The 111,552-nt window shown below is 42.3% G+C and overlaps 4 protein-coding genes across 9 annotated transcripts; 2 read left to right on the top strand and 2 right to left on the bottom strand.

The window, feature by feature from the left end:
• Positions 1-23,746: 23,746 nt before the first annotated feature.
• dhrs7cb (dehydrogenase/reductase (SDR family) member 7Cb) lies at positions 23,747-36,017 on the bottom strand. Of its 2 annotated transcripts, XM_073489014.1 has the most exons (7): positions 35,953-36,017; positions 32,556-32,712; positions 30,885-30,997; positions 26,903-27,113; positions 26,720-26,812; positions 25,023-25,184; positions 23,747-24,239 (listed from the first exon to the last, which is right to left on the bottom strand). In XM_073489014.1, exons 2-7 carry the CDS (start codon positions 32,707-32,709, stop codon positions 24,031-24,033), a joined length of 942 nt encoding a protein of 313 aa, XP_073345115.1. In that variant the 5' UTR covers positions 32,710-32,712; positions 35,953-36,017; the 3' UTR covers positions 23,747-24,030. The 2 variants fall into 2 exon arrangements, with proteins under 2 accessions (XP_073345115.1, XP_073345114.1); XM_073489013.1 differs by lacking the exons at positions 32,556-32,712; positions 35,953-36,017 and having other exon boundaries at positions 30,885-31,629.
• A 142-nt stretch (positions 36,018-36,159) lies between these two features.
• mprip (myosin phosphatase Rho interacting protein) lies at positions 36,160-84,116 on the top strand. Of its 4 annotated transcripts, none has more exons than XM_073489010.1 (24): positions 36,160-36,846; positions 43,878-43,955; positions 45,395-45,460; positions 54,041-54,192; positions 54,274-54,358; positions 54,459-54,630; positions 54,834-55,278; positions 60,745-60,871; positions 61,741-61,845; positions 64,945-65,001; positions 65,303-65,371; positions 65,458-65,547; positions 66,302-66,411; positions 67,129-67,693; positions 68,940-69,077; positions 71,036-71,095; positions 77,021-77,168; positions 77,390-77,507; positions 78,900-79,059; positions 79,166-79,279; positions 79,501-79,587; positions 79,714-79,876; positions 81,016-81,101; positions 83,212-84,116. In XM_073489010.1, the coding sequence occupies exons 1-24, from the start codon at positions 36,724-36,726 to the stop codon at positions 83,281-83,283; spliced, it is 3,390 nt and encodes a 1,129-aa protein (XP_073345111.1). In that variant the 5' UTR covers positions 36,160-36,723; the 3' UTR covers positions 83,284-84,116. The 4 variants fall into 4 exon arrangements, with proteins under 4 accessions (XP_073345111.1, XP_073345110.1, XP_073345113.1 ...); XM_073489009.1 differs by having other exon boundaries at positions 68,916-69,077; XM_073489012.1 differs by lacking the exon at positions 71,036-71,095.
• Positions 84,117-85,923: 1,807 nt separating this feature from the next.
• LOC141015795 (uncharacterized) lies at positions 85,924-97,730 on the top strand. The gene is made up of 6 exons (XM_073489984.1): positions 85,924-86,293; positions 87,394-89,957; positions 91,960-92,053; positions 92,643-92,692; positions 92,808-92,879; positions 94,844-97,730. Exons 2-5 carry the CDS (start codon positions 87,399-87,401, stop codon positions 92,853-92,855), a joined length of 2,751 nt encoding a protein of 916 aa, XP_073346085.1. The 5' UTR covers positions 85,924-86,293; positions 87,394-87,398; the 3' UTR covers positions 92,856-92,879; positions 94,844-97,730.
• Positions 97,731-101,142: 3,412 nt separating this feature from the next.
• On the bottom strand, positions 101,143-105,303 carry bsk146 (brain specific kinase 146). 2 transcript variants are annotated; one of them, XM_073490091.1, is made up of 6 exons: positions 105,093-105,301; positions 104,773-104,975; positions 104,155-104,346; positions 103,692-104,076; positions 103,482-103,580; positions 103,306-103,442 (listed from the first exon to the last, which is right to left on the bottom strand). In XM_073490091.1, the coding sequence occupies exons 1-6, from the start codon at positions 105,262-105,264 to the stop codon at positions 103,306-103,308; spliced, it is 1,188 nt and encodes a 395-aa protein (XP_073346192.1). In that variant the 5' UTR covers positions 105,265-105,301. The 2 variants fall into 2 exon arrangements, with proteins under 2 accessions (XP_073346191.1, XP_073346192.1); XM_073490090.1 differs by having other exon boundaries at positions 101,143-104,076; positions 105,093-105,303.
• Between the last annotated feature and the right edge of the window lie 6,249 nt (positions 105,304-111,552).

Here is a 111,552-nt window from a genome sequence, read left to right as displayed (position 1 = left end):
AGGACTAGCTAGTTGTAGTGGGCAAGCTGGTCAGCATACTAACACATTAGCCATCCAGAACATGCTCGCACTATGTTGAGTCACAATCATGGACCTATAACTAGTGGACACAGCCCTCGAGGCAGAGCCCCGTTCATTCCTATGAAAGTTGCTCAGTGGCGCATGAAGCCAAAAAAGCTTGACTTTCGGCCATGCTCCGGCCAGAGCCCTCCTGCATAGCTTCCGCATTGTGTGGTCCATAGAGCGTGCACACTAGAGACTTCCGCCGACCGAGCTGGCTAACTTCCCGTTTAGCGCCCAGCTAACCTGTTTGAAGATAAAATAATTTAATCGTGTAACTCTTCTAGACTTTCTGGATGTTATTGGACCAAATGGCTCAAATTATGACAGCGAAACGAGTCACTGTCAGGGGTGTTGTGACGCTCAAAAAAATGTATTTGCCATTCTACAGCCCCTTCTTTCACAATGTTAGCTAATGGGAAAAAGTGTTTTTGGGCTGCAGGGCATCACGTGACGCTGTAGTTACACTGTTCGGCCACTACCAAAATTGGCTTCAAACCCCGACCCACTTCCTGAGGGCCTGGTCACAACACCTCTATGAGCTTCTTTCTGTTTCTGCACTGAGCAGTTTAACCTGCCCCAGCATTTTATTCTGCAGATTGTACATTATTCAAAGGTAACATGTAAGAATGTTAGTTATTTAGGACACTCATAAATTGACTGGAATCAGCAACAGAAAATAAAGAAATAGCTGCTTTGATGTTATGATGTCTGTGTATTGTGTTGCAGAGATATCTACCGAAGCCAGCATGCTAACCAGCTAGCCCCGGCCCATCCCGATCCAAAGCTCCACTAATACTCCCCTGGTCCCCAAGCGCCCAGTCCAAAACGCTAGCTGCACGGCTAACTGAGCTAATCAGCTAACAGCAGCTATTGCTAGCAGCAGTAGGCAGTCGCCCGGTTGATTGCTGGTTATGTTTATCTTGAGCATGAATTTCACAGGCGGCCACTTCATACATATTGCACCTTTAATTTGGTAATTAGTTTTATTGACCAGGGGAAAAAGATAAGGCTAATAAGTTCACTGTCAGTTAAAAAGCTTTTAAGCTAGGTTGCTAACTTGAAAATAATTTAAAAGTGTATGCAAATGATGTAACTGCACCACTGACTTCTCTTTGCAAACCATTCCTCCTGTGTGAGGCAGACAGAGGAGGGTTAGATAAAAGTGGATGGTCGGTTCGGAGCTATGACAGCTTGTTCCATATCGGATCCTCAGGCTCTCTCTTCACTGCTGTCAGAGTGGTTTGTTGTTGATCAGCACCACACATTTGTGGGTCAAATAAGTCGATAATAATAATAATACTTATTCTGCACTGTTTTTGAGTCGGTTGCACTGTAACTATCTGGCCAGCACAAGACAACACGTGAAAAGACCTTGAACTGTTTTTGTTGTTGCTAAATGGCCTCAATCCCACTGGCACCCCACAGCTCCTAATTATGCAGTGAAAATAATCCCATCTTGTAAAGAGGTTAAGCATGGAGGACAGCGTTACACATTTTTTCCTTGTGTTGTCTGTGTGTGTGTGTGTGTGTGTGTGTGTGTGTGTGTGTGTGTGTGTGTGTGTTCCCCTGTGAATGCCAGCCATAGGGAGTGTATTCCCACTGAGACAGAGGCCCATCTGACTGAGCTGTGACATATGCTGCTCTCACCTAATAGACCCACACAGAGACACTGTTCACTTGTATCTACAGACACACAGACACATGCAGCCAATGGCACGCTCTGTTGCCTTTATGAAGAGCCATGTACAGTCAGTGACAGACTGTTATTGAGGACATGTTTAGCACTGTTGACTCCGTCTCTATTTCTGCAGTGCAGCCTCACACACAAGATTTTTAAAGATGATCTGCACCTACAATCATGAAACTCAATTTGTACTTTTAACCGAGATTTGAGATTCAGTCAGCGTCTTTCTAGACACAAGTTGGTCTTGACTCCTAAAGTAAATGAATGGGTCCTTCACCAAACTTATTGCCAGTTCAACACATGAACACCAGAGCTGTAGAGTCACACTGCATTGATAGATTTTTAGTCTCTTATTCATTTTTTGTAGGCCACTTGGGGCAGTGGAACAAGCTGTAAACCAACATGGGCATATTATCACCTTATAAAGTTGCTATGGTGAGTGTGTTAGCAAGCCAGCTGACAGAACAACATTAGCATTCATTTAGCCACCTGATCCAAATATTCACTCTGTGGCTCTTTAGCTGCTAAAAGCTCAACTCTCTGCCTCTGACCAGCTAGTTGCTGACTTTGTCTGTCAGCTGTTTAATGCTGAGGAGATGGCATACAGTGGGTCATTCAGAGCTCTCTCACTGAAAGCAGCTACCTGCTGCTAGAAAGCAGTGAGAGCTTAAACAATAAAGATGTGGCCCTAAAACTAAAACTAATGCCGTTTTTCCATCACATCTGCCGGCCTGGCTTTATTCAGTTTGACTCGGTACGGCAGGGGTTTGCATTTCCACCACAACTAGGCTACCTGCTTGAAGGTAATTCAGTTCCAAACACGTTTTGTTTCCTACAGCTTCTTCACAATAAAAGCCCCCTGTTATTTAGTCATTAAAGCTTTTATTATGAAGCAGCATTACAGGAAACATGACTCCTGAAACAGCTGAAAGTGAACACGATGAAACAGTGAAACACAGCAGATGTGTGAAAGTACAAACAGGATGAGGGAAACTAAAGAGATTCAGTTTTAAAAATGTCTTTCTCTCAGGTTTCCAGCACGGACAGAGTCAAGTATCGATTTTAGGGGCAGACAGGTGCCTGTTCCGGGTTGGCTGCAGTCACAAGACGTCACCATGACTCAGGAGCAGGTCCGTCGCCAGTGCAGGGAGGCACAACTCTGTGATGGAAAAGCAAATCTGCGCAGCTCAGTTTGAATCGACGTGGCCAAACAGTATAAGAGCGGAAAGAAGCTGAAACACTTTATAGAGCTGAGAGAACTGCAGTCAGCTGATAATTATCTAAAGCTTCGCCATTGCACATAGTCATCAGACATTATTAATATACAAATATTAATTACAGCATCACATTGTCTAAAAACAACCAGACCTTTGTTCTATGTGTTGTGTCTATGAGGTGTGTACTTACATCATTCCAACTTACAACAACAGTGTTCAAACCAGAGAAATCCGTCATTCCCATTGTTAAATTGTGTTTGTATAACGATGGAGACAAAACCTCCCATGATCCCTCACTAATCCATGAAGTCCTGATACGTCTTTTGTTTTCATTGTTGCTTGGAAGACCCCTAGTGGCAGAAATGTGCCATTCTGTGTCTTTAAGGACTTGAGAATGTAAATGAATTGCAGCAAAAGAATCAAAAACTGCTCTGGTAAACAGTATAATCATGATACTGTTGTTATTAGTCTACAATGGTTGGTAGGTGGCAACAACGTGAACAATGTGTCGGCTACGAGTACATGATTAGTCTTGACAGAGACAAGACAACATTTTGACTTTAACATTAAACATGTCCTGCTTCCAATTAGCCTTGATGAAGCTAAGTCATGTTGATGTACATGTTTTTTTTTCTGCCATGAATAAGCATTTACACTGAACATGTCAGCTATAAAAAAAAAGGTCTATTTTTGAGGATGGGGCCCAAATGCTGCTCTTTGTGCTTCGGTCCTCATAAGGAGGTCCACAGGCTGAAAGTTCTTGGGTTAAGCATCAATAAAACCTCTCAGGTGCTCGGCAGAGAGAATTCAGCTCTTGATATCTTCTGGTCTGTGAGCTCACATCACCTCTGCTCTGCTCTGAAGACTGACTACATTCTGAGCTCCTTGTGGTTACTTCCTTTAGATTTTGTTGAAAACTCTGTAAAACAAACACTGTATGTGAACACTCAAGTCAACCAAGATTATTCCTGTATCCAGCTTTGCCCCTGAGAAATGTTTGCACAGCTAAAATCCCAATCTGCCAGTATTTGCCTTCATCCATGTTGAGTAAATGAGAAAATAATAGGATTTCTAGTCCAAGAATATGCCTTATTATTATACACATCAAACATATATATGTTTTTATTATATGACAATCGTAGTATTAAAATCAAAATTATAATGTTAGTATAATTTTCTGCAGGCTTTGCCTTTCTTTGTTTAAGACACGTGTAAGCAGCTCAGAGCTAGCCCTGCCATTATCTACATACTCTAATACTCCCACAGAGACCAGAGCGGTTTGCCATTATTTCAGCTGAGCAGAGGAGATCCCAGCCAGCAGTCTCCCCATCGATCCCCAAATCCCCCGAGTCCAACACAGCTTCTACCAATGTCCCTGTGGTGACCACTATAGCCAGGCCTCCTTCAGGACTAATAACAATCCCAGATTCATCAAATGCTGATAGAGTAATATCAAGATCCCTGCCCTACAACACCAAACACAGTAACTACATACGTGGTCAACACCGAGTTAAAACCTAAATTTGACTTTGTTTGACTATGACATCAGCAAAAATGTTATGTGTCCCTTAAAATTTTACATGAAAACAACATGAAATATTTGAAATAAGTAGCCTCCAAAACAGAGCTATAAACCACAGAACCTGCAGTCTGGGTCACTAATCTGTTGGCTCCTGAACATGTTGCACAGCTAAAACAAGAGAGCTATATCAAATAAAAGTGTGTGAGAGAGGTACAGCTGGCCTCAGCGTACATTGAATAAAATTGAATTAATGTATTGATTTTTCCCTAGCTGTAACTAAAAAATACCTATTTTGATAAACCAAAATCTTGGTGATTTAGTTTGTTGTTTCAAAAAGCCTGACTGAATGAGGCAAATTATTACTGATGCTACCACTTTTCGTGCAAAACCCACCTAACTCTGCCTCTGACTGGCTGCCTTTGTTGTTTGTTTCCTCTGCACTTGCCTCAAACTGTTCACTCATAGTGTTGGTCTGAGTTTTCTTGCAGTTCTGAGTTTCCCCCGTAAACACAGCGACCTCTTCAGCCTCGAGCTGCTGTTCTCGGGGTCACTCGTCTCCGGAGCAGCTCTTCGCTGGCTGCCTGCTGCTGGTCCACCCTGCCCGCTCTGCTCTGCCTAACAAGCCCAGAGACACTGCGGCTGGGACAACTTAAGAGGTCAAAGTGTTTACCGGAGAAACTACAGCTAACAATCGTTTCTATCAGGTCCCCTGTTGGCCATTTGTTTCACAAACCAACCGCGAGAAAAACACAGACACAACCCATTAACACCAGACAACCACTGACATACAGTTAGGAAATAGCATGCTAGCAAGCTAATAACTGTCTTATCTGTGGTGTGATTAAACAGAAGCCCCATTCACACTGCCCTTTCAGTGCGGGAATCACACGGCGATTCTCCGCATCACCATCTGTGTGAACGTTTCAGATGCGGAGCTAGCTGGCGTCTGTGTGAATGGAAAAGCCGGAGGCGCAGATCAGGCCAACTTATATGAGGAAAAAAGTACAGCAGTTTTACATGGAAAAGCCTCTGTCATCCTGTCTGTCTCACCAACTCTTCGTCACATTTCTGCCTGAAAATGAATAGCGGTGATTATGTGACACGATTCAGAAGCAAAAAACTTTAACTCACGTGTCTTTGTCTCTTTCCACTATTGTGTTGTTGTAGCTACTGTCTCTGGCAACTTGTATTGAAAAGAATCACCGCGGTCAGCCCTCCTGACCAAGACTTCAGTGAACTTTCCCCCAGAAAACAGCATCCCTCCCTACGAGTGAGAGAGTCAGACAGGGTCCACTGTTTACTGATGGTGATTATGTAATTATGTCATTTAGAGTGAAAAACATAACTTTGTCACCTTCCAGGATGCATGGTGGGTCAGGATATCAATCACAACACATTATAACAGCATACATATGATTATAAACAGTCAGTGGGTACATGTTCAGATTAACAGGAGGACACCGGAGGAAACACGTTGAAAAAAACACACGGATCTCAACGTCATGATGCGTACTGTCACGCCTCTTTTGGTTAAGCAGCACCTGTATGTATGAATTGACAAACTGGAGCGACTTCACGCCGGAGCTGCTTGGTTCAGTGTGAACAAACAAAGGCGGAGAAATGGCAAACCTTCACTGTGCCGATAATGCGTGGGCTCTGTGTAAAAAGAGCTAGTAAGTTCATAATGGCCTACTGACCTCCCTCTGATTTTCCAGTGGACTACCAGGGCACCCATGGCTGTGTGGACACAGGAGGACAGCCAGGCCAGGCACTTGGCAGTGGGCACACGTCCCAGCAATCTCCCTCCCTCCTGTTGTGGACTACCAGGGCCACAGAAAAAGATTTTTAAACAGTAATAAAATGCCTTTCAGTTGAACTTCGGCGCTTTTCACGCCTACTCCCGGCGATAAACTTGATGTATAAATTTAGCACACATTACAAAAATCATAGAAGCAAGCCAGTCAGAGGCAGAGTGAGGCGGGTCTTGCAAGAAAAGCAGTGGAATCCATAATAATGCAATGTAGTTGAAATGGTTGAGAGCTCCTTCATTTATGTTCAATGGTAATGATGTTTATTGGGTGATATAATCAGCCTAAAGAGACATAAAATAATGTTACAACTGTTTACCTACATTACCTGTTACACAGTGTTCCAGTCAATCAAAATACACGTTCACACAAAATCATACTGTGACCGTGGTGGTAGGTCAATTTCTGTTAAAAAGTCAATATGTTGCCAGCTGATTGATCTATTTTATGCTCAATAGCATGGGAACACATGTTGAATTGTACCTTTAACCATCTGTAAACATCTTCTCATATCACAAAGAAATCTGCTGAATTACAGTTGAGTGAATGGAAGCACGTGTACACAGCAGAAGCCAGGTTCTTTGGTCCATTATACAGTTGGGTCCCAGTAACTCGTCACAAAGATTATCCAACAGCCCACATGGCCTCCATTCACAAATCCAAAAGAACCCTTCCTGCCTGCAGCAGCAGCGCTGCCCCAGTCGGCCAATCAAATGGCAGAGATCCACTGGCAGAAACACAACGGTTACCAGCCGCTCTTTTCATACTCACTGATCCGAGACCTGTTAGTGGCCACGTTAAAGACACACACAGACATGCTGGACCTTTCAGTGTGTGCATAAAGAAACATGCTGTCAGCCCTGTGCAAGAGAACAAAAGTCTTCTTAACAGACGATTAGGAATCCTGCCTCTACATCCATGCATGCCTTCCCTCTTTATCCCATGTTCCCTGTATTCCCACTCTGATCCCCCTCCATCCATGTCCCCCTCCTCCCTCCTCCATCCATGTCCCCCTCCTCCATCCATGTCCCCCTCTGCACCCCCTGAGCACCTCCTTCAGGCCTGTCTACACTACACAACTGTCAGCTCCAGCTAGGACCAGAGCAGAAGAGTGGGAAAGAGACGTGACACCCAAACAGTTTACACAACGAACCGTGGGGAACATGAAGTGATGTGACTGACTGCAATGCTTCAGGCCTTGCCAAGGCAAAAGATCTGTCTCACATGTGGAGGTTAAGCAGCCTGCAGTGTGTAAATGCTCTATGACAGGCAGTCTGGACTTGTGGGGACTTGTTTTGCCTTTATGTCTCCCCTGGTGACACTGATTTCATGTGCTCCACTCCACAAGGCACATGTTGGCGTACTGGTAGTGGCAGTCTGTTGGTTCAGGTTTGTAATTTTGTTATAGGCCTACACCCAATTTCAGTCAAGCTAAAATTTTAATTCTCCCTTTGTAGAAAATATTTTGGAGGGTACTACAGGACTAGCCACTAGCTCAGTTTGGTTAGGTTTAGGCAACAAAACTAGCGAATAACGTCTAGGAAAACATTGTGGTTTGGCTTAAAATAAGTCACTTCTTCAGTTACAAACACACCTCTGTTACATAAGTAACTTATGTTAACTTCACTATGTTAGTAAGTTAAAAGACTGACACAAAGAGCCTCCTGTCTCCTGAATCAAAGTCCTGTCCTTCCCCGACCTCCTCTATGGACTTTTCACTAGCTGATTTCATAGTTGACCAATACGTCGTTTCTCTGATGAGGACAGGCTGGAGACAAACTTAATGCTTGTAACTTTTGTTAAAAATGGACAAAATAAATGAAAAGAGGGATATCTGTTTCATACATGTGAATGTGATCTTAAAATAATCATGTTGATAAGAGCTAGCAAGTTATACTGCATACAGTACATACATAATACTATTCTTTATTCCCCTTTTTCAATAAGTGTTAGCTATCTATGAGTGGAGGCTAGTTAGCATAGCTTTCTATCATCTCTTCGTTCAGGTTATTTGAACATGGTCAGAGTTTGGCTAACTTGCTTTATAAGTATATTATATTATTATATTATAATAATAATAATAATATCCTGTAACCTCGGTAGTACTGAGTCACACAGAGATGTGCAGCAGACTGAGGCCACTGATGGTGCGAGGCAACAGCTCACAGCACCGGTGTCATAGCTGGCTCAAACCCGATCAGGAGCGAGCTGAGGAGACTGTAAGGCTGCTGGATGTGAAGTGATATAACACACTATTTTAGGGTGACCAGAGGAGAATGGGTGACATTGGGGACAGGAGAGTTGGGGGTGGGGGTGGTCACGTGGACAAGTCAAAACTCAACGCTGACATTAATTATGTTTGTTCAGTCAACTGTCTGTCATTAGGAAGCACAATGACTGTGTTGTATACAACAGGGTTTAAATCATTATCTGTTACATAATATTCTATTCTAGTCTATTTTACCTCTGCCAAGGAGGTTGTGTTTTCACCCGTGTCTGTTGGTTTGTTTGTTTGTTTGTCTGTTCAATGATTTCTATGAAACTTGGATGGAGGACGGGTCTCAGCCCACAAGAGACACCATTAACTTTTTGTGCTGATCCAAGTAAAGGGACAGATCCAGGAACTTTTCCTCACGTTCTTTAACATTGAACTTTATTTTTTTTTTTGTCATTTTGGTTCATTTCTCAGGGAATAATGCATGGATTCTGATTAAACAGATCAGGTGTATCTAGGTAGCTGGTGTTTATGAGTGAGTACAATTTGATGCAGATCCTACATCTGGTGATCTTAGATGATGGTTAAACAGTTATGGGTGGTTTAAAATCTAGAATGAAACAGGGCTGTCCAGTTTGATATTGAATAGAGTCGTTTTGGGAACTGTTGAACCTTGGTGGAGGTATGCTCTCTACTGAGTGCCATTCTAGTATTTTATTCATGTTATCAGTGCATGGTGTGTCAGATCACACCTGCTCTGAGGCTGCCTGCCTGCAGCTCGACTGTACATGGCTTAAAAACACTACACCAGCCATGATTCAATTAAGATGTCTTAGCCCTCAGACAACACCAACAGAACAGCATTTAATATTTTATTAGGCTATAACTAATCAAACTTGGGTTTAGTCTAATTTCAGGACAGGATTCGGGATTAGCGACAACTGCTTCTAATTTGTGAGTGTGCTGGGACATCTGGTCACCCTATGCCCGCTGTATGAGGAGAAATAGATAAAGAAATATATAAATTGCTGAAAAATTAATTAATATGCCATTAAATGCACCAAAAATAAAAAATAAATATTTTTTAATATGTAGGCATTAATACATTCATAAAATTAGAACATTTCAATGGGAAAGTAAATAAATAGTTGAAATAATACAACAGAAATAAAGAGGCATATTAAAGCAGAAATATCTACTTATGTCACATTTTATAAATGCATTAATGACTACATTTACCGCCGCCCACCCAGACAGACATTGCACTGATCAATACTCATCAGTACTGACATCATCAGTCAGTAGCAAAAACATACACAACTAGAGAACACTTATGAAGGTCACTGACATAAATAGAGAGCATGAACACCAAGGAGACTGTACGTGTATTTCTCTGCAAAATATACATTTAATTTCAGTTCAATATAAATAAAGTTGTTCATTGGAGATAAGACTGAAAAACCAGCGGCTCAAGGAGATGATCTACATTGTGTGACAGGGCACTACATATTTAAATTTCAGTGATCGTGTGTGTGCACAAGTATGTTTTCTCTTGGAGCACAGCTTATGTCAGGCATCACTGGTTCATCCAGGGGTCACTCAGATATGATCCTCCAGAAGTTGATAGCTATGCTGAAGCACACACGCAAGCTTCTTCATCATTGTGAGACGAGGCACCGAGAGGCACGCCTTCCCACGTCGATGTTTTTTCCTTTCACAGAAAAATCCAATCAAGTCCTCTGAAAAGCCTCTGCTTCTCCTTGAGCCTTGTTGGGTCAGAATATGGTGGCTCAAGGAGGCCAAGAAGGTGAGGAGCTGAGCCGGGGTCAAGGCATCCAGAGACGGCAGGCTTTAGAAATCCCTGCTCGCTCGGTGCCCCTTCTGTTTCATTAGCCACCCCCTCCCCCCATTATCACCCCCCTCTAATTTAGATGAGGAGCGGGTGTCAGCGTGTGTGTGTCTGTGTGTGTGTGTGTGTGTGTGTCTTTGAGGGTGGGGGATGGTAGTGTTGGGACTGTTTGCTTGTGTGAGTCAGGCAGATTCCAGTGATGCAACTCCTCCTTGTCTTGCTCTGAAATAGCAGCAGAGCTAATGAGCCCACTCTAATTGCACAGTGTCAATATTGTTGCATTTGGATTCCCATAGCTCTCATATAATATGCACAAAGAGGGATGGCTCATCAGAACTCAATATGCTGGAGCTTCACAACTTAGCCAGGGTGCATGAACACTGATATCATGTTGCAGTCTGTCACCGTCTGTATTATTCTGCCATTGTGTTCAAATGCATGTGTCAGATTAAATGTCTGTCCCGGGACAGCTCTGCTTTTGAAGTTGTTGCCATGGTAATGGTCCATTATTTCTATTTATTTGAAGAATTTCATAAATCCAGGAGACAAATCAAAAACAACTTTGTTTTACCCTTTTTTCTGATAAAACTTTTAAAAAAACAAAAAAAAAACACAAAAACCAGTCCCTCCAGGATTTCAGAAGTTTTGCTGCCTAAAATGCCTCATTTCACAGCAAATTGCATTGCATGACACAATGTTATCAGCTCAGCTGAGCAAGTGAAAATTGCAAAAAATAGTTTTTAAATCATAATTACACACACACACTAATATTTTGTTAGGCAAACAGGCAAGCACACCTTTAATTTGTAATTGATACTACACTAACATCAGGCGGAATACAGTGTTCACAGTGTTTCAGTGTTTCACAGTGTTCACAGTGTTCCCAGTGTTCATAGTGTTTCACAGTGTTTTACAGTGTTCGCAGTGTTTCGCAGTGTTCACAGTGTTTCACAGTGTTCACTGTGTTCCCAGTGTTCACAGTGTTTCACAGTGTTCATAGTGTTTCAAAGTGTTTCACAGTGTTTCACAGTGTCCACAGTGTTCCCAGTGTTCATAGTGTTTCACAGTGTTTCACAGTGTTCACAGTGTTTCACAGTGTTCACAGTGTTCCCAGTGTTCCCAGTGTTCATAGTGTTTCAAAGTGTTTCACAGTGTTCGCAGTGTTTCGCAGTGTTCACAGTGTTTCACAGTGTTCACTGTGTTCACAGTGTTCCCAGTGTTCATAGTGTTTCAAAGTGTTTCACAGTGTTCGCAGTGTTTCACAGTGTTCACAGTGTTTCAGTGTTTCACAGTGTTCACAGTGTTCCCAGTGTTCCCAGTGTTCATAGTGTTTCACAGTGTTTTACAGTGTTCGCAGTGTTTCGCAGTGTTCACAGTGTTTCGCAGTGTTCACTGTGTTCCCAGTGTTCACAGTGTTTCACAGTGTTCATAGTGTTTCACAGTGTTCATAGTGTTTTAAAGTGTTTCACAGTGGCCACAGTGTTCACAGTGTTCACAGTATTCAGTGTTCACAGTGTTTCAAAGTGTTTCAAAGTGTTTCAGTGTTTGCAGTGTTTCACAGTGTTTCACAGTGTTCGCAGTGTTTTACAGTGTTCACAGTGTTCCCAGTGTTTCAAAGTGTTTCAAAGTGTTTCACAGTGTTTGCAGTGTTTCACAGTGTTTCACAGTGTTCGCAGTGTTTTACAGTGTTCACAGTATTCCCCAGTGTTCACAGTGTTCACAATGTGCACAGTGTTTCACTGTGTTCACAGTGTTCATAATGTTTTAAGGTGTTTCACATTGTTTCACAGTGTCCACAGTGTTCCAGTGTTCACAGTGTTTAAAAAGTGTTTCACAGTGTCCACAGTGTTCACAGTGTTCACAGTATTCAAAGTGTTTCACAGTGTTCGCAGTGTTTCGCAGTGTTCACAGTGTTTCACAGTGTTCACTGTGTTCCCAGTGTTCACAGTGTTTCACTGTGTTCCCAGTGTTCACAGTGTTTCACAGTGTTCACTGTGTTCCCAGTGTTCAAAGTGTTTCACAGTGTTCGCAGTGTTTCACCGTGTTCACAGTTTTTTACAGTGTTCACAGTGTTCCCAGCATTCCCCAGTGTTCCCAGTGTTTCACAGTGTTCATAGTGTTTTAAAGTGTTTCACAGTGGCCACAGTGTTCACAGTGTTCACAGTATTCAGTGTTCACAGTGTTTCAAAGTGTTTCAAAGTGTTTCACAGTGTTTGCAGTGTTTCACAGTGTTTCACAGTGTTCGCAGTGTTTTACAGTGTTCACAGTGTTCCCAGTGTTTCAAAGTGTTTCAAAGTGTTTCACAGTGTTTGCAGTGTTTCACAGTGTTTCACAGTGTTCGCAGTGTTTTACAGTGTTCACAGTATTCCCCAGTGTTCACAGTGTTCACAATGTGCACAGTGTTTCACTGTGTTCACAGTGTTCATAATGTTTTAAGGTGTTTCACATTGTTTCACAGTGTCCACAGTGTTCCAGTGTCCACAGTGTTTAAAAAGTGTTTCACAGTGTCCACAGTGTTCACAGTGTTCACAGTATTCAAAATGTTTCACAGTGTTCCACAGTGTTTCACAGTGTTCACAGTGTTCCACAGTGTTTCACAGTGTTCCACAGTGTTCACAGTGTTTCACCATGTTCGCAGTGTTTCACAGTGTTCGCAGTGTTTCACAGTGTTCACAGTGTTCATAGTGTTTCAAAGTGTTTCACAGTGTTTCACAGTGTTCACAGTGTTCATAGTGTTTCAAAGTGTTTCGCAGTGTTTCACAGTGTTTCACAGTGTTCACAGTGTTCATAGTGTTTCAAAGTGTTTCGCAGTGTTTCACACTGTTCACAGTGTTCATAGTGTTTCACAGTGTTTCACAGTGTTCCCAGTGTTCACAGTGTTTCAAAGTGTTTCACAGTGTTTCACAGTGTTTGCAGTGTTTGCAGTGTTTCACAGTATTAAGTCTTTCAGTGTTCATAGTGTTTCAAAGTGTTTCACAGTGTTCGCAGTGTTTCACTGTGTTCACAGTGTTTTACAGTGTTCACAGTGTTCCCAGTATTCCCCAGTGTTCCCAGTGTTTCACAGTGTTCCCAGTGTTTCACAGTGTTCACAATGTGCACAGTGTTTCACTGTGTTCAGTGTTCATAGTGTTTTAAAGTGTTTCACAGTGTTTCACAGTGCCCACAGTGTTCCACCGTGTTCCACCGTGTTCACAGTGTTCACAGTATTCAGTGTTCACAGTGTTCACAATGTTCAGTGTTCACAGTGTTTCATAGTGTTCAGTGTTCACAGTGTTTCACAGTGTTCGCAGTGTTTCACTGTGTTCACAGTTTTTTACAGTGTTCCCAGTATTCCCCAGTGTTCCCAGTGTTTCACAGTGTTCATAGTGTTTTAAAGTGTTTCACAGTGGCCACAGTGTTCATAGTGTTCACAGTATTCAGTGTTCACAGTGTTTCAAAGTGTTTCAAAGTGTTTCACAGTGTTTGCAGTGTTTCACAGTGTTTCACAGTGTTCGCAGTGTTCGCAGTGTTTTACAGTGTTCACAGTGTTCACAGTATTCCCCAGTGTTCACAGTGTTTCACAGTGTTCACAATGTGCACAGTGTTTCACTGTGTTCACAGTGTTCATAGTGTTTTAAGGTGTTTCACATTGTTTCACAGTGTCCACAGTGTTCACAGTGTTTAAAAAGTGTTTCACAGTGTTCGCAGTGTTTCACAGTGTTAACAGTGTTCATAGTGTTTCAAAGTGTTTCACAGTGTTCACAGTGTTCATAGTGTTTCAAAGTGTTTCGCAGTGTTTCACAGTGTTTCACAGTGTTCCCAGTGTTCCCAGTGTTCACAGTGTTTCAAAGTGTTTCACAGTGTTTGCAGTGTTCGCAGTGTTTCACAGTATTCAGTCTTTCAGTGGTCATAGTGTTTCAAAGTGTTTCAAAGTGTTTCACAGTGTTTGCAGTGTTTCACTGTGTTCACAGTGTTTTACAGTGTTCACAGTGTTCCCAGTATTCCCCAGTGTTCCCAGTGTTTCACAGTGTTCCCAGTGTTTCACAGTGTTCACAATGTGCACAGTGTTTCACTGTGTTCACAGTGTTCATAGTGTTTTAAAGTGTTTCACAGTGTTTCACAGTGGCCACAGTGTTCCACCGTGTTCCACCGTGTTCACAGTGTTCACAGTATTCAGTGTTCACAGTGTTCACAATGTTCAGTGTTCACAGTGTTTCACAGTGTTCAGTGTTCACAGTGTTTCACAGTGTTCGCAGTGTTCACAGTATTCACAGTGTTTCAGTGTTCGCAGTGTTCACAGTATTCACAGTGTTTCACAGTGTTTGCAGTGTTCACAGTATTCACAGTGTTCACAGTGTTTCACAGTGTTTCGCAGTGTTTCACAGTGTTTCACAGTGTTCACAGTGTTCATAGTGTTTCAAAGTGTTTCGCAGTGTTTCACACTGTTCACAGTGTTCATAGTGTTTCACAGTGTTTCACAGTGTTCCCAGTGTTCACAGTGTTTCAAAGTGTTTCACAGTGTTTCACAGTGTTTGCAGTGTTTGCAGTGTTTCACAGTATTCAGTCTTTCAGTGTTCATAGTGTTTCAAAGTGTTTCACAGTGTTCGCAGTGTTTCACTGTGTTCACAGTGTTTTACAGTGTTCACAGTGTTCCCAGTATTCCCCAGTGTTCCCAGTGTTTTACAGTGTTCCCAGTGTTTCACAGTGTTCACAATGTGCACAGTGTTTCACTGTGTTCACAGTGTTCATAGTGTTTTAAAGTGTTTCACAGTGTTTCACAGTGCCCACAGTGTTCCACCGTGTTCCACCGTGTTCACAGTGTTCACAGTATTCAGTGTTCACAGTGTTCACAATGTTCAGTGTTCTCAGTGTTTCACAGTGTTCAGTGTTCACAGTGTTTCACAGTGTTCGCAGTGTTTCACTGTGTTCACAGTTTTTTACAGTGTTCACAGTGTTCCCAGTATTCCCCAGTGTTCCCAGTGTTTCACAGTGTTCATAGTGTTTTAAAGTGTTTCACAGTGGCCACAGTGTTCACAGTGTTCACAGTATTCAGTGTTCACAGTGTTTCAAAGTGTTTCAAAGTGTTTCACAGTGTTTGCAGTGTTTCACAGTGTTTCACAGTGTTCGCAGTGTTTCACAGTGTTCACAGTGTTCACAGTGTTTCACTGTGTTCACAGTGTTCATAGTGTTTTAAGGTGTTTCACATTGTTTCACAGTGTCCACAGTGTTCCACAGTGTTCACAGTGTTTAAAAAGTGTTTCACAGTGTTCGCAGTGTTTCACAGTGTTCACAGTGTTCATAGTGTTTCAAAGTGTTTCACAGTGTTCACAGTGTTCATAGTGTTTCAAAGTGTTTCGCAGTGTTTCACAGTGTTTCACAGTGTTCCCAGTGTTCCCAGTGTTCACAGTGTTTCAAAGTGTTTCACAGTGTTTGCAGTGTTCGCAGTGTTTCACAGTATTCAGTCTTTCAGTGTTCATAGTGTTTCAAAGTGTTTCAAAGTGTTTCACAGTGTTTGCAGTGTTTCACTGTGTTCACAGTGTTTTACAGTGTTCACAGTGTTCCCAGTATTCCCCAGTGTTCCCAGTGTTTCACAGTGTTCCCAGTGTTTCACAGTGTTCACAATGTGCACAGTGTTTCACTGTGTTCACAGTGTTCATAGTGTTTTAAAGTGTTTCACAGTGTTTCACAGTGGCCACAGTGTTCCACCGTGTTCCACCGTGTTCACAGTGTTCACAGTATTCAGTGTTCACAGTGTTCACAATGTTCAGTGTTCACAGTGTTTCACAGTGTTCAGTGTTCACAGTGTTTCACAGTGTTCGCAGTGTTCACAGTGTTCACAGTATTCACAGTGTTTCACAGTGTTCGCAGTGTTCACAGTATTCACAGTGTTTCACAGTGTTCGCAGTGTTCAGTGTTTACAGTATTCACAGTGTTTCACATTGTTCAGTGTTCACAGTGTTTCACAGTGTTCACAGTGTTTCAGTGTTCGCAGTGTTTCACAGTATTCACAGTGTTTCACAGTGTTCATAGTGTTTCAAAGTGTTTCACAGTGTTCGCAGTGTTTCACAGTGTTCGCAGTGTTTCACTGTGTTCCCAGTGTTTCCCAGTGTTTCCCAGTGTTTCCCAGTGTTCACAATGTGCACAGTGTTTCACAGTGTTCGCAGTGTTTCACTGTGTTCACAGTTTTTTACAGTGTTCACAGTGTTCACAGTATTCCCCAGTGTTCCCAGTATTTCACAGTGTTCATAGTGTTTTAAAGTGTTTCACAGTGTTTCACAGTGGCCACAGTGTTCACAGTGTTCACAGTATTCAGTGTTCACAGTGTTTCACAGTGTTTCACAGTGTTCAGTGTTTCAGTGTTTAGTGTTCACAGTGTTCACAGTGTTTCACAGTGTTCACAGTGTTCGCAGTGTTCGCAGTGTTCAGTGTTCACAGTATTCAGTGTTCACAGTGTTCAGTGTTCACAGTGTTTCACAGTGTTCACAGTGTTTTACAGTGTTCACAGTGTTTCACAATGTTTACAATGTGACTTGGGTATTTACAAGGGCAGCAGTAAAGTCAAGCCGTCAGCCCAGCGCCTGACATTGAACACTGAGTTACCACCCGATACATTGACTGATAATAGGCAGACAATCAATAGCAAGACTGGAGCTTTATTAACACCTGCAGTTAGACCCAGTCAGATCAATAAAACTCTGACAAGTTGAGCTGCTCCTAATGGTCAAAATCAAACTCCAAAAGGAGGCGAGAAGCTCTGCACTTATCAGATGAATCCAATTCTATTTTCAGTATGACAATTTGAGCTTCAGTTCGGCTTTTGTTGCATTTGCACATAAAGGAATTCCGGGCCAACTGTAATGCTTATTCCCTGAAGTTTGGACTGATTTAAATCTCTCTGCGACAGCCGCTGGTAACATAATTATATCCATGGTCCCTCTTGATTTGAGGGTCATGGGAAACATTATAATGCTTTTCGGTCCAAAAGCAAGAAAATTGAAGGATTATGGTAACCAACATTAAAAGTCTCTAATCCGTGACTGGCAGTGCAGTCTTATTCTTTGTGGAGACTGGTGTGTGTCTGTGAGAAAGTGTTGCAAAGAGAAGAGACATGAGAAGCAGTGCATGCTGGGATTTATAAGAGATTAAGGCAAACTTTCCCTTAAAGATTAAATATGTGTAATCTTTAAACCAAACAAGACTGAGGGATTAGGAAGACTTCTATGACTAAAAGAATCCCTTTCTCAAGATGACGCCTGATGCTGAGATTATACCTTGAAAGAATGGTTTAATCCTGCACAGGTCGCTCGCTCAGGCTGACAGGTTAGCTCTATCAAAACTCTTCTTCAGCATGTGGTGGAGGCAACTTATAAAAGCTTTTTCAGGAAGCAACACAGCCGGCTAATATGAGTCTGTCCTCCTTAAAGAGTTTGAATGTTTATTGAATCAGCAGATGTTGCCACATGACTCCATAAACGGATCAATGTTTATTCTTGTTTTATGCCGTCACTTGACCCAATCTCGTTTAGCGTCTTGGAGTTTTCGTTTCTTCGACAACGATTCACGCTCCTGTGGTTTTTCTTGCACAAAATAAGTATGGTCGTCCATCCTTTATCAAATTGTGGTTTTAAACTTCTCTCAATACAAATTTAGCAGGAAACAGCAGCCACTTGCTCTTCTTCTTCTTCGTCTTCCAACCCCATCATTTCTGGTGGCCACGCAAAACGCGAAGGCCCTCACTAGTGCCAGGTTTGTCCATTCTGGACTACTCTTGAAACATGGCGGTGCAGCATGGCGACCTCCGTGGACGGAGATCCGCTCCCTATGTAAATATAAACAGCTCATTCTATGGTAAGAAAAACACAACAACTCTTATTTTTGGGTGATTATACACTAATTAAAACATACTTATGAGGATTATATTCCATTTCTGCTTAGTCTGTTCTGCTAGATGCCACTACATATTACACACTGTCTTTAACTTCAACACACAAAGGGCCAAAATGCGTGTGTGTCCACGCAGTGTCTCCATCACAGCCGATCGAAGACGGAGCTGACAAATGCCCGTGACCACTGCAGAGTCATTTGACGCAGGAATAAATGGACACATTCACATTAGACAAAAGCCAGATGTTGGCAGGTGTCAGTGTGTTTCTTGTCCAGTGTTAAAGGGGTAATGCCATGTTTTTCTACAATACCTATTCAAAGTATTTGCATTCTGTAATAGTCCAGTCTTCATTGTCACCGGTGGAGTTTCCCATAAAGGATTCAAACTGGACGTATGCCAAACAGTCAACATTGGATCACCTTCTTACCTTCTTCACCCATCTTTATAAAAACAGCAGTACTTGCCTTTTTTGCCACCAGCAAAACTATCAATAGCAACTTTTGTATATATACTGTATAAAGGTGCCTATGGACACATCCATCAGGAACAGAGAAACATTCATTTGAATTTGGATAAGTCCAGTATTTAACTCTGTATTTGTGTCCACCAGCTCCTGAAATATCCCACTCTTCAGCTCGATGCCCCACTATGTTCACCAGCTAGCTGCTAACTTTGTCTGTCTGCACAGTAGTGTTCAGTGGGTTCAGCAGAACTTTTTCACTGAAAACAGCAGTTTGATGAGAGTGAACCAACGCATTAAAGTTGTGGCCATAAAACCAAAACAAGCCAAAGATGCTAAAAAGTGCACTGTTGGCTGATAATTTTCTCTGCGTTTCTTGTTAAAAGTGACTACTTTTAATGTCCTTTTCATGCTGGTTTGGGTGAACCCTGATGTTGTAGACTGACGGCTCAGGTCAGCTGTGTTTACAAGAACGATTCATCTGCAAAGAAAGTGAGAACCAACAGAAACATTGAAATGGAAGTTGAAGTTGATTGTTGACAGGAAGAGAAGTGGACAGTGACGGTTTAGTATGGCCCAGATTGGCGTGCTGATTGCTTTTAGTCGTTTTGGACATGTGTGTCTTTACAGTTACATCACAGGGCAGAATACAAACACCCCGAGCAACAACAGATGGACAGAGAGAAGCCTACTGTGAAGACATTACCTTAACACTCACTGGAGCAATAATGTCTGCTATCAACCAATATTTTAAAGTAAGAGCTGGTCCCTCTGGTGGTGTATGTGAAAGCTTAGGGAATCATTACCATGGCCTCTGCATAACCTCCATAAGTCAGGTTAGTGTCAATAACCTGAGCTTTAAAAATTGATAAGGGTGATCACCTCACTCATGGAAAGCCCATTTGTGAGCAGCAGCCGTCCCTGTGAGGTGCTTCTCATATATAAGTCATGGCTCACATTCAGGATGCATCAGTCTGAATATTGCTTCAGGACAATCATCCTCGCCGTGTTTGGGCCTTATCAACATATTGCTCACCAGACAGATGATTGAGAGAAACTATTAGGCTCAGATCATTCTCAGATATTACTGCACACCTCGATGCTTTCTGTTTGATTTACCTTTAAGCAGAAATGAATCTGACAAATTTCATGGCTGATATAATACAACATCTCTCCGGAAAACTCTTGTCAAACCATTATTCACATGTGGGACTGACCTCCAATTGCACGCAATGAAACATACACGATCCGGCGTTGCTGTGTGACATATGTAAATGTGTTAGATCAAAATGCCAATTTGGAGAGTCCAGCTGAGTGCTCTGAAGATCTCCTTCCTGTTTGACATGTGGAAATGTCATCGAGCTGCATTTATTCATGTGAACATTAGAGACACATTCCTGTCCGCCGGCCCCAGAGACAAAAGATGTTGAACTCCCCCGAGGAGAGTGACCTGGAGGACAGGCTCACGCATACCAGCTGGACTTGACGGCAGTAGTGCACACACCCTGCGTGGAGCCACCCCTCTCTATGTACTCCTCATTTACATCACAGTTGTTAAAAAAAATGGCCTTTTGTCCTGTGACATTTAATGTCTGATATAATGTAATATAAATCTAGTAAATGTGTTACTTTATACATCCAGTAATCACCAAATAAAATATCCATCGTGATCAGAGTGAATGCAGTAGCATTGATCCCTCCATGTAATCCTTGCAGGATAATACCAGCCTGTCCTCCGGCCCTGAACTGATGAGAGCAATAAATCTATGAGTGACATGGAAAACGTTGAGGCTGCCCAAAGAAGGGCTTTGTTATACAGAAACATAATTCTATATAATTCTTTGAATTGTTTCTATTTTTCTTTGCAATGCACGAGCAATTATTGCAATGTCACAAGAAAAGTGCCACCAATTCACCACAAATCTGAAAAAATAGCCCAAATTCCCAATTTGATGACTATTAATCAGTTACTGCTTTGTTGACAAATTAGTGTTAGATATAATTCACGTCTCCAAAGAGCAAAGAATAGGACACCATGCCTGACACAAACAACTGATTGTGAAAGGATGTCTGCAAACGCTGATCCCTTCAGTCCGCCAGAGTTATTAATCCCTATGTGTTGCTGCCATCTGGAGGACACACTGAGAAAGACGTTAACAACTGAACTCATGGCTTAACTCTCATGTGCATTCAACAGAAATAATCAGATCAATACATTCAGTCAGAGCCTTGCCTTCTGATGATGTAGAAAATAATGGATATGGATTCAATCAAGTCCACATTCATTTAAAATGGAAGAATTATTGAGATTCTGTATTTGTGCAAAAGTAATAAAACCACAATGAAAAAATGACTCCATTACAAATAAGGCCTGCTCTCAAACAATGTTACACATAAAGTATTATGAGCTAAATATATAAGACTTATTACACATGTTGCATCTGAAGTGCATTTTAATGTTGCAGCTGGTTAGAGTGGACCATTTGTAACAATGGATTTTATTTTATAGGGTGATGCTTGTGATATATGTGAAACTACAATCTGTAATATAACTATATCTGTTAGATGAATGTGGTGCAGTAAAAAGGATGATATTAATTTAAGTATGAAATGTATGGAAGGCCACAACAATTAGAATTTCAGCTGAAGTTATTTAATTCAACTACAATACATATTGAAATGAATTCAAAGATTTGACTTTGAAAACCATCTGTGAGGTTTGAAATCCCCTCTTTGATAGAAAATGTGTTCAGTTCAGCTGAACTTGAATAATTGAAAAGGGTGTAACGTCTGATCCAGTCTGATCAGCCTCGCTGTTCAGCTTTGACTTCTTCATGATACAATTTGGCTGTCTTTTCTTTTTTGTTTTAACTTTTTTAATAAGTAATTTAGTTTAAGATGTGAAAATGACCAACTGACTCTGACCAACTTGAACAGGCTACACTTTTCTTTAAATATTGGATACTTGTATTTAATTTCATGTCTGAATTTAAATGACTGTTATTTAAGAGTGGAATTTAAACCACATTAATCCAGATAGATAAGTGTGAAAATAAAATATTTTGATGCAATCAATCTGGTGGTATTGTACTACACACACAATGTAAACACACTGAGCAGTCTCACAGGCTGAGGAAAGAAGCTGCTCTGTAGTCGGCTGGTATGACACTGAAACAAACTTTACTTTGTTTCACCATCATCACATTTCAGTTATTAATCTTACACAAATACAGACATTAACTCATCGCTATGCATCCTGTGTGTAAAAGAGAAAAACAGTATTAAAAATGTGCCTTTGTTTACTTGCTTCCAAAACCAATGCATGTGCTACAGCCAAATCAACACCTCCACGACAGGATGTGATGGTGCTCATAATGATTTTGTCCACAGGGGCTGCCAGAATCAACACAAAGTCAAAGCTCCTCGTAGCTGCTTTAAGTTTCAACATGAAGTATTCAGATGTGATCACATTTCTCCAGTAGTTGTTCAGTGTCTTATCAAATCAAAATCCTCAGGGGCATAAAATGGAGATACTGACATAAAGTACCTCAAAACTCTACTTAGACATTGTACTTGATTAATGAACTTAGTGCGAGTTACATTCCACCACTGCACATCCCTGCACACAGCCACATTTAAGCAGGTTATATCTTCACTCTTCAAATGTCTGTGCATCAGCTGCATCTACACATTGAACTATACTGTAATATATATATATATATATATATATATATAAATGCCACCTGTCAGAGTGTAGCTGTCCAGGTGGGCCCTTGGGCAAGGTCCTTGATGCTACCAGCCTACCTCAGTTATGCGTGGAGAAAACAGGACAGTCAAACTGGCTCGGACGTCGCCCAGGTCAACATGGTCCACGTCAGGTGTTGGGGAACCAGGACAGCCTGATGAGAAGTGGACTACTGGAACGGGAACAAGACCTACTGGGAGACATTCATGGACTACAGCGGAGAGGCAGCTGTGGCCCCCGTGGTAATAGAAGCACTTGGAGCTACCACCGAGTGTAGAGTGTAAGTGAGGAGCAATAGAAAGCATCCTGACTGGAAACATCACAAACTGGCATGGTTCATCACGGCCCAGGAAGACTGGTACCATCTACAGAGCATCAGCGACATCAGTGAAGTGAGATGTCTGCACAGAGCCCAAAGATACTAAAAGACCACACCCACACCAGTCTGTTGTCTGTTCACCCTGCTGCCTTCTGGGAAAAGATACAGAAGTATCTGCTGCCTTACCACCAGACTACAGAGCAGCAAGAACTGCATGCTTATTGTGCTGGACTTGATTTATTTCCATTGCTCAGGAGGACAACCTAATTCAGTCTACAAGAGAACTACGACCTGGGAGAAGATTTATTTTCCAGCAAGACAATGACCCGGAGCATACAGTGAAAGCTACACAGAAATGGTTTAAAGACAACAAGGTGAATGTTCTGGAGTGGCCGAGTCAAAGCCCAGACCTCAATCCAATAGAGAATCTGTGGCTGGACTTGAAAAGGGCTGTTCACGCCTGATCCCCGTGCAACCTCACAGAGCCTGAGCAGTTTTGCAAAGAAGAATGGAGTAAAATTGCAGCGTCCAGATGTGCAAGTCTGATTGAGGCCTATCCACACAGACTCAGTGCTGTGACTGAGGCCAATCACAGCACTACTAAATACTGACTTGAAGGGGGTGAATACTTATGCAATTACTTATTTTACATCATATATTTTGAATTAATTGACATTACTTTGGAGAAGTCACTTTGACATTAAAGAGGTTTCTTTTTGTGTAAATTCTAAAAAAAAAAAATAAGCCAAATTATATTCACCATGACTCCAGTTATAAAAGCACTAAAATAGGAAAACATCCAAAGGGGTGAACACTTTTTATAGGCACTTTATGCTGTATATATACTGTATATATACTGTATTACTGCATATATACTGTATTACTGCATATATACTGTATGACTGTATATATACTGTATTACTGTATATATGGTGCATTACCTCAGTCTGTAAATCTGATCACGTGAAGTGAAAGAACTTACAGTGCACACACGGCAGGATGCAAGATAAATGTTTATTACATTATTTGATTTGTAACTATTTCATCTTCTCTCAGAAATAGTCTGAAACACAGGCTTTCATTTCATGAAGTCTTCAGGATTATAACTTAAATTCAATTAGCATAAACTAATGAAGAACCTGAGGCACCCCCCCACCCCCATCCTGAGGTCTGGGTCCTTGCCCAGTTGGTGATCCAGCCTTTTGTCAAGTGCATACTTTTCCGAACAGTCCATGCTTTATTTGCCGCCTGTGTCTGACTCCATCCTGTACTTCAGACTCGCTCCTACTGCATCTGCTCAGCCAGGACTGAGTCCTTCACTCCAGCGCCCAGCACAGCAAAGAGGAAGGAGGGGATGAGGGAGCGGAGGTACAGGGCCACTCTGGGGATGGGGTGGGCCAGCATGACCTCCGTCCTCTTCCTGTTCACCGTTTGCAAAATCTCATCGGCCAGGACTGAGGGCCGCACACCATGGGTCATCTGCTTGGCGATAACTGTGGAAGAACACGTACATTTAGTATCTGTTACTTCTGAGCAACTATTCTCCCTACTCCAAAAACTGAAAAATACATCATCAGCTAAGAAACATGTCCCATCAACACACACCGCTGTATAATGATTTATCATATATCACATGCATCACCAAATGGCCGACCGCGGTCTGGGCACAGACCAAGTTCGGTTCTATCCGGACCCGTGACCAATTTGTGATAAATGAAAGAGAAAATTCAATAATCTTCACAGAACATTGTTTTTTTTTCTCTCAGCGGCCTCGACTTCAAACTGCAGACACAGCTAATCCAGTTAATAAAGCCATCGTTTGCCGTTAGCATCACTCAAATGAGCCAATCAAATTGACTGTGTACCACAAGAGATGCGTGGGAATGTGGATGGAGGAAAACATGGCTCGCTCGAAAAGAAGGAAAGTTGACAGAGAAAATAGAACTTTTAAAAAAACTTTTTAAAAAACTTTTTAAAATTGAATGGACGGACCAATATATGTTGATTCTTGCCTCATAGGTTGTGAAACTGTGGCGGAATGTTAAGCAGCACCACGAGACCAAACACGGATCATCTGAGGAAATATATCCACAGAAGTCTGAGCTGAGAGGTGTTTTATTTGATAGACAGAGGGCTACTGGACGCAATTTAGACATTATTAGGTTTGGACCTTTGCTGGGAGGAAATTTTACTAACTGGACCTCTTTGAATTTTAAATGGAGACCTCTGATATATCACATCCTGTCAGTCACTTCCATACCAGCTGTAGTACTCACATGCAGACAGGGAGTTTGGTTTAGGGCCGGCCTCCTCCACAGGCGGCGGCTCGGAGGCGTTGATGAAGGTATGACTGATGGTGCTCACAACTATCCCATACTCCTCCACTTCAGCCCGCAGGCAGTCAAAGAAGGCCTGTGCTGCGTGCTTAGAGGCAGCATCTGATACACACACACACACACACACACACACACACACACGCACACACACACACACACACACACACAAAACCACAAAGAGGTGTGACTCAGCTGTACAGAAGTCTCATTCCATACACTGCAGAGGACATACTTTGTTTAATTGTTTTCTGTGATGTCACATGAAGCCTCCCTGTCTGTTCATCACACTACAAGACATGTGACTCTTCAGCAGGTTTGGTAGTATTTCATTTCTGAGTATGTGTAAGTGCTAAAAGGAACAGCGAGCGTCATTTTCTTAAAATAAAACAACTTACTTATGAGCAGCTCCAGCTTGAGATTTGATTCATTACAGGACGTTTACATGTCCACGTTGTTTTACCATCAACTAAACATCGAGGGACACTGTAACATTCTGATACGTCATACATTTTTTTAAATATACTGTACGTGGTATTTGACTTTATTAATAGTCGACCACATCGGACATCAAGCTTTTGTGAGGTGTGTTTTGACCTTGGTCATAGTAAGCTCACCATGAGGTTTGATTTGGCCCGCCAGATGTTTCCAGTGAAAAGAAAAGTCAAGTTCATTTAAGATAATTGTATAATTAAAGTGGTCTTTAAATATGCAGGATCTGTAATTATTAATTGTTTTGATACTATACAACAGGTGTTTGCTTGTGGCCCATGGTCCACCATTAAAGGGGCTCTGTGGAACTCCTGTGTTGTGCTGGAAGCCGGTGGTTAGTTCACGTTAGCGGACTCCATTTCTAAGCTAATGTTAGCTACTCTTGCTGTCAGTGGAGAGAGAGGAGCTGAGACGAGGCACTCGAGAACGTGCATAAAGTCACATCCTTTGACTGAAGTTCTTCACAGAGAAATCCACATTAAATAACTTCAACACATCGTCCACAGACTTGTATAGACAACAGAGAGACAGGAGGTTCTCATTTTTCACATGTGACCTACAGAAAGTGATTCATACATGTTATTTATTACACATTGTTACATAGAGCCCCTTTACATTTTAGTTTTGGCCCTGCAAGGAAAGAAGTTTGGGCATTCCTGGTTTATTTACACACTCATTATAATGCAATACAATCCAACAGCACCATAAACTACCTCCTTTAAAATTATCATAAAGTTGAATCCACACCTCTCTAAAACAGTTATAACCTTCATGGACTGTGGTGTTAGACTGCATTAGTTTGAGCTCGGTGTACCTAATAAACAGGCTATCAGGAGATGATGATGTGATAATCCACTTCAACGATTGTCAGTGTGTGTAATGTCCACACAAAACTAATTTAAAATACAATGCATTACAGATGGAGTGACTCGCTAGATATACCTCGACTTTACTACTTATCTCATGCAAAGATATAAATACTGTAAAATAAAAGTAATTCTACTTCAGTACAATTTTTGGCTACTCTACCCACCTCTAATGGCAAGATTTCACGGGGGAGAGTACGAGAATATCTTTTTTATGATTTAGTTGAACAAACTCTTTAAATTTGGTTGAGAAAAGCTCAGAAACTTTTGTTGGCAACTTACATGAACTTCTGAATGGGACAGCCAGTCTTCCCTGGATGCTGTTGACCAGCACAATGTGCCCTGATCTTCTTGAAATCATTGTTGGAAGAACACCTGCCATAAAAAACCCACTGAGAATCAGCATCATACAGATAGTATGAACAGCATGTTTGTTGGAGAATTACTCAGGAGCGTCTGGCCCACCTTTGGCCAGAGTGCTGGGGCCGAAGTAGTTGATGTCCATGATGTTTCTGTCCACTTCCAGGGAGACACTCTGCACCGGGGCCTTCAGCTTCATGCTGCTGTTACAGATCAACACATCCACACAGCCGTAACACTCCACCACCTCAGCCACCACCTCCTCCATGCTGGGCATATCACTGAAGTCCACGATCACCAGCTTTGGGGCAAACGTCTAGAGACACAGGACTGTATTACTTCACTGCCTTACTGTGTGGACCACATGTTGCATCAGTGTGACTGGTTCGTGATGCTAAGCTAAGCTAATCACCTGTTGGCTAGCTTCATATTCAGCATACAGACATGTGAGTGGTTTTGATCTATTGAAGTAATTTTTTCCTAAATGTCAAACAAGCCCTTTATAGAAAGAGGAAGAAGAACGTGTGGAATAAAACAGGCTCTGCTGGATCAATGTTAATCATCTGATTGATCTGAGCGTAATGTTAGACCAGTGGACTGCTTTTCAAAACCTGGCACCTACATTAGCCACAATGCAACTCAGCCACTGAGTAACATCACTGCAGTCAGTTTATCAGATGACATGCAGCTTCGTCTGGAGCCACAAAAGGCTTAATACTACTTTGCATATCTAATAGAACTCCCCAACACCTGTAAACACACATTAAAACTGGTGGAGTCACCCTTTAATAAAGAAAAAAAGATGTTTTAACAAGTGATCTAGTCATTGATTTTTTTTTTCCGTTGTTTGAATTGCCTTGGATTATTGTAAATCTCATGTGCGTAGCTATACAATTTTTTTCAGGGTTGAATTTAAATTCCAGCATGAAATATAACCCTATTTTATAACCCCCCCTTCCACACAAGAAGAAGAATCAGATCTAAAAAGCTTAGTTTTTCAATAACAGCACATGTTTTTCCTTTATTTTCAGTAACAAGGTGAGCTGGTGGAGATCATAAATATGCTTCTGCCCACATTAATAACTATACGTAAAACTAAATATGTGGGAAATGAATTTACTCAAGAGCAGCCAGTGTCCTCATTGTCTGCACATTTTATATTGTTGTTTACATTTTGAAACAACCTTCAGATAATGACTTTAATGACATTTTAACCACGTCTCATCCAAAGCTTCATCAGTCCATGTTTACCAGTCACTGTCCAGACACTGACCAACAACTCATGACAACTTCTGGAAGTGTCCTGTTGTATAACATATTGTTGGGGAACAAAGATAGGGCAGGTGTGGTTATTAGCAATTAACAATTACTAATAGTAATTAATAATTAATTAATTAATTAAATCAATAAAACGGGGCACCGTTAACCAGACAGTCTCAAAAGAAGAGTTCACTTTAGATGTAAATATTTGTAAAATATTTAGGATTAAAGGAACAGTGGAGGAAATGAAGCCAAGCACTGACCATCACAACCAGCAGTTACCACAAAGCAGATGCATGAATAATCACAGAAAACTGCTCTGTACAATATGATAGAATGTATTAATGTGAGCAAATCAATAAACAATAATACTTCAATCAACCAACATCTATCATTCAACTACAGCAGCTAAACTATGAAACTAAAACACTGAGACAATTCAAGCAGCATGCGGTGTGTGTGTGTGTGTGTGCGTGCGTGCGTGCGTGCGTGCGTGCGTGTGCATCAGCAAGACGAAGAGGGAGAGAGAGAGAGCCAAGATGGTGGGCGCAGAGAGAGAGTGAGCCAACATGGCCGCCGCTCTTGGAAGATGACGTCACGGAGTGTTCAAGATGGCGGACGTGATCATGTTACACCGAGGGCTGGTCAATGGAGATGACCACTAACAAACAATAGCAGAACAGTGTCTGTGGACCTAACGTGCCTTTAACCACAGTGTGCTTCGGACAGAGTTAGACTCTGATGTTCACTGTAGGCGACCACGACGCACGTGTCTGATGTTATAGTGGGTCGTTTATGATTAGTTTTCAACAAGCCGCTCATGAGACTATGTGTGTGTGTTTACCCGAACGTATGTGTGTGTGTGTGTGTGTGTGTGTGTGTGTGTGTGTGTATGTGTATGTGTGGGTAAGTGGAGAGAGAGAGAGAGAGAGAGAAAGAGAGCTAACGCTGGGAGCACAGCAAGGAGGGAGAGACAGCTGTGGAGACACTATACTCGCCTTCGTATCACTCAGCTGCCGGTGAATGAACTCAGGCTCCAATCACCTTCGGCTGATCCTTGATGGGAACGCGGCTTATTGTACACTCACAGGGTGGCAAAGCTAACACTTTAGCTCAACAGGGTGGAGAGGCCCAGATCAGCTCGTGATGAGCACAAGACAAGCGAGCAAGCACAAAGTTTTAGAGTGTAAAACTAACAGCAAGAAGGACTCAGGGTGGTGCCCCGTTTTATCATCAATTTAATCAGAAGATTGAGGGTTCAAGTCCCTTCATGGTTGCCATTTATGTGGCGGTACTGGCAGTAAAAAGCTTGGGCCGGCCCAACCTACATAAAAATATAAACAAAAAACATGGAAATCTAGAGGGGATGCCCGATGTCAGCTACTTGGGACAATAACCCAATAAACAATTGCCTCTTCAGGGATAATCAAAAAATGCCTCTTCAGGGGATAATAAACAAATGTGGTCCTACAAGCCCCAGTGAAATAAAATGTTAAAGCTGAAGGTGTATAGGAGCTTGGGTTTCAAGGGGTTCAAGAATGAACAGTTTCCCTCATTAGAATGACGTGGGGCAGCCAAGAAAACACGATAGGGCCTAAACAGACCAGAGTTTCTGGCTGGCAGTCTAATGGGAGGAGGTTCTCAGTGAGTCAGGGACAGATTCAGATTCACAAAAGGGCGTCTTCACACCATGATTGGCTGGGAGGGGAACGCCCCAAGCTGCTTCCACTCTTCAATCAGGAGTCAGTCTCACCCTGCACACAGGTGATCTGAATCCCCTGCAGTCAGTCCAGAGGGATTTAAAAAATCAGCTCAAAACAAAGAAAGATAGCAAGTCTTAAACAATGGGACTGCTACAAACTTATCATTTTATTATTAATATTAATAATTACTATTAGTAATTATTAATTTCTAATAACCATACCTGCCCTTCCCCAACAATAACAGCATCACATGTTACATTGAGAAGTTCTGTGGTCTGACAAACGATACATAAGTATCTGCTGCCTAACCAGCAGACAACCGAGCAGCTTCACTCCTCAGACTGTGAGACTCCTGAACTCATCATCAACACTGCACCATTACAAAATAGTTTATTTCTTTTGTTGCATGAAGGGACTACAACTCATGCTTTGTTGCACAAACCTGTAGAATGACAATTAAATGACCTTTGAACTTAGAGATGCTGCAGTGGGAACAACAAAGGTAAGTAAGCTACACAATCTATGTAATCAGTGTCTCAACAGCTGAGACATCAATGGTCATTAGTTCTTTTGTTTGCTAATTTCATGATATTGTCATCTATTTATGTGGTCTACACATATAAACACACCTGCTCTGGCCTGTGTGCAGAAGATCTACAGAGGACGGGGAACTGTCAGAGAGGATATCCTGTTATTGTGTCGACCAGAGGAGGAAGTGGTGATCTGGGATGTGGTGACGAGCAGAGGACTGTGATAAAAACAAGGACAGAACCTGATGTTCTCCTGCTTCAACTTCAACCCACCATGTCATGTCAGTGTCATGGGCTCATTCTTAGTGGCTATTTGAGGGATTTTTGTGTTAGGTTAAGGCCTTTGCTCCATCTCTATACTGCTTAAGTTTCCAGTGTATATTAATAGACATGAGATAGTGGTGTTTACTGGAGCAGCCATAGTGAAAGATTTGTTTCTCAGCTGGGTAGGGTGCCAAAAAGATGACTCAGCACCACAAAGAAGAGTAATGGTTTTAGTTTGGAAGGGTTTACTCAGAGTTTGGCATGTTTATGATGTTTCAATCTGAGGCTAATGCTGGTATGCGCTATTTTTTATTTCTTTAATTTCCTCACCTCTCTGGGGTCAGCGCCATTAGTCAGAGAGTCATACAGAGACTCCAGCTTATCCCAGCTCGTCCCACACAGGATCAGTCTGGCACCGCCCTTATGGAAGAGATGCGCACACTCTGGACAGAGAGAAAAAATCATTGCTATTTGATTTAAAGAAAATTGTTTGACATTTTGTGAAATAAACTGATTTGTTTTCTTGCTGACAGTTAGCTTAGCTAAACATAAAGAGTGAAAACAGCAGTAATTAGCTAGCCTGGCTCTGTCTGGAGATAGAAAAACAACAACCGTGAAATCAAGACTGCTTCCAGCCAACGTATTCCCTCCACTCATCGTCATGTTTGGTTTTGCTTGTGGTTTTGTTTTTTTGCGCTTTTTGTGAAAAGCGGTTTGAGTTACACAAGAAGACTGATGCAACTCCAATGTCTGTAGGCTTACACTAATTATGAAGCTAGAGCCAGGAGGGTGGCAGGAAACAGCTCGCCTGGCTCAGTTCAAAGTTAAAAAGTCTGCCTACTACCAACACCACTGAAGCTCACTAACTAACACACTGTGTCATTTGTTTCATAAAGAGGCCTACAAAAACCAAAGACTGAAAACATTTCTACATTTGGACAGAGCGAGCTGTTTCCTCCCGCACTCTGTCTGTATGCTAAGCTAACAGCCTCCTGCTGTAGCTTCATATTAAGTGTACAGATGTTATTTGGTGTAGACTGAATCACTGTGACGTCACACCAACAACAGCAGTCACTACCGGGCAGACAGCTGGAGTTTCATTTGCATTCATGAGATTGTAAAATTTCAAACTTGTTTATGCTGTTGTCGTTTATAACTGTAATTGTTACATTTGAATAAAAACCTAAATCTGAATTTTTGCTGTACAGTGTACAGTGTAACAGTGACACCCAACCGCTGTTAAACTAACTGCTTTGGGTGAACTGCTGCTGTAATTTTCTTTAGTCTGTGGCCCAACAGGTCGGATAAATTCATCCAAAAATGCATTTTAGATGGATGAGATGTACAAACTTTCACATAGCATCAGTAAAATATCAAATCAAATTGTATGTAAGTGACATGAGGCAGTTATTTTAAAACAAACGTTGTGAGTGGTTCTACAGATCTGATCTTCAGACTCTCTGCAAGTCAGCAAATAAGTCTGTCTGCTAAAATGTCAAACTGTCGCCAGAAACATGGAGCTCAAAGCACCTGAGTGTGTCTCCATTACTCTGAGTCATCATGGCTAACAGACAGACAGACAGACAGGCAGGCAGATAGACAGACATTTAACAGAGTCTGCTTCACAGACATCCTGCTGACAGACAGACAGACAGACAGACAGGCAGGCAGACAGACAGACCAGACAGACAGGCAGACAGACAGACATTCAACAGAGTCTGCTTCACAGACATCCTGCTGACAGACAGACAGACAGGCAGGCAGGCAGGCAGGCAGACAGACAGACAGACAGACAGGCAGGCAGGCAGACAGACAGACCAGACAGATAGGCAGACAGACAGGCAGACAGACAGACATTCAACAGAGTCTGCTTCACAGACATCCTGCTGACAGACAGACAGACAGGCAGGCAGGCAGGCAGGCAGGCAGGCAGAGAAACTAACAAAGAAAGGTGAAAACAAAGTAAAGTTAAATATTTGAAACACAAGTGGGATCATTTACCAGTTCCCACTCCGGACACAGCATCAGTGATCACCACCACTTTGTTTCGCACTAAGGACTTGGACATGAACTGCATGACCTCATTGTAGATGTAATACACCCCTGCTGCCACGACTATGAGCAGGGGCAACACCATCGCCGAGGACAGCGACATGTTCTGTAGAGGAGAGAGCACAGGATGAGTGCAGGGAACAGCTACAGAGACACTGACCTGCATCAGGACAGCCTGCAGTCTCCCATCAGGGTTCAGGTGTCCTCAGGTGGGCTCATTTCTGGTGTAAACTTATACAGTGTCAGGAACAAAGAGTACATCAAATCAAATGAAAATGAACTCATCGCAGTTATCTGAAAGCTAAAACTCAATTCTCTAAATTATTTTCTTTATCTAAACCGCTTCTTCTTGTAATGAATAATGGATGATGGGTTTTATCAGGACTCAACTTATCAGTGTACTTCAGGAAAACACTTAGTGTTCCTACTGTTTTGTAAATTCAGTGTATATCAGCGTGATCTATCACAAGCAATCATGTGAGACAGTAACCTTCTTAAATGTGCTGTGTCTGCCTACACTGGGAGGTGAAATTGGGGTCAAATATAGGGCGATTTTGTATATATTGTATGTTTTGAATTTGTATTTTAGTTTGTCATTTTGGGAAATATGCTTATTTGCTTTCTTGTCGAGACTTAGATGACAAGATCGATACCTCTCTTAGATGTGTCCGGTAAATGTGAAGCTTGAACTAGCTGCCAGTTAGCTTAGCTTAGTACAAAGACTAATGACAGAGGAAAACAGCTAGCCTAGCTCTGTCCACTATTTAACATTTTATGTCTGATTTGTGATATCTAACTAAACTATTAAACACACTGTATCTAATCTCCAGACAAACATAATTGTATGTAGGTTATAAGTTGTTTTACGAGAGGTTATGTGCCAGACTTTCTCTTGGCGAGGCACCAGTCTCTCCACCCCCCCTGGCAACTTGTCCCAACCAAGAAATAGCACATAGCCGACCAACCCCCATAAAACCACAACATGTCATATTTATACTTTTTTTTTTTTTATGAATATAACATTTCAATAGTGAGCTTCAGAGGTGTCTATGGATATAGCCAAACAAGCTAGCTGTTTCTCTCTGCTTTCTTTTTGCTAAGCTAACAGGCTGCTGACTCCAGCTTCATATTTACTGTAAAAACATGAGAGTGGCGTTGATCCTCTCATCTAACTCTAAAATCTAACTGGATAGGCGTATTTTCCAAAATGTTAGACTTTTACTTTAAAATGGACAACAGTAACATGCTAAAGCCAGATAAGTGTAAACCAACTGTACCGTCCAAACATCTTGAAAATAGTTTCCAGTATATTGGATTTTTACAGTTTGTGTACCTGTGTGCTTTGACTGAGACAAACTATACTTCCTGTGTTCTAAATGTGTTAATCCCCCTGAGGGAATCATCTGGTGGCCTTGATAACACACTTACCATGTAAAGTGAGTTTGAAGAGAACAGCTAAATATATTCTGGCTCTGCTGCCGCCACTGAATGCCTTTCACTATGTCACCTCCAGGATGTTGTCATAAGATACCCCAAGGGGGGCAACTGGGGAGGCTCACATTTATAAGCAATAGATGACCTTACTTGTCCTGCTTTACTTAAGAAAACACATTGAGATAAGCACTAATCCACATTAAAACTAGCATTTAAGATGACTCCAGAGAGACCCACGTCCCAACTCAGCCCCCTATCTGGGCTGACCCATGACTGGATCCCAGTGGGTTAGTCAGCTCATCTATAGCAACCACACACCAGACACACACACCTGTAATCTGTGTTATTCTTGGTTCACTTACAGCACGAACAGGGAGTTAATCCTTCAGCAGGACTGACTGTTGTTTTTTCCGGGTTTAGTTAGGTAACAGAGGCCCTTCTCCTCCCTCTGTGTCCCTCGTCCATTCACACAGCTCTGGTCCTCTGTCTGTCTCTCTGTCTGTCTGTCCACTGGAATTGCTTATAATAGCCTCTGCTTGAGTCAGCCATTAATACACACACATATGTGGTGAATAGTATCTGAGGCATGTTCCCTTGTTGCCAGCTTGAAGGGATGGTTGACAAGTGAGAGACTCCCTTCCACTTTGTGTCAAGTGTTTCATTGTACTGCTGTTTTAAAGGCAGTCTAATTAGTCCAACTAATGAATTACTTTCCTTGTATTCAAAATTGAATGTAGAAATACCTTGAGAAATTAGAAAGAGAGTATTTTCCTCACTAGATTTATTTGAAATGATTGGATACTTAGTAGAGTTACTGAATACAAATCTAAGGTACTTGTACTTCACTTAGGTATTTAAATTTTATGCTACTTTATGATTGCACTCCAGCACATGTTAGAGGGAAACAATATACTTTTTTCTCCTTTATTTGACAGATGTAGTTAAAAATGAATGTGCATATTAAACTAATGTGAAGTTGTCAAAATGAAATCTACCTCAACTGACTACAACTATAAAAACCTGATTATATATTAATACATCAGTGTTGGTAATACAATGATAAAATATGTTTAATATCGGACTTACAGGGGCTATCTTCCTCCAAATGAGTACTTTTACTTTGAATAGTTTTGGTACATTTTGCTGGCAATACTTTGCATGTTGTGGAAAGTAAATGTACTAATGTACTGCTTTTAAGTAGCTACAATTCTGAGGTACTTCTATTTTGCTTGAGTATTTACATTCTATGCTACTTTATACTCCTACTCGATTACATTTAAATGACAGCTATAGTTACTATTTGCTCATTAATATTTTACATACCAATCACATAATCATCTTATATAACATGATGTATTGTCATAGATTTAAATATCCAATTGTATATAAAATAGTTAGTATAACTCCTCCTTGACCAGCTACAATATTAGCCCATTAATGAATCAAGACACAATATACTAATTCATAAATAATAATGAAACAGTATGAAATCCATGCAGTTTACTTGCAAACTACTTTAGGCACCTTTAAGTCCAGTTGCCTACGATACAGCACTTAGAATAACCAGAACCTGACCTGGATGACTGAGAACCATCATCAACAAACGTTAGGCACATTTAGCTGCCAATAACTCTCCTTCATTAAAAAATGACAACACAGTGTCTGGAGGAGCCGTGTCCTCTCCGTGGGCGGCGACACCGAGTAGTTATCGCGAGACTCCACAGAATTCCAGGAGCCTGTGTGTGTGTGTGTGTGTGTGTGTGTGTGTGTGTGTGTGTGTGTGTGTGTGTGTGTGTGTGTGTGTGTGTGTGTGTGTGTGTGCTCGCTCCCCCTCGCTGCGCTGGGAAAGAAGAAAATAAACGTACTGCTGCTGCTAACAGGCTAGTTATGGAACCAAACCCTAAATACTCACAGTGCTGTTTGTGACTGAAGAAGAGGCGCTTCCCCTGCATGCAGCCTCTCTACCTGGGAGAAAAGCGCAGAGACTCCGTTTTCGGACCGTCTCTTTTTATAAAATAAAAAAGTCAAGTTAATGACGCCAGCCAGGAGAGGATTTCATTAGCTACCCTCTCTGCGAGCTAGCTAACCGGGCTAACCGTAGCCTAGCAAAGGATCACTGGATGAACTTCGCATGGGCTGACTGGGATAGTAGGCTGCTGTCTGACTGCAAGCTTTCTTTCGGGCTGGGCCCTTCACGTTGGAGTCTGTTGTTACCTAATGAACACTATCGCCTCGGAGCTTAGAGGCGACAACAGTGTGCAAATGTTGTTTTTGGGGCGTACGCCATCACGTTATTGATCTGGAAAAGCAACTGGCAAGCTAACAGGATATTAGCCACCTTTCTCGCCACTCCGCTTTGTGGTCGCAGGCCATGGACTGAGAGGCATTCATCACTGACTGAGTGATGAGAGGGCTGGCTTGATGGCAGCTAATTATTTATTGGGAAGCAGCAATTGGATACAACTAAACAGACAAAAGAAGCGTTTGATTTGAAAGCTGTTCAGGAACAATTCAACTCCTGTTTGTTTGTTTTTTTGTTGTTTTGTTTTTTACTTTATAATGCATCGGAGTGCTGGAGCTTTTTCCAAGTTGGGATAGAAGAGACGCACAAGCAAACAGCGGGATCACAACTCCACTGTTGACATAGAAAACCCCCCGAGTGTCTGCAAAGAGCTGAAATATCATGTCGACCGCAAAAGAAAACCCCTGTAGGAAATTCCAGGCGAACTTCTTCAACAAAAGTAAATGTCAGAACTGCTTCAAACCACGAGAGCTGCATCTGCTGACGGACCAGGACCTGACCCAGGTAACCAACGCATGTTAGGAACAATAATGACAATAGTGACACTAGATTACCTTGTGCCTTCAATAGTTCAAGTCTCTTAAATAATTGCCTTTTCATGAACTGTTGTTGCTGCCAAACTGGATAATGATTATTGGCTTGAAAGTAACCAGCTTGTCAAGCTCGTGAGAATGTAGGCTGACAGCTACATCACTGTGGCTTTAAATAAACGCCTGGCTTGCTTTGAAATCCAACATGTTTTACATGTAAAATGTTAAATTTCCACTCGTCTCATGAATTGGATATTAAAGGGGTTTGTAATGAACAGCAGCATATATGTGGTATATTTGATCTTAAAGCAACCTAAGCTACAGCATGTTTACAGCTAAGCTGGAGAGAAGTGAGGGTGCGGGTTGTGTTTATTCTGGCTGGATAAAAACACATTTGTGGTTCCTTCACCTTCTCTTATGCCTGTCTCTTTCCATGTGACCCAACCAGCCTGGTGAAAGTGAATTCCTGTGGATCTATTCTAACTACAATGGCTAGTTTGCCTGCCAGTTTGGTCCCTGTGATTGATTGTGTAACCATCAGCTGTTGTTTACCTGCAGTTGTTTGTTTAGAGTGTGTACCTCAGAGTGTGTACCTCTGGCAGACCAGAGTCTGCTATGTGGAAGCTAATGGGCAGAAAAACTCAGATGAGATGAGTTAAGCTCCATTCAGCTGTGGAGATCATACTCTGAGCATGTTTTCTGGGTTCCTGTATCTCTCTCTCTCAGATCATTAGTTTAGTCTCCGTCGTATCCTGTAATTGATCCCAGACATGAGGCCTAGATGGGCCCATGAGCACAGCTTTAGAGCCAAACAGCAACGTCAGCATCCTCTTCTCCTCTGAGAGTGTGTGGGGGCACACGCTTACTTTCTTTTACAAAAGTGTGTATGTGTATGGCTTGCAGCGCTGAGTGTATTGCAGGTTAAGGGCACAGACACACCAAAAAGACATCCGAGAATTAGTATCCAAGAATTAGTGGTGACGAAGGCCGACTGTTGTGTCGCCTCATGTGTACTGTGTCTTGGTTGAAAAGCTGCATTTGAGCACACCACAAAGACGGCAGATGATGGTCAACTGCGAGAGAAGAAATAGCTCTCATGCCACCAGGTAGTGGTCGTCTGTATTCATTATTCACTAATATAGCACTTCTGAGAATTGAGAATATGTCTGATTGAAAAGTTGCAAATGGCACTGATGAAGTGGCGGAGGCAAATAAAAGGAGAAACTGCATTAAATGGGTGAAATCGCAGACACTACAGCGACAGACTGAAGGGGCTTTCCATTTGTTTTTCCGCTCTCTTCTCGCCAACTGATTCACTTAGCTGGACAGCCAATCAGAGTGATTTCCCTCACCGATGTGCTCCACCGCCAATCCCACTCACTCAGTCAGCTGAAAAGCGTCTGAGAACATCTGACCAGTGCCAGTGGTGCGGGACACACCACAACAACTAGGGCCACAGGCGCTCGTCGACGGCCAACATTGGCGGCCTGGTGTGTCAGAGCCTAACCCTTCAGATGTTTGACTCCTGAGTGAAGATAGACGGCTTATAGTTACATCACTTCCTCTAATCTCCCTGTGACCTGGAGCCGGAACCAGAGAGGCTTACTGCCCTGGCCTTTGGGAATGATACACCATCAGGCCTTGATCATCACTGTTGCCCGAGTCACCCACAGGCTTTTGTAAATGTCTCCAGTGTGTCAGCTATCCAAACAGTTAGCATGGAGCTCAGTTGCACAAGTAGGTTTTGTAATTAGTCTATCTGGACAGTCCTCAAACCACTACGCACCAGCCCATTAGTGGCGTAAAGCTGTGTTACATAACCTAAACAGCGATAAACTTGTGAGTCCAAGCAAGGTGTGGGTTGGGCTTTGTAAAATGTTCCCAGTGTTCAGAAACTGATGCGGACTGACTTAGAGGAGACAAACCCAATAACCCGGTCAAAAGAAAGCTCCTGTAAAGCTGTTAAAACCCCATGAATAGGTGATTTAGCTAAGTGAATTTGAGCCCTAAATTAAATGCAAAGTATTCAGAACTTCAGGGAGCTTAAGAATGCAGCATTGAAACAAATAGCCCACGTGGAAAAGTTATGCAAAGGGAAGAGTGCGTCTGACTGTCGGAAGGACAGTATCCAATATAAACAATCTCTTTGTTCAACACTGCTAGAATAAAAGGTGGGCTGGGGGAGGGGCTGCGGCCGGAGCTCCAGTGCATTCTTTTATTTCAGTCAATGTGCTCCAAAAGGAGTTTTATTTCCCCACGAGTTCCAAGTCTGTAGTCACGGTTTTCACTCGGCTGCATGAATTGTTTGCCCCTGGAGAGGGAAGATGTTCGTCAGGCTCGGTGGGCCCTCCCTGTTGGAGAGAATTGATCATGCTATCCGGGAGAGGTGGTGGGAGGCAGGCCAATGATGGAGGATACAGGCAGGCTAAGATTTAACATGTACGTGGGAGACGAAGAAAGACAGTGATGGGATTTAAGGAGTGGGAGCAGGAGTCGCAGGGAGAGAAAGGAAGTGTGGGGTTGGGAAATCAGAGTAGAGTTTCCCAGAGGCTGCTGCTCAACATCCCACCACGAGTGCTTCTAATGATACACAGTGGAGTCAGACTTTACGCAGCCCATAGCTTTAACACGGACCAAATGTTCCAACGCTGTTACTGACTGCAGGCTGTTCTCAGAGCTGTTTTCATCACTCAAGGACAGACGCCATCACTTCATGCCAGATAGGCTGTAACTCGTATCTGTGGCCCTGCTCCAGCTCAATGCAGTGTTTCTGCAAGGGCCTTGTGTGTGTCGGATCACTGTTGTGATAATGGAGTGAGTTTCACACCCAGCTGTGTTTGTCTTGTCACCCACATCCTGATCAGAGACAACAGCAGCACCCCTGCTACACTGACCCTGCTCTTCTCAGTTACAGGTCCAACCATGACCATGTCCACACCAAGGCTGCATCCATGAGTCTGCTTATTATTTTCATAATTAATTGATTAGTCCATAAAATGTCAAACAAATAGAAAAAAGGTTAATCACAAATTCCCCAGAGCTCAAAGTGATGTCTTCAAATTGTGTTTTTTTTCCCACCAACGGTCCAAAACCTAAAGAAATGAAGACATTACAATCATAACTGACAAAGAAAAGCAGCTTGAATGATGATTAATCAATTATCAGAACAGTCAAATCATTTTCTTCTAATTGACTCACTGACTAAAAAAAGCAGCTCTATATTCAAGACAAATTTGGAAACAAATTGTTTTGTGTCAGTTTTGGCAGTTGCACCACACCAAGAATGGATGAATCTGTAGACACTGGCCTCATATCCTAGCTCAGACAGAGGAAATAGCTTTTTAAAGACACTGACACATTGATGCCAGTGGTTGAGTGCTTCTGTGTAGCAGCAAAGTTATGAGGCCAACTTTCTGTCATCTTTCTCTATGGTCACTCATTTTCTATCTCACTAATGCCAGTCTCACGGTACTGTGTAGTCACTGGTGTTATTATGTTTATACTGTCAAGTGTCGACGCGATTATAGAGCTGATTGAAGGTCTGCCCAGTACCTGTAGCGTCTGTTAGACAGCAGTTATGAGCTGTGATCACAAGTGATAGCTTTGCAATTGTCTCCCAGAAAGATATGTCAACGAGAGCACCTGTGTGTGTGTGTGTGTGTGTGTGTGTGTGTGTGTGTGTGTGTGTGTGTGTGTGTGTGTGTGTGTGTGTGTGTGTGTGTGTGTGTGTGTGTGTGTGTGTGTGCGCGCGCGCGTGCGGGCGGGCGGGCGTGTGTGTGTGTGGGCGTGCATGTGTGTTCATACTGAAATTCAAAACAAGTGATCATGCAGTCTTAAAGCCAAGTGAAGCTAGCCAGCAGTGTGTAAATGTATCGTACATGACCAGGCCCTATCTTTCCTGCTTCTGCTGATTTCCTCGCAGTGTTTTTGCATTCTGTCATTCACTTTGGGTAGCTTTTGCCTTGTTTTTTTGATAGTATGAGACTAATCCGTGCAGTCGCTACATTTACTTAATCTGACTCTCAGGCCTGAACTACACGTATATGGATATTTTTTTAAGCGGATATTTTCGTCCTCGTTTAAAAAAAAAAAACTCTGTCCACACCACCGAAATATCTCTGTCCATATGAAGAGGCAAAACTGAAAACGATCGCCTCTGAAGCCTGCAATGCCATGCCCAGTCGAAAGGTGGCGATTAGCAAAATGTAAAATACCACAGAAGAAGAACGCTATGAGCATGCGCAGTCAAACGGTCCCGAAGAAGCAGTCAAACGGTGGCAGTTAGGGTAAGAAGTTATGGTGAAGAAAACGAAAATAGAATATTTTGTGTGGACCGACGATGAAGTGGAGTTGTTGCAACAACGTTACGTTCATGTGTAGAGCTGAGATGAGACCTAAAAGTGCAAAGCACACATATAGCCCGGTACATGTCGGCCATTGTTGTTGACAACCGTTTTGCTTCAATGCGCATGTGCGAACGGCTTGTTGCTAGGCGCTTGACGTCATTGCGTCAACACCAGCTCCGTTTAACATCGCTACACGGATACACTCAATCGGATATTTTTTTATTTCTCCACTTTTTTATCCGTTTAAAAATATCTCCGTTTATGTGGGTGAAATCGCCGTGTTCGTGTGGTTGAGAGGCCCAATTGGACAGAAAAATGTGCGTTTAGGAATATATCGTATTCGTGTAGTCCAGGCATCAGTGTGTAATGAGACCGACAGTAGCACCACATCTTAGGACGCAGACACACCTAACCAACATCAAACAACTAGCGGTGACGAAGGCTGACTGTTGCGTTGGCCAACGTTTCCTGTCTCTCATCCAAAAAGCTGCACTTGAACACACCGCAAAGACTAGAGACGACAGCCAGCCGTCAAGTCAAACCGAGCTTCGCCGATGTGCTTTTCCATCACTAGTTTTACTGCGCCGAATTGAGCGGCGCCGTGCCGGCAGTGGACCTGCTCCGGAGACGGGTCAACTCATGTCTGTGCAGGAAACCTGAGAGAAAGGCGTTTTTAAAAGTCAGTGTGTTCAGCTCTCAGTATTTTTGTAGCTTCTAACTGAATCTCTTTAGTTTCTCTCGTCCTGTTGAGTTACTGCTTGTGAGAACATAATGTTTCCTATAATGCTTCTTCACAATAAAAGCTTTAATGACTAAATAACGGGGGGCTTTTGTTGTGAAGAAGTTATAGAAAATGAAACCGGAGCCACTTTGTTAGCGGTGATTCTTCGATAGTACTGCAGGAATGGAGACGAGTGCTTCATTGGTTAAAGAAAAATTCCCGGCTGCGCTGAGTCAAACCGAGTAGAGCCAGGCCGGCAGGTGTGATTGAAAAACGGCCTAAGTGTCCATTCCACCAGGTGGCAGTAGTCTGTATTTGTCATTCAAAAAGGGAAACGGGAAGACTCAGGACTGCACATAGACAAATGGTTGTGATGATAAAGCAGCATTTGTCATTTTTACCCCACTGTCGCTTATATTAAACTCTTCTAATCAAGACTATGTCTGATTAAAAGTTACAAATGGCACTGGCAAAAATCAAGAAAACCAACACTAAATGGGTGAAATCATGGATAATATTGCAACAGACTCAAAGGGCTTTCCCTCTATCTCTTTATCTGTTCTCTTTGTGCGCCGATTTCCTTAACTGAACAGCCAATCAGAGTGATTTCTCCACCGATGCAACATGCTCAGTCAGCGGAAACATCCACCGACAAGGGACAACTACTGCCAAAAACAAGGGCCACAGACCCTTGCTGATGACTCTGACATTGGCCGAAGGTCCTTAAATGCACCCTCTTCATTCATTGAGGGGGCTACTGTGTTGTCTTGGCCAATGTGTCAGTACTGAGGGCTCCAATAAACAGCTGATTTTGGCTCAGCTTTATTCAGAAATGCATTTTGTTGTCAAATCAGATACATGCAAGTGCATGCTGTCATACAATACAGTATGTAGCACTGTGCAGTGTAGCTTTGCACTTGTCAAGAAAGTGGAGAGATGAGCTGACTTTCACAGTTCAGCCACATTTGTTTGGATGGGGCCTGAGAGGACAGGCTCTCTGGGGAAGGGGCACTGCAGGGTGTGGACTGCAGGATCAGTGGACAGGAAGTTGGGTCCATTGTGTATTTGTGTTGTATGTGATGTGTTCTTGCTCCTGTTCTTTCTGAAACAGCTGCTCCATGTTTTCTCCCTCTCTCTTTAGACTCTGTACAATTTTTAAAGGTGTCTGTCAGGAAATCTCAACATGAGAGAAGTCGTCTCCTGTCTAATTACCAGATTGACTTGATTTATCTGGGTCACAACATGCTGCATCTCCAAAATAACCTTTTTTAATGGTGTCAGCTCATCAAACCTGCCTTCATAGGTGCGTCCATGCAAGTTCAAACACAGCATGTATAGATTTATGGCAGGCATGCAGTGACATGGAGCAGTAACAGGGCAGTATTAGACTAGCAGACTAATAATCGGATCCTTCCACCTTCCAGCAGAGACATTTCAGGTTAAGTGTGTGGAAGAGGTGGAGGGAGTGAGTGCTGGTATGAGAGCTGTTTGCTAATGGTTTACACTTAAAGCAAAGAGATTGTCAGAGAGCAAAGAGCAGTCGTTTTAAAGAGCCTACCTGCTGCCCAGTGGGTGCAGTCTCTATCTTTGAATGTTTCCATGTATTTTGAACATTTCTCCGTCTTGGGGACTATGGTAATTTGTGGTCAAGGTGAATCGTGTGTGTAGATGTGTTTTGTTTGCTGAGTATGTTGCTGTTTTTTCATACTGGTGGAAACAGGAAAGAGAAGCACTCAGGCATGTCATCAGACAGAGTTGATTACAGCAGAAGGCTGCAAAATGCCTTGTGAGAACAGAGGCAACATCTGGACCCCAAAAGGCTTCTCTCTCATATTTACACCCTCTCTGGCTCCCTCCCTTCCCCCTCACCTCACACTCTCTTCCAGCTTTAATGATTACCTAAATTGCTCTTTTTCTCTCCCCCTCTCTCCTTTACAGGCTAAACCTATTTATGGTGGATGGCTGTGCTTGGCCCCTGAGGGAACTGACTTTGACAATCCAATGCAGAGATCCCGGGTAAGAGCATGCATTATAGGCCTGCATGTTTTTTCACTAAATGGGTGTACACTAAGTTCCCCTTAAGGGAAACTTTGCTGATTTTCAACCAGCTTTGTATAATTACAATGTGACTAGTATACATAAATGAACAATCAACCTTCCCTCCATGTTGGCAGCACCCAGAGCAAAAATCTGCCAGAATCCAGCTGTTGGTGGAACTACTTCCAGTTTTTCCCACAGAATCAGACTTTAATTGTGGCAGTGGCTGTCCAGCTGGGATGCCATAGGGCGTGAGCCGGCTAACTTCCGGTTTAGCACCGAGCTAACTTGAATGGGGATAAAATGTAATCGGGCGGCTCTTTTAGACTCTCCAAATTGTATTGGACTGAATTGCTCAAATTCTGACAGTAAAATTAGTCATTTTGCGGGGGTTGTGCAGCGTTTATTACCATTTTACAGACATGTTTCACAATGTTGCATCACATGACGATGTAATTACACGGCTTGGCCATGACAAAAACTGGCTTCGAGGCCTGGCGCTCTTTGTGGGGGCTTGATTTCGACGATGAGGCCAGCCATCTTCTTTGCAAAGGAAGTTACAGTCAAAACAACTGCGTTAAATAGTCCGCCTCCTCTTCTTCGTTGGTTTTACCACCGGATTAAAAACCACACCTCCATCCACTGTATCGGAGTTTATAACATCATGCTATTCACTGACAGATGCGCTGTCTTGAGTGAGTGAGAACGGGATGCGCGGCTTCAAAAACAGAAAATCAATATGCGGCAGCCAATGTTGATATTGTGGCAGACTGCCACAAATAAATTAATGTGTGGGAAACACTGACTTCTGACTTTCTGTACACCTCCACAGACAGCCCATTCAAGAAGAGGGGCTGCTTACAATCCAAAACTCGAATCAATCTGTCAAACGAGGCAGTGCTTATTAAAAATGAATCTAGATTCTGTTACAGCATTGCCATTTTTTTCACGTAAGAAACATATATTAGTGTAATAGGAGAAATATTGTGAACTGGCGGCAATTGCTTTAAACTGGTTGAGCCAAAACCAAGCACCACCCAATTCACAGTATGTCACCCACCAGCTGGAGTGTTAATTGGTCCGGTGTGGTACAGTGGTTGTTGGAGGTTTTTTCCCTTTAAGCCAAAGGGCATACCACAGCCTTCTCTCTCTTTTTTTCTCTGGTCATATAGCAGCAACTTTAAAATTATCTGCCTCTTTTTATTGCATAGCAAGACAAATCATTCAGCACTGAAATACTCCCTTCATTGATGGAAATTTACTATAGGAAGAATGCTTCTCACCGCCCATTCTGCAATAATTAAAATGATGCTAAACACTAATATTTAATTGTTTTTGGTCTATTGAAAAGGAGCATCTGTCTCATAAATCCACCTACTGTGTCAGACTAATCCAATAACGTGTTTTCCCTCCGACAGAAATGGCAACGGAGATTCTTTGTGCTGTATGAACATGGCTGCCTGCGCTTTGCCCTGGACGAATCGGTGAGTAATGCATCTAGTCCACAGTTCACACATCCACAGTAGCCACATTGTGAAACTGAACCCAAAGCCTGGAAATGCTGTTAGAGCCGTTTCACATCAAGTTGGGTTCAAGAGTTACTTCAAAGTCTTGATACAGTTGAGATCACTGTGAAAAGTGTTTGATTATAGATTTTTTTTTATTTTTTGAAGAATGTGTAGAGACCTTACACCAGAGCATCTGAATCTGAACTGAAGGAGACAAAAATATGTTTTATGAGTAAATGTCTTGAAAGTTTGATCCATTTCCTTCAGATTAATTTTAAAACCTGTATTATTTAGATCCAGGTACCAGATCCAGACTATAAGCTAGTAAGCTTATAGTCTGCTTCTTTCTGCCCCTTGCTGGCACAATGCTACGTTCCTTGGCACATTATGGCCGCAGATTGTAGATCTGTATATAACCTGGAACTGATTGATCGTGTATTACTTTGACTCGTGTCATATGGATCATCTATGGTTGATGTCATTGCCATGTGTCCTGTAGTGTATGCATCACACAAATCATTACCTTTCTTTGGTGCATATTGTGGACAGCTGGTCAAACTCTTTATGGTTTGTTTGTGATACTTATGTCCTTCACATCTGTCAGTGTGACAGAAGTGTGTTTCCAGCTTTAACCTTTTTGTTGTGTGTGGTCATTAAATCAAATCTGACAGGTGTTTGTGTCTGAGATGCAGGATACTAGGAGTCGGGCCCATCTAGTATCTCATCTGGTGTGTGTCACATCTGCTTAGGAATATGATGAGGATACTGTAGGCTTAACTTGAAGGTGCAGCATTAGTCAGCAGTATTGAAAATATGCTACCTCACCACAAATGTCCCCTACGTGTTTAAAGGTTTAAAAGGAGAAAAGGACATACGCAAGGTTTTTTTTAAAGAATAATACAATGGTGCTGCAGAATCAGACTCTGCTCTAGCATTTAACATATGGTAACTGAGACTGATGGCACCATCAGAGCCACATGTGTCAGAGAGATCCCAGCATTGTACAGTGGGTCTGAGAACTAAAGAGAGGCTGGGAAGTCACTGTAAGCCTGTGTTTGTGGTGGTAGTGTGTCGCTAGGGGAATGTGACACGGGTGACCAAACCCATACCGGCTGATCAGGCCGGAGATTAGACTGCTTGTGTGTAAACACTGGGGGCCACACACTACCAGCCAGCCTGCCAGGAACACACACACATTTACTTTTACATGTGTTGTGACTAGGGCTCAAAATTAGCACCAATCACCAGTCAAATGCTGGTTAAATAAGCAAGTGGCTGGTAGATATGCTTCACTCAGCAGCCAAAAAAACAAGTGGATGTTTACAGTCTTGGCTTAGGTTCTTTCAAATGAGCTTGAATTCAGGATAGCAGGGACTATTTCTTTACCAGGTTTTTACATGAAACACTAAGACTCTTTCAGTAGGACTGTTTCTGTAAGTGACAGTGAGGAGAAAAGAGATGAGCTGACTATGTAATATCCCTGCTATGCCTCTGTGAGCCATTTGAAGTCACATTTGGTGGATCTCTTTGTGTTGCCAGTGATGACAATGGGAGGAAACTTGGTTGTGCGAGTGCGCGTTTCCACTGTGTAATGTGTTTCCAGTGACACCCAGGCTGGTGTGCAGTTGTGTTTTCCTCTCATTGTAACAGTGATTCCAAAACTGTCTGCCTCATTGTCCTTTTGGTCTTTTCATGTGCTCCACAAGGCAGGAAAAGTGGGTCAGGGAAATGGCTGCTTTGTGCTCTGGACCCAGAGGATAGGAACTCTCCAAAACCCTGCAGCTGATAACAACACATTAACGGTCTTGATCTCATCGAGCTCATCATTGTTTACCCAATGGCTCGGGCCACCAGCTGAGGGCAGATATGATTTGTTTAAGGTCAGGGTTGAGCTCTGCATTCATATACGCCATTCCTCTCATGTGGCTTTTATTTAGTGGAGAGATTTACAGGAACCACACCCACCCACTCTTTGTCTCATGATTCTTTTGATCACATTATCTCCACAGTACATTATAAGAATGTATTGTTATCTTCAGCTCCATGTTTTAATAGCTGCCATGTCAGGACCCTTCAGCAGGGTTCAAGCTTACGGTCACTGGAGGCTCCTCCTTCGTGTCCATGTTTTGTGCTGACTAAAAGTAAAACAATCCTTTTGAATTTGACTGTGGTCAACAACTGTCTAACATTATCAAGATGTTATAAGAAAGATGCCAGAAGTGGACTGAAATGTTTTTTTCCCCATCCAGAAAGACTAGTACTTGACAAGATTACAGGATCGTATTTACTAATAGCATTTCATCACAGTTTAGTAATGGTTGACGTGGCTAGCTGAAGCAGAGAGAGCTCCAACTCTGAGGTGAGGTGGCCTGATTTCAGCCTTGGTTGATTGAATAATAAAAATAAAATAAAAATCCAGACATTTTTATTTTTATTCTTTTCCCACTTTGAATGTTCTGTGAGGGAGAGATCTGTGTTTCTCTGAAGTGGCTTACAAACATACATGCCCTCATCTTCACCTTAAGGCCTACAGTAAACTTGCACCAGTTGTACCCAGTGACTTTAAAGAGATTGACATTTTTGCTTATTTGCTCTCTTGCCAAGGGAAGATCAGTACCACTCCCATATCTAAAGCCAGCAGCCAAGCTAAGCTAGCTTAGTTTAGCTCAAAGAGAAAGTAAAGTTTGAAATGTTTGCTTACTAAAATGTTGTCTTCTTTTGCTTATTTAATGTAAATTACTTCAGTTAAAACAGCGTTCCAACAGCTGTTGGGATGTAAGACACAGACACAAGCAGGCAGTTACAGCAATGCTGCTACAAAATGACATCTTTAACGAGGACAGAAATAACTTAATGTATTGCATTTAATGCCAAATTTGGGAAGGCTTGAATGATTTATAATTTGTCCTAGCTGTTTTGCAAATCACACAATCTGTAAGGGACTCTGGGGATGCTGTGGTTACTAGTCCAATGCTCATGTAAGATGAGATTTATTTTTGTGAAGGATGAGAAGTTATATTGGATTTTGTTAGCCACAGCCCAAAAGTAATTCAACTTACAAGTTAAGGCAAGAATAAACAGCCTTACACTTAGTTGTAACAGGCGGCATGTTCACTAACATCTGCTACCGACACAGACGGGTTAAGAGAGGCCAAAAACATAATTTGCTGATGTGAGCAATCTGTGGGCGGAAACATGAGATATCTCTTAGATGTAGTGAAGGTGCATCTCTTCAGCTGACAGACAGGTAGAAATTCATGGACTGCTGAGCTTCATCTCTCATCCTCATCCACCTCGGGTGTGTTACAGAATTAACGATACAGACTGTTAGTCCGTGATGGTTTAGCTATAAATATGGTGCGTTCATACATTCGGTCAGAAATGGTTGTTCTAGTTACAGAGCACTCAGAACATCTTCTGTATGGAGCGTATTGTTAGTCGTAATTAAAATACAAAGTCTGAATAGAAATTAAAGGTAAAATAAAACTCAGAATGGGGAACAGTTGAGCTTAAATGGAATTTTGTTCTCAATTAAATCAAGGGGATATAATCGGTAGATCCAGCAATACATAATCTTCTGGCTACAGCTGTCTTAATAATGCTTAAAACCAATAAAACAATAAAGCTGTGAATGTAGCTTAGTAATGTAATGTATACCTAAATTACTGCACACTGAGAAAGGAATATTCTGCCGTTTTTGGCACATGAGCATTTCATATCCAGGAATTTAAATTGTAAACTACTGACTACCTCAGTAACAGATTGGCCACATTTTTGCACCTTTACCAGACACGATCCAGCCATGTACGAGGGTTTTGACCTAGTCTTGTTTCAAATAACCATTTTTGTGTCTTTCTTATTTTAGTGGGATGATTCTCCTTTTGATTTTTCTGTGTGTGTTATCTGTCCAGGATCAGTGAAGTCTGTTGTCAGCTCCCAGTCACTACATAACGCTACAGATTATCAAGCAGAGAAGTGACTGAATCGAACAGTTTTTCCCCTTTTCATAATCCTCTTGAAGAACAAGGTCCAGGGAGCGATGACATCGTCTGCTATTTTCTCCCAGCAGACAGCAGGGTGCTATCTGAAGCAGTGGTCTCTTAGAGCTGAACTATTTTTCACCACGAGCAGAGGGAAAGATGCTCTCCCATCTAAAGCAGCATTCCTCCTCCAATGCCCTTATTTGGTGAACTGCAGTGAGCTCGCAGCCTGGGAGCACAGAGAGCAGGAGAAAGGAGCTGTAGCCCCTAAAAACCACAGAGGAAACGTCAGATATGCCCCAGACCCAGACATTCCACACACGGCCTGCCACAGCAAGCACCCAGCTCTGCTGATGCATCAGACAGTTCAACAGTTTAAGGAACAGTTTAGGTACACGTAAGACTAATCAAAGTGAGATGAAGACCGTGAATGGATAGATAGTGAGACCGACTGTCATGGAAAGAAGGATTTTCCACGAGGATGGAAATATTCCGAGGCCACCCTGAAAGCTTTATGGTTAAAAGGTCAATGATCATGAGAACATACTGAAGGAGGGGTCGGGGGAGACCACTTAGCTCCAGAGCTGCTTCTGTCCTTCGGCATATTTTAGAAAATTGAAAGCAGTTCTATAACCCACTGTATTCTCTGTTATGGATCCACTGTGTTTCTCAAAGTATTTCCATCATTGCAGGCGTAGCATTGAAGCTAGACTGGCCATTCCTGCCTGTGAGGAGTTTTGATGGAGGGTGCTGTGTCGAGGCAAATGTACCTTATAAAACAGCAGTCTCCTCTCCAGATCCCGCTGTGGCGGACTTGCCTTTGGCCCAGCCTGTAAAAGCCTCCTGGAGGATTTATTATTATTTATGGAGTGGGTGTTCTCCACTTAATTCTAAAGCTGGCTCTGTTGTTTTTTCATGCTGTTTTTAAAGTTTTTTTTGGAACGTTTACCATCGGGCATGGACTCCAATAAAAAGTAAAGATTTTAGCATGGGGTAGTTACCTCAGAGACAGTTTCTTTTTATTATAAATTGTGTTACTTGTCAGTCTCTTGTGTGTTGTATTGTTTCTGTGTAGTTCAGTGTCTTGGTTTGTTTTATAGCCTCCTGTGTCATGTCAGCCACAGGGACAGACATCTCAAGAAAAGCCTGTGAGAAAGTTGTTGGTTTTAATAATATCCCATCACAAAGCTAAAAATAGTTAGGCCCATGGAAGGCAGAGACAATGGGAGGATATGGAATTGGCCCAGTTGTGTAGAAATCAAACCCACAACAATTAATTTGCTTTTGAATGGCAGAAACGTCTACTTTGTTTTGGTGCCAGTTGCAGAGGGCAGTTTCCAAGCAACAAGTTGCTTTCAGGACCGGGATCAGCTGGACTTACAAAACCAGGCTCCACCTAACAGCAACACATAACACAGAAAACTCACCTTCTGGCTCTGTGAGCGTCATCTCTAACACTGAATAAGTGGATAGACGGGGCAAAGTTTCCAGTGCTAAGGTCCCCCAGCTGCACCCAATAAAGAGATAATGCTCTTTGGTCGATAGAACTTTTTACAGCTGTAGCTTTGAGGGATGGAAGAACTAGAAATCTGTGTTTCAGTTATTGATTATTCAGCCCATTATTTTTTCTAGATTAAGATATTAACTGCTGCAACGTTTAATCAATTAATCCATTATTTGTTAGTTGTATGGTTTGAGTAATTTTATAACTCCTACTAATTCCAGCCTTTTAAAGGTAAATATCTTCTGGTTTCTTTTATTCCTCTATAACAGTTAATTGGGTTGTGGACAAAACAGGAAACAGAAACACTGGCTGACATTTTTAGACCAAACAACTAATTGATTAATTGTGAAAATAATCTACAGATAAATCAAGAATGAAAATAACGGTTAGTTGGAGCACACTGTTTGTTATATTAAATATCAGAAGAGTAAAAAATGTGTGCTACTGTTTCCTAAAGCACAAGGCGACGTCATCAAATGCCATGTTTTGTCTGAGGTCTAAAACCCAAAGATATGGAGTTTATCACCTAAAATGAAGAAAAGCAGCCGATTGTCAAAATGTAGGAGCTGGAAGTAAGATCATTTGTGCTTGAAAAATGTCTTAAAAATGAATTAATTATAACAAAGTCTGGTTCTTTTTTCTGTGTGTTGACTAATTGATTCATTGGCTCAGTGTTTCAGCTGTAGTTATACTTAAAGAACCCTATTATAGTACAGGAACTTGTCAGGAATTCAGGAGTCATACCTGTTACTGCCATTGGGGAGTGCAGTTACCATGAGGGGGTGTACTTGGTATGCAACAGTGTTTGGGTGGGTGGTGCATGTGAAGGGGCATCCACATGAGGGCAAGGACCCAAGGTGTTCCCTGCAGGACATTGTATTGTAACGAGATGAAAACCATCTTATTCTCTTCACCTGTTCGTCCCTTTAATGTCTTGGCTGATCGCTATTTAAATCCTCACATTTGAAAGGCTAGAACCAGCAAACCTTTGGCATATTTGTTTGGAAGAGACTCATCTCACTCACTCGACTGAACATTGCAGCTTTAAATCTACTAAATTTTTACATCTTTCTACAGATGTGATGGAAATTTCTCAATTCTAAGATGCATCGCGATGCATCCAGAATCGTTTTGCATTCAAAATGTTGACAGCTGAATCGTAATCGAATCGTCAGTGAAGATTCACACCTTTCTACAGATATGGTGGAAATGCAAAAGGGGCTCAAATTACTTCCTGGTTTAGTTCCTGTGGTTCCATTCTGATTGGTCAAAAAGGGCTTATTAGTGGCAATAGATTTTTAGAGTGGATAATATGTATAATCTCAGCTTTCCTCCACTCTTTAAAGTACTGTATATATGTTACCATTCTCATCTTAGATCACTGTGCTACTGACGTGGCCACAAGTTTCACCACACAGTTTCTCACTGCTACTTCTTCTCAAACATGGCGGTTTCTTTCTAGTGGAGGAAATTCTTCCACAGCGTCTGAGTTCTAAAGTGCGACGCGGTGTAATTGCCATATTTGGCAGCCCCCGGGGGTTTATGGGCAGATCTTAATAAAGCTGGATCTGTGTTCAGTGGCCTTAAAAGGAGCTGGAAAAAGACCCAGCACCTGTTTTACATCTGTAGCAGGCATAGCCCAGCAAAGCCTGATAACAAAGCTGCAGGATTCAGAGCAGACACAGAGAAGGAAGTTTAGGGGATTTCTTCCCTCTGATGTTAACGAGACAATAAGTTATCAGGTTCAAATGACACACAGAATATACAGGAAGCTGACATCAGTTAATTGTCTGTGGCTTGTTGAATATATTTCTGTTTTTTGGAGGTTTTACAGTGTTCTGTGTGGTAGCTGGTGTACAAAGCAGTCTCAGCTCTGCGTTCTTCACTGATCACACACACAAAGCAGCTTTAGTCCGGCATCCCATTGCTGTCATCTCCCCCTTTCACTCAGTGTGTGCTATAACTGAAAGGATTTGCCTCGTTACCATGGCGATCTGGTGATAACAGTGGAGTGTCCATACAGTAGAAAATCTACCTCTTAAAAAGAGACGCAGATGAGGAATGAGGGCCTGGAGGAGAGTTAGTGTGAAACCTGTTGAGCAGAGTTCCTCCAGGATTGTGTGTGTGCGCGAGAAAAACAATCGCAACTATTGCAATTTTCACTTGCTCCTGCAACATCATTGCAAAAATCCCCTAAAAACATTGCAACTTCCATTGCATTTGAAAAGCTGCCGCAAAATCAGGCATTTCATGCCGCACCATTCACAAAAAAAGTCACCAAAATCATAGAGGGACTGTCTGCCTTTTAAACTATTTGAAATGTGACACCGATGATATCAGTGTTTAGTCGGGAAGTCACCCATCCAATATGGAAACAAACTGGTGACTCAGGCATCCCACTTACATTTTTTCCACATTTGTGCTTTTTAATGTTCTGTAATAAAAGTTGGAACAGACAACCGAATGTAGTTCAACCATTCATTTCATTATCGATTAATATGTCAATCATTTTCCTGATTAGTTGATTAGTTGTTTGATGGAGAAGATGTTTCCAAAGCTCAAGATGACATCCTCAAATGTCTTGTTTTGTCTACAGCCCAAAGATATCAAAGCTGGAATCAGAAATGTTTGGACATTTAAAAGAAAAAAAAAAAAGATGACAAAAACAATTAAACAGTTCAGGGTTTTCTCACCATTTTAAGGCTTAGGTGCAGTGGCCACATCTAATGGTTGTAGTTAGTCATTAGTGGACTTCTTTAGCAAATTTTTCTCATGAAGCTTTTTGTGTTTTGTTTAATTGTCTGTCGTAACTTTTCCATTTTTTTGTACACATAAAATAATGGTCCTACATTATGTGAATTTGCATTATTAAAGATTTTCTTGGTGGGGGACACCTAAGAAAACTTAACCTGAAGTATGTGCACCTAAATCTTCTCCAGACCTGTGGAAAACACTGTAATTGGCAGTTAATTAAACAACTTACAACTAGTTGATGAATTGACTAATCGCTGCAGCTCTAGTTGAATCATACAGGCCAACACAGGCTAATGCCTCCTGTTGTGTCTTCTCTAGCCAAGCACGCTTCCTCAGGGCACGGTGAACATGAACCTGTGTACGGACGTCATAGACGCAGAACCCAAGACGGGCCAGAAGAACTCCCTGTGCATCATCACTCCAGACCAGGAGTACTTCATCAGAGGAGAGAATAAAGAGATCATCAATGGGTAAGTTGTCTTGATGCTGGTGGGTTGGGTAAGATTGGATGTGCACACACAAATATAAGAAGCACTCTCATCTCTGTCCAGGTGGAGCGAGCAACTGGTGGTATACCCCAGAACCAACAAACAGAACCAGAAGAAGAAACGCAAGGTGGAGCCCACGACCTCCCAGGTAATGATTCTGATCATAAAATCTACTGTCACAGTTTGATTTCATGTTACACTTTACTTGTGTCGTTGTTTTTTTGACGGTTTGACGTGTTCGTGTCCAGGAGCCGGGCCCAGCCAAGGTAGCAGTAACAGGCTCTGGTATCCCTGAGGCAGACAAGGTTCCCGACTCGAGCTCCATCATCTGGCAGGAGGAGCTGAACCAGAGAGAGGCCGAGGGGGCTGCTGTGTGGGCTGCTGCTGATCTGCCTCCAGGATCACCGCTGCCCCCTGCAGGTACGGAGGAATAACATCCTTGTTTAGAGGAACTCTGTATGGTGTTTATAAAGTTAATAAAACCAAATAGTGAACACATGAAATGAATAAAAAAGTGAGAAAAGTGTTGTGGCTCTTCAGTAAGAAGTAGTGTCAAAAATGAATTACAGTAAAGTAACAGAAAGTTAAGTTTCTCATTTTGTTTTTGGTCCCGTCTCGTCTAGGTGACTGTGCTTCTGTGGCGCATGGCTCTGACGCAGGATCGGTTAACGGTGATGAGGTGGACCGGGGCAGCCTGGCGCTGCACGGCTCTGTGCCCCAGCCCCCCAGTGACCTGCTCTCCCCGACGGGCTCATGCTCCAGTCTTGGTGGCATCCCGCGCTGCCTCTCCCCGGCCCCCAGCGACCCCTTCCCCTCCGGCAGCTCCCTGCTCTCTAACGGCTCCCACATCAGTGGCTCAGTCAGCTCTCTAGACTCGGACGCGAGCGGCAGCACGGTCACCAGCACGGACAGCCACCCGGCCAACCAGAGGGGCGGTCACTCCTACAGCCACCACGACACGCCACGATCCCGACGGCTGGAGGCCGAGGCCAGGAAGGCGGAGAAGAGGAGCCGATTCAGGAGCCCTGACCGGCAGGAGAGGGAGGCAGTCCTCAGCCCCGAGAGGAGGTCAGTGTCTTCATTACAGTATTCATTCCTAACAGTCCATTTCTCTTTCTTTATCTCAGTAGATTCCAGCTTTTGACTTAAAACAACAAAATAGTTTAAACTAGTATTTTCAGACTGAACTTGCTGAGGACTGACATCATTTTATTTATTCGTCTTCTTTATTTATCCTTGTCCTCTACCTCTTCTTCTTATTCTTTTAATAGATAATTAACTGGGGGCCATCTTGTGGAGATTGCAGTGCATTTTGTATTTGTCCATTTGTCTATTAATTTGGGAACTGCCTTGCTCAGCATTTTCATTTGTGTGTTCATCTATTCTTTTGTAAAAAAAACATTTTAAGTATTACGTATATATTGCACTAAGTAGTAGAGCTGCAACAATTAGTCAATTACTAAAGTCGGTCAAAAGTAAATTAGTTGCCATCTATTTTTAATAATCGAATAAACATTACATTTTTTTAACCATAAATGTCAAACATTGGGCATCAGGCAGCAACATTCTCTTAAATTTCTCTTATATTTTCTCTGACTTTTTTGTCAGAAAAAAAATAAGAGAAGTCACCTCCAGATGCACCAAACATTCTAACCATCCAAATCTGCTCTAACCCAGGTGTGCTGAATGATGAATCCCATTTGATCGTAAATTGGAGGCGTGTGGCTGATTGTTTGTAATTAGCATAGGTGATGCCTGCTAAACATAATATTAGGGCAGGTGTTGTGCCAACAAAAAAGGGTAGTAAGAAGAAGAAGAATGTCAGCAGCAGTGAACTTGAGGTATTGATCAATTGACCAATAGAATTTTTAACCACAAATTAAACAATCCAATCATTAAATTCCTCTAAAACATATAGGCTGATAATCTAAATTTGATTATATTATGCATTTTTTTATGTTCCTATAAATGAAAACATGTTTCCGTGCATTGGACAAACACATTGTGGACTGTGTAAACGGGATGTTTTTGTCTTTTCTTGGTAAGAGTGCTCTCAGCCACTCTTACAGTGTTCACTTACCAAAAAGAAGAGCAAAAATAAGAAAACATTGGTGAATCCCAGAAATCATTGGATAATAACAAAATAAGAGAAAATCATGGATACAAACAAAAGTAAGAGAAAATGTGTTTGTATATCGCTTCTTGCATGAGGCCCGTTGTCTAGTTCCAGCTTCTTCTTCTTGTGAGGATTTGTTGCTTTTCTTTGTCAGTTACGACAGTAAATGAAGAATCTTTGGGTTTTGGTCTGTTTTTGAGGATGTCACTTTGGGCTCAGGAAATCTGGAATCTTATAGACTAAACAATCGTGAAAGTAATGGTCAGATTAATCGACGATTAAACTAATCATTAGTTTAGTGTCCTGTTTAATAAGATACCCTCAGCCATTTAGTTTGCACTTTCATGAATTTGGGGGACTCGCAGGAGACATGGTCAGAATTATTGCAGTGGAGGACAAGATATCATGACTTTCAGTCAAGATCTCCTGTCTATTCATGATATAAGCTCCATAAAAGTGTAAATCTTCTACTTCTATAATGCGGCGTCTTTCAAACTATTCTTCAGGTACATTAGACATTAGACTTATCTGTGATAAACTTCAAGTCTCCAAGAGGGATAACTCTGACATCAGAGGACTACTGTTTCTACAAGCAGACTTAACTGATCTTGATGTGCAAATTCCATTCATGAATAGCAATAAGTGGCTCTGCAATCTTTTTGTCTGTTGTGTCATCCCAGCTGATGCCTGTCTCACCATAAGGGCAGTAAATAACAGAAAACACTTGAGATGAAGGTGTTGAAAAGTAATTGTGTGACGGACCCACCCACGCCTGACTGCCAGCCACACTCACTGGCAGATGTGTTTGGCTTAAGTCTGTATTTGTAAATGTTGCACATTAAACAGTCTGTCCAGACACTTTGGCAATCCAGTATATCAGACTAAATATCAGAAGAGACTGTTTTTCTTCTGCTGAAACAAAAACGACACATTAACACACAGGTCAGGCTGAAGAGGAAGTGATGTACGTAGCCTGATACACCTTGCTGCTCTTGCTGACAGGTGAAGTCTTAAATCTGCCTCTGATTTAACCTGATGAAGCAGGTTAGTGGATGCTTTCCCAGAATCCAGCTCCATGCTGCAGACACTGTGCTCTGGAAATACTTGAGCCTCTGGCTTATCCTTTTAAAGGCATGTGTACACCAATACACATGCACAAGCACACACACACTAACAGTCTAGTGACGCACATACTTCCAAAGCTTTTGATGTGCACACATACACTCTCTCAACTGCTGTGGTTTTAATGGAAGGGAGGAGAAACGTCTGTATTTGGTGAAATGAAGGCATTGAGGGTGTGGGGGAGAGAGGGGTTAGTGATGCTCTTTGAATATCCTGAGATATGTGTGTTATATACCTGTGTGTGTGTGTGTGTGTGTGTGTGTGTGTGTGTGTGTGTGTGTGTGTGTGTGTGTGTGTCCTGCCAGTTTCTTTCTTTTTCTATCAGCAGTCTCACATACTGTAAGCATACACTGTATAAACACACAGCCTCCGTACTTTCCATTCAGTAATCTGGTGCTGTTGCCCAAGAGGTCATGGGTCTCACACACATACACACACCAGAGACGGCGACATTTCAAACAAACGAAGTGGGTGAGGTGGGGGTCATCTTTTTCCTCCCGCAGCCAGCTTCCTGCTCCATTCAGCCCCTCCGTCCATGCCAGGCGTGAGAGGAAAAGGAGGAGAGGAAAACACTGCCCCATAAACACATTACTGGTCCACTTGAGCCAGTTTAGGGTTTAAGTGAAGCAGCCTCTCCCTCTGTACAGACCCGCCCATTCAACAGCCAGGCACCATGTGACTGTAGCCCCTGTCAGTTATGTAGCTCATTACATGTCCTATATGTGATGCAAAAAACTAGTAGAGATGTAATGAACACAGATTCACAGCAGGATCAATGGCTAATGACATCAACATCCAACACTAGCCCCATTCACACTGCCCTTTCAAGGCGGGAATCTTGCGCCGACATTCTGCCGTGGCGTCTGTGTGAAAGTTACAGAGGCCGAGACTTCAGTGAACTTCCCCCCGGAAAAACAGCATCCCTCCCCGCGAATGAAAGCGGGGTCACAGACAGGGTCACAATTTACTGATGGTGATTATGTGATGTCATTTAGAACAAAACTTTTCTTTGTCACTTTCCACGATGCATGGTGGGTCAGGATCTCAATCACAACACTTTATAAAGCATCCATATGATTAGAAACAGTCAGTGGATACATTTTAGTTTACAGGAGGAAACCAGGGAGAACATGCAAAAAAGTCATGATGTGTACCGTCACGCCTCTTTTGGTCCCGAAACGCCAGCATGCTGTTTGAAATGACCCGCTGGAGCGACTTTATGCCGGTGCTGCTTGGTTCAGTGTGAATGAACAAAGGCGGCGTAAAGGCGAGCCTTTGTTGCGGCAATCATGCGGAATCTCTGTGCGAAGAGGGCTACTGATGCATCCTGTGAGACCAGAAAACACTGGACTTCTTTCACATCAAGAACTTCTTAACTCCTCACTGCTCTCCAGTGGTGTTACCACTTCTTCAGACACACCAGGTGCCAAATGTCATACAGACAATGTGGCTGCTTCCCTAAATGTCCGGTCATCTTTCAATAGAGTTAGGTTCACGTAATGGGTACATATGTCTGAGTGACAATAAGGACTTGGCTTTATTAGATAAATGATGCCAGGACTGTGACGTACTCGTTGGAAAATGTGTGCAGTTTGCCTGACTTCACTTAAATCTTCAGGTTCAGGTGTGATTTGTCTTTTAAGCCTTTGTAAAAAAAACTAAAACTGAAAGTTAACTTGATCTTTGAGAGACTGGAGCAGTAAATGAAACTCAACAACACTCTGCTAGTGAACACGTGTGTACTGGTACACACTCCTGACATGTCACTGTGCAGAGAAACACAGTTGGTCAGCGTGTATGATACAAACACTTGCATTGTTCGGGGACAATTGGATCTGACCTTCTCATAGCAGGATTGTGATGAAGCCCTCTTGAATCCCTGTATGTTAGGGACATACATCTGGCGTTTGGCCTCACACTGTCCTTGTCCTCCTCCTCTCTCTTTTGTTCCCTTTTAAGGACTGCAGGTTTGGCTGTAGAGTCCCCAAATAAGGACAACATTTAGGAGAAAGAGTAATATAATATTTCCCACTGCCTCCCACCTTCCTCTTCTTTGTGATGCAGATTCCTCTGTCATTTAACACAACGTCTGTGTGGGAACATGTCAGAGCTGGCAGCTACTGTGTCACAGTCTGAGGAAGCTTACAGATGGAGGCTGTTTTATCACCTGTGGTCTGGTTCTCTTTGTACTCAATAAGTTGATCTTTTTTATTAAAGGGCCCACTTTTTCATGGCTCTGATGTCTATGATTTAGCTGGTACTCTAAAAGCAACGGTCTGTATTATGCAATACAGAACTCTTATTCTGTTTTGCATAATATCGTTGCCTTCATATCTGTAATGGATCTCTACTTTGACATTTAGCTGCTTCAGCAGATGAAGTCACAGAGGAAGAGCAACATGTATGAACTGGTACAACATACTTTACTTCCTCCAGGGTGTCCCAACTCAAGTTGTTTTTTTTAATACAGCTGAAATTTTGATCTGACTACATGTACACAGTGGCATTGACAAAATCTTTCATATGCAGTACAGAAAGGAAACATGAAATGGTGCAAATGTCAAGAGTTGTGTAGTTGATCACAATGTGGTTATATCATGGCTTTTTACTTTGTTGCAGATTGCTTGGATTCTGACATAATCTTATTCATGTCTACCCAAATAGAAGTGATTTTGTGTGAATTCACACACATTAAATCTACCAAAGCAGGCTCAAGTCCAAACACCCATTTTTATGCCCAACCTGTTGTGACTTCTTTATGCAGGATTGCAGGAACTTTCTCAGGAGACTGCGACTGACAGAACAGAGCCAGTAAACAATAATTTAACAAGCTAAACAAGCTAATTGTTTTATTGCAGTTATGTTGTTCAAACAAAAACAATTCATTATTAAACACCATGCAGAATGTCAACCATGTATTATTATCCAATCAAAGCTCAGCTCTAAGCAAAAAGAACAACATGGTGACTGTGCTGTCTCTCCCTCATGTGGGAAAATGTCTCAAATCCTTCCATCATTTTTAAATCCATTATCAGTCTGATTCTCCTGATCACCCCGGTTCTTCAGATGTGCTGGAAGCACAAACAGGAAATAATAAAGCTCCCACTTGAGTCCTGGAACTATTGGATTAAAAGGGACTTAAGATGTTTTATCTCACGCCATGTCCCATAGACTTTAATGCCTTTCAGTGTTGTTACTGTGCAAGGACAAGATGTAGAAGAGTAATGTTTAAGAAATACTTACTGGATTGTTATTTGTATACTTAAATCTGTGTGTGTGCTTGTGTGGATCCGCAGTCGCTCCGGTGTTATTGAGAAGTTGGAGGCCTTGGAGCTGGAGAACCCAGAGAAAATGGAAGTGGAGGAGTCGGGGAGGAGTGGAGCCAGACAGGGCCGAAGTGAGCACAGACGCTTCCACAGAGAGGTAACTGTGTGTGTGTGTGTGTGTGTGTGTGTGTGTGAGTGTGAGTGATCCAACAGTGCCAACATTGTGCAGCAGTTTACAATAGATTGGGTAAGACTTGTAAACTGTTTTTAAACAACATCACATGTGAGCTCGACCTTGGACCTATCAGCGTGGGTTTTGCTTTTTTTTTTATGTTTTTCCCCCGGTACCTCCCCCTCTCTTCTATCTTTTCCCTTCACCCTCGCCCTCTTCCCTCCATCGCTGCCTCTCTCTGTCCTGTCTTTGTTTTAGTTGTAGGTCAGAGGTCAGCAGTGTGTGCTGTATTCATTTCCAGTTTCCATTCTGTGGTGGGATTCCCCTGATGATTATGCTTCCCTTTCCCACCCTGGCCCATGGTGCTGGGCTAAAACTGCTCAAAACCCAACTTTAGGAACACTGAGAGAGAGCCAACACACTGATACAGAGTCCCAGTCACACTGTTAAACACACTGTTTTTTGGCCTGGTCCCAGATCTTTGTCAGTCATGTGCAGATGAAACTATCACGTATGTATACAGATGAAGATGATAAGAACTGCTTGTGTGCCTCGTACTGCACGCACAACTAAGTTATCTGTTATTCTTACTGTTGCTTTCAAACAATACACACACACACACACACAGATTTAGAGTTGACGGGTTTAGCCCCACGCTATCAGTGTGTTTGTCTGTTGTCATACTCTTTGGTTCAGTGCAGAGTTGATCCTGACAGAGAAGGAGCAGTTGACATTTCTCCGAAGCACATTAGTATCCATCCAAACAGACCAAATGGATGATGAACTATAAATGATGTGATTTTTGTATTTCGTATGTTGAAACTTTTATGTGTTTATGTGTGTGTGCTGTTTAGGAGCAGAGGCGTGACGTGGGTCAGGGTCTGGACTTCCCCTCCACCCTGCCGCCTTTGAGGAGAGCCAAGTCCCTGGACAGAAGGACCACTGAGTCGGTCATGACGGTGAGTGTTTCCGGCCTGGTCAAGGTCCAGGGTTCAATGCACAGCATCTATGACTGTCAAAGGTTAGGATGCATTTAAACACAATTCATCCGTGTTCTTCATTGGGACTGCAGGAACCTTGTCTTGGCCACTAGATTATGTTCTAATGAAAGCTTTCTTTTCTTACACAATAATTATGTAAAAGGCCAGAATATGTGTGTGTGTGGTCAGGCCCTCCTGCACCACATGTAAGTTACATTTAGCATTTTGTGAGACACAGCCATCAGCATGTTACTGTCTTACAAATGACCTATGGCTAACAGAGCACAACACTTATAGTAATATACTCAGACCTGTAATCATCCCCACGGTTTAACAATATATATTCTCCTTCGATCACTCCTACTAGAAATCCTGCAGATTCTTTATTCAAATCCTTCTGTCACCGTTTATAATTTAGCTACAGACCCGCTACAGCCTTCTCTGCTCCTATTGCCACTCCAAACTCTCCACTTAACCCATGTACCTTTAAGAAAAGCAAAGGTCTACGAGTGATACTCCAGAAACTAGATCATAGTAATGTTTTATTCCTCTAATGTTAATATAAAAAATATTGAAATATTGATACTAGATATTTGAAACTATTCTCTCCAACAGTGAGTCAACACACACACACACACACACACACACGTACACACACACACACACACCACTGCAGTGTCCACATAAGCTGCCTCCTCACACGCCTCTGACCATAGTCAGTATTTAATTACATTAAATGCTGTTGTACTTAACACACAGTACACAGACCTTGTTATATTTGGTCTCAAATATCGATATTTTTAAAAGTATTGTATCAAAGTTAGAAATTCCAGTATGGTGACCACTCGAGTACGGATGGATCCAGATGTCCTGCTTTGAGTGAAACACAGCTTAAAGACATATGAGTGACTAAGATGGAGCTTTAATGGTTACAACTAGTACAGAGTGGACCGAGCTGGAAGGGGTTTAATTGTGTGTTGTTTGTTTGCTTCATGTCTTTGTTCATGTTCAAGGTTATTGAACATTTTTTCCTCCATTGTTTCCTCGAGTCTTAAATAACTGGTTAAATAAAGGACATATATATTTCATTGTGCAACCCTGCTTTGTACAGGGACAAATAAATGACCTTGATCCCTCCAATATATACTCTCCCTTTAGCTCTGTTTTTGCCTGTAAACAAACCTGAATAGCTTCATGCTAAAAATGTGACTTTCTTCACCGGGTAACTGTGTGTGTGTGCCGTAGCATGCTGAGTTGATATTGTACAGCAGGTTTATCAGGCCTGGTGCGAACAGTAAGACTGAACCACACAGTGCACATGTGGGCCATGACAAGGAGCTCAAACAGGTTAGAAAGCTTTGAAGAGCTGCAGAGTCAGGTGATTACTCTCTCTGTGGTTGTCACTTCAAGCTAACCCTCTAATTTCATACTTAGTAACTGGATTCAGTGTTAGTATAACCAATGTTACTGAGTTTAATATTGACACAGTTCTGTCCTTGATTCATTGATGTGTCTATAATGTCAGTATAAATGGCATGTTAGCCTGACCAACAGTCCAAAAAGCAAATAGCTGGAAAGCTGTAGCTGGAATTAGGTTCAAACGATTAATGGTGTGGTTGTTTCAGCTTCGCTTCTGAAACCAGTTTTAATGTGCACCTCAGACTGCCTGTTTTTCCCACGATGCTGCTGCATAGAAGCTTTAAACAAACCAGAGCACTTGTAGAGGAGATTGGTAGATTAGAAGATGTAGCTGATGATAAGATGAGGCTTGGGTTCAGATTTGTTCTAATTGTTTTGACAGAAACCAACACTTGTATGTTTAAAGTCCTTCTGAAGGCCAGTGTGTTTCAGTGTGTCTCTGCGCTCCCAGACAAAGCCTCTCCTGTTCTGCTAAGCTGTAGGATCCAGGGTCAGCATCAGTGCCAGGTCTTCAGCTGTGTGCAGAGAGAAAGAGGTCACCGGGTTGTTGTCGGGGCTGATTGTGTTAGGTAACACAGTTAGGAGAATTAAATATTGAGAGAGAACTTGTAGCCCCTCAACAGCTTTGCTCTGACAGCTTTTATTCTCGAGGTCTGCTTGGGAAGGTGGAGCATTTAGGAAAAGCACAGCTATGTGCTGCAGCATTACGAGTGTAAGAAGAATACACAAAAGGGCCTGTTTACTATTTAAATTGAGTAAAGGAAAAGAGCAAAATGGTAGATCAGTCATCACATTTCAAATTGCATGATCTAAGTGTATGATTTCTACTGTAGTTAAAATGTCTTTTTCCTAATGTTTGTGAGGGTGTGGATGTTGTAGGCCAAACCTCCGTCCTGCAGGGGGCAGCGCAGCCCCCTCCTCTCCCTCTCCTCTCCAGGTTATTGTCCTTATCCTGCTCCCTCTGTGTGCAGATTTTGCCCGCTGCGTGTATTCATTGCACCCATCCTGTGCCATGTGTGTTGTTTTATTTCTGTCGGCTGGAAGAGTGAGGTGTGTGTGTGTGTGAGTGAGTGAAAGAGTGAGAGAGAGAGAGGTAGAGAGAGAGAGAGAGAGAGCGTATATCACAATTTGCCACTGCTTCCTGAGGTCACCATGCACATGTGTGTGTTCCTTCCACTGTGTGGAGTCACAGCAGATACAGCAGTACTAAGCACTGAGCTGCATCCTCAGCTGGATTCACAGACTGACAGCAGATGTGGCAGAAGTTGCTCCTGACCAGTGGTCCTCATTACTCTCCTCTGATCTGAATGTGTGCCATCCACTGGTGGGCTCAACTTCTACCCCCACCTGACTGACTGAGCATGTGTTTTTGAACAATGACCATGATTTTGTTCCTGAATTTGACATTTTACCTGTTTTTAGGAATTGGTTCTGGGTACTTTTTGGTTGGATCCGTATGCTGCATTATTTTGTGATATTTTAAGAGAAGTGGTGGGAAACTATTGTAGCACTTATTGTAGCAAAGAAAGTTGTAGTTAGTTAGTTATATTTGACTTTCTTCTGAGGTCATCTGCATGTTGAACATTTTGACACCCAAAGTTTTTTCAGTGCTATTTCAGACTTTTTCCTAATATATTTCTTTTGTCTTTTTTTTTCTAGCCGGATTTATTGAACTTCAAGAAAGGCTGGATGGTGAAGCTGGATGAGCAAGGCCAGGTACTATGAACTCTTTAATCTGCCCCCCTTTTTTAGTGAGGTCGACTGATATTTAAAGGTCCTAAATGCCAAATTGAGCACCCCTAGTGGTCGCAGTTCAGAACCAGCATGTCAGACCAAAACAAACTGGCATGTCAGACACACCTCACCTCTGATTCCCATCATACAGTGCAATGCAGCTGCGCAGTGAATACACAGAGTGCAATAACTCACCGGAGAGATGTAACTTGTCCGGAGGTCGTGTTCTCTCTCCAGAGCCGATTTACTGAACAACTTTGTCCTGTTTGTGTCCATGTTTTAGTGGAAGAAGTACTGGTTTGTTCTGACAGATCACAGCCTGAGATACTATAAGGACTCAATTGCAGAGGAGGTGAGCTTATTTGTTCTTAATTGCATATTTCTGTGTTGAACAGATCTTTGTTTTATTTCATGTCTCTTCTCTTTGTGTTACCTCAGGCCTCTGACCTCGATGGTGAGATCGACTTGTCAACTTGCTGCAATGTAACTGAGTACCAGGCTCAACGCAACTATGGCTTCCAAATACATGTAAGAGGCAAATGTTTCTACTGTGAATGTTATGTTATTCCCACATTTATTCCAATAATTAAGTATTATGACCTGGTTTTACATATCCCTTTGATAAAGTGAAAGCCTCTACAATCATTTCAGCCACTGAATGACATCACATGAGTCAGTTTATCAGATGACATGCAGCTTCATCTGGAGTCACAAAGGGCTTTATATTACTTGGTTCACATAGACCGTAGAACTTCCCAACACCTGTAAACACACTTTAAGGTGTGAAATGGTGGAGTTAGCCTTTTAGTGGTAGTCAGAACAAAAAGTGAAAACATCTCATCTCTGTATATGTAATATATTATTGGGATATTGATTGATTGATTGATTGATTGATTGATAGATAATATAGTAAATGTTATGCATTATCTGTGAAGAAACTGTTACTAGATGAACTAATCAGATTGGAATGTCTGTTTTTGGCTAATGCAGTGAATGAAATACATTACATCACCATATTAAACAAATACCAAATAACATTGCAGCATTTCCAAAACACTGTGCTGCAATGGCTTAATATGTGCAAAAATGTTCAACAGTTATCTACTGCAGTATAAATACTGTGGCAGAATCACTAATGGAATCATTGTCACCCAACTTTTGGTCCAAAGACAAACTGAACTTTTACAATGTATTATTATTTATTGCAGGGCTGTTGTATGGCCTCGAGGTGTTTATAATTGTGGGGTTCAGAGTTTATTTCATGGTGCTCTTAAATGTTTAGACCCAGGAGGGAGTGCACACTCTGTCGGCCATGACAGCGGGGATACGCAGGAACTGGATCCAGGCTGTCATGAAGAACGTCAGACCCTCCACTGCCCCTGATGTGGCGAGGTCAGTACGATCACTTCAGCACTGCTGTAAACATGTTTCAGTGATATGAGGATAGATAATTAAGCCTCTGATCTGAACGAACCCTGGATGTCCACTGGAGGCAGAAGTTTCATGGCTCCATCGCTGGTCTGTCATATCTTCAAGCAGTCTGTAATCCAGTCAAGTTTAGATGATTTTTACTGACATTTTTTGTGTTTTACAAACATAATAAAAAAAAGATTGATTATGATGACAGATACTTCGTCACTGTACTAGATGTATTGTAATTAGTGTACACTGTCTGAAGTCTTAATTTGGTAGAAAGAAGCTAGTAGCATTCCTTCTCATGCGTCATAGAGGTTTGACAGAAACAAACAAGAAAAACTAGTTTTATGTCTCCGTGCCGGGGACAGCCGTGGCTGAAGGCATTATGTTTTTCAGGTTGTCCGTCCGTCCGTCCGTCTTATTCTTGTGAATGCAATACCTTATAAACACCTGGAGGGAATTTCTCCAAATTTGGTACAGATGTTCACTTGTACTCAAGAATGAACTGATTAGAATTTGGTGGCCAAAGGTCAAGAGGCCACTGTGACCTCACAAAACACATTTTGGCCATAATTCAAGGATTCACACAGTAAGTATGATAAATGTCTAACAGGATGAAATGATGAAGTTATGCATTATAATAAGCATTTTGAAGCTAAAACTTCCTCGCCTGCCTTCTTCACTGCCTTTCAGCTCAACTGAGGATCATGGCTCCTTCTCTCCTTTGGAGGGTCTGGTCAGGCCAGATGTCACCCAGGACTCCCCGTCCTCTGAGGCCTCGTCTGTGGAGAGAGAATCAACTGCGGGTGTCCCTAAGAGCCGGGCGCGTGAACGAAGAAGAGAAGGCCGCTCTAAGACCTTCGACTGGGCAGAGTTCAGACCCATCGCTCAGGCTCTGGCTCAGCAGCGGGCACAGGAGGCCGAGAGCCTCCACGCAGACCTGGGAGAACTGGAGCGCAGTCGGAGGAGAGAGGAGAGGCGGAAGAGGTATGAGTCTGTGACCAGCTCATCGGAAAATACATCCGTTACAGAAGGAGGGAGGACGGACTGTGAGAGCGGAGACGGAGTCCGACAGATAGATCCATTAAGTCCCACGTCTTTGGAGAGGCAGCAGAGGGTGGAGGAGGTGATTGAACAACACTGGCACCAGGTGGAGAATACGCCCATCCGGGACGAGAGGAGAGTGCCTCTACCCACTGCAGTGCAAACCAGAGAGACTGCCGAGCTGGAGCAGCTACTAGAGAATTACAAGCAAGGGGTAAGTTTGCTCATTATGTGTCTATCTCTTAGTCTGTTCAGTCAATGTCAAATACAATAGTACACACCCAGCAAGTTGCAAATCAGGGGATGATGAGAAGCACATGAAATTAAATAGAACAGTTTTATTTCAAGTGCATGTAAGTTGAACTTTGACAAACAGTACTGCTACATTTCCTTCATCACAGCGGCACATTAGGTAGGTTCCAGTCTTCGTAAATTGGGTAACTGGTCATGTGATTTTCTACTATTAAGCTTTAAAACAAGAAGAATGCATTTAATTCAATTTATCAACCCATCTAGGGCTGAAGATTTTGAGCAGGAAATGTAACTGTGATTTAAGAGTAAAACTTATTATCAGTATTGTGAATGTGTGTGCAATTTAATTAGTCAAAAGACAGGTTCATATTTTCGTTCTACACTGTATTAAACAAAATATGATTAATCCAAGAATTATACCATATATGACATGTTTCTACATGGATAAAGTGAAACTGTTACTAGTTGTTGGTTTTTTTTGTTTTTTACATTTACAAAGATATTACATTTATGGTATACCTGACATTACTCTACTAGTTGCTCAATAATTACTCGTCAGTATTCAAATATGATATCAACGTTAAGAAGTGGTTCTAAATGTAACAACTGGCTTTTAGACCAATTGTGGTAATAATGACAACCCGATGGTCAGTCATGTTTGAATTTGTAATATTTGACTGTCTATGCGAACAACTCTGCACTTGAGCTTCTTCTGCTAACGTTAAGTTTAGCTTCAAGTCAAGACAGCACAGTCAAGAGCTTTGAAGATGGTCCTAGTTTAAACCAGGACATTCTGACAACTCTCAATTAATCTGTGGAGATCACATTGATTTCCTGTGTACAAAAAGACACAACAGTCTGTTGGTGTATCATGTGGGCAAAAGACACAGCTCATTCTTTATTTTTCAAACATTCACAAGTACTGGTATGTAGAGAGCATATTGAGCAGGAAAAAGCCAAGAGCTTCAGTTGTCTCAGTTGTCTTAGTTGTACCAACTCACAGAATGCACGGAATGAGGTTGTTAAGACATTGTTAATTATGTGAGTCATAGCCTAATTAAAATCTCTTGTGATCTGAAAAATACACTCTTTCATATGAATTAATTTTGACATCAAACTATGAATTGTTCTGACCTAAAAATAAGCCATTTCATGTTTTGTTTATTTTTTTTTAAACTATTCAGACATTCTCCCCACTGCCCCTGCAGGTAGAGGACCTGAAGGCCCAGCTGGAGAGCTGTCACCAGCAGCTCCTTGATTCAAACAAGCACAAGCAGGAGCTGGAGCTCCAGCTTAGAACGGCTCTGGAGAGAGAACACGACATCCGGACAGGTTACATCTCTCCGGTGAGTTATTGCACTCTGTGTATTCACTGTGCAGCTGCATTGCACTGTATGATGGGAAATCCTGTAGTAGATTTAATGCTGTATTCTCAGTTGAGCAGTTTTTTCTCCTCCATTTTGTAACATTCTTTGCATGTTGTATTTTATTGAAAGAAAACATCAAACAAACTGACATCGAAGCAACAAAGTGGCTATAGATATGTGCCTTTGCATGAGTTCATTGCATGTAAAAGAACATTGATATCTTATTACTACATTGGCTTCTACTAGTTAATCTCCTATCTCTGTGTCGTTGGTCTGTACTGTAGCTGAACTCATGCTAGCAGTTACTTCAGTATTGTGCTGATTTTGGACCAAGGAACTCAGGTTTTGTTGTTGCTCATGTGACTCTGAGGATTATTTAGCTCTAGATGAAAAAGAGAAAAACTTGTAAATTATTATTTTTTTAACTTGGATGCTAAAGATAAAGTCACGTGACAGCAATGGCCCCTTATTTGCACATGGTTTGAAATATGAAAATTTAAAATGAAAAGTGCAAATGACGTATGGAAGGAAGGTAACACTTCATAACAACCATACATAAATGGTAAATGTATAGTTAATTAACTTAGTTACTAGTTAGTTCATTGTTAACAAACAATTAAATGCTTGATTAACCATTTAATGAGAAATTGTAAAGGGTTATAAACATTAGTCACAACTTGATAATGTCCATCCATATAAAGTTTATAGATGAACTACACAGTATCATGAACATCAGTTACAATCTGACAATAAACAATTGTTTAATGAATGGTTTATAAAGCATTTCATTGAAAAAGCTATTGACTCAAGTTTAATTTACTATAATTTTACCATTTATTAATGATGGTTATTATGAATTGTTACTGGAGGGAAAGATTTTATTTTATTTTTATTAAATTAAAAATAGATACATTTATTCATTTTATATTGAATCAAATTAAGAAATGTTGGTAATCTTGAGTTAAAGCCTCGTTCTCTCTAGTACTTAACTAAAAATTGTTGTATCACTTTTTTAAATGTAGAGTGATATTTTCCTCAGTTTTCCTCAGTCACTGGCACAATGAGTTAACTTGTTGAAATGTTTGGCCCAACATGTATGGATAATAACCTCTTGGCTTGTTTTCTAATTATTTGCATGGACGTCAGATTCTCATCTTCTATTAACTGCTATACAGACCATTCATTTGTTATTCTGTTAACAAATATTGCTTATATGTAATGGCATAAATGTGTGATAATGGTTGAATTTCTGTGCTTGTTTGTGGACGTATGGATGGATTTGGCAGAGTGAGGCTGAATGATGACTTCTTTAGATGATTCAGTTTTTTATATGGTTGAGTTAAAGGCAGACACTGCTGTGTTTTTTGTATTGTAGTGTATACCATTTTTGTGTTGTTTTTTGTTTTAGAAATAGAAAACTTAAGTGACTTCCAATGAATTATGCTGACCATTTGTAAATATATTTGAGGGCTAGATTTTAACTTGATAATAATATTCACTATCTCCACTCAGAAAAGAATTGCATTGGTGCAAGACATGAGCTTGGACCAGAGAACCTCTGAAATGTGTTTGTAGGACCTGGTATGCCTTACATTCCTGAGTAAACCATCTAGCTGAAACTAATATTGCATTACTTACCACATGAAGTAACTTTTAACCATTTAATGTGCATGCTCTGTTGTGATTAACTAACCCTGGCCATTTAATTGCTTTCCTTTGCTTTGAATTTACACCATTAAAACCGAAGGGAATTTTTAATTTGTTTTGAATCACTGTTAATTCACATCATTTGAGACTATCATGTGGGAAAGCTAATTGTAATATGACTTTTAATAGAAATAATGGGGAAATGATTGGTAGCTAACGCTGAATATTATTAGCAAGCTTTTTGTCTCCCCTGCTGTATGTTAACCAAATGTCTGGTCCCCTTTTCCAAGCTGGAGCACCCTTTGGGTCTGGAGGCTGATGTGACGCCCCAGACGAAGAGGCCCGAACTGGTTAGTTCTCAAGCACAGAGTTTAACAAAGAAGTACCAGGAGACCAAAGAGCTCCTGAAGCTGCAAGAGCTGAAAAAGCGCAATATGCAGGCACAGCTTGGCCTCTCACTTTCTCACCTCCCCATCAAGGACCCTTACTTTTCTGACCTCCAAAAACCATCCATTCTGGAAGGTCCTCTCCCTGAACCTGTCCAAAAAAATGTTAGCTTCTTGCTCCTGGACACCACAGAGGCAATTCAAGAACTGGAAGACTTGATAACTGATAAACCTCTGACCCTCAAGGAGCTGACAAAATTGTTGACGTCCCATAGTTGTAATCAAGAGACAGCAGAGAAACAACAACTTCAGAAGCTCTTGGAGACATGGAAGCACCAGCAAGAGATAGAAAATGAAACATTAAAAAAGAGTTTAGCCAGGGCAGGTGAAAGTATTCGTGAATACGAATCCCGTCTTCTAACCATGGAGGATTTGGTGGGGAAGGTCCGGAAGCAAACTTTCGAAGGCCTTAAAAGTCCCTATGGCCCCCTTTCAGAACTTGGAAAGCATCCTGAGTCAAACGAGATGACGATTGGAATGCTCTCTCAGAGGGTTGAACTTTTAACAAGTGAAAACGGGGCATTGAAACAACGTTGGCAGGAGATAGTGAACCAGCTGACCGAGGCTGACAGGGAAATAGATAGACTGAAGGCTGAGCTGATCAGTCAGCAGGGCGGCAAACAGCATCATCTGACCATGGAAGAGCTGAAAAGACTGAAGGCTGAACTGGCTGAAAATCAGGCGAACGCTATAGACAGGGAGTATTACGAGAGGGAGCTGAATGAGAAATCCTTGAGGCTTCATGAAGCTCTAGTTACATTGGAGGAGCTTGGCAACACCCTAAAAAACACTGAGAAGATGCTGCAGTTGAAAGAGGCCACGCTGAAAGGTCTTGGCTTCAGAGCAGATTTTGAGGATGAGGAGTTATCGCCAGAGAAATATCAACTCAAAGAACTGCTCGAAGCCTCACAAGTAAAGTTATTTGAGACAGAGGCAAACCTTCAGTCTACAGAGCAGCGCTGTTCAGAACTTGAAGCCAGGAACAGTGAGCTAATCACACTTAACCAGGAATCTGAAAGAGTCAGTCGAGAGAAGCTTAGAGAAGCAGAAAACGAAATAAGAATGCTGCGAGAGAAGTTAGAAATGAAGACAGGTAGAGTTGAAAAGACAGTTAGCGAGTGTGTTGAAGCAGGAGGGAAGCAGGTTGACGATAAAAGACTTTTAAAGCAAGTAGTAGAAGAGATTGAGATGAAGTCTGAGGCGATTAATCAGGTTTTAGGAATGTTAGCGAAGGTAGATGTTAATGTAGAGAAAGTGTTGAGTGATTTAAAAAGCACTTTATTCTGTTCATCGAAAGAGGAGCCGGTCTGTGTGAGTCAGAAAGACATGAGGTTGGTAATAGAGGCAGAGTTCTGGAGCCAGCTGTTGGGTTCATCCAAAATAAAACCAGAGGAAGACGGGCACAGCTGTGAAAGAGATGAGGCAGAACAGATGATGGCACAGAAGTGCTTGATGCTCTTGATTAGGAGGATTTGTCCACAACCAAAAGTTGAGAGTGAAGGAGTGACAGAAGCAGATTTTGCAACAATGTACAGATGGCTTGATAATGAAACAAATGCTCTGATTCATAAGGAGTTAACAGAGAGCTTGGAGGCAAAGTCAAACATTTTTAAGCAGATTGCATCCAGTGTGAAGTTGGCAAAAGATGACAAGCTTCTGTCTTTGGCTCTAGCAAGCTTTGATTTCAGTCGAGAACAGAAACAGTCCTCAGAATATCTGAGTGATGCCCTTAAAGAAGCCTACATGTCTTATGTGATCACTAGGATGACAGTCCAGCATGAGAAAGTACTAAAGCAAAAGCACACAGAACTTCAGATTGGTAGCTTGGATTGTCCACATTGTCCTAAACTGAGAGAAGCTATCAGAGATCTCAAGTCCAAACTGGCAGATCTTCAGAGTCAACTCTCTGAGGCTTCTCTGAAAACCAACCCTGAGCCTCAAACTTTAATACAGATTGAAGGAGAGCCCATAGACTCATTGGATAAATGCATTGAGCTTCGTGACATGATAGCCAGGCACAGAAAGGAACTACAAGAGGTCAAAGACGGCTACGAGCAGGAAGCTGAAAAGTTGAGGCAGGAAGTAACTAAGGCCAGTGAGATACTGCGTGTCCATTCGGAAGAAAATGTGAAAGAGATCGACTCGCTGACAGACTGCATGGAGAACCTGAAGAAGAAGCACGAGATGGAGAGGTCAAACCTCATAGAGAGATTTGACAGGGAAATGGAAGAGCTGAGAGGCATGATGAGTCCCGCAAACCCAGAGAAGAACTCGACAGACGAAGACAGACCGCCGCATCACGACTCAGTCCAAACATCCACCCTGAAGGAGCGCATTCAAGAACTGGTGACCCAAGTCTCAGTCATGACCCAAGAGATGAGACGACGCGAAGAGCAGGGAGACACAACAACTCTACGGCTGAAATACGAGAAAGACCTGGAAAACCTGAAGGTGGAAGCGCTCGTTGTCCTTGCCGTCGTCCATCTGTGATGCCTTGTGTTCCTTTGTGGCATTCCCAGATCTCCCTTCCTTCCCCAACCCCTGCTCCCCTTCCTAACCTCGCTCACCCTACTCTCGCTCTTCGTTTAGTAAACCTCTTTTCTTCAGTGTTGCATGAAAACTAACCTCCTTTAGGTCTATGTGATCATTGATGATCTAGTAGTTGTGCACTGAGGAACCCATTTTGTGAAGTAACTGGAACATTAGATTATCCATGAAAAAATGACACAGATGCTGTCAGATTCTTTGACACCACCACATCACACCAGTCTCATCTCCTCTGAAATGAGTTCCTCTGGTCATAGTTCAAATGTGTGCTTATTAATCCAAACCTTTGACTTGGCTAAGCCACATTTTAAATGGTTAAGGGCAAAGAGTGTACCCTTTTTAACACCTTTAAACATTTCAATAATTTGATTTGTAGACATTGATAATTAGCTATTTTGCCAGTTGTTATTTACAATCGGGCTGAAAGTTAGCACTAGCCACTATACACAAGTGGTTTGGAGATTTCCTTCACTTACCATCCAAATAAACAATGGTAATCTATTGAGTGGCTGGTAAAAACGTTCACAAGCAATTTGGCCCATTTAAAATTCGGCTATTAGCTTGATTTGTACGGGTCTGATCTCTTTTCCTTTGGCTGTTTCTACTAACACTTAAATTTTAATCCCTGCTTTCCCTGAATAATTGTTGATGGCATAACATGTTGATTCTTTGATTTAGTCATTTTAACTCGAGGTCTACTTATGGGCTTTTTCTAGAGCCCTCAAGTGCTCGCCACAGACATCACCAGCAAATGGAGTTGTTGGTTCCAGTTGTCGTGACCACGTAACCTTTGGTCACATGATAAGATGTCTCATATATATACAAACTTCCTAAAGTCTGGAAGCGAACCTTGACAAGATTATGTAGTAAAATTACTAGTCACGAGGTTAATTAACTTTCAAGGGTAGGCTTTGTGTTTTTCTCCATGATAAAGGGTCAGTTCAGCCACTTCTTTAAAATAGATATTCCCTCACCTATCTCATGATATTTGGCTAAATGGATTGTTTTTGTTTGCTGAATATGATGGAGGCAAAAGAAATGTTTTTTCCGCTGGTCGAAGCACCTAGAAAATGTCATTCGATAAGAGCTCAACAGTGATGTTTCTCTCCTCATACCGTGTCATGATAATGCACAGACCTGACTGTATACAGTTCACAGCACTTTATACCTTTGATAAAACATAGTTCCTTATGACTATTGGTAATAAGTCATATGGCAATATTGTCTCTGAAGTAACTTGTTGCTGTTGTAGTTTTCAAATGTAAAATACTGAGTGTCACAGATTCAATTCCATCACCTCCATTTTGTTGGGGTAGTTGTACAAATTCCAGAAGTGTGTATTTCAAACCTTCAGCTTGTCAAACCAAAACTGCATCTGTCTGGCTCAACAGCACAAGGGATATATAGGAAAATGTGTTTTAAGGTTGATTTCAGCATTTAGTTTAAAAGTCTCTTTTATCAGCTTATTTTGTGCATTTAAGGGATCAGGCTGGTGTTATTTTATATTTTTATTCCTGTCTACATTTCACATCCTTCAAGCCCATTGGTTCCTAGCAAAGATGTGAATCTGTTTTTCTTACATCTAAAAATGCACAATCATTTACAAAGACAACTTGGATCAATACACATTTAGCAGACTAGTGAGCATCAGAGGTAGGAGGGCACTATGTGGGATTTAATCAAATTAAACTTCGGCGTCTGTGTTAATGGTAATGAAGGAAAATGTCACCCAGTTGCCACAGTGTGGATCATTGGTGTGTTTTTAATAGTTTTGAGGCAACAGTGGAGCTGTATGCCACAGAGGAGGAAGATGCATCAGACTTTGATACATACATAATAAATGTCACTGGGATAATAATAAATATATATATATATATATATATATATATATATATACATATATACATATATATATATTATTGGCTTTGTTTTTTCATGGGATTTGTTGACAGTAAGAAAAACATATCGCCAGCCCGACCTTTAAATAATATATTTTTAATTTGTTAAAAGTCATTTTAATGTCCTTTTAGTTTGAGTCTAGTTTGAGTCTGTGTCCTTTTAGTCTGTGAGATTGGAAGATATCAAAGTCCAAGAAATAGGCTTACAAGGTTTTAACAACACGATAACTGTTAAACAGTAGAGACTAATTGTCCGGTTGGTCTGATGAGACTGAGCGGTGACTTTGTGACACAAAGATCGCAGCTTTTGAATGTTTGACATGTTTTTGAAAAGTGAGTTTTCCGCGTGTTTAACTGTATTGGTGTCTCAGATAGGCAACTCATGTCTTGGTTCAGTGAATACTCCAGTGCAGTGTCTGAGTAGTGAGTCCATGGCCCCACCATGACCTGACACACAAGATACATCGGCTGACATGCTTCTAAATAAAGCTTGTGCATGGTCTGATGTCAGAGCAGGAAGTTTATATTCGCTCAGTGGGGGAGACTTTTCAGCCTCTCACTGTAGGTTCCTGGGTCTGAGCTCTCAGGGGGTTTGATCCCTGTGAAAACACACTGGACTGGACTCCCATTTCCCCTGTTTGGCTGGCCGGGGCACAGCCGTCGACTGAGTCCTCAGATTAGTGGCAGTGAATAGAGGACGGAAGCAGGACAAGGTTTTTAGTAAAGGCCATTGAAATCCCTTCTTGTGGAAACTTGCACTGTAGTTATAATAGCAGTGTAATGGCTCTTTCTAAAAGTGTGCTGCTGATGAGGATTATGCTCCTCGCTTCCTCTCTCCATACCACCCGAAGGTGCTAGTTTGGCACGCTGACCTCACACACTGAAGAAACATTTAAGTGCAGCGTCTCAGACGCCAAACTATTCATAATTGCTTTACGCTATCAGATTAACCCTGCATTCCACCAGAGATTTGGCCCATAGGCAGATTAGGATTTGCACATTAGCTGCAGACTGTAGCCACTATTCAACAACATGAGCTCAGTTTGGAGAAAGTGTTTTAGAAGCATCACCTGTGGATGTTTTGCTGTTGATAGTAAAGGGCAACGTATACGTTCTTACACCCTTCGCTCTCATTGTCTCTGCATTCCTTCAGTATTGTGTATCCTGTCATACCTCTTAACCCTTTTTGTACTCACACAGGCTCAACTTGCTCATGGCTAACAGGCTGTAACTTGCAAGTTACTTGCTGGGAACAGATGATGATCTGCACTGGCTAATGTTGTAAGGCCCAGGGGTTTTTCCTGCTCAGCATGAGGAGAACCTTTTGGTCCGTGTCCAGATGGCCTAAAAACTCACAGTTGCACAATGGTTTCCTGTCTCATAGGCCACCTGCGAGAGGGGCTTCGCTGCCATGGAGGAGTCCCATCAGAAGGTGATTGATGAGCTGCAGAGGAAACACCAGAGAGAGCTGGAGAACCTGCATGAGGAGAAGGAGCGACTGCTGGCCGAGGAGACAGCAGCCACCATTGCTGGTAAATCACATCTTGGATCAAATAACCTGCTGACCATGTTAGATTAGTCAAGAAAGCAGAAAACACTGAATTGTTTTTGCTCTCATTTATCACCAGTACATTTCAAGTAGAATGCATCATCGTACTGCCTCATCTTGACCCTACCACAGTAACAATACAGTTTTAAAACAAAGTCTAAAAGTTGTACTGAATGTGTTAAAGGACTTTGTCTTTTTCTTTAGCAATTGAGGCAATGAAAAATGCCCACCGGACAGAGCTGGAGAAAGAGCTGGACAGAGCTCGCAAGGCCAACAACAACACAGAAAATGCAGACATAGAAGAGATCCGCAGACAGCATGAGTAAGTTTTCTATAGCATAGCTGCAGTATGGTCTGTAGAATCAGGCTGATGTTGACCAAGGACTTTCAGTCGTTAATGATGCTCTTGAAATACAAAGCTGCATAAGGAGTAGTGTCAGAGGATATGATGAGGACAAGTACAGAACACATCTCCTAATCAGCAGTAACATGTCATATGTTCAAGAGCCAAAACGTCATGTGATGGGATGGATGATAGCGAGGTTTCCAGTTGACCACTCCAATATGGAACGAACGCAACATAACCTGCTCACTTCTGCTGCATCACTGGAGTGATGAGCTAACGGGTGACTCAGTAGATTTTTTTGTCATGATGCCATAGTTGGAAAACAGCCTTACCTTAATCTATAATTGTACATCTACAGCACAGAGGCAGAATAATCCTTCCACTGAGTCAGCGCTTCCACACACTTTGGTGTCATGAGCATCTCCTTTTTATGTTATCAAAGAAAGCAACAGCAGCCAGTCTGCTGACAGGAAAGAAATGGATCAGGAGTACAAGACAAACTGACAACAAGATTGTTACTTTTCATGTCCTGTGTGTTTTCATTTTTCAGTGCAAGGGAAAGTAGATGAAGCTAAGGCTGTCCTCTTCTGGTATCTTGGATATGATTGATATATTGATACTGACTTGATACTGGCTGTAATGTGTCAGTATCAGTGCATATGCTGGTGAATAGTTGCAAGACACAGGAGTAGTTAAATGCCAAAGATATATTTGAGGTTTCAGTTGAGAAAGGCCGTGCTCAGTATGTATCTCAGTCAGAGAAAACAAAAATAAATGTATCAGCCAATTTTTCTTTCTTGTTTTGCTTAACTTAATATTGTGATGGCCTCAATAATCCAGCATGTGTCAGTCCAGACTGTGTCATTGTTGTTCTTGTTATTGTTGTTGGACTGTTCTGACCGTGTTTGGTTCATATAAACTGAGCTGATAAAGTGCTGAAGCATCACATTTAGTAGCTGTCACTCTGGACCTGCTTGTACATGTGTGGAGGTGTGTTCCAGCTCACCTGCCTGTCTGCAGCACACTGTCACGATGAAATGCTGCAGGTGTTGACAGTAAATCAAACTGCACTTCATTAAGCTGTCTGAAGGTTTTTCATCTTTCAAGGTTTTCACTCACTTCATAGTCTCAAGGGAAGATTTTCTTTTAACTTGTGCAGTGGCTGTGTCACTGTGAATAAGGCAGGATGAAGAACTCCTGTCCCAGAACGTGTCAAATTTAACCTCACTACATCATCAGGACAGTACAGACTGGCTGGTTAATCAGACCAGAGCCTGGGCATTTAGCTGTATTTGCAAACTTTTTCCCCTTGAAGCCAAACTGTCAGTATGAGATTTAGTCTCAGTGAGGTGTTGTGTTATGTTTCAGGGAGGAGCTGTGTTCGTTCCAGCGGGAGATCGAGGTGTTGTCGGAGCAGTATTCCCAGAAGTGCCTGGAAAACGCCCACCTGGCCCAGGCGCTGGAGGCCGAGAGGCAGGCCCTCAGGCAGTGTCAGAGAGAGAACCAGGAGCTCAACGCACACAACCAGGTGCAGACACACACCTGTGAACAAATATTTACTCAGAGACATGGTGTGCATGAATACATTGTGTCCGGTTGTTCTGCTAAACTCTGCTTCTTTGTGGCATTTGTAGGAGCTGAACAACCGTCTGGCAGCAGAGATCACCAAGATGCGCTCCATGACATCTGAGGATGGAGTTGGAGACACAAACACCACAATACAGGGAAAAGAGCTCTATGAGTTAGAGGTAAGGTTCACACAAAAAGTCACTTGCAACAAAGCAATAAGATCAAACTTGAGCATAAAATCCTGCATATAAAACATGATTAAATCACCACCCGTCCTTCAAATAACGTCACTTGTGGCTCAAAAAAACAAATGCCACACTTGAGGCTTCAATTAGGAATCTACAAACCTCTTCACCATGGGTTTCCCTGGATTCTTACAAGGTTCTCTTTTGTTTTCTAGGTGATGCTGAGGGTGAAGGAGTCAGAGGTCCAGTACCTGAAGCAGGAAATCAACTCCCTGAAAGACGAACTCCAAGCTGCCCAAAGAGTATGTTTGTTTCCCCTCTGTTCTGATAGTGATTGAAAGCCCTTTAAATTGGTGACATCCAGAATTTCCCATCTGAGATACTACATGAATAGCCTTTATCTGAACTGCCAAACAATGTGTTTCTAGGACAAGAAATATGCAACAGATAAGTACAAGGACATCTACACGGAGCTGAGCATCGTCAAGGCCAAAGCAGAGCGGGACCTGGGCCGGCTCAGAGACCAGCTGCAGCTGGCTCACGAGGCGCTCGGCGAGCCTTCGCTGGAGGAGGTTGAACGAGGAGGATATGGTATGAATAAAAAGAAACACAGAGGGACTCATGTCGGAACAATCATGTCTTCTTTTGTCTTATATTCATGAAGGATGGGCTTTCAGGAGGTTTGATCATGAGGATGAAACTGCTACGTAAGGGCTACCTGTTCTTTTCTACATGTTGGCTAGTTTTATTCACAAAAAAGTACCCAAGAGTAAAAAGAAGAATTTCACACCGCAGAGCTTCAAGTCTACGAGTCACTGTTCTGTACAGTGTTTCCCCTCGGATGAAGTTGTAGCAGTGAAGGTGTCACACACGCATGTGCCATCCGGGAAGTTTCTGTGTGTCAGCTGGCAGCAGAGGGACTCTAAGTACATAAAATACATGTGAGGTGTGATGAGCCAGCCTTTTTAACTCAGCTGAAAATTTCAATCTGTAAGGGCAAAAATCTAATATCACCTTTGGAGGGGACGACTACATGACATTTTCTTAAGAGGACACCAAATGTAGTGGTGTAACTCAAACACTCCAACACCCTGCCAGATAAGAAAAACTACATTAATACTGCAAACACTGCTAGTTGTGTTAACAGTGTTACACTGGGGACTCTCCTTTTTTTCTAACATTAATTTGCATTATCAAACAATGCTAATTTACTTAAATTTAACGATATTTCAGTGATAAAATAACTTAAATTCATGGTTATCTTTTATGAAAGTTGTACATTCAGTACAACTTTGACACACTCCTGTCCCGTGCTGCCGACTCACACTTTCACACAGACGTCGTCTCTCCTCTGTTACGACCTCCACTGGAGGATCAGAACGAAACTGTCCCCCCATTCTCCTCTGTAACTTTCATACAGACGGCGAGGGTGAATAACGGGGCAATATTCCCGCCTTGAAAAGGCAGAGTGACACTAGACAGATGGCAGGAAATAAAGGAAGAGAACATACAACAATGGTCCTAAAAAGGCCATGGATCTTATGGTGTGTGTGTTAAACAGTACACACAGGGGCTCCCCAAGCCTTTTTAACATTGTGTATAATGCGCGTGTTAACAATGAGTGTTTGTTGGAGTGTTTCTTGCGTGAGGTCCACTGTTGGCTGACTAAACTGAAGACTACAACCTCTCTGTTTCTCTTTATTTACCCTCTGACACATTTTCTTCCACAGATATCATGAAGTCCAAAAGCAACCCTGACATCCTCAAGATGGCGGCTGCTGCAGCCAAACGCTCAGAGCGCACCATGAGGTCAAAAGTGAGTTTCCTGGACAGCTGAGATCAAAATGAATGCTTCATCCCACCGTAGAGTTGATTGAGGATTTTTGTGGAGCTTGCGTCCCTCATTGTGTCATAATGCTTTAGCAGCAACACACTTCAGTCCTGTCTGAGGTGTCCCACCAAACATAGACTGAGAATCACTTTCAAGTGACTCACTGCCATCTACTGGTCACCTGCAGCACTGCATGCAGCACTGCATGCCCACTGTTGCATCATGATTGGCTCCTGCTGGGCTGCGTTGTGTTTCTCCATCAACACTGCAGTCTTGGGATTGTGATGCAGATGAAACACCACAGTCGTCTAACACACACTTGCTGGTGTGTTTCCCCCTTCTGTCTTCAGTCTGTGAGTCGAGACATGCCCTGGGACAGTTGGGGCTGCTGAGGACGTGCACGCCTCCTTCCCCTTCTCCTTTAGGTAAACCAAACCAGACGCAACCACGGCTGGTTTAAGCACATCCTCCTGCCCTCCACCTTTAAGCACTCAGCACTGAGTCACTTCTTTACAAGCATCCCACTGCACAGACACTTGATGGTGAAGGACAGTTCACGACACTGTCTCAGATATTATGAATGGGTTGCTTACAGACTCAGGGTCATACTATGGAGCCCTTAATCCAACTAAAGTCAGCAAAGATTATCAGGCGAGTCAAATATGTATCCGAGTACATCAATAAATACTACTCCTTTTTTAAAATGGTGTCAAAAGAAATATAAAGCTATATATTTTACCTGGACCACCATTCAGTTAATAAAATAATGTAAGGGTTGATTTGTTTTTACTCGTCCTTTATCTGTGTATATATACAGACACTGTACACATCACATGTATCCATGAGACATGGATGATTTAAGAGGACCTGCAATGCAGTTTGACGATGAAAGTTAGTTGCGGCTAGGTTGCTAGCTCAAAGGCTAATGCTCTGTGTGTTAGCAACCAGTGTTTTCAGGTAAGCTAGCTACACAGTCTTCTTGATAGCTCCAGTCTGCATGTACACACACCTGCAGTGGAGTGATTGTTGGCCTGCACGGTCCTGTAGCAGCAGTACTCTCACCACGCTGTAAAAATCAACATCATCTGGAACATGTTCATTCAAAGTACATTTTATTTTATATACATATTATATCATTAGACGATTGTTACTCACACATTCATATAAAAGCAGGTTTTACTGTTGTAGTTGGTTGAAGTGGAGCTCACTTTGAACCATTTCGTATCGGACACAACTGATTATTGTTATTTTGGATTAATCTGCTGATAGTTTTCTGACTCGATCGATCGATCGATTGTTACATAAAAATGTTAAAATAGTGAGAAATCCCATCACACTTACCCCGAACCCAAAGTGACACCTTCACAATCCAAACCTCACAAACCTTAAAATGATTCTAATAATCAGCCAGTGGTCATGTTAGTGAAGCTGGAACCATGAAATGACCTCAATGATTATCACAGTAGTTTCTATTATTTGATTAATGAAGTTATCCTTTTAGCTATGATTGTGTAAACTGTTGAATTCCTAACAAAATCCTATTTTCTAAACTCTTCAAATGTTTTTAATGTACAAATATTAGTTTGAAAAGTAACTAGTAACTGAAGTTTTTTAGATGAATGTAGTGGAGTCAAAGATAAAAGAAGAATGAATAAAATAAAATAAAAATAAAATACCAGCGGCACACCTGCACACACATGGACTCGGTCATTTCATTATTATATAAGCACAAAAAAAACTGGAAATGTGGTCAGAGAATGTGAAATGTTGCCTAAGGAAATAAATATGGATAAACGATGAGACCAAGTGCAGGAAAACTAAGAGACAAACTGAAAAGAGCTACATAACAGAAGAGTACAATAAATACATTTATATTTTCAATTATGATTTACACACACTTTAATTATTTAACTAACACTATCATTTATTGGTTATTCGGGGCTGTAGTCACTGGGCTGTCATGGTTCCATGTTAGAGATTGAATCACTGGGTGTCAACAGATCGACACAGACCAAAGAGACACCGCCTGCTCAGGAAAGTTGTGATTTGTCCTCGTCATTATTAACATGTGCTTTTTGTCTCCTCGTCCCTGCAGAGTCTAAAGGAAGGACTGACAGCTGAGCAGAGACTCCACCTGTTTGAAAACAAAGACACGAAGGAGTTCTGACAGTGACGCGTCACGGCTGCCGACCTAGCTGCATGTTTAGAAGTCCACTATATTTTAGCTCTGTATGACTTATTTAGTAACACTACACACTGGTCACAAAACACAGATCATATATTATTAAAAACATGGTATGAAGTTTGATTTCATGTCTAGATTTTGCATTCCATGCACTTCAGTTACTGTGACATTTTTGTATTGTTTGTGTCTTACTGTAAATACTGTTTTTAATTGAGCGTCTGTCATGCATACATTAAAACTATGACTGTGTAAGCTACTGTTTTAACTCCCCAGACTGTTGCTAGCCAAAGGCATAAACGTGATGTTTAATGGCTAAACACAACTACATGTTGATGAGTGTGTAATACTTGCATAACAAAACCATAGGAATGAGTGTGGCGCTCTGCGGCTCCGTCATCATTCCAGCACAGACGGAGGCGTCGCTCAGTCAACCAGCTATGGAACAAATTGCTCGTCTGCATTAGAAAACAGGTCCCTACCATGTCGCTTCATCGCCTCACTTCTACATTAACATCACAGATGTAGAAGAAAGCTGAATGCATATGGATAGGCTTCACTGATTATAATTTAAATATATATATATGAAAATTTATATAGAGTTTTTTTTTTCTCACTGCAATCATCAGTCCAGCTGTATAGGAACTGTTGGAGTTTATGTTTGTAGTCGTGTTCAGTGGCAGTCCCTTTGTATTTATTTAAATGATTGGGATTTTTCTTTCACATTCCCATTCCTCTGTACTCTATTATTGTAAATATAAAGCAAATATACACCAACTGACTACAGGTTTATTAGCAATAAATATTTTTGCACCCTCTGTTGTGTACGATTCTTATATTAACACATTGATCAAATGAACAAGAAAGTAACACAAGATGGGCTTTACAGTACAAATATAAGGACCGCATGGAGCTCAGTGTCTAAATGTCGGACCTGCTGCTGCCTCTCAAGTGAATGTCACATAAAGTGCTTCACATGCTGAGTTGGCACTGAAACAGAAACAAACCTTTTGAATACCAGGTAGATATATTGTGTAGTTTCACCAGCACAGAGAATTCACACCTGATGTCTTCAGTGAGGGCGTCTCATGGTTCCTCAGGAGCAGGGCTGCCTGTGTGGGAGAAAAGGGAAGGCCATCAATAATCATGTTCATCCTAAATAAGCAACGATAACCACATTTTATTTTTACTCGCATTACTAAAACAATACACAATAAATACTTTATTCATTGTTGCTTTAATAAAATGTTGCCTGTTTCATAGTGAAACTTTTCTTACTCTTTCCTGAAAATGGTTTTAGAAATGTACTGACATGCTAACTACTAGCTAATGTTGGAGTTAATTTTGCTGCTATGCCAGAACCTGGACTTAAATTGGCAATGAATTAATAAACTTGATGCTAAAAGAGATGAAAGAGGGAGCTGGCAATGCTTTATACCTGAATCATAATGTAATGAGCAGGCTGAGGAGTGTCAGCAAAGAGGTTAACTTTATTAGCTAAGAGGCAGCTGGACTCAGTAAAGGACTCGCCACCTCTTGTGAGAAAGAGGATACTCTGGATGATAGTGGAGAGAGAGAGCCTGAGCATGAAGCAGATGTAGGGCCATCACTGGAGCTTCTCAGGGGCCCAGACGTGTGTCGCTGGGTCTGCAGGGGGGAGATAAAGACATGACTGTGATAGAAGAGCACACGGCGCATACTGTAGTTCTGTGGTGACAGTCAGTCAGTCAGTCATGAAGAATCATCAGACTGTATATCACATACTGAACAACAGCCTGATTTGTATCACTGACCACGGGCTGAACATTGTCTCTGCAGATATTTTATGTGACAGCAGCACAAGCCCAGGTGTTCTTGATGACAGTGACGAGGTGGTGTTTCACAGATGTACTGACGCACTGATGTTCCTCTGGCTGCAGAGTGATGGTGACAGTGTTGTACTCAACCACAGGTGTGTTCATTGAGTACGTGCAGCAAATACCTGGTGAAGACTGAACACACAAGATGAAAATGAATCATCGCCCTGTGATACCTGTCAGCGTCTCTCACCTCTGATCTGAAATTACACTTCATGCTTCAGTCTTACAGAAGGAGGTCAGAGCCTTTGTTAAAAGGGCAACTCCACCACTCCAGTGATGTCACTCAGTGGCTAAGTTGCACCGTGGGTAATGTAGGCACCAGGTTTTGAAAAGGAGGAGGACTGTGTGGAATAAACAGATGATGTCTCTGTTCTGCTGACTCCATTCTTTGCTTTTAAACGTTCCAGAATGAGTCCGGTGAGGACTTTACACTCTTTACTGTGTAGAATGGAGGAGTTCGCCTGAATGAGAGGTCACGTTGTGTTTCTGTCAGGACTTGTGCTTCGGCTAAATGTTTAATGATCTAAGAGTTGTTCCAGTAACCAAATGAATGGCACCAAGAGGAACAGATGAGCAGCAGCACTCCTCTCCAGAAGGCCTCTCTGATCCACTGACAACTGTTCACTGCTGCTCGCTTGTGTTTGTCAAGCTGCCCACAGTGAGACAGCACACAGCTGACAGTAATGCTCAGTACTTAACTAGTCTGAATTCAAATCACATGTCCGCCCGCCTGCACGCAACAGCTGGATCACAGGCAAATTATTCTGACTGAAACTGAACTTCCTTAGTGCTCATTTAGAGGAACCGTGTGTTTAGTAATAGCCACCTATTGGATTTATTGTGTAATTGTACTTTTTATTCGTTTAATTTAAAAGAGGAAAGAAAACACCGACGCTCGTTGTTTTATTGTGAAAGGCTGAGCCGGAAGTGTGTGGTCCCGCTCTGTTGACTTGACACATCGCCGCTGACAGAGTAGTGTGTTCCTGGAAAGTGTGTGGATCTTGATTTAATGTGGGCTCTTGTCTGTGTGCGGTGCTATCAGGACCGGTCAGAGTAGAGGAGGCTGGTGAAAGAGATGCAGGGCGGGACGGACTTTTAACTGGACGTTTTAAAACGCTACGATCTCTCCCGTCCGGGTAAGTTTGGATCAGCAGCTCAGCTCGGCTCGGCTCAGCTCAGCGCCTCACCTCCGCTCTGCCTTTGTTTCATCCAGCCGGGCCTTGCCCCGATGCGCTCCGTTCTCCCAAATGGAGAGCGCGTCACGCCAAACTCCATGAAAAGTAATCCTCAATTTAAAAATACCTCGGTTATCGCTGCAATTTGGTAACAAATGGAAAGGAAAGTGTACTTTATTGAACCGTGAAGATCCACGCTTCTATTCGGAGTTAATGTAATAGAGCGAGAGACACAGTTTGAACCGATATTTAACATTTAAAAATTGGTTTGGCCGTTGTTCTTCCAACAAAGTTACTCAGAGTCGCAGTGGGCAATAACGAACAATATGTACCACTTGGCTATAAAAGTTGCCATTTTATGGTAGTAATGAGTTTATTGGGTGAGCAGACATCGCCGAAATAAAAGACGGTCACTATCGATTATTAAAAGTTGTAAAGTCACGTTCTGCGTCGCATGACTTTCTGTCATAACCGAAAATCACTTAAAGCTGCCAGATATTTCACGCAGTTCGGCGTACGGGAAGGTTACCGGAGCTTAGCTGGGCCTAACTAGCTAACGTTAGCCGTGGCTAGGCTAAGCTAACTACTGCTAGCATCACTGACCTGTCAGCGTTGGTGGTAAAAAGTCATCCGGTTGTCTGCAATGACGTTATCCGTTGAAACCTAACACATTGATATCTGATAAATATCCAATAATATGAAGATAAACTGGGATCAAGTTAATTGTCAGTTAACGTTTGTTAATTAAATTCAAGCACACGTCGGTTCCCGAGCTAATGTCAGCCTTCTGCCTGCAGCTGTCAGGCTGCAGCTTTAATCCTCTGCTTCAGGTCTCACAGTAAATGTCATGTGAAAAGAAACGGTAGCTTCAATAACACACCAGCAAAGTGAACTAAAGTTATGGAGCTCAGTCAGTCGTCAGAAGTTGTAAAACTCTGGCTTGAAGGACAAAATGTTGTGTGGTTGGATGAAAGGCTCTGTGATAATACAGCTCATGAAATGACTCTGAGGACAGAAGTCAAACTCTCCCCCCTGTGTTGTCTCCTCTCTGTCTGCTGCAGGTGTTATGGAGCAGCCACCTGGGAGCTTAGATGATCTACAGCCTCAAGACCTCTCCACCTCCAGCATCGCCACTGTGATTGACCTGACCAGGAGAGGCGAGGAATGTGTCCTCAACGCCACGTCCCTCGATGCCCTGCGGATGGTCAAGAGCCCCGGCTGGTACCCGAATTCAGGGACCAGCAACCCCGGATTACCCTTCTCAGAGACCGGCTCGTCGGACCTCACGCTCCAATCAGGGGATCAGATTCAACCAGATAACGCCTTCTCCCGCACTACAGTCACCCTGTCCTACGTGAGCAGGTCTCACGTCTTCTCCAATCACGACTCCCTGTCTCGGCATTCGCCTCTGTGCGGGGTGCAGCCCATTAGCAAGTTGTCCCTACACCCTCCCAGTGACTTAGATGAAGGGCTTGGGGAGACTGGCTACGCGCACAACCAGCATTACTTGGAGCAGGTCGACAAGCCCGCTGATCTGGACACTCAGACAGAACTATTTCACTCATTGTCTCAGGCTCAGGTGGGACCAGAGAGCGATGGGGGAGTGTGTCTAACACAGGAGCCTCCTGAGGTCAATGGTGGAGTCATTTGCATAGACGAAGACGAGCGTGTAGAACAAGAAGGACACGGTCTCTCTCGGGAAAACAGTAGGCGTTTGGTAAATGGTCAGGGTGATAGCTGGTCGAGTTCAGGAGTATGTGCTGAATCCTCACCGGAAATACTCGCCCCTGCTGCAGGGGAGGATGAGGAGACGGGGGGCCCAGAGGTGCTTTTTCTCACGTCTAAGAAACCGGATCTAGTGGTCTTCCCGGACAGTGTGGGCACTAGAGACCTGTGTTCACTGAGTAGGGAGTACATCAGTCCTCTGGAGGACCCTGTCTCGCCCTCCGCTACCTCACAGGACGATGTGGAGGACGTGTTCGTCCTGCCCCAGGCCTCCAGCTCTCCCAGCGGCGACAACGCTTATCTAGAACCAACTGATGAAGTTGCGTGGGATGGCTCGAGTACAGAGGGCATTCAGCCAGCCTCTCGCATCAGCGATGGCATCACAAGGTTAGATTCAAGCGATGAAAATAATCATCCTGTCCATCGACGGAAGGCAGCGTTGGAGCCTTTGATTGACTTAACAGATGATGTTTGTGTGTCAGATGTTTCGGAAAACAAACCCAAGACTGTCTTTCCTCACATGAACGGGAATGCAAAGGCACAACAGAGAACTTTAAAAGAGAGGAAACTGCCAGTGCGTTCCGGCAGAGGGACGCGGTTAGAGGCTATAGTCATGAACATAAACTCAAGCAGGTATAAAGTGTCAGGATGCATACGCACCAATAGGAAAGCAAACGCTTCCCAGTCGACAGCTAGTGGTTCAAAGTTGGGCAGTGCTCAGAGGAACGACACCCTGTCGGGGAGGAAAAGGACAAGCAGAGCGAAAGCATCTTTCTCAGTGAAAACAATGAAACAAAAAGCAGTAATTCAATCAAAGAGGGGCAAAACTAAGAACATTAACACTGACAGTTGCAAAGATTCTACCTCTGATTCTCAAATCAATCATTCTAAAAAGTCACATCGCAGCACACCTCCAAAAAGCCCTCAGTTTGCTGTGCACAAAAACTCAAAGGAGGAGTCGGGGCAGCTTTCTCACCCTGACCCCTCAGTGGAAATCCATGTGGCAAGATTGTCCCCCCAGCCACCACCACCAACAACACCAACACCAAAGTCTCCAAAGAAAAGCCAAGGCACAGCCAAAGCCAAGGCTGGGTGTAGCAAAACATCCCCCACTGCCAAGACAAAGAGGCCTCGTACTCCCAAGAGCAGGCGAAAGAAACACAAACAGAGCAGGTCTTCCTCCATATTCTCCCCCAAGGAGCCGGAGATCAAGCTGAGGTACGTCAACTTCAAGGAGGAGAAAAGGGAATCAAGGTTGGACAATTTCTCCCCGTTCGTCCGTGTGAAGCGTCAGCAGTCATCGTCATCACTGTGTACTGTAATCAACTACCCCGAGGAGGCGAGGACACAACACAAGAAGGGCCAGCAGGCTCACCCAAGTGGCTTTATTTCTGCGGTCATACCCAGCACTTCCTGTCTTCAGCTGGGCCGGGCGTCCACACACAGCCAGCACCAGCGCTCTCTGGTCTGCTGCCTCTGTGGGCAGTCGGCCAACGCCATGGACTTGGGGGACCTCCACGGCCCCTATTACCCCGAAGGGTTCCAGCCAAGCACCAAAACACCAGCCAACATGTTGGGCCTCAAAGAGAATGAAGACGACTACAGCGATTCAGACTCTTCGTCCTGCAGTGTCAGGGGCAGGGGGGGGAAGCGTGCCGTCCCACTCACAGCTCGACCCCGACGGTGGAAGAATGGCGGCACCGGCAGCCCCGCAGCTAAGCGGGCTCGGTCAGACGCTGGCTCTGCCGATGTGGAGGACTGGTACAGCCCCCCTGTGCTGCCCCTGGAGCCCTGTGAATACTGGCTCCACGAGGACTGCACCATCTGGTCCACAGGCGTGTTCCTGGTGAAGGGCAAAGTCTACGGGTTGGAGGAGGCCGTCAGGGCGGCCCAGGAGACGGTAAAACTGCACTTAAAACCTGTAATGTGATGGTATGGTGATGGAGCTGGAATTGAACAAAACATGAAGGAAATAAGGCATTAAAGGTCTGCATGTCTGCCAACAGATCTGAGCTCTCTTATCAAATCTAAGCATGAGGAAGCATGAAGAAGTGATAATTTTGTCAGATTTTATTAGAATTTATTGGTGCCACCACGCAGCACCGAGACGTTGTGATCTGTACAGTATAACAGATGTAGCATTGCTTCAGGGGTTGGCTTGTGCATTTCAAAGACCGCTCCTCTTAAACAGCTGAGCTCTCTGCAGTGATGCTGCCTTCCTGCTGGTTCACAGTCGGGCTGTCACCATCACATTTTCACTACACCATTACAATGGCCTAAAGAATTCACAATGACGATATTATTGTGATATCCATAAAAAAGTCACATTGATCTTTAACTTTGTTTATTGCATTTTGTCCCTTTTTTTGACAAATGCATTACTCTCAATGGCAAACATGCTTCCTTTGTGCTGTAATTCATGCTTCACTTTTGCAGGAAAACATGGGCAGGCCAGAGAGCTCAGTGAAATCAAGGTTTACAGGGAACTAGTCTATATGTGGATGTATCTTTTATCTGACTAAGCAAAAATATTTTCTGTTGTAAGTTTAAATATCACAGTTATCATTGACAGCAGACAGACGGTCTGTTCTCTGCCTGGTGCATCGCTTCTACATTTTTCAGCTCCAACTCTTCTTTTGAGGGCTAACGTTCATCATCCACTGTCAGTTTAACATAAATGAATGTTTGTGTGAATATACACAGTCTTGGTGAACATGGTGCCAGCTGAGAACAAAGTCCATCCTGTGAGGAGGACTGCAGGGCGTGGTCGAAAGCTCCAGAGGCACATTTGGTCCAAAAAAAACGTCCAGAGCTGGATTGTAATCAGTCAGCTGCTGCACAAATATGACTTAAATACTTAATTGATCAATAAAATGGTTAACTTTCTGCCAAACATTCAATGATTTCATCGATTGATTGCTCCAGCAGAGAACGCATGAGACCATCAGACTAAATGTCAGCACACAGAATGTCTTGATGCCACGTCATATTCATGATCCCAGTGGGGAGTCACTCTGGTCACCACTGACTGAGCATGCCACATGAAGCGTTGGGTGGCTGCTACACGTGTGACCAATTGTAGTTCAGTTGTAGTGTGTGTGTGTTTCCTGTCACATCACAGACTGACAATCACAAATATTTTCTGAAGGGAAAATCTGCGTCTGTATGAAACTCGCTGCAGAAGTGTATCACTTAAAACTGAAGTGTATTGGCAGTGTTACACTGCTGTGTCTTGCTGGGATTGCGAAAACAGCCTTCATTAATGTTGATAGTAAAATGTGCAATTCAGAATGTCTGCTGTGAAAATGGCCTCTTAAGGCTGAACACTTGAGGCGAGTGTGTGCTCAGTTTTCTTCATAATGAATCGTGTAGGACATTTCTGTGTAATACTCATAGATGAGGAAGTGATGATCTGTTTGAGTCCTTGGATTCTGTTAATAAGCTAACTTTAAGGACTTAAAAGTACCTGATTGCTGGTAAATACAGCCTGAAGGTTTGTTGAAGGAGCCTCCTCTAGTGTGGACGTTCCACCGAACACATTGATTGTATTCAGTCATTATCTCCTCCCCCATGCTGATGGAAGGTGGAGGTGAGGTGACGTGTCGTAGTTCAATTTTTTTTTTTGGTAGTTTTTTTTCCGTTTTAAAACAAGTCTCCAAACAAGTGAAACTCCAAAAATGTTTTCACCAAACTTTCCGTCGGCTCAGGGGGGAGTAGATGACTGAATTTTCATTTTTGATTGAACTATTCCTTTTAAGTAAATACTCTGCAGTAAACATATTGCACCATTCTTTGATTAAGGCATAACAAATCTCATACTGTAGGTATTTTGTATCCAGGAACGCTGTTTGCAGACATGTACACGATGTCGTCATTTGACCTTTAACCTTCTGTGTGTCCAGATGTGTTCAGCGTGCCGTGACCCGGGTGCTACACTGGGCTGCTTCTTCAAAAACTGTCCCAACAAGTACCACTACAGGTGTGCTCTGGAGTCAGGTGAGTGCTGCTCTCTGCCCTCCGTCTCCACACATCACTGGTGAACAAAGTGCACGCACTTATCCATATGCATGTTTGCAGGTCCAATGTGCACAGCTAACGGATTTTTTCTTAAAGGTGCACTATGGAGCATTTTTGCCTTCGCCTGACCATAACTCAAAATACCAGCCTGTTTTGCCGTCATGTTTACATATACAAATGTGATTGTATGGCTTCAGAGTATATATAAAACTCATGTTAACCCACGCAAAGTGTATTTAAAGGCCCACAAAACAGTGTCATAGTGCACCTTTAAAGTTCAGCTTATTTATGTCTAGTGCTGTTAGTTTTGTTTCATTTGTCCCAGTTTAGACTCTGGTGTCTTTACTTAATGTGTACCTGTTAATTTTTTCTGCTGAATGCACCCACGACTGGTGCTTTGTGTGAGTGTGTCTGAGTTCATGTGTATTGGTCTGTAAATGGCTCTTTTGTGAAGTGTGGTTGGCTGTTATCACTTCCGTTAAGCCTGAACTCGCACGTGTGGGCGGTTGAACCCTGTGGGTGAGTCAGTGTGGTATCTTCAACTCCTGTTCTGTTCTCCTTCTAACAGACTGTGTGCTCATTGAAGAAAATTTCTCCATGAAGTGTAAAAAGCACAAGGTGAGCAGAAATAACTGCACTTTAAAATGTCCCTGTTCAAAATGTTCTCTTCTCTCATAGAAGACCTCAGACTGTGTTATTAACTAAACTTTTGTCATTTCTCATCCCTCAACAGAACAAGACATTCAAAGCCCCTCCAGGGAGCCGATGGGATGACAGGTGACAGAGTTAGCAGAGACCTCATGAGGTGAGTAAATGTGTTTGGTTTAAAGACTGATGAGTCATTTCTTCAGTCTGCACACTGATAACACAACAGGGGCGTGGGGGTCTAATGAAAGGAGGTCAAGTTACACTGGAGACTAAAAGTTCAGTTTCATGTGTCTGTGCAGGGTCCCCAGCTGTGCAGTGCTAAACGACTGGAGTACTTGATTTTAGTTATCAAGCAGAAAAGCCAAACATTAGGTGGAACACCCACGACTGTTAGTCCAACAAAAACACAGCCATTTGAAGATGTTACCAGCTTAATATCTTTTTTGGGGGGTTAATTTTTTCCCAAATGACAAAAGTTATAGTCCAGCAGGTGAGGTTTAAACATCAGCAGTAAAAAGTCCAAATGAGTTACATGAACAGATAGACAGACAGAGGTTTTTGACGCGGACAGAGGTTTTTGACGCGGACACAGGTTTTTGACGCAGACACAGGTTTTTGACGCAGACACAGGTTTTTGACGCAGACACAGGTTTTTGACGCAGACACAGGTTTTTGACACAGACACACTTTTGCTTCCTAATTGCGCCTCATTAGTGTTTGAAGCATCATTTGCAAACGTGAAGTTTAATTTAAAAAAAGGAGTATTTCAGTTTTTACATGGATGAATGGATGTCATATTGTCTATATTTAAATAGCCAAACTGACATTAAAGGAGCAGTCTGTTTTGGTGAAGAAGTGTTAATGAGCAGAGAAAGATGTTCATTGGCTGATTTTTGTTTTTCTGTTTAAACAAACTAAATAAACAAACTCTTTGTTTTCATGACTGAATAAACAATCTGACCTTACAGGACAACACAATTTATGTTGTTATGCTGTTTTACTTTGTTTATATGTGGCGGACCCTGCCACCTTTCTCGCTTCAAACAGTGTTCTGGGACCTTATTTTCCTCTGAGAACAGCTTGTTTATTCACTTATGGACAAAAGTTTGTATTATTAGCTCATTAATATTGTAAATATTACAATTCCGACTTTGAATTTCTTCTTTAAAACTACACAGCGCCCCTTTTTAAAATAAAATACAATGAAGGAAAAGAGAGACAAAAACAGGTGTTGACATGTTTTAATAAAAACAGTGTTCTCCAGGAGGACTCGCGTTCTCCTGCCTCAACATTTTTGTCCTGTTTTCGGGGTAAATTACCTGCTGTTAAAGAGTAAGTCCAAGTAAAAATCATTCATTGTAGTTTCTGTTACTCAGCAACCAACCCCAGAGTTTACAGTCTGCTTCCTGTTTACACCGGCACATGCATGTCCAGTGTATGGAACTGGTCATGTGATGTGATGCGATGCCTTCTCAGGTGTGTTGTGAGTTGATGTCTGAAATGGTGCTAAAATGCTGCTCTGGTTTTTGTTTAAAAACCCTGTTTTCAAAAATAACTGTGTACGTGTGAACTCGGCCTTAACGACAGCTGACAGAGCAGCTGTCTACGCTCTGCCTCCGTCTGCACCAACTGAATGTAACTGCAATCGTTAAAATGTCTAAAAACCACCCTTTGTTCTACATGTTGTTGAGTTGTGTACTTACATTATCACAAATGTTTCCAACAATGTTCAAACCAGAGAAAACTGTAACTTCACACTATCCAGATAAAAGTAACTGTACAGCACAATACAGAACGCGCATGTGTCTGAGTGATGTCGTCTTTAATGGATATCTTCACTGCACTTTGTGTCCAACCTGTAACCCGTTAAGATGTGTTGAACTTTAACACATCTGCTGGTGTTTGGGGCTGTGTGGATAGAAGGTGGCAGTAGAGTTTAATGAGTTTTCAGCGTGATGTGACCACGTTAGCTTTACTTGGGGAGCCTCTGCTTTGTTCTGTTAGCTGACAGTGACGAGTGAATGTACAGTCTGTTTACTCTTTTAATCAGCTCCGGTCGAGGCAGCGCAAGAAATGTGTTCAGGTGAATTCATCACTGTGTTTTTCTGTTTATTCACCCAGACACTCACCTGCAACATCCCGTCTGCTGGTAACCATGGCAACCGCGGACCAGGGTTCTTCTGACTGACAGCTCGCACCGTAAACCTTAACTTCACCCTCTGCTCTTCAACTGCACTGTTGAGCCCCGGCACTGTGGCTGGAGTCCAGTCACAGCCGCCCGGCTCGGTGCACACCGGGGACACCTTCTCAGCTCCACACACAGTAACATGATGAATTTGTCACTTGTGTTATCACTTTGTAGTTATTTATATGGAATTTGTTTTCCTGGATTAAATATGAATAACAATCAAAGATATTTAATTTTTTTAAAGATTTTGAGTATTTGATTATATTTGGTTTATTTATTCCTGGAGTTTTTCTTATTGGCTTGTTTAGCAGTTGTCAAAGAGGTTTGATTGTGTGTTTTTAAGTTATTGCTTAAATTCAATGAATTTCATGAAATGGCAAGCCAGTGAAGGAGATGCTGGTTTTAATAACATACGGGACAGAGAAAGGGCTGAACGGTCGAGATATGACAAGGTACCTGATTGGATCAGAACACATGGCATTACGTTTTGTTTGACAGAGCGGTGCAAAAACACCCAAACGACACTTGCACTGAATGTTGGGCCCAGTCGATGTTAATGAGGGGACTGAGCGCTGTGTGGTTGAATGTATTCTCCCCATGTGAGGAGTTTTCGCAGGAAGTACTTTGGAGTGGCACTCAATACGTATAGACCTCTGCTCCGGCTGCAGTATTACCTTCTTCAGCTCACTGCCCCCCCCTCTCCCGTCGTATCGTTTGCCTCAGGCTGTGGCTCTCTGGGGGCCCGAGGTCGTCCTATGAACTTAAGAGAGACCGTGTGATTTTATTTGACTTAAAGCACTTTGGCCTCCCACTTCAGGCTGGGAGAAATGAAATGTGCCCATGTTGTGTTCATCTACACGGCCCTTTGAGTTGTGATCTTAAAGGAACAGTTCACCCAAAAAGTAAAATTCAGTCATCATTTCTTCCCCACACACTGATGGAAAGTCAGGTGAAGTTTGGTAGTTCACAAAACATTTCTGGAGCTTCACAGTAAAACAGCGTTGCAGCATTCTCCAACAACTGAAGTAGCTGGAGACTTGATTTGAAACGGAAAAACAACCAAAAAAAACATCAAATGGCTCCATACAGCTCGTCCAGAAGCCCCGAGATCCCAAATAGATTTGAAAAGACGTTATTTACACCCTTGACATGCAGTTGAGCTGCACCTACTTTAGACTGGGTTTTTTCTTGCTTTTAGCTCAGCAGCTACAGAGAAGAGTTCTGCTTTAAAAAAAAGGGTGTAAATACATCTTTTCAAATCAGGGAGAATCACTGTTTTGCTGTGAAGCTCCAGAAATGTGTTTTGGACTTAAGCTGACTTTCCATCAGCACGGGGGGAGGAGATAATGGCTGAACTTTACTTTTTGGGTGAACTTGAATGGACTGTAAAGGGAAAAGGATTCCCGTCAATGCAATTCATCTGCTGTTTACTTTGACTTCTCTGTCGGAGCTACAATCATTTTTCTTTTCAGCGTCATTTTAAGAGTCGTTTTGTTGTGAGTGAGCCTCAACTGCTTCAGCAGTGTCACTAAAGTTTAAGAAAGATGTATGTTTGCAGAATCTATGGTTTACATTTATCCTTATTTTAACAGGCCATGCTAGTACTAAGTTTCCTTTGGTTTTATCTCTTGACTTGGGCCTAAATGGTGAGTTTCCACCAGAACCTTTCTGAAAAAGCCTTATCTGACATACAAGGGGTATATACAGTTTTTCCTATTCTTACTAGCTTGTGGTGCAACGACAAATCAGTGGATGTACGTCACCCTCCTTTGGACATCCTGATGACTGAAGGCAGCTTGCATGCACTTTTCTGCTGCAGACTTGTTGTTATTAAAAGCAGGGGCACGGTAGGCCAAGTCCTAATGAATCGTCGGACACGCAGGTACGCACTGACTCTCTGGGACTTGTGTAAACCTTGTACTGAGATTAGCTCCCAGTGTTATTAGTACCTGCTGAATCAGGTGATGAGGCTGTGGCCTGTCAGCCTGCTGTTTGTTTCTAGAGAGAAGTCTCTATGTGATCAGTGTTGGTGTTACATCTGTGTACTTTTGCTTAGCACCATTAGGGGCAGCGCTGTGCTGTCTTAGACCAGTGTGTGAGGTCCATCATTAAGCCATGGCTCGATGTTAACAGAGAGGCAGCTGAAGGCTTCGTCTGCTCCCAGCAACAGGACACACACAGACACACACACACAGACACACACACACACACAATCTCCTTATCCTGGAACACCACGTCTATTTAATTTGTGCCATCCTGATGTTTTGTGTTTTATATTTTGTTGCAGTGATTTGTTTTTTTTTTGTTTTTTTTTAATAAACAGGTATGAACCTGAAATTTTCCCTGTAATGTATTTTTTCAGTTACAGGTGGTTGTTTGCATTGTACCAAATACAGCTTTTGGAATATGTTTTATTCTTCCAAAACGTTTGGATATAAAAAACAATATTTTGTCCGTGTGTTAATCTCAGGGCTGAATTTCAGATCTTCTAATGATTTGAATTTTATTTGTGGTTTCTCTCTTTGGCTCATTGTGTTAACCCACCTCGACTGGAGCAATGATACATGTAGCAGGATGTGGTCGTCTCCTCAGATGCAAAGCCTTCTGTCCTGGTACACACTACTCGTCACATTCCGACACCTCCTCCGTGTGTCTGTCAGTGCTGTGCTGTTTTTAGGTTTAACATGGGATTAGGACTGCCAACTCGTGTCACTTTTTTCCATCATCTTTGTTTTATGGCAACTTTTTGTACCATTTTGGTCGCCTGTCAGAGCTTCAGAGCTCTTGTAATTGTCAAAAATAAATATTTTTGTTCAACCATGTGGTTTTCTCTAAGAGTTGTGTTTTTGGATGACTGGTGGCAACATTTTCTCATTTGATTATGATATCTTGATTTTATATTGTATTATAATGTAGCTCCAAGAGCACTAAGACATGAAAAAAGAAATTGAATATAGAAAAAATGTATTAATAATGCCTTAGAAAAGTACTATGTATTTATGAACCGATTAATTTCTAAATAATACAATATCTCAACTTATGAAAAAATATCAAATTAATAATTGTAATTACATTTAAAGGTATACTAGTTGATATTTGTGCATTAACAATGGACTGTATGCAATGTGACAGGAGTGAAGTGACGAACCCAAACAGAAGTTTTGACTTGTTACTTGCACAGCAGGTGTTGCAAGTAACGTTCATTTCAGTGCTGTGACGTGTCCAGATGTCTCCTATTAAAAAGACTCAGTATTACTTTAAAGTCTCCTCAGTTCTACGGAGAAATGTGGCATCTGTTCGCTCAATGTTGTGGTTTTACAACATGCAACTGAAAACTGCTGTAATCAGTATACATACAGATAATCATCACACTGTGGTGCCTTCAGCTCCACCGAGCAATGAAGCGTCTCTCAGTTCATTGTTTGGGTGTCACAGCCACAACTGAACTGTTTGGTTCAGTCTCACCTCAGCTAACATCAACCAGCTCTTACAGCTCACTGACATCTGCTCACAAACTTGACAACACAAACTTAGTGGGGCTTTTAGCAGCTAATGTTAACAAGGTTTCACTCCACAACAATATAAATGCAACACTTTATGTTTTTGCTCCGGTCTGTCACAGTGTTGAAGTAAAAGATTAAGAACTGTAGTTTAAAACATTAAAAAGTGAGCTAAAATGATCAACAGAATATCAAAACATGACAGTTTTAACATTATTTCTTTGACGTCTTTGTGTTGCATTGCAGAGGTATCTTCTGAAGTTAGCATGCTAACTAGCTAGTCCTTAGCTGCTTTGTTTCAATAGTAAACACACAAACACTCCCCCGGTGCTCAGAGCTCCCCATCCAGCCCGGGTCAGCCCATACAACCCATAGCTGCACAGTTACTAGCAAACCGCAGCGAAAGTTAGCAGCTAATGTTTAGCAGCAGTTAGCGGTTACTCTGATAATATACTGCCCCCTCTTTGTTTAGAGTATGAATTCGACAGTTCTTACATATTGCACCTTTAATGACGAGATATGCAATTTTTGGTAACAGTTTGGTAACAATTTTTTGGCCAAAGAAGTCGTTTTTTTTGTGTGCGTAAAAAAGTCTCATCCAACTTGTGAAGCGTGGGAGAAAAAACAAGTGTTGTCTTTATATTTTTGCATACTTATCTGTATTTCTTTCAGGAGTCGGTTGAGTCCAAAGAGAGATAAAAGGAGAGAGAACATTGGTGCAAAGATTTGTCAGGTAATTACACATGAGGTCCTCTGTAGCAGACAGGCTGGGGGCATCTGATTGGCTGAGGAGTTAAAGACATCAAAAGAACATTTTGACATATATTCTATATATATATATATATATATATTTAAAATGTGATTCTTCTTCATTAAATATTCACCAGGGGGGGAGACAAAAAAGTCCCAGTACCAAAGACTCCAACAAGAATTCTCATTTTATTGAGTAAATCTCAGCGTACAGGAAGACAGTTGTATTGCAAAGACAGAACCGGACACGAGTTCTAGTGCTGTGGTCATCTACTCACTAAAACTCCACCAAAATCATAATGCTGTGAAATATGTCACTGGACAGTGGAGACACTGGAACTCCATTACAACACATTACGTCATGGGTGAGGTGAGGAGGCAGCAGCCACTGATTCAGACATTGGAAGCAAGAAAAGGGAAGGTGACATATCCCGTGATGTCTAGTTTGGTGTGACTCATCCTTCCTCCCAGGTCAGGCGTCCTCAGCTGCAGCGGAGGACACTGGACCTGATTCTAACAACTTGTGTTTCATCCTAATACACCACTGTACCAAAACATCCACTGTAACATACTGGTGTCTTATTGTTGCACAAATCCACTTGGATGGAATTATGCCAAGATTAAACTGAAAATCTAATTCTTTCTTTAGTATCAGTCTAACATTGTTTTAACGTCTTGGCCATTGTGTCTCAGAAATCTCTGAAACAAATGAAACTGCAGTGCACCCGGTGTAATTATCTCACACAGATTTTAGTGGCGGAGCCAAAGTTTTTATACCAGTGGCTGAAACAACTACATGCTTTGTCACAGAAGTTTGTACCTTATTCAGTTTTTTCTGCATGGCATGGTGCCACAGATTCAGTAGTCACAATTTTGGATCACTTTTTTATTCACATTTTATTCATTAAGGCAACAGTCACTGCCATTACAGAGAGATCATATTTAATGGACTGTTGTAAACAATGAAGTGAAAGTTAGAGAATGTTTGCTAATAAGCTAAATGTGGCTTTGTTTTTTAAAATGACCACTGAATAGTCCTGTGGGCCAAAATGATGATGAATATCAAATTCAAATTCAAATTTATTGGCATGAAAGTTTGATGAATGAATGAGATGATGAATATCCTTGTTTCAAAGAAGAATTATGAGTAAGAACTCAGAACACACTCAGAACACGTCTCTGAAAGACATTTGTTTCCAAAATCAGAATTACAAGTCCCCATTTGTGCCAGAGATGGGGACTCCAGTCTGCAACTTGACTCGGACTCACGATCTGGGACTCATGAACAATCTTTGTTTTAAGTCTGGCGAGCTGACCATCATTCCCTTCCCGCCAGTTTCACAAGTGTGCAGCCACAGATGATGATGTATGCTGCAGCAACAGCACAGCTCCAAACAGCATGGCGAGCACGTCGGCAGCTGCTGTGCCGTTTGTCATCACCTTTGGCTATAAAGACTTCACACAAGGCCCAAACAAAAGACTCGCCAACTGCAACGTCTGCAGAATCAAAATAAAAGACGCTGGATCGACCACATCAAACTTTATCAGACACCTGAAAACACACCCAGATAGTTAGCCAGCTGTGAAAGTTGGGTTAGCATGGATGGAAACCAGCTGGCTGTGCTCAACAAATTATCATGACAGTAAATAATGTGAGAGGTAACGTCAGGAAGCATTTTGGATTTGACACCAAAGCTTAAAAAGTAAAACTGTGAGAAATACAAACGCCTGCGGGAGCATGACCTGAACAACAAACGTTAGCTTGATGCTAATGAACAGAATGTCAACTTTATGATTAAGCTACAAGAAGAGGCCATCACTGGCTCCGCCACTGCCAGATTTACTAAATTTATCACTTGACTTTGAATCAGACTAAATAGTTTGTTAGTATGGACGTTTGGTACACTGTAGATACATCTGGGAAGTGCTCAGGAGAAGGTTTAAGGGGGAATACTGAGGAGACGGAATGACACGATGAGGTAATGTACAGGCCCATGTAATCTCTTCTTCATACAGTAATGTGAACTGTGATGTGCTGGAGCTCACACAGTAAACGCTGCAGAGCCACTACATGCTGCTTGCAGCTGGCCGATGGAGAGCAAGCGGCTGTAGAAAACAGCACGGCTACAATGTCTGTATCAGGACCGTCCTTTGTACTGAGTCAGAAGGCTGCTGATGAGGTCAGAGATTGTCACAAGATGTAGTAATTTGCATACTCGCTCGCTGATCCGGGAGCAGCTTTGATGAACATGATCCAAACTGTTTGCGTAAGGGCTGAACCGAGTTGAGCTGATCCTCAGTCAGGCGTATCCCAGCTGAGGCCTGTGACTCTCACAAGATAAAGAAACATGTTGTTTGCAGCTATACTACGTCTCTACTGAGCACTACAGCTTGTGACAGGAGAAACAGAGCAGGTTATTCACAACAGAGCTTTAGCACATACACGTTCATGCAGATTTATGTCTGGAAAGCAACACACAAAACGGCCATTCCTATGAAGATCCAATGCTTTTTTTTCTTCAAATTATTCAGGTAATATTCATGATGAGTCAAAGAGAGAAACTGATTACTTTTTTGCTGTTAATTTTAACTTGGTAAAAAAAACACCTACGCCACACTACTTCACTAAAAGTGGCAATTTAGAAGCAAAAACTTCTTCTAAAAATTACATCGTTTAAGTTCCTACCTGCCATTTAAATTCAAGCCTCTTGCTCTACGTCCTCATGCTTTGCTCTTTTCTGTTCTTGAAGGTGGTAAGATGTACACGACATTAATACCAATACAAATACAACACACTGAATAGAAACTAATTATTGTTTAGTTTTTTTTAGCCCTAGGATGTCTCAGGAGACCATGACGGCAATATTCACTCTGGGACATAATGCAAGAAATTGTGCTACGGCAAAAATTTCACATCACGACAGTTTCTTTTTTATCTTTTTTCCCCAATTTTTCTGTAAAGCCGGTTCAAATTTCTCGTAAAGGTAAGTTTGAGCTACTCATCATGCATTTATAAAAGGTGACTCTTTAACATCTTCTGTGATTCTTTTTTCTGTCAGATTGAATTGCAAATGCTAAGTGATCATTAGTATTTTCAGACAATACATTTCGCTAAAAGTTTCAAAGAAAACAGCCATACAAACAGAATCTTTCGGAAAAAGCTTCAAAGAAAACTAAAGCTATACAAACAGAATTTTGAGAGTGAGTAGAAAATAGTCTTTCAGTAGTGAAGTAGATATGTTTGACATGAAGAACAGAGACATCATAAGCCTTCTCTCGGTCTAGTCTGACTTCATGGACAGTAGAATATTCTGTCTGAAAACCCACATACATAATATACAACAGTTCATACCAATATGTACTGCAGCCACCACATGTGTTGCACAGAGAAGTGGATTTGACACAACTATGCCAGAACATCAAATTACAATGTGAAGTTGAACAACAAAGAAAGCTGCTTTACAAAAACCCAATAGAAAAAATAGAGTGTGTCTTTTTAGATTCAAATAAATAAGAACATTCTCAAAGCAAAATAAATCCACTTCTTTTGGATTCACACGTAGTGACACACACAAACAGACACACTCACACGTTCACATTTTTGTTACACATAAAACATTAAAACCACCGCGCGCTCGTTTCTGATCTTCAGAGCTTTTCCTTGAACTCTGTTTTAGTCTTCTTCAAAAATACAGATCCTTCGTCCCTCGGCTTCATTACAAAATGACAACCGGTCGCGTCCTGCAGAGATCACACAGCACTCTTCCACTTTTGTGTCTCTGTCTGCTGTTTTTGCTGGAAGTATTGCTTTAAGAAATACATTTTGGTCTTCTTCTCAGATGGTTTTAGTGACAGAATCTCTAATGGAAGCAATTTTTAATTTTTCCTCTGGGTTTCACAACATGGAAATCAAAGTGTAAATGAGGCTTCTCCTGGAGTCTTTCCACTTTGAATGGATGTACTCTACAAATACTTTCCAAGTCTTCCTTGTGTGCTCTTCCTTCTCAAGATGTTTACAACAGGAAATGTGTTAATATTCATTTTCTGTTTGTTTCTTTTTCCATGCATGCACATCTACGTGGTTGGATGAGAGGTATAAAAGTGTGTCCTGGTGAGTCGGTGACAACGTTAACGTTCTGACGCACTCAGACGCAGATTTCGATGGGCGTAGCCACCAGCATGCGACCACCTGGCGAACTGTTCTCTCGCGGCATTCGATCGTAACTGTTGGTGGACGACACGGAGCTGTTGGTGGAGACGGATACAAAATGGTGGCCACCACCTTGTTCCATCATCCCACCCTTAGCCCCCCCGCCGGTACCCCTCTCTACAGCCACCGGAGACAGGGGAGAGAGGGGGGAGAGTGGGGAGAGAGGAGATAAAGTCTGCTGCTTCATCCTCTCCACAAGGAGCTCCTCGTCTTCCTCGCCGGACGAGGATGACGAGATAGTGCCGTCCACCTCTCCTCGCCCCCCTCCGCCTCCTCCTCCACCTCCTCCTCCTCCTCCGCCGTTGCTAACCCTTTCTCCACCGCCTCCACTGTTGCTGTTTCCGTTGCCATTGTTGTTGTTCTCTGCGTCCAGCATCCAGGAGTGGCTGAAGTACCCGAAGACTTCCTTGACGGAGCAGCGGCGATCCTGTTCCACGGAGAGCAGCCGGCGGAACATGCGGAGGGCCTGCTCAGTGAAGCGCCTCCACTGGGACGGCACCGTGTTCGTCCTTCTCCTCTGCCAGCGGATGAACTCCTGGTAGAAGGAGTCGGAAGGCAGCGCCTTCTCCCAGGGAAAGTTGCCGGTAAGCATGCAGAACAGCAGCACGCCGAAGGCCCAGACGTCAGTGCTGTAGTCCACGCAGAAACCCTCGTGGCGGGACACGTCGCAGAGCTCCGGGGCCGTGTAGGGGATGGTGCCACTCACCTGCAGGGGAAACTTCACAGGTCAACACCGTGGTCACAAAAAAGACAGAATTAGAGGTCATAGACAAATGTTACTCACTCTTTTTACTGGTGAGCCAGCTCGGCGTGTCATGCCAAAGTCAGACAGCTTGACCTTGCGGCACTCTCGGTCAAAAATGAGGATGTTTTCAGGCTTGATGTCTCTGTGGACCAGCTTCTTACAGTGCAGGTAGTCGAGAGCGATGGCTACTTGGTGCACACAGCGCTTTGCCACTGCCTCAGGAAGACCAACCTGATGGAACGGACAGAGAAATGCATCACTGTATTGGCTGTTTTTGTTGCAAAGTAGCACATGCTGTGTGTTAAAAGTGGGCTTAGTGGTTCTAGAGGAATGTATTCGATTGTTGAGTCTCACTCCCAGGTCGTCAAGCACTGATGCTGGGTTGGTGGCTCAGTCGGAGCCACTATTCTTAACTGTTGGGTTTTATTCCCAGGTAGTGAGACTCAACAAACAACTACCTCAAAGCGTCAGTGTTTGATGACCTGGTAATGACACTCAACAATCAACTATTGGATTTTCTTCACTGATCTTGCCTACACTTTTAGATTTTATCTCTTAAGAACTTGTCGAGATGTTGTTAATTTTTTGAAAAAGTCCTCGACCCAAAAGCAATGATGCCGAGAGGCAATACTCAGAATAAAGGACGAGATGGAGCACCTGTGGAGGAATGATATCGAAGAGGTCTCCTGCCAGAGCATACTCCTGTGCGAATACATAGTACTCATCTGTCTCGAAGGCGATGCCGAACATGTTGATGATAAAAGGGCAGGGAGACAGGTAAAGAGAGATGCTGTACTCCCGCAGGAAAGACTTCAGCTTGGTTGTCTTCTTCTTCAGGAACTTCAGAGCCATTTTTGTTCCTTTCAGGGCGAAATGGAATGAGAATGAGACTTTTATGTTACTGGAGACCTTTTGGCTTATTTAGAGCAGGAGGTTATTGCTGTTTTAAGTATGTATGTGTGTGAGTGTCCCCTCACCTCTGATCTTGTGGATGACCAGGTCCACCTTGCCGTAGGTACCCTTGCCCAGCTCCCTGATCACCTCGTAGTACTTGTTGACCTCCAGCCTCTCCAGGTTCTGGGCTGCGATCAGCTGCAGCTCGTCCAGGATGTCCATGTTGGCTCGAGACACTAGCGGAGAGGAACTCATTTTGGGGACCGCTTCAGGTGGACGGAACAGGCAGAAAACTGGGGAATGGATGCTCAGGCAGGACAAGAGCAGCAGCAGCTAACACCTGGTGAGGACACACATTTTTAAATTAGTGAATACTATTCATTTTTATTTTTCTGACGCTGATTATTATTACTATAAAAATTATGTAATGTCAGCTGTACAACGTGCTATAGTAAATGTATACATTTAAATGAGTGTTGTGGTTTTCTTACACTTGTGCACAATTTATTGTGGTAAAGCACTCTGATATTCTCTGGTATCATTTGTACAGTCTTCAGATATCTTGATCTTAATCAGTCGATCAGTTTTTGGCATGAATTAGACCAGCTTCGGCCTTTTTATTAACAGCCCCTTGATTTTTAACACTGACAGAGTGATACAATGTGAGGTACAGAGCTAATGTAAAATGTGACACGCTAATTAATGAAAAACCTCTATTTCTAACCTGTGAAACAGAAATCACATGTTTATCAAGTGTGAACACTTCTTGTGGTTTTCCAACGTTTCACATTTTGACACACGTGAAAACAGTTTCACATGTAGGGCTGTCAAACGATTAAAGATGAATCTAATTAATTACAAGCTTTGAGATTAATTAATCAAAACTAATCACACATACCAATATTTGCCGTAAGCATTTAGAAAACATTTCAAAGCAAATGTATTTTGTTGGATGAGTGAATCAATAAGTAAAAGCACATTCTGAACAGTAAAATGTTTAAAAAAGAAGTTCTCTGATGGACAGTACCGTGCTCCTGTAAACATTTCCATCAGGGCGTTTTTTTAGCACAGCTGAGTTTTGGTATTTCATTGATCTTTCTTGACGATATTCTATCATTTTTGACAAATCACTTAATTTTGTTCGTTAGCTTAAAAAAATGAAGCTGTCACTAAAATGGAATGGACTACAGTACTTTTATGGCATCCACCAAGCTTGTCTTCTGGTGTTATAATAAAGGCTGATTTATGGTTACACGTAGGCTCATGTTTACAAAGCTGCTGGTCTAGAGGCGTCATAGAGCGCAACTAATCTGCATAATTTTTTTAATGCGTAATTGTAATTGTAAATAGTCAATCGAATTAATGGACAGTTTCCAGCTGTGTTCATGGTGACCAAACAGGTATTTTAGGCTAAAATAGGTTTTACTGAACCTATCAAGTGGTTTTTGTGCCTAAACCTAACCAGAGCATGAGTACAGCTGTGTTGTCACAACATAAAATTGAAAATTGAAACTAAAGAAATGTAAAGTAAAAAGTAGAGTTACATGTAACATGTATGCAGAAACATTGCCAACATTTCTTCTGGCGACTGGGTTGTTGTCACGTTCATTGTTACTGCGTCCAGAGTCGTCTGTGAGGGTATGGACACATGGAGGAAACATGTAGGACGCACAACATACACATGTACCCTCAGTGGACGTTTGTGATATTTCTGTTATTTTTCAAGGTCAGTGATGAACAACAAGCCGTGGATGTTGCAGCTCACAGTCTGTTCTGATCTGCAGTGTGATAGTCACTGAAAATGCTAATTATCTGCAGTGAAGGCTTAAGTAATTCTAAATGCTACTCGCCAAGGGGGATGCCAGAGCTGAGCTGTGAGCTGAGTCACACACACACACACACACACACACACACAGCAAATAGCAGTCCTTTCGAGCAAATCCATTCCCTGCTGCAGTGTGATTATTCTTAGTGATTGCTTTCTTTTTTTTTCTTCCTGAGCAGCTACTGCCAAGACCTGAGCTGCTATAGATCCAGGCACATGTAGAAGAAATATAGGAGTTTACTCAGGTGCGTGCACACATGCACACACACACGCACACACACACACACACACACACACACACACACACACACACACACACACACACACACACACACACACACACACACAAGTTACATAACCTGAGAAGCTGGAAGCTGCCTCTCTCTATCCCTGAGGAGACTCTTGTGAATCTTCCTTCCTGCAGTTGCTCGCACAAAAACCAGCAACACTCGGCCTGCTGTCGTATTTATCGTCAACACAACATACATCCGCATGACATTTACGTGATGCTCTCCCCAAATGCTTCAAAGAGTTAAATCTAGTTTCAGGATGCAAACGAAATATGACTCTCATGTTCAGTCACCAGCTTTGTGACTAAGTAAGCACACACACCGGCACACTAGATGAAGAACGTCGTCAGCCCCTCCGCAGGCCGCTGTGCTCCTCTGTGGGAGCGACATCTCTTCTGTGTGAAGCGGACAGGAAGAGCGGGTGACAGCAGCAGGTGAGGAGGGATGAGTCAGTTTGGGTGATAAATGGCGGCACAGAGACGATGTACTGCAGCTCGCTCTCTGCACACACACACGTGTGATAAACACACACATGCAAGAGGGAGGATGGGGGGTTGTAAACAGAGAAGGCCATTTGTTTCTGTCACGGGTCAGAAGTGCTTACTGTAGCACTGCAGGACACATGCAGCACCGTGTGTGTGTGTGTGTGTGTGTGTTCTGCAGAGGAACCCAATATACTAATCCTGAATATGTTGTGTGACTTCATGTATCACTTTAAGGTGTGGCATTATTACACACCAGCTTGTTGTCATGGGAACCATGACGCCTCACATCGGTCCGTGCTGCTGTCACTGATGCTTTTGGACCAGAGCAGCCCAGTCGGCAGGATGAAAATGTTAACGCTTCTGTAAACCACAGATACGTTCACATCTGTACGTGTCATACGTACTGTACTGACATTTGTACAAAACAACGTCGTGTCACGTTCACATTACATGTTCATGACCTGACTTTCACATCTGGAGGTGGAGGGGTTGGTGGAGTTACAGGCGACAGGGGTGGATAAACAGCGCCTATAAAAAGTATTCAGTATATGTCACTCGGGCTCCAGTATACTGACTGCTAGCTTCACATGTAGCCTCCGTAACTACACCGTAGCTGACAGGCACCACCTAAAAATGACTACTGCCACTTTGTAGAGACCATGTGGAGACTGGTTGTTTACCCTGAGTTTCTCTTTGTTTCTAGTGCCAGTGGGGATTATTAATAATGAAAATACATAAAGAAATACCAGAACTAAACATATTGTCATTGTTAACACACACATCTTGTGAAGTCTTTTCTCCTGCAAATTGTTCTGCTTCCCATTGTTTTATTTCCCGCCTGTGGCTGTGTCCAAATTCAGGGGCTGCATCCTTCAAGGACGCGGCCTTTGCGGCCCACGAAGGCCGGGTCCTTCGGAGAGTCCTTCGACGGCCGCGTCAACCGTTGTTAAATTGGACGGTCTAGCCTTCGGAGTATTTCCTGGTTGCGTCACCAGATGTTCGCGCCCTTACCCTTAGCCCTTAGCCCTTAGCCCTTAGCCGCCCTTCGAAGGCTGCAACCCCTGAATTTGGACACAGCCAGCCTGTGTTTCACCTGAGCCTTCCCGTGTCTCCCAGTGTCTTAATGTTACCCCACAGTATGTTCCTGTTTTTTTTGTTCCTTGTGTTTTTACTAATTTGTACTTTGCTTTTGTTTTTTTTTCGTGCCTTTTGATATTTACACATCTTGTTTTTAGGATTTTACTTTGTGGGTTTTCAGCTTGTGATTAAAGCTTGTTTCTTGTTCCTCATTCTGCCTCCTAAGAGTGTGTTTGCGTTTGGTTCCTCTCAACCCTAAACTGTAACACACCTGTCATAAATGTGAATTAAAGATTATCACTTTGGCTTTAACATCAGTAGTCTCATATTCAGCGGTTACAACCTTCCCATTGCTGCTAGATATCACAAAGTGAAGTACATTATTTTATCATAATTTATTATTATAGACTGTTTTACAGTTTGATGTGTTGTAATTGTTCTGTCATAGTTAATAAATATACACCTGGAAGCACGACAGGAAACGGGACTGACACCGAGGTGATCAGTGTGAAAACAATATTAATGTAACATGTGGACCAGAAAACGAAGGAAAGACACAAACATAACTTATGATTGATAGAGGCAGTAAGTTGGCAGGTCCGATCAACCAACACTGAACAGAATTATGACCCGTTCAGTGTTTTGCCTGGTTAGTTACAGTGTTTTTGTTTTCATTGTTTAAATGTTTTTAAATCTGATGCTGAAATGTGAGAAATTACACTAATCATTTTCACAAGTAGACCGAGTGATTTCACAGCATTTTTATATTTTAAACCAAAGTTCACATTCAAAATGAAAAGCAACATTTCTGTTGAGTTCAGGATGAGTTCTGTTAACTACAATCACATATCACAGCATTCACACCTGATACTGTGTGTGTGTGTCTACCACAAAGAGAGCTGCATCCTATTTATATAAAAACAGATCAGATTCATAGCAGAATGAGTCATCAGGTCAGGACAAATGTCTGCTCTCCATGTGGAGTGGAAGTCTGCTATCCTACTGTGTGTGTGTGTGTGTGTGTGTGTGTGTGTGTGTGTGTGTGTGTGTGTGTGTGTGTGTGTGTGTGTGTGTGTGTGTGTGTGTGTGTGTGTGTGTGTGTGTGCATGCTGCATCACACAGGTTCAGTGTTAACAATAGCTGTAACTCACACACAGCTGCATGTCACGCCCACTGCAGAAACAGCTGCTGAAGCAATAATTGGACAGCACCCTTCCAGAGCTAGAATCTGATTGGATAGCAAACATGTGATGTAACAATGCAATGATGCGCTCACGTCCACTTTAAATGAGCAACATGTGCCTCTTTCTTTATTGTTAGTGTTCAGGAGTAAGAATCATAAAACTTTATTTATATTGCACCTTTCAATTCAAGAGAAAAGCTCATGAAATAAAGACCACACTTCTGATAAACCCTGCTGCCTTCTGTCAAAGTCACACACGTTAAAAAAAATCACAACTTGAATAAAAAGAAACATTAGGTCCAACAAACACCAATATCTACATGCTGGAACCAGAAGCAGGAGAAACTCTGAACAAGGCTCCAAAGCTTCTGATTGGAGGAACAGGCTGATGGATACCTGATCCCCTGTTTTTTTTCATCAATATCACTGCCAGATCTCTGAAATCTTTGGCTCTGCTCAGTGTGGAAGAACAGCGCCCGCTACCTGTTCTGTGCCTTAAGGCTGCACTCATCAATATTTCACATTAACCACTGGTCAGATGACTGTGTGATATGAAAGGTGCCACTTGTTGAAACAAACTCACCGCAAACCTTTTGGCTCACTGTTTTGTAACCTGAAGCGCCAAATGTTTTGTTTCAATGAACCATCCGGGAAGAAGCTTCTAGAAACTACAAGAGAGAGAAAAAAAAATACTTGGCAGGTGATTGGATGAACCATCTGTCTGTCACGGGCTACAATCAAAGAATCAGATCAACAGTAGGAGAGCGCTACCAGCAGCACGACGTGTTCATATCCCTTCTCCATATCCCACTTTTTGTCTGTATCAGGCCCAACAGTGGCAAAAACAGCTGTTTGTAACTTCCTGGAAACATTAAAAATGTTGATGACTCATCCTGCACTTGGGGGCGTATATTAATTATTGTCCAATAATTAAAGCGGCAAAATAATTAACAATAAATGCAGCAGATTACCTAAAACAAGGGCAGTGAAGAGTGTTTTTTAGAACAGCCAGAGCGCTGAGCTGCTGAGATGATTGATCGATCAGTTGATTGACAGAAGATGATGATTGTAAACTGAATAGTTTTTCTCCTGTAACCCTTCAGTGCAATTCTCCCCTCATCCACCAGATGCCCTCGGCCTGTCCCTCCTTTCTACATCACCTAACTGCCCCACCCGCCCGCACACCTGGAGTTTCTTCTCTTGTCCTCTGCAGTTACCTGTCACCCACGCTCAACTGTGTCCAGCCCTGCAGACACTTAACCCGCTCGTTCCCACAAACACTCTGCCAGTTCATATGTTGGATGTCAGTTTGTGTCTGCTGCCTCGCCTGTCTTCTGCGTCTGGGTCCAGCCCCTGTTGCTCAGCATACCTGCCCTGATGAGTTTTGGACATTTTATAGTCCAAACAAAAGACAAATTACTCCAAAAATCAACCAATACATTAATTGATGACGAAAACAACTGCTGGTTGCAAATCCCAATAATTACACTGTCTAAAAATATCTGTAGCAAAGATTTTCTTGATTTTGAACCAAACGTTTCATGACAATCCTTCTGTCCTCCTCAGGACTGCACCTGTACACTCCCACAGGCTTCCAAATGCATCATACTGGAAATACAAAATACGCCATGTTCCCTTCAGCTGACCACAAATCCAGCCCTCCCCTCCTCCTCCCGCCTCCTC

Source organism: Pagrus major, chromosome 20, assembly GCF_040436345.1.
Source record: "Pagrus major chromosome 20, Pma_NU_1.0".
In the NCBI taxonomy this organism is placed as follows: Eukaryota; Metazoa; Chordata; class Actinopteri; order Spariformes; family Sparidae; genus Pagrus; species Pagrus major.
Note: the sequence above shows the minus strand (reverse complement) of the source record. Positions and strands in the feature narration are given on the sequence as shown.

Bases quoted from the DNA above. Each gene is read 5' to 3' on its own strand.
- dhrs7cb (XM_073489013.1), bottom strand. From the start codon at position 31,217: ATGACGATGAGTGGAGGGAATACGTTGGCTGGAAGCAGTCTTGATTTC. The intron at 27,114-30,884 runs GTGAGGAAATTA...CTGTGTCTCTAG, and splicing joins ATGGCGCTGACCCCAGAGAG to ACGTTTGCCCCAAAGCTGGT. The intron at 24,240-25,022 runs GTGAGTACTACA...GTTCTTCCACAG, and splicing joins ACCAAACTCCCTGTCTGCAT to TTATCGCCAAGCAGATGACC.
- bsk146 (XM_073490090.1), bottom strand. From the start codon at position 105,264: ATGAGTTCCTCTCCGCTAGTGTCTCGAGCCAACATGGACATCCTGGAC. The intron at 104,976-105,092 runs GTGAGGGGACAC...TCGCCCTGAAAG, and splicing joins GGTCATCCACAAGATCAGAG to GAACAAAAATGGCTCTGAAG. The intron at 104,077-104,154 runs GTGAGTAACATT...TTTCCCCTGCAG, and splicing joins CTGGCTCACCAGTAAAAAGA to GTGAGTGGCACCATCCCCTA.
- LOC141015795 (XM_073489984.1), top strand. From the start codon at position 87,399: ATGGAGCAGCCACCTGGGAGCTTAGATGATCTACAGCCTCAAGACCTC. The intron at 89,958-91,959 runs GTAAAACTGCAC...CTGTGTGTCCAG, and splicing joins TCAGGGCGGCCCAGGAGACG to ATGTGTTCAGCGTGCCGTGA. The intron at 92,693-92,807 runs GTGAGCAGAAAT...ATCCCTCAACAG, and splicing joins TGAAGTGTAAAAAGCACAAG to AACAAGACATTCAAAGCCCC.
- mprip (XM_073489009.1), top strand. From the start codon at position 36,724: ATGTCGACCGCAAAAGAAAACCCCTGTAGGAAATTCCAGGCGAACTTC. The intron at 54,359-54,458 runs GTAATGATTCTG...GTTCGTGTCCAG, and splicing joins TGGAGCCCACGACCTCCCAG to GAGCCGGGCCCAGCCAAGGT. The intron at 81,102-83,211 runs GTGAGTTTCCTG...TCGTCCCTGCAG, and splicing joins AGCGCACCATGAGGTCAAAA to AGTCTAAAGGAAGGACTGAC.